Source organism: Dryobates pubescens, chromosome 2, assembly GCF_014839835.1.
Source record: "Dryobates pubescens isolate bDryPub1 chromosome 2, bDryPub1.pri, whole genome shotgun sequence".
Taxonomy (NCBI): Eukaryota; Metazoa; Chordata; class Aves; order Piciformes; family Picidae; genus Dryobates; species Dryobates pubescens.
This window is the reverse complement of record NC_071613.1, coordinates 16,446,525-16,590,703: the sequence shown is the minus strand read 5'-3', so window position 1 is coordinate 16,590,703 and position 144,179 is coordinate 16,446,525. Positions and strand designations below refer to the sequence as shown.

The 144,179-nt window shown below is 43.1% G+C and overlaps 2 protein-coding genes across 4 annotated transcripts; one reads left to right on the top strand and one right to left on the bottom strand.

Moving 5' to 3' along the window:
• Positions 1 to 50,009: 50,009 nt before the first annotated feature.
• On the top strand, positions 50,010 to 65,802 carry MSH6 (mutS homolog 6). Of its 2 annotated transcripts, none has more exons than XM_054171140.1 (10): positions 50,010 to 50,331; positions 51,653 to 51,855; positions 54,373 to 54,545; positions 55,613 to 58,148; positions 59,900 to 60,165; positions 60,753 to 60,870; positions 63,197 to 63,286; positions 64,546 to 64,700; positions 64,931 to 65,130; positions 65,625 to 65,802. In XM_054171140.1, exons 1-10 carry the CDS (start codon positions 50,069 to 50,071, stop codon positions 65,707 to 65,709), a joined length of 4,089 nt encoding a protein of 1,362 aa, XP_054027115.1. In that variant the 5' UTR covers positions 50,010 to 50,068; the 3' UTR covers positions 65,710 to 65,802. The 2 variants fall into 2 exon arrangements, with proteins under 2 accessions (XP_054027115.1, XP_054027108.1); XM_054171133.1 differs by having other exon boundaries at positions 55,610 to 58,148.
• A 1,254-nt stretch (positions 65,803 to 67,056) lies between these two features.
• FBXO11 (F-box protein 11) lies at positions 67,057 to 141,928 on the bottom strand. 2 transcript variants are annotated; one of them, XM_054171121.1, is made up of 23 exons: positions 141,461 to 141,926; positions 103,292 to 103,419; positions 103,078 to 103,159; positions 97,670 to 97,814; positions 96,227 to 96,356; positions 94,407 to 94,490; positions 94,191 to 94,323; positions 88,334 to 88,440; positions 88,125 to 88,236; positions 82,839 to 82,945; positions 82,604 to 82,741; positions 74,005 to 74,222; positions 73,616 to 73,701; positions 73,431 to 73,525; positions 71,979 to 72,101; positions 71,784 to 71,869; positions 71,355 to 71,431; positions 71,092 to 71,235; positions 70,059 to 70,169; positions 68,856 to 68,963; positions 68,013 to 68,121; positions 67,514 to 67,612; positions 67,057 to 67,429 (listed from the first exon to the last, which is right to left on the bottom strand). In XM_054171121.1, the coding sequence occupies exons 1-23, from the start codon at positions 141,567 to 141,569 to the stop codon at positions 67,300 to 67,302; spliced, it is 2,661 nt and encodes an 886-aa protein (XP_054027096.1). In that variant the 5' UTR covers positions 141,570 to 141,926; the 3' UTR covers positions 67,057 to 67,299. The 2 variants fall into 2 exon arrangements, with proteins under 2 accessions (XP_054027096.1, XP_054027089.1); XM_054171114.1 differs by lacking the exons at positions 67,057 to 67,429; positions 67,514 to 67,612; positions 68,013 to 68,121; positions 68,856 to 68,963; positions 70,059 to 70,169 and having other exon boundaries at positions 70,839 to 71,235; positions 97,670 to 97,811; positions 141,461 to 141,928.
• Positions 141,929 to 144,179: the final 2,251 nt, after the last annotated feature.

Sequence of the window (144,179 nt, the reverse complement as noted above, 5' to 3'; positions counted from 1 at the left end):
TTGGAGACATCATCAGTCAGTAGAGATGGAGAAAGTTGGGAGGGCACAACCCCCTTTCAGTATGTGTATTTTACTTCCCACTCCCTGAAGAACAGATTGGAGGTGGAGGGGAAGTTTGCAAATCAGCTGGACAAGCACCAGAACATTGTTGCTCTTGGCTGCAGATTTTCTCTCTTGGTTAGTTTTGTCGCTAAAGGTTTGATACCACTAAGATGAGTGAGATTTCAAATGCTACAGGGACAAGTCCTGGAGCTCTTTTTTAGCCCTCAGGACTGCAGCAGGTTTTTCTGCATTCCTGCTACCTTCCTGCTGGGAAACATTTGTCATGTGAAGTCCCACCACCTCCAGTGTAAAGTCAAGTCCCAAACCCTTCTGGGAGTGAAGTATAACCAGCAGGCACCATACTGTTCTGCATCTTTCAAAAGCAGACAGCAGCTTCTGTGTGCCCACGGGAGGGACTGGGAACTTCTTGATCCTTGTGTGCTCGTCCTAAATACGTGTAATTGGGTGAAGTTGGGTAGATGTGGGAAGGGTTATCACCAGAAAGCTGCTGTGTGGGTGGAATAGGGAATGGACCATGAGCTGGCACTGCTGAAATGTCTCAGCTGAAGCTGCAAGCAGTGATTTGCTGTATTGCTTATCTTGATATGTTTCAAGGGAAAATAATACTCCCCAGTAAAACCACTGGAGAAGCCTTTAGAGGGACAGAGGGCAGCACCAAGGGCTTTCTCTTTCAGCTCAGGATGAACTCTGCAATGCCATGTGCTACATGCAGAACTACTGAATAAATTCTTACTGCAGAAATATGAGGCTGTTCCAGGTGACAGTAAGTGTGATTTATGATGGAAGAGGAGTGGAATGCTTTTATCTTTCACTACCAATGAGAAGCCTGAAGTATTCACTGGAATCGAGCATTTTGCTGAGAATTCTGCAGATCAGCCTTTCTCAGAAGGCTTTTAAGGGATATGTTTGTGTTTTAAAATGAATGCTATGGCAATAAAGATGCCCATGTAAGGCATTTGAATGGATTCCTTGAGAAACATTAAAACTACAACAGGAGGAAAGCTCAGAATTTATCAGAAAAGTTGGAGGACCTTGCAGCATTGACTAAAAATATTCTGCTTTCAGCCCCTGCCTTCATCTTTCCCTACCAAAACAAAACTACTCTAAGATCATAGTCTTTGATCCTGGTAGATAACCATGAAAGAAAAGGGCAAATATATGAACCGAGCAGGTATGTTGAGTCCTAGAGATGGGCTTTAGTGGTAGGTGCTTAGCAGTAGTGGTGGGATTGTGAACTATAGGCAAGGGTTAGACGTGATGGTGGTCTCAGATGTCTCTTTCAACCTCAACAGTTCTATGATTCTGTAATGGGAGACTACTGCCTGTCACATGAACATAGCTGGGATATTCCTGAATTAAGTAGTGCTGTGGCCATGTTCTGTCTGATCCAATGCAGAAGTCTTCAAAAGCACCTCCCTCTTCTCTCATGGAGCAACCTCCCAGTCTCTCCCAAAGCAGCTAAGGTAGTAACATCCATGATAGTGGTGTCATGTGGGAAACGGCAATGAATCTGCAGACCCTTTGATGGGCCAGGAAGAGACTGACCTCGAAAACATCACTGTATATCCATGAGAAAGTATTGTTGTCTATCTGTGGATGAATACATTGCCGTGCACCCTTGAGTGTCTGGAAAGGCCCTGGACTGAATGTGTAGTTTGTTTGAGGATGAGAAACTGCGAGATTGAGATAGAGAAGCCAGAGGAGAGGACACCTGGGCTAGCTCAGCAAGTAACCATAGCAATGCCATCACTAACCAGTAAGAATCTTGAGAAAAGTTTGTTAAGCAATCAGACACAGCCACACTAACATAACATACACACAAATATGTGTTGCTTGCTGGAATAAACTTGCTCTTTCTACTCTGCTTACCACAAGTGTATGTTTGTCGCTTTGTCTGTCACCCAATACAGCGACAGCGTCACGACGGTAATGCAGTATTAGTGCTCCAGTTTGACAGGGATGCTTTGCCTAACTGTTAATCAGCTAAGGATGACTGGCAAAAACTTATGACTCCAGACAGATTAATTAAGATATGGAGGAGAAATTAATGTATGATTTCTAGTCCTGGTAGAATGGTCCAGGGGCAATGCTGTTTGAGTGGAAGGTTTGTAGGTTTCAAGTTTGCTCTGGTACTTCTGTTGTTTGCCAGGAAGGTGATAAAGCAGTTTGGCCACGTGGTTAATTGTTCTGAAGCTGCAAAGGAGAGCGGCCCTGCTGCCCTGCCATTCAGCAGCTAATCACAGTCATAGAATGGTAGAGCTTACAAGGGATGTCTGAGATTGAGTCCAACTCCTCTGCCAAAGAAGGATCACCCAGAACAGGTCATGCAGGAGCACATCCAGGAGGGGTTTCCAAGTCTCTAAAGAAGGAGGCTCCACAACCTTTCTGAGCAGCCTGGTCCTGTGCTTTAGCACTCTCAGCAAAAGTGGTATGATATCTGTTGCTCTTTATTCCTTACTTTGATCAATTCAATTACTCTATCTCTTTCAAGAGAAAATAATGCATGTTATTTTTACATGCATGGGAGCATGTGGATGTAAATGTTAAGCTTGTCCTAAGATGTGAGCAGTTGATGTGCCTTGATTTAGAAGCCCTGAACAGCTATTATGGATAGTCTGGAAATAGTAGCTGCTTGTGATGTTTTAACATTCTTTCTAATCTATTGAACTGAAAGTTCTTGGACATAACTGTTGTCTAGAGAAGAAGGAAGCTCTTCAGCTTTTCACCTATGCTCTTACAGCCTTGTGGCCATAAGTTCAATCTTTTTTTAGCATCACTTTTGCTGACAGTAGACACCCAATAGAAATGTTTCTTTTCATTCTGTAATTTCTCTGCCCTTGATGATCTCTGTCTGTGGAGGAAATTGGACTTTTATTTCTGTGTTTCTGTGGGAGCTGAGGTGAAGACTAGTTTCAGCAAATCATCCTAACAGCTTATTATTTTTATTCCTCCTACATGATCTCTCTCCTTATATAACTGAATACAGGAAGTATTTCAAACCAGCGCAGTCAATGTTCCCAACAGAGCCACTTTTCTCCCTTGCCTCAATGTGACCCAGGTGGGGCTGAGCTCACCAAGGACTTCACTGGGCCTGCTACCACAAATATCAAGTGGGTGGAAAAGAGAATGGGTGGCTGGGAAGGAAAGCAAGTGGCACCAGAAGCAGAGGCATGGCAGCACCAGCCTCTCAACTAGCAACAGAGCTAGCCATGAGACCACAGGGTTAGAGCCACAATACTGTTGCAAGTAGTGAAGTACAGTGAGGCATCTAACTGTTTTTATTTTCTCTTCTCTCAAAATGTTCAAAATTGCAGCACACTGCATTAACTGCTTACATTCCTTTTTTTTTTGTTTTCAACTTTTCCAAAAGTTCTTTGCTATTGTTCCCCTGAAGCTGTAGATACTTGATGCTCATAGATACTTGATAATACAGGTATTGACCTTTGTGCCTCTGACTTGGCACTAGCATGACTTTACTACTGTGAGCTGACCTCAACAAGAGCCAGCTGCAAGTACAGCCACAAGAATAACATAATGGTGAGGAATGATGAGCTGTAAAAGAGATGAAGCTGCTCAGTGATGGTATCATCAGTCACTTCAGCTTCTTCACCTTGGCACTGGCAATGACTCCATCCAAAGCCTTCAGAGTAGTTGTAGCCTTGTAATTCGTTGGTATCTTTACTGCACGCAGGTTTTTAGATGTAAAAATGTAGACTGATCAAAATCAGTGTGTTTTGCTCTCAGCAGTATTCTCAGTTTCTAGCTGTCAGGACTATTTGTCATGCACTGGCACCGTCTACACTTGTTTTAAGCACATGAATCTCCAGTTGGTGAGGATTTTCCTCTCCATTAAACGTATGCTTCATCTCAAAGTTACTTCAATAGAATTCTCTTACCTCCACTGAATTCTCCCCTGTGCTTCTGAGAGCTCAATGCCCACATTTTGTTCCATCTATCTGGATTTAGCTTTTGCCTCAGTGTCATGCCACCAAAGGCACAACTGGAGCTCGCATCTGGTATTTGCATTCCGTAAGGACACAGACGTAGTATGTACTGAAGGGTCCATTCCAGCCAGGCATAGGTCTTAGGAATAAAGTATCCAATTTATATTTCAGGTGGAAAACTCTGTGAAGGGATCAGTTGATAAGCTGTTAATGAAATTCCAACACAGCCATCAAATAAACCTTGAGAAAGGGGTGTTTTATTTTAGGCATCAGAAATAGTGTATTGCTCAGAGGAAGACAGATTAGGTAATTTCATCAGAAAAAAACATGGCAACCTCCACTAAAGAATCACTTGCAAGAATGGAATTTTTTAACCTTCTTTTCAATTAATCATGTGAATTATGGAGAGGAAAAAATCATATTTCAGCTCCCCTTGACCTATGCTGCTTTCATGAAAGATCTTTCCCAGAATGACTAAGAAATAAGACATTTGAAAATGAAATGAGGCAGTTGATTAGAATCAGTTGATACATGGTGTGTCAGGAGTGTCCTGAAATGAAGCAATGGGATTAAGGTTGACAAGCCAACATGCTAAACATGTCTATATTGAAAAGCTATATAATTGCAAAATTGAAATCATTATGAAATCAAATATCAGGAATGAATAGAAGAGCTTGGTAAATGGTCAGCTTGAATATAGAAGGTGGTTTTCCTGTTCAAAGGCCAGGTCCTTCAGAAAAAGAGCTTTTGGTGTCTGGCTTGCCAGGCCCAAAGTAGTAGTGAATGGAGTTAAATCTGGCTGGCATCTGGTCACTAGTGGTGTTCCCCAGGGTTCAGTACTGGGGCCTGTTTTCTTTTATATCTTCATCAGTGATCTGGATGAGGGGATTGAGTGCACCCTCAGTAAGTTTGCAGATGACACCAAACTGGGTGGCTGTGTTGATCTGCTAGAGGGTAGGGAAGCTTTACAAGTTAGACTGATGGGCCAAATCTAATTGTATGAGGTTCACCATGGCTGAGTCCACCTGGGTCACAACTCCTCTATAGGAGGCTGCAGACCTGGAGATGCATGGTTGGAAAGGGATCTGGGGAGGTTAGTTGATGGTTGACTAAATGAGTCAGCAGTGCTCAGGTGGCCAAGAGAGCCAATGGCATCCTGGCTTGGATTAGGAACACTGTGGCCAGCAGGGACAGGGAGGTGATCACCCCCCTGCACTCAGCACTGGTGAGGCCACACCTTGAGAGTTGTTTAGTTCTGGTCCCCTCACTACAGGAGGGACATTGAGGTGCTGGAACATGTCCAGAGAAGGACAATGAGGCTGGTGAGAGGCCTGGAGCACATGGTCTATGAGGACTGTCTGACGGAGCTGGGGTGGTTCAGTCTGGTGAAGAGAAGGCTGAGGGGAGACCTCATTGCTTGCTACAACTACCTGAAAGGAGAGTTGGAGCAAGGAGGGGACAGCCTTTTCTACTTGGTGGCAAGAGACAGTATTAGAGGAAATGGGTGCAGGCTGTGCCAGGGGAGTCTTAAGCTGGATGTTGGGAAATATTTATTCATTGGAAGGATTATCAAACACTGGAATAGTTTGCTCAGGGAAGTGGTGGAGTTGCCATTCCTGGAAGTGTTCAAGCACTGTGTGGACCTGGTGCTTAGGGATATAGATTAGTGGTGACCTTCTGGTGCTGGATCAGAAGTTGGACTAGATTATCTTGAAGGTGTCTTCTGACCAAAGATATTTTGGGATATTCTTCCAGTGTTTAAAGCAGTTTGGGATATCAGAGGGGTTTTCAATTCCTGAGTAAAGTATTTTGAGTAACTTTATTGAAAAAATGAGCAAAGTTTCTTTTGCAATAACTTGAAAATGCTTTGAGTACCAGTACTTTTCAAGGGGAAAATTGGGTCAAAGCCTGAACTTCCTTCTGCTGCTGCCAGGAGCTGTTATTAAATGCCTTCAGTAGAGGTAACAGCCCCAGCCACTAATATTAGAGGTATTGAAGCAGTGATGGTATCTTGCAGAGAATTACTACTGTGTTAAACGTGACTGTAAATAGGTATGAGTGACACATTTCTGAGCAGTATGTTTCTTAGAATAACTGGGCCAAAGGAGAGAACCCCATTAAACACTGCCCTGGTGGAACAGTTATAACAAATCACTGATGTGCAGCTGGTATCCCAACACTGGCAGCACTGCCATGAAAAACTTGACAGCTGTGCCAAGGTGCTCTTAAATTCCCTAGTATGGTCACAGAATCCTTAAGGCTGAAAAGACTGAGACCAAGTGCAACTGTCAACCCTACTATGACCACTCAGCCATATCCTGAAGTGCCATGTCTGCAGGTTTTTTTGAACATTTCCAGGGATGATGACTCCACCACATCCCTGGGCAGCCTGTTTCAATGCCTGACCACTCTTGCAGGAAAGAAACAGTGCTGGCAGCTGCTATTTTTTTGTTTTTTCCACCTTGCCCTACCTTTCTCCAAATCTTCGGGTTGCTTTCTCAAAAACAGAGGCTCAACTGTTGCTGCCCCTGACTGAAGTCCAAATATTTCCTTCTTTCCCCAGTCTGGGAAGCAGCAGGGGATTGTCAGGTCTTTTGAGTATATGCAGAAGATGCAAGAAGGAAATGCCTCTTTGTTCTGTCTGGGAGATCAATATAATTACAACCACCAAAACAAATCCCAAACAACAAAAAACCCCAAACAAAGTCCACAAGCCTGCATGAGAATGCCCCTAGCATTTCTTCACAACCATAGGAGAAAGCTACACGGAGGATAAAAACATCTTGAAGAGCTACAGAGAAAGGAGGAGAGGAGAGCCATAGGAATGTTTTCCTCACTGTAACAAATTCCTTGGTAAAAAGAAAGTATTCATATGCAGTGGCTGATTTTTCTACCAGTGTGGGGGGATCAAAAGGACCATCTGAAATTAAATATTGACACAAATGTGCCAATGCTATGTTGGATATTGTGAGACCATTCTTCTTTGTCTCTATAGTAATGTCAGAACAGCCCCAAAGATCTATAATATGTTACTGGCCTCAGTCTTCACTGCTAAGACCAGCCCTCAGAAATCTCAGACACTGGAGGTAAGGGAGGAAAACTTTCCACTGGTCAGTGAGGATTGGGTTAGAGATTGCTTGGATAAACTGAAAGCACAAAAATCCATGGGCCCTGATGGTGTGGTTCCACAAGAGCTGAGAGAGCTGGCTGATGTTGTTGCTGTACTACTCTCCATTTGCTGAAAGATCAGGGAGGATGGGAGAGGTGTCTGAGGACTGGAAGAGGGGCAGTGCCACTCCAGTGTTCAAAAAGGGCAAGAAGGAAGGCCTATGCAACTACAGACCAGTCAGCCTCACCTCCATCCCTGGGAAGGTGATGGAGCAGCTCATTCTGGAGGCTATCTCAAACCACATAAAAGAAAAGAAGGTTACCAGAGTAGCCAGCATGGATTTACTAAGGAGAAGTCTTGCTTGACTATCTGGATAGCCACCTATGAAGGCATGAGCAAATGGTTAGGTGAAGGGAGAGCAGTGGATACTGCCTACCTTAATTTCATCAAGGTTTTTGATACTGTCTCCTGTAACATTCTCATGGGTAAACTCACAAGTGGGTTAGGTGGTTGGACTGTGAGGTTGATTGGTGACTGGATTAATGGTGTTCAGAGATTTGTGATTGGCAGTGCAGTGTCCAGTGGGAGGCCTGTGACCAGTGGTGTTCCCCAGGGATCAATACTGGATACAGTTTTGTTCAATATCTTCATCAACAACCTGGATGAGGGGACTGAGTGTACTCTCGGCAAGTTTGTTGATGTTACCAAACTGGGAGGGGTGGCTGACACCCTGTCAGGCTGTGCTGCCACCCAAAGAGATCAGTACAGGCTGGAGAGCTGGGTGAAGGAGAGCCTTAGGAAGTTCCATAAGGACAAGTATAGAGTCCTGCACCTGGGGAAGAATAACAGCAGGTACCAGTACAGATTAGTTCCTTGGTGAGTTGGTGAAGAAACCAAAAGTTGCTCTCTAGCCCTCTGACAGAAAACTGCACCCCTGTGAGCTGCTATGGGTTGATCATTAGCAAGGATATGGGCTGTCACCTGTGGCTAACACTACTGGAGGGAAAGCAATGGTTTTTGTTCTTCTAACCTCTCCTCAGAGCTGCTCCCTGCTGTGATAGTCAGGAGGTGTTCTTGAGCAGTGAGTGCTTCCTATAGAGAAGTTCATGAAGGTCCCTGGAAAGAGACCTCTCCAGGCAGGTCTTTTGCTGGCAGAATCCAGCAAAAACTAGCTCTTTCTCAAAACATACACCATACTCGTGCAACCACAGGAACTATTTACCTTCACCCTAAAACCACAAGGACAGTAGGCAACTGAGATGGGCTTGAACAGTACTTTGTTCCAATGCCTCCTACCACACTTTTCATCACTTTTACCAGAAGCATCTAGCAGGTGATGAAAGGCTGATCTAAAGAAGAAGAGACAGTAGTTTAGCTCATGGAGTGGCAGCTATCTTTGGTGGAAGATGCCCAGCTAAATGAGTCAATCTGCACTGTAGTTTATAAATATGTGGTTACTTATTTATAGCAGGTTGCCTGGTCATGATGCCTGCAGCAGCATCTCCTACTGCTTCTTGTGGGGTAGGAGATTGACTCCCATGTTGATAAACAGCAACTTGTCTGTCATTCATAATACATAACAAAACTAGTATTTCCTTGTGCTCTGGTAGCAGCTCTGCTCACAGATGAAGACATTTGGAAAAAAAAAATTCTCTTCAGCCCCAGCAGTCAGTGTCTTTTTAAATAATCTGCTCTACTTCCATTCCTTTAAATAAACTTGCATTATTCATAGATATAACACCAATCCCATGACTTAAGTGCTATCATATACTGGAATTAAATCATAATAATTCAGTTCTGAGGGCTTGTGGTTTAGCTGAGACTTGAAAGGACTTGGTAATGCTTGCCTTTGTCACCTCCCAGCAGCACCAAAATACATCTGGGCATGAAGCCACCAGAGTTAAGAAAATAGCAGCTAGCTCAGGATTTTGCTGTATAAGCTACTGTGAGTCCTTTACTAAGTTATCGACTGCAGAGTATTTTAGGTTATCATCTTTGAAATCATCAGTCATCCAGCTCTGAACACCTAAACCATTACCTGAAGGATGATTAGGTTGCACTTAATGATCTCAAAAGTCTTTTTCAACCTGGTTAATTCTGTGGTCATGGTGCTGACCACTTTATTCCTCAGGCACAGTGCATCTTCGCATAGGAGCCTGCAGTGACAGGACAAGGGGCAATGGTCTGAAAGCAGAGCAGCGCAGATTTAGACTGGGCAATACGAAGGAGCTCTTTACGATGAGGGTGATGAGACATTGGAATAAGTGGCCCAGAGAAGCTGTGGACATCTTGTCCATGGAAATGTTTAAGAGCAGGCTGAATAAGGCTTTGACCAACCTGGTCTAGTGGCAAGGTTGATATTAGATGGTGTTTGTGGTGCTTTCCAATTCAAGCTGTTCTATGATTCCGTGATTGCTCTTCAGCCAGTTACAAACACCACTGGTACAAAATCAAGCGTTGCTTTGGAGATTCTTTGTTTTTTTTTTTTTTTTCTTCTAATAAAACATATATCACAGCAAAAAATATATCTATGTAGCATATGGCCAGTGAAAACATGGTCTGTGCCTTTTGAAGGAAGGAAGTATGCACAAGTGCTGGTACAGCAAGGGAAAGGTTCAGGTATGGGTTGTTATTATCTGTGCTATGAAAAACCCAAACCAGAATGGGTGACACCCAAACTGTTCATATCTGTCCTTGATTTAATCCTCAGGATTTCTCTGGTGTGTAGAAGTAGGAAAGTGCATCACTCTGATCCTTTGCTTGTTGTGAATTAGATATGCACTACTTAGTACATACCTGATTCATTAGATATGCTGATTCACCTTGGATTTATTTTTGCTTACCCAATTTATGGATGCTGTGGACACTCAGCATCCAGAGAAATGAGACCCAGACTAAGCAAGCTGGTACTTCAGACTCCCAAGTTAATTGGAGTGCCACATAAAACAAGCAGAAGTCAATTTTTCCACACCAATCATAGCTTAAGGTGCCTGGGAAAGAAATAAGAACCATTATTTTCTTCTCTTTACAGACCTGCCTAATGATGATTTTGCTACAGCTGTCACTGTTTTATGGAACACTGAACATTCTGAAGTACTTTCACAGCTAGAGTCAGCATACTTCTGTTATATTACTGCAATTAGAATATAGTATGTTATATTTTTACAGTATTTCAATGTAAAGAAGTATTTTGGGGTGGTTTTTTTGTGGTTGGGGTTTTTTTAGGGGGTGTGTGTTTTGTTGTTTGGTTGGTTTTGGGGTTGTGGGGGTTTGTTTTGTTTGTTGGGTTGGGGTTTTTGTGTGGTCTCATTTTATTTTCTGAATTCTTGATTTCTTTCTATGGAGAAGTGCCTCAGCAGTATTTTATTTCCCAGCTCTTTAAGGATGTTTCTCCCAGAGCTGAGCTGCACTTCTCCTGCATTAAAAATAACAAATGGAAAGGAAAGAGCTGCAGCTTTCATTAACTGGCATTAACATTAACTGTCAAAGCAGGAGGTATCTGACATTTCCCTTCAGAAAGGGAGAGCTACCATGGTTATGTAGACATAACAAGTGAGATACGAATGGGAATCACAACTTTTAATTGCTCTGCCTTGTAAACCAGACTTTCAGTGCTCAGCCTATGTCACAGTTGCAATACTTTCCTGTGGGTATGGCATACTACAAGTTTTGGTTGACAGCTGGCTGAACATGAGCCAGTGTGTGCCCAGGTGGCCAAGAAGGCATACAGTCTCTGGGCTTGTAGCAGAAATACTGTAGACAGAAGGACTAGCGGGAGTGATTTCCACCCCCCCCTGTATTTGTCCCTTGTGAGGCTGCATCTTGAATACTGGCTTCAGTTTGGGGTCTCTCGCTATAGGAAGAGGAGAACTCATTGTTCTCTACAACAACCTGAAAAGAGGTTGTAGTGAGATGGGGGTTGGTCTCTCCTCTTTCTATCACCTGATCCTAGGGAGAAAATGGTCTGAAATTGTGCCATGGGAAGTTCAGATTGGATGCAAGAAAGAAATTTCTTTACTGGAAGAGTGGTCAGGCACTGGAACAGGCTGCCCAGGGAGGTGGTGAAGTCACCATCCCTGGAGGTGTTAAGAAACCTGTGGTGATGACTCTTTGGAACATGGTTTAATGGCCATGGTGGTGTTAGGCTGAAGGTTGAACTCAGTGATCTTAGTGGTATTTTCCAAATGAAATAATTTTATGACTCTGTAAAAAGGACACTGGAGTGCATCTAAAGAAGGTTAAAGGGGCCTGGAGAACTGGTCTTATGAGGAGTGGCTGAGGGAACTAGGGTGGTTTAGCCTGGAGAGGAGGAAGCTGAGGGGAGACCCCTCCACTCTTCAACTCCTTCAAAGGAGATTGGAGTCAGGTGGGAACTGGTCTGGTCTTCTAAGTGACAAGCAATAGAACAAGAGGAAATGGCTTTAAGTTGCACCAGGGGAGGTTTGGATTGGATATTAAGAAAAATGTACTTGCTGGAAGGATTGTAAAGCACTGGGACAGGCTGCCCAGCAGGTGGTTGAGTTGCCATTTCTGGAGTTGTTTAAAAACAGACCTAAAGATGCTTAGTGCCATAGGTTAGTGGTGGACTTGGGTGTGCTGGCTTATCAGTTTAACTTTCCAACCTGGACAGTTCTGTGATTTTGTGAAGAACAAGGAGAAAATGAAAAGTTTGCTTGAAAAGGAACTTGTGTGTTTTACTATCTTAGCTTTGGAGACAATGCTTTCACATTACCTCTTAATTACATAACATTTGGGCATGTGATAATTGTAATTACCCTTTGTTAGCTAATATTTCTCATAACCAACTAACATTAATATTCCACTGCCTTCTTCTTACCATCCCACTTTGTTTTAAAGAGGAAACATTTCATATGGTGAGGGATTAAAATACTTCTGAGTGTGAAGATCCTTAACAATTTGGTTGCATGGCATGAAGTGGAAAAGCACAACGTTTCCCTTAGAGTGATTTATTTCACGGGGTGGGTTGGGGGGGGGAAGAAATGGTGACTTGTTTGAAACCAAAGCATTTGGGACAAGCACATTTATTGCAGTCAGAGCTTTATGTGGCGTGTGAAAACATTTTTTCCTTGGGTTCCCCAAATCCCCTGCTGCTACTGGGAAAGGTTTGCAGTCACCCTGGTTTCCTGCAAAGCCTCTGCCTGCCTTTGAATAATTTGGTTATTGAAAGCAGTCCAGTTTGCTTAGAAATTGTGCAGAGCAGGCTAATTTTAGCTTGTATTTTACCATTGCAATAAATATGGATCTTCATGCCATCTGAGGTGCTTTTAAAATTATTCCTGCTGCTCTTGCCATTAGAAGTAATGCATTAGGCTGAACTAGACCTGCAGAAGTGAGATAACAATCAGTGTACAATATCTCTGTTAGCTGGGGACATTATTCTTTGCCCATGTCAGCATTAACAGAATGGCTTGCTTGGAGCAAGCAGGTCAGGGAGCTGATGATGAGAATCTGTGGCTATGCCTAGCCTCAGAATTCAGTTTCCCTTTCAAATCTCTACTTTGGCTTCCTGTACCAATGTCTCCCTCCTGCTTTCCTTGGTGGTTTCTTCTGTTATCACAAAGGAAACCTGGAAGAGGATTTTTCAGGCTGAAAAGTTGAAGACAACTAACTCAAGCTAAAACTTTCCCATCTTGCTGTTGTTTGAGAGGTGGATACAACTTGTTTCACACAGCTCAATAACTCCTGAGAATCTTAATTAGAATGTTTGGGGAATTAGGAGGCTTTTATTTGTGCTGTGACAGGTGGTCACTGCACAGAAATGTGAGAAGAAGGCATCCAAAAGTAGTTACTGGTTGCTAACAAACTGGCAAAAGGTTTCAAGTGAAGCAGGAGAATGTGATGGAAGAGGACAGAAGCCAAGCAAGGATTCTCTGCCAGTGGGAGAGCCAGGAGAGCAACCAACCTGTTCCTGGAGTTAGTGGAGCCATATTTCAGTGATGTTGTTTTTCTTCCTTTCCCATCCTACTCACAGTCGCTATTTACTGTGACTGTGCTATAAATAATGCTGGGGAGTGAAAGCTGCTTTCACTCCAAGGTACATAGCCAGCAAAGCTCATCAAATTCAGATGCATTTTTGAGCTTGCAGCAACATGGGCAGAGTTATAAATATATTGACCTTGCTTCTGGTTTCACTGGAAATGGATGGATAACACCTTATGGTCAATATTCTAGCACTAAGCTCACTGTCCTGCTCTTCAGTGGGCACTGTTTGCTTCTTGTTGAATAGATGAAGCCTGGGCTTTTCTAGAAGGGGAAAATGTCCCTACCTGTAAACCTGAGGGAAGCTGTGAAAACACAGAGCACAACTTCAATCCTCTGACATATCTCCATCTCAAAACGTCGTCTTTAAACCCCAGAGAACGCTAATCATGGAATGTGCACCGCATCAGTGTTAGGCTTTCTCTGGGTTCTGCAGCTCTCTGAGGCTTGTACTGGCAGAGAGGGTTCAAATTAGGGGCAGTTGCCTTCAGAGCTGACCTTCCTGAAGTTCAAAAAATCACAGAATCAGAATGGTGGGGGTTGGAAGAGACCTCCGAAAATCATTGAGTTCAGCCCCCCTGCCAAAGAAGGATCACCTCAGGCAGGCCACATAGGAATGCATCCAGGAAGATTTTGGAAGTCTCCAGAGAGAGAGATTTCACAACCTTTCTGGGCATACTGGTCCAGCATCCTCATAGGAAAGGATTTTTTTTCTCATGTGGTGGAACTTCCTGTGTTCCAGTTTGTGTCTGTTGCCCCTTGTCCTATCACTGGGCACTGCTGAAATGAAACTGGCCCCTTCTTGACAGTTACACTTCAGATACTATAAACATTGATCAGATCCCTTCTTAGCCTTCTCTTCTCCAGGCTTGTGTCTAGCTTCTCATCCACCAGTACACCAAGCCCTTTTTGGCAGGGCTGCTTTCAATCCTGTTATCTCCCATCCCATGTTGATACCAGATGTTGAGCTAAACCAGGTGCAGGACATTGCACTTGGCCTTGGTGAACCTCATGAGGTTCACAAAGGCCCAATTCTCCAGCTTGTCCAGGTCCCTCTGGATGGCATCCCACTCATTTGGCATCATCTGCAAACTTGCCAAGGATGCACTTGATCCCATTATGAAGATATCTGAACAGCACTGGACCTGGTCTGGAGCCCTGAGGGACACCACTTGTCACCATTCTCCATCTGGACATTGAGCTGTCTGGATACAACCATCCAGCCAGTTCCTTGTCTACCAAGTAGTTTGCCCCTTGAGTCCATATGTCTCCAGTTTAGAGAGAAGGATCTTATTGGGGGGGGGGGGGGGGGGGGGAACTGTCAAAGTCCTCACAGAAGTCCAGCTTGATGGCTTGCATTGGCTTTCCCTTGTGCACTGATGCACTCACTCCATTCTAGAAGACCACTAGTTTGGTCAAGCAGGACTTGCCCTTTGTAAAGCCACACTGGCTGTCTCAAATCTGTTTTGCTCTGCAGGAGCTACAGAATTAGGAAGAGTCTTGCAGTCACCTGCTGACCTAAATCTTTCTTTTTCCACGGGGCTGGTTATTCCTTGAAGTTAGTTTCAGGGGAACTCGGGTCATGCACACAAGTACATAAAAAATTCAGCAGCTCTCTGTTCTGTACATGCATGACTTGCTTGGAATAGGGAAACTGCTGGTGTCAGTTTGAGCCAGTGTCTGCTGACAGCCCTGAGCAGCATTCAGCAGAAGGTTACTAAAACCAGGGTTGAATAACCCTCACTTTAATCCTGTGCTTTAGTAATGTTTAATTTTCAGTATGTGTCCCTTAATAAGGTGTTGCTAATAAAGCCTACTCTGAGCACCTAATTTCACAAGTTAGTGGAGAATATTGGGAGAGGGAATAGTTCTGATGCTGCAGCATGCCTGCAGTCCTCACTGAACATCCAGCCCCCCAGATGCACTGGTGGCCAGACTGGTGTTTAAGGCTGTATCAGAGAGAACTTTACCTGTGACATGCCATGGGTGCTCAGAGCAGTGAGATGGACAGGTGGCCCGTGATGTCAGATTCTCTCCTCGGACCATTTGCCAAGGCTTTCTAGACATCCAACAGAACCATGCTTGCCCCATCTCCTAATTTTTGATAGGGATGGGTATTGATGACCCAGTGGGAAGGACATGAAAGACGTTATTGTAGGGCATTGGGAACAACCAGAAGCAGCAGAGGCTTCCAGCGATGCGGAGAGGAAGGAAAATATACCACCAACACATGAACAGAAAAGTGCCTGTGCTGGAAGTAATGGCACAGGAGAGAGAAGGGAGCATGGTCAAGCAGCAAGAAGCAGAAAGTGATGCTCCTGTATGATTTGTTCTGATTTCTTCTGTTCTTTTTACTCTTTAGCTGCTTGCCTGCTGCTTCCTGCAGAGGGGAACAGAATGTGCGTGGCGAAAGGAGGAAAACATCTCCTTCAGGAGTAAGTAAATTCAAAGGGAGCTCTTTCCTTTGCATTGCTAATCATGGGTGGTGTATACAGCTCTTGAATATACAATCCATTTTAATGAACCTGTGGAGTACATGCAGTTGCTGTTTTTAATGTGGTCAGATTTCTCAGAGCATCTCTAATTTATTCAGCCCATTTCCCACAATAGTTCTAAAGTTACTTCTTAAATAGCCCCTTCAGAAGTTCTTTTCCCTTTCTTACCAGCTCTTAGATAGGTGGCTCTAATTATTATGAATTTGCCAAGAAGTTGCTGGAGGACTGTCACAAAAAAAACTCTTCAGTTACTGCAAGTATTCTCTGCTAGTTATGTGTATTAGTTAACCAGTCACAGCCTGAATTGTTGTTGCCTGAGCATACATTAACTTTCTCACTCCTCCTGGTAGGAAGTTCCGACTGTGTATCTCAAACAACCCAAAAAGGTTTGTGTTTTCTGAAGAAATGTGACTTACATTACAGTAATTCTTCTGGAGAATAGTTTAGTCCATTGATGTCATTTCATTAAGTTTGAAGATGAATGAAAAGTGTGTGGAGAGCAGGAAATGTGCAGAAGTGCTGGGAACAATCAATGGAGTCACAGGGAGTGGGCATGAAGGGGCTAAAGGAGGGACTCAACAGCCAGCCCTCTGCACAAGCTCTTCATCTGGTCCTTGTGCACTGAGCACAGCAAGAGTTTTACACTGACAGACCTCTTCATACACCACAGCTGAAAATGTCTCATAACTGTAGCCCAAATTACAGATTAACTGAGGCAGCACCCCCCAAAGTGATGCTTTAAATTGTCAGTATTTTATTTAGGGCACTTAGGACCTGAAACAGAAGTAATTTTACCTACACAGTGTCCACTTCCAACCCCCCTGCCATGAATGGGGACTCATAAAGCCATTCAAATCATAGAGCTGCTGGCAAACAAAAGGCAAGTGCAGATTACAGCTCCTTGAATGTATTTTTAAGGGATTAAACCTCCCCATTGAGATCAAGCACCATAAACTGGCATTGGAACTGTTCCTTTCACCATGCACCTGGCCAGACAGTACATGATAGTCCCAACATCAGCATCCCACTTTCCCTCTCTGCTCTCCCAGCATCGTGTGTGAAGTGTGAAGGCTTAGTGCTGCAACAGTTAAAGGGCAGTAGTAACTTTTCAACCTTTCTAGGAGCAGAGCTCCTTAGGGAGCTTGTTCCTTCAAGGTGCTGTTTGTAGTCACTAAACCATCAGGTAACAAAAGCATGTAAAACTAAGTGAATTCAGGGGGAAATCAGCAACAGGAGCAGTTTGTTAGGGAACTACTGTAGACATTGAGTTCAAAAGAACTAAATCATTCCAAAGAATCATCATGTGCAGGACTTTCCCCAGTGTCTGAGCAGGGGGGATGAGCAAATGTCCTGAAAGTCTGAATAAAGCCTGGATTTTTTCATGGATGCAAGAGGTGAGGGTTTTTAAATTCACAGTAGCTGTCACAGTCAGGCAAGTGACCACAAGCTTTCTGTTGGCAATGACTTTTGGCACTTGTATTGCACTGTTTAACAATCTTTCCTCTTGGCTAGATAAAGAACTGGAGTACAAACCTTTGGGGGATCTTGCTACCAAACAAAACATTGACCCTGACTTCAATGTTTGGATCAAACAGAAGAAAAGACATCTGTGTAGGATTTGAGTCCATAGCCAACCCCTTGCACTCTGATGTTTCACAGTATCCAGTGGCCCTCAGTTCATAGAATCACAGATGGCTTTGTGCTGGAAGGGACCTTTAAAGGTCATCTAGTCCAAACCCCCTGTAGTGAGCAGAGATCTCTTCAACCACATCACATTGCTAAAGTTACACTTACAAGTGTGTCCAGATGGGCACACAGCCTCATTCCCCCCATTCTGTGTCCAAGATGAATGTGCATGCTCAGCACAGTAGTGTGTGAGTAACTCTCTAGAGGAGGGGGGGCGGGAACCCTCAAACCTGTCCCATTCTCATTCCACTGTGGACCACAGGTTTACACAGTCTTGCAAGCACTGCTCCCTGGAGAACACAAACTGCTGCACAGAGGACTTTACCTCTGTAAATGTATCTTGCCATGGAGAACCGTGGGGAAAAACCCTTATGTTTGTGACCTGCAGCATAGCTTTGAATTTAAAATAACTGACTTTCATTTTGCCAAAGAAAAGGCAGAGCAGTAGAAAATTCAAACTGTATTTACTCTTGACCAAGTCAGGCAAACCCTGATATGCTATGTTGCTGGGAAGTAAAACCTTTAAACTCCATTTGGTTCTAAGATACCAGAACAAATTAGATTTTATGATTGGAAAGAGAGCCATGATAAGTGGCTTGTGATGAAACTAGCAGACCTCTAACCTGTTAAAATGTGTGTGAAAAATGGGGTTATTTGGCCTGGATTTAATGAGAAAATAGAAATACCATAAGGAACTGTAGCAGAAGTACAGGGGATGGATGATATTGTAGTAGTCTAAGCACAGGCAGGTCTGTGGTGTGACAGATTTTATTGAAGGCTTCCCCTTCGCCCCTGCAGCATCAGCTTCTCCCTTTTATTTTATTTCCTTTTCTGCAAACAAGGAGGGAAGGAGGTTAACCCCCAGGGTGGTAAACTCAGATGAGCAGACACAAGCACATCATCCCTCTGGTTGGAACAGGCCTTTCAGGTAATGCTTGGACTTCACGATCTAACTACACTACTACACCACATTCTTGAGCCATCAAGATGGCTTCTAAACACACCCAGGGATGGTGATTGAACTGCTTCCCTGGGCAGCCTTTTCCAGTCTGTGAGAACCTTTTCAGTAGAGATGTTTTTCCTAATGTCCAACCTAAACCTCCCCAGATGCAACTTGATACCATTTCCTCTTGTCCTATCATTTGTGACTTGTGAGAAGAGGCCCACACCCAGCTCTCCCCAGCCTGCTTTCAGGTTAGGTTAGCTCTGCATTCCTGCCCAGATCTAACTGCTGCAGTGTTTCTGTTCCTTGGGAGTGGCTGGACACTCAAGCCCTGATGGCACCAAGATCATCGGGAACCTGGGACTTTGTGGGAGGAAGAACACGAGTGGGGAAAGAGGAGCATATAGCAAAACAATCTCCACTGCATTCAACAACATGAATACTGTACTGGAAGACTGAGTTTCATTACCCATTATCCCACCCAGCACTGTGCCCAGCAAGTGCAGCTGGAACCTGTGCATCTGATGAATGAGCGGACAAACAGCACCAGAAGGGAGCAGCTGCAGCTTTAAATCACTGCCACATCAACAGCAGCTCCAGCCCCTATCATGCCATCTGGGGAGGGAGGAAAAGGTACATGTTCACTGTCTGACACCTCAGTACAGTGTTGCTGTATGACTTGCAGAATGCTGTGTTCTCTTCTCACGTGTCTTGAAGGAGACAGACAAAACAGGTGACTAACAGCTTCTGATTTATTGCAATTTAAATCTGCTCTCCTTCCAACACAATAAAATTACAGGTTTGGGTGTCAGTTGGGAAAATGCTATTGCATGACTAATTAAACTATTTGACTGTTTGGAGAGATGAACAAAATGTGCACACAACTCAGGAAAGGAAAATCTCCCTCCAGCTAGCCGGGGTATGGATGTACCAAGTCACCAAGCGTTGGGGACTGTGAGCTTCCTTAGGCTCTATTCTCAAGAGGAGGAGTTCTGAGCTGCAGAGTTCTGTGGAGCAAGAGTGAGTGAGCCCCTCTCCATAGCAGAACTCCATTTATACTGCTGTTGGTTTGGCTGTTGTCAATGGCTCAGTTGGTGGAGGGCAGGTTCCTCCAAGAAAACAGAAGAGCAGTAGACCAAGGGGCACTGGAGACAAAAAGCTGATAAAGATCAGTTCCTTGCAAGCCTCACCTTGAGGTCCTGAGCTTGGGTGGGGAGGGGAGCTATAACTGCCACATGTCATGACCTTGAGCTTGTAAGAGGTGACTGCTTAGCATCCTACTGAGCAAGGGGTGAAGGAACATGTCCTCTCCCAGGTGTACTGAGGGTCCATCAGGATGTGGCCATGGAGGTCTCCCCTCCTGCTCCCTGCTCCAGGCAGAGCTGCCCACTGGATTAGGGCAGGTTGCTCATCACTATCAGCTGCATTTTGAAAACTGTTAGGAAAGAGATCCTGAGCATCCAGCACTGCATCTCTTTATGAAGGGCTTTCTTCTTCCCAGTAGGGAGCATCCTTATTGCCTTGTGTATTTCCATTGTGCACCTCCAAGGAGTCTTTGTTTCTCTTCTCTACATTTACTTGGCACTAGGATGTGACACACAACAATTAATCTGTCAGTACAAAAGCTGGTATTTACTCTTTGGAATGTGGTTCTTTAATGATTCTGGGGCACTGGTGATAAATAGGCTGAAGAGCACCCTCAGCCCAAATCTCACTGATACTGACTCATCCTGTGGGGAAAAAAGGAAATAAAAAAAATATCAAAAGAACCTGCTCAACTTTGCAAGAGCCTTCCTTTGTTGGGAGGAGGAAGCTGAAGCTCTGGATATGACTCATATAAAGGTAGTAAAGGGATGAGCAGGGAGCTAAGGAGACCACAGGAGGGGATAGTGCCTTCACTACCCTGGCATTGTCCCACAGCATTCAAGCAGAGCAAGGCTGCTTCCCCCCACCCCCCAACACTCCATCCCTGCAGGGTGACCTACAGTCACATCTGGGGAGTCATCCACAGCAGAAGCAGCCTGGGACCTGTGAACCAGTGCTGTGCCCAAGCAAGCTCCATCAGCTTCTGTTCCTTTCTGTGAGGAACCCAAATTGCTGGCTTTACCCACCCAAAAGATGCATTTTTGGGTCAGAGTGACTGATGATCTCTCCGTTCATCGATGCTACTTGTTGTACAAGTGCAGGTTTGATTGCTATCAATATGGGTGATCCTGCTCTGGCAGGGCTGTGGACTAGATGATCTTGTGAGGTCCCTTCCAGCCCCTACCATTCTGTGACATGCAAGAATAAACTGCTGTGCACAATTTTTTAAAGTCCTTTTCTCCAGTCTCCCTTGGGCTGGGAAATAAAAGTGCAGTGTAGCAGTTCATTTCCATTAGTCCTGCCACCCTTCCTCATTTTTTATGATGCCCTCCAGTGATTTTTTTCACAGACAAATCTCCTTGTGTAGGCATTGTTCTGGTAATAGGTACAACTATCCCACGTTTGCTGAGGGAGCAAATACTCAGGGATCTGAAAAGTCCTCACTATCAGTGCAGGCTGAGGGACAGAGTGATAGTGTTGTGTAGGGCACTTGTGGTCTCAGCTTACAGCAGGATCAAGACTTAATTTTGCTACATTACAACGCAGGGAAAATGCCATCCCCATGCTGAGTAAGAGCTGTAATTTATATTGATTTTTCACAGAATCACAGAGTGTTAGGGGCTGGAAGGGGCCTCAAAAGCTCATCCAGTCCAACCCCCCTGCCAGAGCAGCATCACCTAGAGCAGATCACACAGGAACACATCAGGCAGGTTTTGAATATCTCCAGAGAGAGAGACACTCAACTAATTCCCCTGGGCAGCCTGCTCCAGGGTTCTGTCACCCTCACAGGGAAAAAGTGTTTCCTCATGTTCACATTATGTGCTGAGCAGCACTAAATGGAATTGCCACTAAATTCCCAGTTGTCGTAAAAAGCATCTAGTTGAGACTTTCTTGGGTGTGTTTTGGTGGGGGGTTTTGTTGGAGTTTTTTTTTGTTTGTTTTGGTTTGGTTTTTTTGCAAGTGTGACTAAAGCAGTGACATTTTTGAGTACATGGGCAGTGCAAGTGGACTGGTAGAGCAGCCAAGATGCAAACCAGTTAGCCAAGAACATGGGTGAAGCAGGTCCAGGGAGGTTCTCCTCCCTCTCTGCTCTCCCCTATTGAGGCTTTATCCAGAGTATTGTGTCCAGTCTGAGCTTCCCAGGAGAGTCTGGGGAGGGCTAGAGAGAGTCCAAGGGAGGGCTATGAGGATGCTGAAGGGACTGGAACATCTGTCTGATGAGGAAAGGCTGAGAGACCTGGGGCTGTTTAGCCTGCAGAAGACTGAGAGGGGATCTGATCAGTGCTTACAAAAATCTGAAGGGTGGGTACTCTTTCCTGTGAGGGTGGTAGAGCTGGACTGGACTGCCCAGAGAGATCTGGCATCTCCTTCCCTAGAGACTTTCAGAACCTGCCTGGGTGTGTTCTGTGTGGCCTGCCCTAGGTGATTCTGCTTTGGCAGTGGGGTTAGACTTGATGATCTCTAGAGGTCCCTTTCAACCCCTATTGTTCTGTGATTCTGTGTGCATTTTTAGTTGGCTCTTCAGTTTCTGACACTCCTAATCTTGCCTTTACACTTCCCTTTGTGAGGCAGTGCTGTGCAGCAGAGCTTGAAGGGCTGCTGCGCACAGCATCGTGGAAACGCTGGAGCACCATCAGGCTCTTAACCTCACAGAATCACAGAATGGTTTGGGTTGGAAGAGACCTTAAAGACCATCCAGTTCCAACCCCCTGCAGAGAAACCTCCTACCAGACCAGGTTGCTCAAAGCCCCATCCAAACTGGCTTTGAACACATCCAGGATTGGAGCCTCCACAACTTCTCTGGGAAACCTGTTCCAGTGCCTTACTATTCTCACAGTGAGGAATTTGTTCCTAATGTTTAATCCAAATGGAGATTTGTCCTGTTTGAAGCCATTGCCCCTTGTCCTGTCACTCCATTCCTTTGTAAAAAGCCCCCTTCCAGCTCTTCTGTAGACCTCAACAAATACTGGAAGGCTGCTCTAAGGTATTCCCAGAGCCTTCTGTTCCCCAGGCTGAACAAACCCAATTTTCTCAGCCTTTTCTCATAGGATAGATGTTTTGTTCCCTTAATCATCTTTGTAGCCCTAAGCTGGACTCCCTCCAGTAGTTCCAGGAGAGCTCAGAACAGGACTCAGTACTCCAGATGAGTACCATCATCTCTTTAGGATGCAGTATAGTCTAAAAGAAGAAAGAATACAGCCCAGCTTCTCATATTGAGTGGAAATTAGGGCCTTGTTTTCAACATTAGTGTCTCTCAGCAGTACATCTACCAGTTTACTAGGGTGTTTCAAGCCCTCCATCATTCTCTCAGCTGCTGCTATAATTTTCTTCTGTAATTCACTTGTCTGCAGTCACCACCTGTTCAGGTTTTGATGTGGCATCACTGTGGCAACCTGTATGAAACACCAAGGGTCCATTTGAACGGTGAATTTAAAAACTAATGATGCCTCTTGAGACACAGGAATGTCATGCTACATTAATATTTATCTTTCCTACCCCTTATTATGTTGGAAAAAAGATTTTATCACCAAGCAATTGCCTGCCATATGGGAAAAATGCTGTGCAGTGTTGAAGCTTATATGCAAAATCCATGTTTCTTAATAGAAAGCTTCTGTGTTCCACTTGGAATTTTATTGAAATAAGGCATGCTGAGAAAAACTAAAGCCTGCTTGTGCATGAGAGTAGGTAACAGAATGACATGGTTGTAGGAAACAGAAGCTAACCCTCTGAAAACTTTACAGCATGTTACAGCCAAGCAAGTCTCTGGATGTGGATAGATTGAGAGAGTTGGGGCTGTTCAGTCTGGAGGAGGCTCCAAGGAGACTTTGTTGTGGCTTTCCAATATCTGAAGGGGGCCTACAGGAAAGCTGCTGAGGGACTTTTTAAGGTGTTAGGGAGTGATAGGACTGGGGGGATGGAGCAAAACTAGAAGTGGGGAGATTCAGATTGGATGTTAGGAAAAAGTTCTTCCCCATGTGGGTGGTGAGAGACTGGCACAGGTTGCCCAGGGAGGTGGTGGAAGCCTCATCCCTGGAGGTTTTAAGGCCAGGCTGGATGTGGCTGTGAGCAACCTGCTGTAGTGTGAGGTGTCCCTGCCCACGGCAGGGAGGTTGGAACTGGATGATCTTTGAGGTCCCTTCCAACCCTGACAATTCTATGATTCTATCTGGCCCTACAGTCTTCTAGGTCCAGCTCTCCTGTTTCCTCTACCTTGTGATCTGAAGAAAGGTGCCTTTTAAATGTTGTCTGTCATAAGTATTTGCATTTTAAGGCCTTGGGGGTTAGGAAGCATCATTCAGCCTGCATGATCGCAAAGCAGCAGCAAAGAAACAGCTAAGGCTGCATCATAAAATTGTACTTCTGATGAGTTAGGATTGGGAGTTCTAGCATTTATCTCCTAAGATCCAGAAGAAAGTGAAGAAAAGTCTTTTAGAAACATATGCCCATATCACAATAATGGCAGTAATTCCAGGAGGGAGGCTTCTTTTTCTCTTTTGTGAAAGCACTTCACGTCATAAAAGAGAACACATTCAGTCACCAAGCATTCTGGTGGGTATATATAAACTAGCATACCTTGATTTAGATCTTTATTCTGTGGGCTATAATTTGGCAAATAGGTGCATGGGGTTACTGCAAGGGATCTCAAACTGCAGTAGTGCATATCCCATGTGCAGGTTGTACCTCCTTCCTGGGGAGCCACCATTTGTTCCCAGCACTGAAACTCTGAGGAGCAGAAGTTCCCCATGACCTCACTGTAAGGTAGGTAATGAGGATGGTGCAGTGTGTGGGATCTGCCTTGCTCTGTAGGAATTTGTACTTTAACATCAATTATTTCATGGTTAGTTACAAGCTGTAAATATGCCACTAATGGGAAATAGTAATTCTAGAACCATTTGGGGGCAAACATTTGAATAATTAACAAAAGTAGAAGACAGACTGGAGGAGATTCATAGATTCACAGAATATCAGTTTTGAAGGGATCTCAAGGGTCATCTAAGTCCAACCTGTCAGGGTAAGAATAGAGTTGAAATGAGATGGCCCAGCACCCTGTCAAGCTGGGCCTTGAAAGTGTCTGATGTAGGGGAATCCACCACCTCCCTTGGGAGCTTATTCCAATGTCTAAAGGTTCAAATGGTGAAAAAAAATGTTCTGGTATCCAGTCTGAATCTCCCCAGTAGCAAATGCCCATGACCCCTTGTCTTTACCATGGGACTCTTTGTAAACAGGAAGTCTCCCTCCTCATGATAGCTGCTCTCCCTCCTTATGATAGCTGCCCTTTTTATGTACTTGTGCATGGTTATGAGGTCTCCCGTAAGCTTTCTTTTCTTGAGGCTGTGAGATGGACACAGTCACAAGCACAAAGGGAAAAGTGCTTACAAATACAGTTCATTCCCCTGCCTTACTGGATGCAACTCTCTCTGAAGCTTGACCAAAGAAGGGTTATAGGTTATGAATGATGTGGATTGACTTATGATGGATTTACAGCTTATCTTTACTAAGAGTATTTTCACATACCTGTGCAATATACCTTCACTTTTTTTCCCCCTCCCATTTTTCAATGGTTTCTAAATCTCTTACATTCAGAAATCCTCCTACATCTGAAATTCTCCTCTGTGGTTTGTTCTTCACAGGATGCCATTTTCATAGTGCAGTTTGTGAAATACAAACTGATCAGCAAAGCAGTAAAGCAATTTTTTTTCTCTGCAAACATTTGCTGTTGGAAATTAAACAAAACTCCTTTGGGTTCCATTGTGCTGGGAGGCTTCATATCCTGTCACACTTTTCCTTATATTTACAAAATAATTACTTGTCTTTGCAGTCATTCTTACATCAGAACATTCCTGCTTGCAATTAATTCTTTGAAACCTCTCTCTGTGATGCTTCTTGCTCCTGTGTCTGATGATGATCCAATTTTTGAGCTCCACTGAGACTTCAAGTAATTGATGCTCATATAATCATAGAATGGTCTGGGTTGGAAGGGACCTCCAAAGGTCATCCCCTCTGCAGTCAGCAGGGACATCCTCAGCTAGATCAGGTTGCTCAGAGCCCTGTTGAGCCTCACCTTGAATATCTCCAGGGATGGGGCCTCAACTACCTCCCTGAGCAACCTGTTCCAGACTTCCTCCACACTTATGGTGCAGAACTTGTTCCTAACATCCAATCTAAATCCGCTCTTCTCTAGATTGAAGCCATTGTCCCTTATCCTGTCACTGCAAGCCTTTGCAAACAGTCTCTCTCCATCCTTCTTGTAGGTCCCCTTCAGATACTGGAAGGCTGCTATTAGGTCTCCCCAGAGCCTTCTCTTCTCCAGGCTGAACAGCCCCATCTTCCTCAGCCTGTCTTCACAGCAGAAGTGCTCTAACCCCCTGATGATTTTTGTGGCCCTCCTCTGGACCTGCTCCATCAGGTCCATGGCCTTGCTTTATTGAGGGTTCCAGACCTGGATGCAGTACTCCAGGTGAGGTCTCACCAGAGCAAAGTGGCAGAACCACCTCTCTGGATCTGCTGGCCACACATCTGCAGAGAGGTGAGTCTTCTATTTCAATGAGAAGGTTCTTTCATTTTTATGAGGTAATTTACTTGCTCCTCCTAAGCATTTGTTCCAGTTGGTATCTCTTGTTCTCTGATTATATATATATATATAGATGAGTATATATATAAACCAAAACATATTATAAATATATGTATCTACAGGCATATAGCTATATCTCTTAATTAAAGACTGTTAATTAAAGACTGCAATACAGGATGACCTTCACAACAAGCTGTTTGATAACTGAGATACATTCCATTAGACTGAAATTAATCCAGCCTGAGGAAAAAGCTACACACTTCACTTTGGGTAGTGTTATTTTGGCAGCTCCTTTGCAAGATCACTTTGTTGTCCTCGCCAGTGCTGGCCTCAAAGGGACAGAAGGAAAGGATACACCAATAAGGGAAGAAAACAAAAGCCCTTTGGTTGAACTGTAAAGACATCTAGTGCTGGGGTGAAGTAAATAAGTCTTGCCTCAACTGAAGCCTAGACTTGCTGTGCAAATGATCATTTCCCACCTTTCTGAATTTATTTCCAGTTTTAGCCCACTGAGCTAGATTTTCCCACTGCCTTTTCTTATGTGGCACACTTAAACACTGTTGTTCAAACTCAGGAGCATCCTGCTTTGCCCTTACTCCTAGAATTGTATGAGATGCAAAGCTACTCACCCAAACTGTTCTTTTAAACATACTTTATACCAGTGGGTAACTGCACTCAAGAACATATGCCAGCATGTGCCACGGTAGTAATCAAACCCATGAAGCACAGCAGTGCAGAGGACTCATTTCTACATCTGCAGCATGGTGTTAGGAACATGGGAATGGAGTTGCAGGAGGCCAGAAGTATAATTCAGACTAGTTGCTGGTCCTTGCAGCTGATGGAGAAATTTCCCTCTGATGCAGACTGTAAAGGGGAGCAATGCAGACTCACTGTGGGTGAGTACAAAATGAACTGGAGGAGATCCTTGCAAAGCAAAAGCATCTGGAGAATAGTGCTGGAGTAATTTGCAGTATACCTCTGCCCAAATATTCCACTCTGTGCTGTGCTCTGTCACTGCAGCAGTGAGTTCATGGTCCTTCTGTGCATGGGCTAGTATTGGCTATGGAGAATGAGGAAGTCTGGTTTTTCAGGGCAGCGTGCACCTGCAGCCGGCTTTGATCTTAGCAGAATAAAACAGCTTAGGGAGATTTTTCCTAACGTTCCTGATTGCTGGACACCGGAGTTGACCTAGTGGGTGCCACTGGATAGGTTTACTACAACTTGAAGATAACTTTCTGGAACATTTAAATATGGAAAGTCTGAGCCTGAGACAGCTTCATGGCGGGGATGGCTATATTTAATCCTAAAGCCTCAGGAAAATGTCAAAGATTGCATTGCAGGAGGAAATCCTGGGTTTCTCTGAGAACTGTATGTGGCCAGAGCAGACACCTTGGTTGTCTTCTGAAACACCAGATGCTGTGGAAAATGCCATTTTGGAAGGTAGAATTTGCAGACTGCCAATACAACATTTATACAGATCCATAAGGCTGTGGAATGGATCATTACGGGCAGAGAAAAATCTATAACCCCCTTCTCGGCTTAATATAGTAGGGAAAGAAATATTTCCAAAGTTTCACCAGAGGAACAGATTGGAGATCATGACAAAGAATGAGCATGTAGTGGAATTTATAGCTTGCCTGAATTAGACTTCTCATGCTTGCTCTGCAGTTAAAAACTGGATATAGTAGGCTTAGGTTGGCTTCGTCAGCTAATGAAGAGCTGATAGCAGGGTAGTGGCTGTTCATTTAGCCTGGCTGTGTTCTGCTCTCTGCAGCTGTTTCCTGATCTCGTTGTTGTGTTTAAAGAACACACATTTGGTGCTCCATGCTTCTGGAGGTGGCATCTCTTCACACTTCCTGCAAAGACTTGCACTAGACTTTAAAGAGTAGTAGAAACAAAAGCCCATAATATAAACAATCACAGTCCTTCAGGGAGAGTGATCCTGTTTCAAGGCAGAGTCTTGAAGTTCAGCCTGACAAAAAAGGGATCATGGGGAGTTCTGCTGCAGCTCAAAAAGAGAAATGGGTAGATTCAGACTGGATGTTAGGAAGAAATACTTCCCCATGAGGGTGGTGAGACACTGGAACAGGTTGCCCAGGGAGGTGGTAGAAGCCCAGGCTGAATGTGGCTGTGAGCAACCTGATCTAGTGTGAGGTGTCTCTGGGAACTACTGGAGAGATTCCAAGGAAGGGCTACAAGGATGATTAAGGGAATGGAACAGCTGTCTGATGAGGAAAGACTGAGGCATGTGGGGCTGTTTAGCCTGGAGAAGAGAAGGCTGAGAAGGGATCTGCTCAGTGTTTATGATACCTGAAATGTAGCAGTCAAAAAAGAAGGAGCCAGTCTCATTTCAGTGGTGCCCAGTGACAGGACAAGGGGCAACAGACACAAACTGGAACACAGGAAGTTCTACCTCAACATCAGCAAAAACTTCTTCTTGTAAGGGTGGCAGAGCACTGGAGCAGGCTGCCCAGAGTGGAGTCTCCTTCTCTGGGGACTTTCAAAAGCTATCTGGATGCCATCCTATGCATCCCAATATAGGCAAACCTGCTTTGGCAGGGGATTTGGACTCGATCTGCAGAGGTCCCTTGCAAAACCTACCATTCTGGGAGATGCTGCCTTGTAGAGCAGGTGGCTGCATCAGAGCTGCTTTAACTAGAGGGCCATGGCAGCCTTGTGGTTAATATAACCTGAAAGTCTCTGAGAACTGTTGAAGGACACTTTGGTTTCTAGAGAATCTTGTGCCACATGCTGCTAGAAGCTGAAGGGCTCTAGGTACCTGAAACAGCCTGAACACTACTGAAGGCTGCAGCTGCACATCTACACTGAGATGCAGTTAATACTCAGGATCAAATGTGACAAGGAGACAGAGGAACACATCAGTGTGTGGGCAGCAGCAGTGGACACCAGGGAGGCACTGAGTGAAGCAAATGGCCACCTAGCTGTAGGGAACCTCCTCCCTACTTTACACACACACACACAGAGAAAAAAAAATGGGGGGGGGGAGAAAAAAATACAGGAAACAGCAAAATCTAAACTGGAAAGATCTGTGAAGCACATATGGCATGGCAGAAATATAATATACAACAGGAGAGCAGTGCAATGGAAGCAAGTAGAGTATGGAAGCAGATGGGGACAGGAGTGTTTACAGAAAGCATGGAGGGGTATGTGACTAGGGTACGTGGCAGCAGCTTTTCCCATCTCAGAAGCTACAGGGCTGGCCTGATGGAAAGCAGCTCCATAGAGAAGGACCATGGAGCCCTGGTGGACAAGGAGTTATCCACGTGACAGAAATGTGGTCTTGTAGCCAAGTGGGCCAGTGGTATCCTGGGGTGCATTAAGAAGGGTGTGGCCAGCAGGTTAAGGGAGGTTGTCCTGCCCCTCTGCCCTAGTGAGGCCTCATTTGGAGTATTGTGTCCAGTTCTGGGCTCCCCAGTTCAAGAACAGCAGGGAGCTACTGGAGAGAGTCCAGTCCACCCTTCGGCCACGAGGATGATGATGCTAACAGTAGAAGAAAAAACAAAACAAAACAATGTTGACTTTGCAATAAAGGAATAAAGGCAATTCAAGAATCATGAGTTGAAATTATTCCAGCTCATGAGACTAGCAAAGCTGTAATACAGTTGCAGTAGTCCTGTGGATAGGATGTCAGCTAAGTGTCACCATGCTCAGCTGACAGTCAGTATATGTCATGTTTTGGCATTGTTTAGTGTTCTTATTTGCTTGCATGTCTCAAACAGGGAACTGTTGGTTTGTTGTAATCAAAATGTATGACTAATGATGTGTTCTGCCTTGCCTCTAAAAGGTGGCAGTATCCCTGCTAACGCAGAAGCTACTTTTTCCCTTCAGGCTTCCAAGGAGCAATGGCTTCTGATCTCTGCCAGCAAAAGCAGAGCTGGCTCAGCTAGACAAATACAAAGGTTGGACCAACAAAGGTTGGACCAGGTGATCTTTGGGGTTCCTTCCAGGCTGGCATTATGTGATCTGTGAAAAAGAGCTCTGAATGGAGTGAGTGCAGCAGCTCTAACCTGAGTACAGCTCAACACCTGACAAGAAGTGTTGAAAGGAAAAATTGCAGGGCAAGGTTTCATTTCTAGAGTTGAGAGAGACAAGAACTCCTAAGGTAGGATTAGATTGCTTCCACTTAAGGCTAACTTTCAGGTCCCCAGTCTTAAATCAGTATTAACTGCATAGGCATCCCTTTCCTTCCTGAAGGCAGTTGTGGAAGTGGTGCTTTTAAGCTTTCCAAGTGTAAAAAGAGTTTTCTCTTGTATCAGTGCAGGGGGAGGACATGTGTAAAGAAGCTAAAGAGCAAGGTTCCTTAAGATGAGATGTTTTAATTAAGAATTTTACCTTTCAAAGAGCCTTTTTCAAAACTCTGTTACTATCAGATTGCTCAACTGGTTTATTGTTGACCAAGCACACCAAAAGCACACCAAAAGGAGACAGCTACTTTTCTTGTTTGGGTGTATGCTGCACATGGGTTTTTTCTGCACTGTTAAATCCACAGTCTTCAGGTTCTCTAGGAAACGTTAGAATTTCCCTCAAGGGGGAGTTTCATGCAGGCCATCCAGATTGCTTCATCTGGAGAAAGGGAGGTTTATAGGAGACCTTCTTAAGTGCCTGAAGAGGGGTTGTAGCAAGACTGGGGTTGGTCTCTCATCCCAAGTAACAGTGATGTGAAGATGATGGGAAATGCCCTCAGTTGTGCCAGGGGTGGTGTTAGATTGGAGATTAGCAAAAATGCCTTTGTGGAAAGGGTTATCAAGCTGCCCAGGGAAGTGTTTGAATCATCATCCCTGGAGGTATTGAAAAGATATGTGCCATCATTTGGGGCTGGATTAGAGGACCTACAGAGGACCCTTCCAACCCAAATCATTCTATAATTCTATAGCTTAATGGTAGGTTTCTCAGTGCTAGATTAATGGTGTATAGAATCATAGAATGCCTTGGAAGGGACTCTTGATGGTCATCTTGTCCAAGCCTCCAGCAGTAAGCAGGGACAACTTTAACTAGATCAGGTTGCCCAAGGCCCCATCAAGTTCAGCCTTGAATATCTCCAGGAATGGGGCCTCTACTATCTCTGGGCAACTTCTTCCAGTATTTCACTACCCTCATTATGCAGAGCTTCCTCCTAATGTCCATCCTAAATCAACCCTGCTGTAATTTAATGGCTGTACTCAATAACCTTAAAGGTCTTTTTCAACCTAAATGATTCCATCATTCTAGCACTTATTTTATAATGTATAAAAGTCATACCAGTTCTCACCCTGCTCAAACCCTCTTTGAATTACCTTTTCCTTAGAATTGCATCCAGATGTACAGCTGTATACAGAGATATGGCTCTTCATGAAGTCTCAAAGCAGTTTCTTCCCTACATGTTGGTGGGATAGGAGAGTCTCTGTGACTTGTCTGTCTTTAGCTACTCAAAGTGCCCTAATGGCTTACAGCTGCAAGGCAACACAGAAACTCTTCCTGGCTGTATAGTTTCATGTGATCTTACTGTACAAAGATAAATTGCTTTGCTCCCATCTTAAATTGCCTGTTCCATGGCACCTTGCCTGTAAATTAATAACAAATGGATGAGAATCAGTAGAATTATATTTCTGCAAGAGAAATTGATCTGCTAACATTTAAATTCTCTGCCACAGGCTTTAGCAAATCTTTTAGTTGAAGGTAGGATTAACTTCTTCCCTACGGTTCCAACATCTTGGCTTGTACTGTTGTCAAAGATGCTTGAAGGATAGATATCCTTGTCTTTCAGCTTTTTGATCAGATCACTTTCATTTAGCCAGATGCTATCACAGCCTCAAATTTCAAAGCCAAAAACAGACAACTTCCCCCTGCCCCCCCACTTCATCCCTTAGTTCTCTCAAATAGGTAACAATTCAGTGCTGCCTCATGACCTTTCAAGTCTGGCTCACTGTATGTTAAGTGAACATAGTGATTTGGAGAGCAGAAGCCTTATACTTTAAGAATTTGTTAAAAGGCACTAGAATCTCCTGTCTTTTATTTAAAGCAGTAGGTAATAGCAAGGTGACTTTATTCCTTTACTTCAGGATAGAGATGTGCCAGCTCTGGAGCCTAAATGCCTGATTCCTGCTTTCCACTTCAAATAAGTCTGTCACAAAATCGTTACTTTTTACAAGATTGCATCATAATATGTAAATCCATTACACTAGCAGATCCTGCTTTCACTTGTACTACCATAAATCTTGAATAATTGACTAAGGAAAACTGACACCAGATTTTGTGCCATCACAGCAAGGCGCAAAGAGTGGTGGTCAGCTCTTCACAGAACAGTGGGGGCTGGAAGGGACCTCTGTAGCTTCTGGTAAGCATCGATCAGACTCCCCTCTCAGCCTTCTCATCTCCAGGCTAAACAGCCCCAGGTCTCTCAGTCTTTCCTCAGAGGAGAGATGTTCTATTCTCTTAGTCACCCTCATAGGGCTGCATTGGACCCTGTCCTTCTTGAAATGGAGAGCCCAGACCTGGTCACAATACTCCAGATGTGGAGTTTTAGATCTACTTCTAAAACAGAAGGCAAGAGCCAGGACAGAATGTCTCCCAGTCAGCCTTCAGACTGGAGGTCCTGCACTGGAGGTCAGAGAGCTACAAGACAAAACGGTGCTCCATGCTGTGTATGCAAAATCACCTGCAATCAAAGCCATCACTCATGATGCACCCTGCTTCTAGGCTACCACTTCTGATCTCCAAATTGTTACACTTCCATCAGAGTAGGAGGTTTGCAGGATTAACCTTACTGTAACAGATCTTCTAAGCTGACATATTTAGTTTGGAGAGGAGGAGACTGAGGGGTGACCTCATCCATGTTTATAAATATGTAAAGGGTGAGTGGTAAATTAAGAGTGTCTGGAAGACAGACTTTTAATAAGTGATCTCACCTTTGTGTTAGATTTCTGCATTCTGGATGCTTCCATGAGGACACAGCTCCTGTACAAGTTTGGGGAGGGTGAGTGACTCCATCCCAGTGGTAATAATGCATGGGGATGAACTTCTTTTCACAAGGGGCCTCAAAGATCATTCAGTTCCAACCCCCCTGCCATGGGCAGGGACACCTCACACTACAGCAGGTTGCTCACAGCCACATCCAGCCTGGCCTTAAAACCTCCAGGGATGAGGCTTCTACCAGCTCTCTGGGCAACCTGTGCCAGTGTCTCACCACCCTCACAGTGAACAACAACTTCCTATCATCCAATCTGAATCTACCCATTTCTAGTTTTGTTCCATTCCCCCCAGTCCTATCACTCCCTGATACCCTAAAAAAATCCCTTCCCAGCTTTCTTGTAGCCCCCTTCAGATACTGGAAGGCCACAAGAAGGTCTCCTCAGAGACTTCTCTTCTCCAAACTGATTAATGTTGATTAATGAACATACATTAGGTCAAGAGGGGGTAAGAATTTGCATGGACAAGAAACACAGCAGCTTAAATATCATATTCATACAGCTGAAAGTCAGGTGTCTGTGAGCCACTAGCTCTTGTAAAGGTTGAGAAACTGCTGATTCTTGGCATGGGCCAAGAGGTAGTCACCCCTAGGTACCTTGGGAAAATTCAAAGCTGTCATGTGGCCTATTAGATTTCAACTGTAATGCAAGGGCTGAGGTACAATGGGTACAAGAGTGCATGAGACATTTAAATTGGTGTTGTATCTCTTCTGTAGACAAAAGCCTTCAGTTTCCAGTGATATTTCTCTTGCTGACAGCCATTCTATCTCTCTGAGAGGTCATGATTTTAAAAGTGAAGGTTTGAAGCTGCTGAAATGCAGTGGTGCATTATGGATAGGCAGAGAGACAAAGCTGTTCTAAGAAAACCCACTGATCTCAGAGGTAAGGGGAGAATAAAGGCAAGAGCCATAAAGCAGCAAAATGGGCACATCTATAAACATCATTTGAAAAAATGTGGAGCTAAGAGAGTGCTTTGAAAAAGAATTTTTATTGCACACATTAAACATGCTTTTATTAGACTACCTGAAAGAAACAGGGGCAAGCCACATATAAGCACTCTGCTTATTTTTAGTCTGTAGAAGGAAGAAAATTGGGTAAAGAGGGTAGAATCATGGGGAAAGGGTGCCAGGTAATGAGTGAGGGAACACTGAGGAGTTAAAAAGGATAATAATCATCTAGTAGTGGAAATGAACAATTGCAGTGACAGAGGCTAATGTGTTAGGATTGCTCAAAGCCTCTTTATGCTGTTTAAATTCATGAGTGGCCAGTCACACCTGGTTTCAAGCCATGCCAGGTACTCAAGGGAGACCTAAAGTATTATTTCATTAAAACACTTAGCCAGGTTTTAACTGCCTGAAAAATTATTTGGTTTTCCATGTCTATCTGATTGAAAGAGGTTTTTTTCTCCTTATGAACCCTTGGTGCTTCTCTTAGGTCAATAGTACTACTACTGGTGTTCTAAAATACTTTATGGTGAAAAAACTCCAGAAATAAGCAGATGCACACTCTGAGACGGTGACATCCCAGAGAACTGCAGAGTTCTTGGGTCCACCCATACCCCAACTCTATGCTAGGACATGAAATGAGTAGCCACCATCCTCCTGAGAGCAGAAAGCTGGGTGAATGTGCAGGACTGGCAGATCCAAGTAGTTTTGCTGTCACCTGAAAGAATGACATCCTTTTATTTTATGTGCTGTGCCCAAAAGACTTTGCACCATCTCATGATGCTTTCCCCTGCTTTATAAGCACAAGTTCCAGCTCTATCACTGGAAATGTTATAAACCAAGACTGAGGGAGGGGAGTCATGGTTATAGCTCCCTGCTCAGTTTATCATAACTCAGATCTTGATACTTGAGAAAACAGAGGCTTTTCCCCCAGTGCTTCTGGAAATACTTTTGCCCCTGACTCTGTGTCTATTTGCAGGCTGGAAGAAAGTCCCAACTGGACAAGACAAGCAAATGTAGCACTGAGAGTCACAAAATCACATTTGTTCATGACTGTGGCACAGGTTTCAGACAGTGAAGAACTTTCCACTGCTGAAAATGATCTGTCAGAGTGTATCTCTAAGTTTTGAAGCTTTTGTCACGAGCAAGAATAATCCTAATAAGTTACTTGTGAATTCAGAGTTCTTAGAACTCAGCTCTCTGAGAAGATATAGGGAGCTCCTAAACAACTGATTTAATTATATGCAATTAAGAGCTAAAAGGTATCAGAAGCATGCAATCATATTCCCTTGCTCTAGCAATTCATATTAATGAATCTCAGAGAGCATTTTCAACTTTATTATTTGCTGGTGCTCACTCCTTTTTTAATTTATTTATTCCCATTGTACATCTCATTGTATCCAACCAGCAGATTCTGCTCTATTATGATGCTGTTCAAATTCTGTTTGGGGAATATGAGCCAGGCCTAGCAAATCCAGACAGTGAGGGATTCTCTCTGTCCAGTGGAAGCTGCCTGAAAACTAAAATGCTATCTCCAGAAAATTCCCTGTCAGTATAAAATGCAATCTTTAAATAACATAGAATCATTCTAGTTGGCAAAGGCCTTTAAGAACATCAAGTCTAAACATTATCTAACTCTTCCAAAGCTGGTGCTAAACCAGTCACTCAGCACCACATCTCTGCATCTTTTAAACACCTCCAGAGCTGGGGATTCAAGCACCTCTCTGGGCAGCCTGTTCCAGTGTTTGAGAACCCTTGAAGTGAAGAATTATTTTCCACTGTCCAACCTAGAGCTCCCCAGTGCAGCTTGAGGCCATTTCCTTTCATCCTATCACTTGTTACTAGGGAGAAGAGACAGATCCCCACCTTGCTCCAGCCTCTTTTCAGGGAGCTGTAGAGAGCATTGAGGTGTCCCCTCAGCCTCCTTTTCTCCATACTAACCTATCCCAGCTCCCTCAGCCTCTCCTCATAAGTTTTGAACTGTTGGGTGAATAATTTCTGTGTTGACTACATTTCTTTGCTTTTTCTGGCACTCAGATTGGCTACCAACTCTGTCTCTACATTATTTTGCAGAAGTAGCACAACACCCTTTCAAAAAGCATAGCTTGAAATACATTATCAGTGAAATTATTAAAAGATCTAGCTAGGAAATCCTTCTGAGCAGATAACAAACTAGACATAGGTATCAGAGATTTACTATAGAGGGAAATGATTATTTCAAGGCAGTCTCTATAAAGTGTTAAGAGAATTAGACCAAATATTGAACCAAATCACTGTTCCCACCCATACAATTTCTACTTTCTCCCATTGACCTTCTTGACCACAAGGGCACATTGCTGTCCCATGGATAACTTGTTATCCACCAGGACTCCAGGTCCTTCTCCAGTGAGATCCCCCTTCAGTCTGCTCTTTTCCAGGCTAAACAGACTCTTGAACTGAAATGCTTCAGAGGCACCTGAGCTGGCAGCACAACACACATGGGAGACTTTATCTGCTTTTGCAATCCTTGTAGTGTGTAAATGACTTACAGCAATGTTAGCTCTAGCTCTGGTAGTGCTGTTGCTCTGCAGGAACCTTCAGGGAACACTGTAAACCCTTCAGTAATTTTTATGGCCAAGGCAGTATAATGCAGTTATTTTGGGGCTTCAGTTAGCTCTCAGTGCCATACAATTACAGGAGAATTTGCATCTCTGTGAAAAAGAAATGGCAAGTTTCTCACCCTTCCAGAAAGCTTTAAAGGAAGAAGAATGCCTTAAAATATGAAACCAAAGCAATGTCATCAGCCTGAGGGACTGAAACAAGAGCTGTAATGAGACTGATGCAATGTGATATGCTTGAGAGCCTGAAATGTGCTCTAAAGAGTGTGAACTCCATTGTGCACCTTCGTTTTGTCTTTATCCCTGAAAGCACAGTTCCGGTGAAGCTAGGGACAGCCATCCTTACAAACAGCAGTGAAAGGGCAGGAACAGATAATTGTGGTGAGCCCTGCCTCCTCACCAAGTCACTGTGCCCTGCAAATTAATGTTAGATATTACAGGTTCTCCTGCTGCTCTTGCTTACAAAAAGAAAAGGTTCCTGTTTTCCACTCCTGCTTTCACTGGTTAAGTAGGACTATAGCAGAAGGTGACTGAGTACAGAGGCATGAAAGGCTTGTTGGCATTTGTCTTAGTTTTGAGTGAGACAGATGCTCTCTTACCTCTTCTAAAAGGGGTAAAAGAGAAACCCTCCACAGTGTATTAGATAGAATTGGAAAGTTTAGATGGAAGTGTTATTCATAACTGCATGCAACAGTACAAAGCATATAAAATACACAAAAATCCATAGTCCACCCTGGCCATGGTTCTCCAAGAAGCTCCTTAGGCCAAAGCTTCATACAAACATCCCTCCGAAATCAGGCCAGTAAACCCAGGCCTCAAATGCACCACCTCCCACCCCCACATGCCTCTCTACCTGCACACCAAACCCACAATGATGCAGCTAAAATTCAGCTTGGCAGCTCCAGGCCCCAGCGGGCAGCGTTGCCAAGGCTGAACCAGGCCTCACTCCCCTGCCACAACTAACAGCCTGTGCATCCTTCCAGGAGCAGAGAGGGAGGAAAAAAGGGCAGAGGCACCTTGTGCTGTCCCCTTATAAAGGCTCCCCAGAAGGGTTGTGGAGTCTTCTTCTCTGGAGACTTTGTTCCTATGTGCCCTGTGCTAGATTCTGTGGTCCTGCTCTGGCAGGGGGTTTGGGCTCGATGATCTTTGGAGGTCCCTTCCAACCCCACCAATTCTATGATTCTATGCAGGCATTCTGGGCATGAAATATCATAATTTCCTGTGTCCATCCCCTGGGCTTTATGGTTTTTAAAGACACCCAGGCTCAAACCATAACAGCAGTAAGTATGGGCTCTGAATTTCCTTATTCCAGCCACCACGTATTGGGCATGTCATTTACCTTGTAGATGTAATGCTGAAAGTTCATGAATGCTGCATAGCTTAGTAAACTATTACTCTTCTGTATAAAGAGCCCTGGAAGTACACATGGGGATATGGGAAGGCTGGATCTGTCAGGAAACTGTGTTGAACAATTACACAGTTACAGCTAGAAGCAGGGAAAAAAAGCTCTGCAGAAAACTAGAATTAATGAAGCCCATTCTTCTAATTGAGCCTCAGTGTTGTGGCTTTACTTTTGCTTTAGAAAACTGGCTCATCTCCATTTTTGAAACTCACTTGTGTGGTATAAGAGGAGGCATCATCTGGCCTTTTGATATTTGCTGCTATTTTCAGCTGTGAAATCATTTAAGTGTTTTTGTAATTAATAAAAGCTTTTAAGTTGTTGTTTGGTTGGTTTTTAGGTGTGGGGTTTTTTCCCCTCTGTTTGGGCAAAGCTGTTTTAATTGCTCAAGTGCTAATGAGATAACAGGAGTTGGTTTATATTAGAAATGCTGTGGCCAGCAGGAGCAGAGAGGTGATCATCTCCCCGTACTCAGCACTGGTGAGGCTCGAGTGCTGTGCTCAGTTCTGGGTCCCTCACCACAGGAAGGACATTGAGATGGCATGCTCAGAGAAGGGCAACAAAGCTTGTGAAGGGCCTGGAGCAAAAGGCCTACAAGGAGCATCTGAGGGAGGTGGGATTGTTCAGTCTGGAGAAGAGGAGGCTGAGGGGAGACCTCATTGCTCTCTACAACTACCTGAAGGGAGGTTGGAGTGAGGAGGGGGCAGCCTCTTCTCCTTGGTGCAAGTGACAGGACTAGAGAAAATGGTTTCAAGCTGCAGCAAGGGAGGTTCAGGCTGGATGCTAGCTAATACTTCAAACATTGGAATGGTCTGCCCAGGGCAGTAGTGGAGTCACCATTCCTGGAGGTGTTTACACAGCATGTGGACCTGGTACTTAGGGCCCTGGTTTAGTGTTGGCCCTTCAGTGCTGGGTCGAGTGTTGGACTGGATGATCTTTGAGGTCTCTTTCAACTGGATGTTTTCTGTGATTCTGTGAATGTTTGTGATCTGATAGTGTATTCTCACAGGTCTAAAGGAATGTACACTTCTGATTTACTAGAAATAACCATGACATTTAGCTGACTGAGGTCTCTATCCCATGGTGAGCTTAACATAATCTTTGGTGTACAGATGGCTTGCAGAATAAAGAAAACCTTACCAGGGAGTTAAAAGAAAACAGAACTGAGGAAGGAAGTCATGGTAGAGTAACTGGAATACAAATAGGAACAGAAAAATATCTGTATGTGTATGCATTTCTGCTTAGGTTTACTTCTCTCTCGTTAGCCCCTTCTCTGTGACTGCATTTCTGAAGAAAAGAAGCTGAAAGAAAGAGAAATGTTCAGAACTTTGTTGTTTGTGGTGGGGGTTTTTATGTAATGAGGGAAATACACTGACAAACAATAAAAGCATAAAGAAGGGAAATAGCAGCAGCATTTTGGAGGAATGGGAAATGAAAAAGAAACAGCTAAGAGGAAAAAAGAAAAACACAAACACCCAAAACACCACAAAATGATGCAGGATCTGGCTCAGTTGTATAAACCCTCTGTACTGTGTATCAGTGGGGCAACAAAGATCTACAGCAATACAAGCTTCAAGGCCATGTGGAAGAGGAAGATTGTGAAATGTTGTGGTTTGCTTATACCCCAGGACCTGTTTTAGAGGAGTCTTTGATGGTGATCTGTGCTGCATAGGCTGCTAGCAAGTCTTCAGAAGCAACTCAGCTGTAGGTTTCTTGGTCTGCTTGGTTTTGTTTTGTTTTTAACTTTTAAAGCTATGAGAAACCTTATTCCTTTTGCCAGATCAATACTTCTACCGTAAGATGTAGCACAATCCTGGCTTTCAGACATGGTGCTGAAGGACATGGTTTAGCATCAGACATGACAGAGTTAGATAATAGTTGGACTTGATCTTAAAGGTCTTTTCCAAGCAATGAAAATCTCTGATTCAGTGATTTTGTCTGCCTGAGTGTCAATAAACCATGAAATCCCTCATTTCACTAAGTGAAGAAGAGGGTGAATGGAGGTGCTTCCCAGAAAGCGTAATTGGCCAGTGGAATGTGCTGCCCAGGGAGGTGGTGGAGTCACCGTCCCTGGAGGTGTTCAAAAAAGGCTTGGATGTGGCACTTGGAGCCATGGTTTAGTTGTCAGGAGGTGTTAGGTGTTAGGTAATAGGTTGGGCTTGATGATCTCTGAGGTCTTTTCCAATCTGGTTGATTCTGTGATTCTGTGCTGGGGTAAGGCATTAAGAGATCACTTGGGTAGAAAGTCTTAGAGTTGTGATGGTCTTGAAGGTATCTGTTTTGATGGGAAAAACAACCAGTGAGTGTTCTCTCAACAGCCAGCTGGCCTGTGGCAGGGTGCTTAGAAGCGAGGCAGTCCTCAGGACAGTAATCCTATAAATCCAGAGAAGTTAGCGGAGTAAAGAATGTCCTTTTTATTGTGACTTGGGAGCCCCCTGTGGCTGCAGATTTGCCAGCAGTGTCTGCCTTCATGTTCCAGAAGTCTTACAAAAAGTTTTCTGTTGGGAACGTGAGGCATATTAGATCTTTAAGCCCTTTACATGTATTTCTCATCATATACCCTAGTACCTTTTGTCCTTTCCTACAGGCTTGTGGATTAGTTTTGGATGGCTTACTCACATACAGCCTCCTAAAGGCTATATTAGCACTCCATAGGCAGTCAAAGCATCTGACACTAATTGGGACAGTTTTTGGGAGGTGTCTTGTGCCAGCCTGATCCTTTTCTACTGGAGTTACTCATCGTTATTTATTAAGGAATCAGTACTTCTCAAATTGGCTTCCACAGCTCTGAGCCTTTCCAGCACAATACAGCTTTGAGCTGTCACTTGGACAGGGCTGGTGACTCAGACAGGAGCATGTCTTTCCTAATCCTCAGTTTATTCTGTATTTTAAAAAGCAGCACAGAGGGGACTGCCACCATCTCCAGGAAGAGACTGCTGAGAAGTGACAGAAGGGTTCACCATGTAGAGTGAAAATGAACATGACCAAAGTGCTCACCATCATTCCATGACTTTCACACAGCACCTCACTAAAAAACCCTGGCTCTCACCCCTGTGAAATAAAAGCAACAGGAGAAAACTTGAGACTATACCCAGCTCCCACGTGGGAAGCCTGTGAAGGGAAACAGTTACCAACTCTGTTCTCCCCCCATACCTGCTGGCTCCGGCTGCGCAGATCATCCAGACCAAATACTTTGTCTCCCATATTAGCAATCGGAGAGGACATGTAGGGAGAGCACCTGAGCCTGGCCACTTTCTGCAGCACATCCCCACAGTACACAGAACTGCTGGACTGGGAATGTTAGAGGGTACATCCATTAAACATCTGCTGATGGAGCTGCAGACAGTTTTGCATGTGCCTTTTTTGAGCTTGCTGAGAGCATTAGAACCACAATGTCCTTGGGCAGCAAGATCCAGAATTTCAGCCCTGCAGAGCAGCACACTTTTCATCTCTTTTAAATCCACCTCCTACTAGTTTCATTGAGTGACCCTCAGGTCTCACATTGCAAGCCTTGGTGAACAACTGTTCCCCATTAAGTTTTGACTTTGCAGACCTCAGTTATATTCCACTCAGCCCTCTCCTCTCCATACTTTTCTTAGTCTTTTTGGTCTTTCCATGAAAGGCAGTGGTTCCATCCTTTGAGCATGCCATTTCCAAGCCTAGCACTTCTACACCTATGCAGAAGTGCATAGGCCCAGATCTGCCTGCATGCAGGGAGCAAACCATGGGTTTATCATAGAATCATAGAATGGCTTGAGTTGGAAGGAACCTTGAAGATCACCTAGTTCCAGTGCCCTGCAATGGGAAGGGACACCTCCCACTAGACCAGGTTGCTCAAAGCCTCATCCCGCCTGGTCTTCAGGACTTACAGGGATAAGGTGTCCACAACTTCTCTGGACAACCCTTTCCAAAGTTTCACCACCCTTACAGAAAAGAATTTCTTCCTAATGCCCAATCTAGGTCTACCTTGCTCCCCTTTGACACAGTCCCCCACAACATCCTATCTGCTAGGTTGGAGAGAAATGGATTTGCTCAGTGGACTGTTCAGTGGACAAGGAATTGGCTGGATGGTCACATCCAAAGGGTCAGTGGCTTGAAGTCCAGATGCAGAGCAGTGACAGGTGATGTCCCTCAGGGGTCTGCTATGAGGACAGCCTGAGGGAGCTGGGGTTGTTCAGCCTGGAGAGGAGAAGGCTCCAGGGAGACCTAATGTCAGCATTCCAGTACTTGAAGAGGGCCTACCAGAAGGCTGCGGTGATAGGATGAGGGGCAATGGTTTTAAAGTAGAGAAGAATAGACTTAGGCTGGGTGTTAGGAACAAGTTCTTTACCATGACTGCAGTGGCACACTGGAACAGATTGCCCAGGGAGGTGGTTGAGGCCCCATCCTTGGAGATATTCAAGTTCAGGCTCAGTGGGGCTCTGGGCAACCTGATCTAGTTTTTACTTATAACCTCTTAGGTGTGCAAATCACACAAGGTTATTGTCAGCATGAAGACCAAAAAGTCAGCCAGGGTGCAAAATCTGGTATGAAGTCATGATCAGCTCTGTATGAATCATACTTTCAAAAGACAAAGGCAGGTACTTAGTGATCTAACCACACATGCCTCAGGGAAATTTACATGCCAGTGCTGTACTCCTTAGGATTTAATAATGCATACACATCCTTAACATGCTACTTAGCAAATGTGGGGAATATCATTTGTCAGTCTGGCAGAATTTCCCCTAGCTTCATTTTTTTTCCCTATTACCTTGCCCTGCAATTCAAAATGAATAATCATCTCAATACTACTTAATAAAAATACACTTAGAAGGAAAAGAAATTAACTTTTAGTGGATTTAGGGGAACTCATGTGTATCACAGCACTCGAGAGAGCTGTCGAATCACCAAGAGCAATAGGGAAAAGCAGGGACAACAAGTTAAGGGTGTTGAAATGTGTAAGGAGGGAAAAAAGACAATTTCAGCATGGCAAAATGAAAAGCATTTCAAAGAACCTGCCAATGTCTCTGCTTACTGGCAGGATTTGAAAATGCTAGCAACTACTACAGCCATGTTCAGCCTGCATGTTTCTTTATTATGTACACTTGGAATCCTCCTAAAAAGTGGCCTTGTTCAATGGTACACATGACTCCAAACAATTACGTTTCTTACTGGGACTGCTCTGATTTTGTCTAGAACTACCTGAAGGGCAGCCTCTTCTCCTTGATGTGAAGCCACAGGCCTAGAGGAAATGGTTTCAAGCTGAAACCATTCTTCACAGGGAGGGTTCTCAAACATTGGAATGGTCTGCCCAGGGAAGTGGTGGAGTCACCATCCCTGGATGTGTTTAAGCAGCCTGTGGACCTGGTGCTAAGGGACATAGTTTAGTGTTGGTCAAAGGTTGGACTGGAAGAACTTTGAGGCCTTTTTTAACTGTATGTTTTCTGTGATTCTGTGAAATAAATTGGGTCCTTTGTAGTGATGAAGGAGGCCTGAAAGTTTAGTATGTGTGCTTCTTTCTAAAGATCATCTTCTACCTAAATGAGAGCTCACTCAGCTGTCAGATGTTCACAGAGGAGCAAGATAAGTGCACTGTACTTACATTATGGATTATGGATGGTGGTGATGTGGCTCCCTCTACTGCAGTATCCTAGATGGTGGTGTTGGTCCCTGTCGAGATTCTCTGGCTTGGCTGTGAGAGAAATCCCCTCTCAGTCTTCTCATCTCCAGAGTAAACAGACCCAGGTCCCTCAGCCTTTCCTCATAAGGCAGTGCTCCAGTCCCTCAATCATCCTTGTAGCCCACTGTTGCACTCTCTCAAGTAGATCCCTGTCCCTTTTGAACTGGGGAGCCCAAAACTGGACACAATATTCCAGGTGTGGCCTCACCAGGGCTGAGTAGAGGGGGAGGATAACCTCCCTCAATCTGCTGGACACACTCCTCTTAATGCATGCCTGAGGACTGCATTTAGAACTGACTTGGAAAAGGATTGAATGGCAATTTGCACTTACTCCAAGCATGCTTACTTGAAATTGAGATATGAATTTACATCTACTTTCCAGACACTTGGAATGATTGTGGCACTTGTGCAGGAGGCCACTACCTGGTCTTTCAGCAGAGGAGTAATGCTGTGTGTTTTTCCTTTGTGTATTTGCAGTGGCTGTGAGCATCTGTGATTTGAGCTCATCTCTGACTTTGCAGTGGGATCAAGTGGCACTGAAGTTTTCACAGTCACCTCCATCTGAAGCAGAAGCCAAAGGTAACAAATTAGATAATGAGTAGTAAGGATTTTGAGTTAGATACCGATTGGTCTTGATGATCTTGAAGGCCTTTTCCATGTTGATTCTGTAATGATCAGCACCTAGCTCCTCTGCCATTTGCAACCACTCCAGCTAGGTCCATTAAAATACATGCCTGCCTGCTACCAGATACTTTCTTACTCTGAATGGACACTTCATGAAAGTGGGCCACCCTTCATACACTGCTGGGAAGATCATAGAAGCATGGAATCATAGAATGGTAGGGGCTGGAGGGTGCACCTGGAGATCACTAGGTCCAACCCCCCTCTCAAAGCAGGATCTCCTAGGGAGGGTCACACAGGAACATGTCCAGGTAGGTTTTGAAAATCTCCAGAGAAAGAGACTCCACAATCTTATCTGGGCAGCCTGCTCCAGTGCTCCAGCACCCTCACCAGAAAGAAGTTTTTTCTCACATTGAACTGGACCCTCCTGTGTTCCAGTTTGTGTCCATTGTCCCTCATCCTGAATCACAGAATCATAGAGTCATAGAATGCGCTGGGTTGGAAGGCCTCAGCTAGAAGTCATCTAGACCAACTGCCCTGCAGTAAGCTGGGACATCCCCAACTAGAACAGTTCAGGAAAGACAACCTTCTGAATTCAACACCATGTGTCTGTGTGCATACCCAAACCCATGGGCACATGCACTGGATGCACTCTTAAGAGGATGCAGAACTTCCCAGTTGTGTCCCATCAGCTGCACACTGGTGAGTCCCAGGGTTTATTCTTTGACATTCTTAACACATGATGGCTTTTGTGAAGCCCCAGATTCCAAATCCCCAGGATGGCATGAGAATTTTTTATTTGAAAGGAAGTCAGAATCTCAGCTTTCACCATTCCAGAGAATTGTTTGAAAATTAGACCACTTGCAGCTTGAAAAATCACCAGCAAATTTAAAAGTTCATTATGTTTTAAGGACTGGGGGGGGTTTAATGCCTGAAGCTGGCAATACAGCATAAGTCCTATCCTGCTGTCAGCTCACAGATTTTACTTAAATTAGATACCAAAGGAGTTCAGCAGCCCTCATCAAAAAAAAAAAAAAAAAAAAAGGCTGGGGCCATCTGTTTCCAAGAGTTTCTTCTAAAATTATGAATCCCTGTTCCAAGTGCTGCCCAGCTGTAGTTAGCTGAGAGGTAAGCAAGCCACTGCCTGAGGGAAGAGAAGGCAGTGAACAGAAAGCTTACCTAGAAAATGAACAAACTAGACCAGGGATCTAGGAATTATTTTTTTCTAATTGGGAAGTGTTTCAAGGAGATTAGCTGCATTTTGTATCCACAGAGAAATAAAGCACAAAATCACAGAACATTAGGGGTTGGGAGGGACCTTGAAAGATCACTTAGACCAACCCCTCTGCCAGGGCAGGGTCTCCTAGAGTAGGTCACACAGGAACACATCCAGGCAGGTTTTGAATGCCTCCAGAGAAGGAGACTCCACAACCTCTCTGGACAGCCTGCCCCAGTGTTTTGTCACCCTCAGAGTAACAAAAGTGTTTTAAAAGTGCAGCAATTGGGTGAGGTAGTTTAATTATGAAGCAGGGTTTTCTTTAAGAGATCGATCCTGTGTTAAGAATTATGGAAGAATGTGGGAGGAGAGAGCGGATGCTCCGAGACAAGTGAAAAACATTTAGCTGCACTTCTGCTAGTACAAAAACTGTGCTGTATTATTACTATGAGCACAGGGTATTCAGGATGCACAGTAACAGACAAGCCAAGCAACAATGTGGGAGTCTTCCTGATGAAACTACCTTCCTGAAACTATGAAGAAAAGAGAATATGTCAAACAGAAAAGCATGAAATGTGAAAGAAGAAAACAGCGACAGAAAGGTAGGGTGTAAAACGAGACACCATCTCCTGGTAACCCTGTGGAAAAGTCTTAATTCAGTGATAGAGACTATGCCTTAAATTGTGCCTCATTGAACAGCACAGCTGGAGGCTTTGACATGTGGAGTTCAGGCAGCACTGAGGGCAGGCTTGCTGTGCAACTAGTCTAACCTCTCAACTGCTGGGTATCAAATCTGTGAAAATGGCAGTGCCTAGAGAATGAGCAACAGAGAGGTTTTCTGTCTGGCACAGGCACAACAACTCACATTTCTGATGAAAATTGTGATCCACAAAGTGATAGAGTCACGTAAGCAAGATGCTTCCAATCCATGGCTACAACAGTTCTGTTCAGAGATGGATAATAGTATCATAGAGTTGTCAGGGTTGGAAGAGACCTCAAAGATCATCTAGTTCCAACCCCCTGCCATGGGCAGGGACACCTCACACTCGATCAGGTTGCTCACAGCCACATCCAGCCTGGCCTTAAAAACTTCCAGGGACAAGGCTCCTATCACCTCCCTGGGCAACCTGTTCCACTGTCTCACCACAAAACCATTCTGTGGTTCTAGGATTCTGCAGTTCAGATGCTGTGGGTCTGCTGTGGCCCCTATTACAAGAAAGATCTGGATGTGCTGGAAAGTGTCCAAAGAGAGGCCATGAGGATGATCAGAGGGCTGGAGCTGAGAGAGTTGGAGCTATTCAGTCTGGAGGAGCCTCCAAGGAGACCTTGGAGACAATTGTGGCCTTCCAGTATCTGAAGGGGGCTACAAGAAAGCTGGGAAGGGACTTTTTAGGGTGTCAGGTAGTGATAGGACTAGGGGGAATGGGGCAAAACTTAAAGTGGGTAGATTCAGATTGGATGTTAGGAAATAGTTCTTCCCCGGGAGGGTGGTGAGAGACTGGCACAGGTTGCCCAGGGAAGTGGTGGAAGCCTCATGCCTGGAGGTATTTAAGGCCAGTCTGGATGTGGCTGTGAGCAACCTGCTCTGGTGTGAGGTGTCCCTGCCCATGGCAGGGGGGTTGGAACTGGATGATCCTTGAGGTCCCTTCCAACCCTGACAATTCTATGATTCTATGCTGTAAGGCACAGTATAGTTGAAGTTGTTTCAGTTTCAAAACCTTTGAGCTATCATCTTGAAAAAAGCCAAATTCTTGCCATTTCCAATGTTCCTAGAATGGAAATTGTCCAGAATCACTTAGGGAGCTAAAAAGCACAGTTGAAGGCTGTGTGGGAGTATTTGCATGTGCATTGGCAGGGACAGAGGGAGGAAAAGAATTAAGATAAATACAGCACTTTTCAGTGTTCAGCTGAGGTTGGTGTAAAGTCTGCACTAAGAGCACCCTAACAGTTCCCTGAGGTTTTCTCTTCAAAAGAAAATACATTTTTTAAGAGGGTGAAGAACAGAGTTGTTTATAATGTTTTCAGTGATGTCACCTTTTTTGGCCTTCTATGAAACAACTTCACAGGATTGCTTTACTTGGTAGAGAAACAAGTAGAGTTCTATTCTCTCCAGCTCCTTAATGTCTGCCTTATGCTGTGGCGCCCAAAACTGAACCCAGTACTCCATACATGGCCTCACCAGTGCCAGGCATGGGGGAACAATCACCTCTCTAGTCCTAGCTGGCCATACTATTCCTGATGCAGGCCAGGATGCTGGTGGCCTTGGCCACTTGGGCAGACAAGTGGGTCATGTTAAGCCAGCTGTTCAGTTAACAGCCTGTCCTAGTTTAGAGCAGGACAGATTGCCCTATTGCTCCATGAGGGGCAAAAGAATAATGCTCCCACAAATGGATTGGATAGTCATGGAAAGTTTAAATGGAAAAGTAATTCATATACTACAAAGCATAGTGGTGAGCATAGCAAAGCATATAAAGTTCAAAGAAATCCCCAGTCTAATCTTAACATATAAGTTCCTTTACTCCAGACAAAAATCCCAACACTCCCCTTCTCCCCACCTGGGGTTCACCAGAACCCCCAGGGCTCGCTCTTCCCCTCCAGCTGCTAGGCAGGTTTCAGGCTGGCCAGGCCTGAACTGCCCCCACTATTTATCCTGGCATTAGGCCTAAACAGGCCAAGATTGTGCAGCAAAAAGTTATTCATGCCAAAGAGGCCTCTAATACTTCCCCATCATTACCAGATCAGAGAGCATCTCTCCCAAGGGAGCAGAGAGGGAAGAAAGAGAAAGACAATAACTTTGCAGCCAGGTTTATAAGGGTGCAGGATTTATGGGAAGAAATACACTCTTTCTGGGGTACTGGAGGTCTCAGCTCTGTGGCTTCTTTTTATGGAGGCACCCAGCCTAAACTGCCACTCCCCCCAGGTCCTTTTCTGCTGAGCAGCTAGCTCTCCAGCCATCCAGCCCCAAGCCTGTAGCACTGCACAGATTTCATGCTGTCCAAGCGCAGGACTCAGCACTTGGCCGTGTTGAAGCCCATATGGTGGGCCTCAGCCCATCTATTCAGCCTGTCCAGGGCCCTCTGAATTGCTTATTTCCTGCAACCAGCTGACAAAAATGTGCTACCCAAGCACCTGTGCAGCTACCAGTGCTGGCAAGTGGTTTTGATAGGAACAGCAATACCCGCCAAGGGAGTTGTCCTGCAGTGTGTTCCACTTCCAAGCACTTCTCAGTCCTTGTGCTTTGGAATCTTCTGGACTACTGTCAGGAAACAAAATGCCGTTGCTTTTCTAACTCAGTTTCAGGTGTGTGTAGCTGGGCATTGCTTATGAAAGCAATAGATGATGAGTTAAATGGGAAAAAGCACCCTTTGAAATTAAATGTAAGTAATTCTTTTGGAAAGAACAGGCTTTTAAAGTCCTGCAGTATCGTTTGGCTTGGCGGGACCTCTTGTGGGCAAATCCCTGCCTTGCAGTTTCCACTTTTTCACTCGCAGTAGGAGCAAGCCTGGGACGTTTTTGGCCCCAGCTGTACTGAACGGTAGGAGAGGTTTTAGCTTGCATTATTAAAGGGTAATTGTAGTGAAAGAAAAAGCTGCACCAGCAGATGTATAGTGACAGTGTAGAATTCTTCTCCAAATGTATGCTAATAAAAATGAGTGAGCTGGACTGCATTGTAAGTCATCAAAAAATTGCTTGTAAGGACACAGCTTCACCTATGAATATGAGAACCCCCTGTAAGCAGAGCAGAGGAAGAGATTGCATTATTTTTACTGCCCTTTCTTAGCTCTAACGTGCATCTGCCCAGTGACAAAGCAGAATGAGAAGCACCACCTTGCAGCCTGATAGCAGAGCCAGCAGCTGTCCAAACTTCTCCTCTGGTCAGGTACCATCTTCTCCCCTTCTCACCACACCACTTCTCTCTCGCCCTTTGGGAAAGAAGGTCTCCAGTGTGGATGCCTCTCCTTCCCTGAGGATGTTTTTGTGGTTATACCCCAGCTCATCTCATCTCATCTCACCATTAATCTTAACTGCTGTGGCCTCACTGCAGACAAAGCAGCAGGGTTGGAAGGGCTGTAGTTAATCAAGACAGACCTTGCTGGGGGCTGCTGAACTTGGGGAATGCCTGCCTGGGAGACTTCACCTGCCAGGACAATACCAGCTGGTGGGGTGCCCAGAGGTGTCCCAGGCCCTCTGCCAGCAACAGGGAGCGGGGAAGCAGGGCAAACATGGAGCTGCAAGCCCTCTGATGTTAGGACAGGATGGGAGAGTTGGGTTTGTTCAGCATGGAGACGACTCTGGGGAGACCTTTCAGCACTTAAGCCTATGAGAAAGCTGGGGACAGAATTTTTAGTAGGAGGACAAGGAGTGATGGTTTCAAACTAAAAGCGGGAGATTCAGACCAGAGAGAAGGAAGAAATGTTTGACACTGAGGGTGGGGAGAGCATGGCCCAGGTTGCCCAGAGGGATGGGAGATGCCCCGTTCCCGGTCAAGTTGTGTGGGGCTGTGAGTAAGCTGCTGCAGTTGCAGACGGCCCTGCTGGCTGCAGGGGTTTGGCCGAGGTGTCCCGTTATGGTCCCTTCCCACGCAAACCAGGGCGGGATCCGTGGGATTCCATCCCGACAGCGCTTCCCGCCAGCGGCGGCTGATGGCGCGTGCCGCGGGGGGCGGAGCCGGCCCGGAGCCCGTCCCCCCGTGGCGCGCGCTAAGCGCGGGCTCAGCGCGAGCTCAGCGCGCGCGATCGGGCAGCGCGGGCCGCGCTTCCCGCCGCGGCGATGTCTCGTCAGAGCACTCTGCTCCGCTTCTTCCCCAAGGCCTCCCCGGCAACGCCTCGGGCGGCTGCATCCGCACCGACTTCGCCGCGGGCCGGTGCGGTGACCCGCGGCCGCGCTTCGGCGGAGCAGAATGGCAGCGGTGCCGTCACGAGCTCCGCCGACACGGCGAGCAACGGCACAGAGCCACGGGGCAAAGCTGCCGCCCAGCGTGAGGAGACGAGCGAGAAGGGCGGAGGGGGTGGCGCGGTCGCTAAGGCCCTCAGGTAAATGGGTGGGAAGGGGAGCAGGAGGGGAGGCCTCGGGAGTGCGGCCTGGTTCCGAGGCGCGCGGCGGGGCAGGTGCGGCCGCCCCGTGCAGTCCAAACCCCTCAGCAGGCACTGCACGCAGCGCCTGGGCCCGCCCAGGCCTTGCTGCCGCCCGGGCGGGTTTGCAGCCAGCCCCGCGCTCTCAGGCCCTCGGGCTGGCGGGAGCCGTGCCCTGGGGGGCGGTGCGTGGGTGTGTGTAACCCCGAGCTGAGGACAGGAGGGAGGGAGGCGCTGCCAAAGGCAGCGTGAGGCGATGCAGGCCGGCGGCCTGCCCCCCGGGCCGGGCTTGGGTGGAAGGCGGGAGAGGGGTGGAGGCGGAACAGCGCTGGCGGCAACAGTATATTTTCTTCATTCCTGCCTGAATTTGGTTTTTTGTTCTGTATCGTGATGGTAAGTGTCTCAAGTGCTGGCAGACTGACTCAACTCTGCCCTGGAGTGTTGTGTCCAGTGCTGAGCTCCCCAGTTCAGGAGAGACTGGAAACTATTGGACAGAGTCCTACAGAGGACCACAGAGGTGATGAGGGTAGTGGAGCATCCCTTACGAGGAGAGGCTGAGAGACCTGTGGCTTTTCAGCCTGGAGAAGACTGAGGGGAGTATTTATCAATACAGATAAATATCTAGAGGATGGAGGTCATGAGGATTGGGCTGGACTCTTTTCAGTGGTATCCAGTGATAAGGGGCAGTGGGCACAAACTAGGGCACAGGAGGTTCCACCTAAACAAAAGGAAAAATTTTGTTCCTGTGAGGGTGCCAGAGGCCTGGAGTGGGTTGCCACAGAGGTTGTGGCATCTCAGTTCTGAATTAATTTCCCTTGGGTGACCCGTTGAGAAATAGACCCTACAGGAAAAATTATCCTAGTCATGTAGGTTCACAATATGTAGTCAACAGTCTTTTCCATTTAGTTAATGTCTAATTGGACCAAATCATTCTTTTCTTCTCTCTTAAGAAATCCACTAAGAGTCTGTCTACTCATGGCTCTAGATGACTGTGCTTGAGTAGCGGGGTTGGACAAGATGGCTTCCAGAGAGGGCCTTTCTGACCTCAGCCAGTCTTCCGTGAATGCGAAGCTTTGTATGTGTGGATCCACTAGAACTTGGAGGAGTGACTAAGAGAAGCATTGGTGGTGGTATAGGACTGTATAATCAAGATTGCACTGCCTCAGAGCCTTTTAAGACCTTCAGAGGGCAAGCTGCTCAGAAACAATGTGCAGTGATGTTTATGAAGAGACCGCTTTTAAAGGTTTCTGGTCTTTAAATGACACATCTGTTGCCTTTGCAGTGTGTCCTGTGAATATTCCCCTGGTGACTTGGTCTGGGCCAAGATGGAAGGTTATCCTTGGTGGCCATGTCTCATTTACAACCATCCAACTGAAAGAACAATAATGAGAGGAAAAGGGAAATCCACTCGTGTCCATGTACAGTTTTTTGATGACAGCCCTACAAGAGGCTGGGTCAGCATCAGATACCTGAGACCATATAAAGGTAAGAGATGTAAATAAAACTTTTTGAAAGGGAAATACGCCACTTGATTTGGAAAAAATAGCATAGAATGTAAAGTGTGGTATTGTTCATAAAGAAAGAGTAGGAAAACCAAGGTTAGTGTTGAGTGAGAAAGCATGTTTTGGACTAATGTAAATGACTAAGCTCTTTAGTTTATTAGAACACAAACTTAAAGCTTGCTCATGTTTTAAAGTGTTTTCTCCTTTATTTCTCCCATCAGTATGAAACAGATCTTTAAGATCTGCTCTTCCAATTTGTAGCCTTGAAATCCTTAAAATACCAGTAGTGCCCAACCCAGCTTTTTAGCAGCTCTTTGGGAACTGCTGTCTTTCCAGAATCAAAAGGTGAGGCACAGGATGTTAGGAATTAAAATGAATTCTCCTGTGGTATTACTTCTTTGAAGCACCACAGGACACTTTTGCTAATAAAACAGATAACTTGAGAACTCTAGAGTGTGTGTGAAGGTAATGCTTGGGGTTAACAGAGCAGCATTGGTGTTTGTCTTCTTGAAGAAACTGCTTGGCTAACTAATGAAAATCAAATGCAGTCTTACCTTGTTGATAATCATCTTGCTTTGTAATTTTCCTGTGGCTGTTAGGTGCAAATTATGTTGCTGTAAACTCAGTTGGACAAGTGCTTTGGATTTACTACAGTCTTCTGGATTTGCTGCAGGATGTATTTATTTCAGGGAAACAGCTGAATTTTGCACACTTTCTTGCTTTGTACACGTCAGAGTTCCATTTCAGAGAGTCATGTAGTCATCCCTTCTTGGCTTGTTCATGCTTTAATGTGCTACACTTAAGCCATAGTTAGCTTAAAATTAAAATGGCAATGCGAGTGTTAGCAGAATTAGTGCAGGTGAATTGGTCTGTGGTTTATATGTATCCTTCTTGAAGGTATTTTGAAAGACTCAAGTATATGTAAACAGCTTGCATTTGCACTCGGAAGCAAATACAGGTCAGGAGACCTGAGCTGTTTACCAAGGGAAAATTGCAGAAGAATACAAAATGTTCAGAATGTTTAAGCATGGGAGCACTGGTCTGTCTACCAGATACGTGGCTAATGCAGAACAGAATAAAAGTATCTAAATGCTTTTAAATTCAGACAAAAAGCATCATCATATACAAAGTAAGAGTCTTGGAGCCTCTGGGTAAGAAAATGAAGTTTCTTACATTGTGTTACTGTCTAACTGTGTAAGTACAGCGCAGGGCTGGACTTGTAACAGTTGGGCATGCAAGAGGTGGCGTTACATGCAAGTTGGTTAAATGAATGTGCAAATGTTGCATAATTGAATATGCAGCTAAGTCAGATGATGAGATTGTTTTTCTTTTGCCATTTTTAAGCTGTCAGTCCTGCAGGGAAAATATTTTTAGATTTCTCAGTGCACTTGCAAAACTGAAGTGGAGATCTGGTTTGTTAATGTGTTGCATTTGAGCTGTAGAAGCAGCTACATGCAACTCCATCCTTTGCTGCTGTGTAAGCTCAAAGGAATGAATGGGAAAAAGAATGGTTTGACATATTTCTGAGAAAGCTGGCCTCCTACAAGTCACCTGCCTTTGCCTACTGGGGAGCTGAAGCTTCAGTTAGTAGCAGTGTCTGAAGGGACTCATAAGAGCAGATGTAAGGACCTCTTCAAGCAGCTCCTACTGTCACGTGCAGTCAGCTAAACTTGTAAAAGCAAGAAAAGGACTCAGCCTTCCCTATCTATAACCTATTCTTCTATTATGCTTCTCACTTCCCTCAAGTTGAATATATAATATCTTTATATATGCCATGAAGATGAATCTCAGTGTCTGTAGGGACCCTTTCTATAGAAATCAGTCTGTAGATTAGTTGGCTTTGTTTCTGTGTTTTGTACAGGAGGTTGAAGGAGGAATTGTGGTGCTGAAGGGATATGAAAGGGTGAGGGATAGTGCAGCTATTAATAGTAGGTTTTGCTGGATGCTCTGCAGTCTCAGGGTGAACAGATGATTCAGCTAATCTGGCTAATAGTAGGCCAGTGTTGGATCTGGAATTCGTACAGGAGCAGTTTGAACAGCCAGCAGAGCTTTAGCTAAGAACAGCTCCGCCCTGCGCGGCCCGACGGGGACTGATGCCCATAACTTGAAGATAACTTTATGGTTGAACTTGCCATCGTTGTTAAAATAGCCATGTGGTCTTAGGTCTGCTGTACTGCTAAGAGTTACTATTGACAGCAACAATAGTTAGTGTCTGGTGGTTAGAGCTTAACGTGGAAGTATCCATATCTGAACAAGTTGCAGAAGCAATTCTTAAGTGTCCATGTACTAGGCTGGCATTTCATTTGTGAGTGTTTGGGGTTTCTCCAGGGGTACTTTATCAGGCTGAGTGATGTCTAAGACCTGATGGGGATGACTGGTAACAACACAGAATGTTAGAAAATTGTACTGTCTGTCTCCAGTGAAGTATGAGCACTAACTAAAGGACTGGTGAAATGCTAGACTAACCTCAGGTTCTAACCAAATACTTGTGGTTTTACAGGTTCATCAGATGTGGAGGCACTGAGGGGAGGTATGTTTCATAGTACAAAGCCTGAAATTAAAAGAGCAATGGTGCTAGCAGATGATGCAGTGAGCAAAGATAAAACTAAGCGACTTGAACTGGCAGTATGCAATGAACCTTCAGACACAGAGGAGGAAGAGGAGGAAACAGAGGTAAATATTTTCTTGCATGCTGTAGAAATAGCGCTAGAACTTAGAAGCTCTCTTTTGGAACTAAACATGAAATAGCTTCAATTCTCTGCAGTTATCACATCTTAACTGCTTCGTAGAAGTGTCTAGCTTTTGGAGTACTCATCTTCAGGCATTGAATTGGATTTTTGGAGTCTGTTTTCATCTTGTACAGTAGCACTAAAACATAAGTTCTTGTACTGCTAACTCAAATCTGTTGGTGGGTTAACTGAAAAGAGATCTTTTGTTCTGTTGTATTCACATTCTGTTGTGAATGATTCCATCATTATTTCAGTGTGTGCATCAGAATAGAATTCAGAAAGGAATGGCATGAGAAAAGTGCCAGTGGGATAGTGGGTTTCCTTACCTTCTCTGTCAGTGCAATCCATCTACTCTTTTTTCAATGTAACATTGCTGCAAGGGATGGGTGTCACTCTAAGTATTATGTTGTTTGGTCCCTCCACTGCTGTTTTTCACCAGCACTGGCCCTGAAGTTCTATTGTGGTTTCAGGCTGAGAAAACAAATAACGGAGCTTCTTTTCTTTCTCCTAGATGTGCATGATCTTACTATAGAGTAGTATGTTTGTAGGTGTAAGTGGGCAGTTAAACCTCGCCCCAAACCACGGACAGAACTCGTTTATGCTGGTACAGAAAGGCCGCAAAGCCCAATAACGTTTCTGACATCACTAGGATAAAATTGCAGCACAGACTTAGCATTATGGAGGTGTTTCTCCTTCGTGCTGAATTTCATCTACCCTATGCCTTTTGTCCAGTTTAAATGTTTTATTCATTGGCAGCAGTTATGCAAAGTAATGAATGAGGCTGTAAAAAACACAGAGAGGTGTAATTATGCTAATATTGGCCAGTAGCCCATTTGTTATCCAAAAAAAATAGTAAATTCTGTGAAGATAAATGGAGTTGGCTGCAGCTCTGTTGTCTCTTGCTTGAGCTCCTGCATTATTGCACATTTTTGCACTTTTTTTTTCCCCAGCAGTGATATTTACTTTGTAGCCAGAATATTCTCTAGGTAAAATTACTTCTTTTTCCAGCAGATGAGTGAAAGTGCATCAGCCAACAGTGATGACTGCAGTAGTGAGGAGGATGTTAAGAGTAACAAGCGAGTGAGGAACAGGGAAAATGCCATAAAAACCAAAAGAAGAAGAGTGGTGGATTCTGAGAGTGATCATGATGGCTCTGATGCAGAGTTCAAGCCTGATGTGAAGGAAGCAGCAAGCAGCGAGGAAGCTAGTAGTGGGGCGGATGAAAATGAATCTTCTGACGCGGAGACAGATGCAGAGAGTGTAGCAGAAAGTCCTGTAAAGGTTCCTTCTAAACGAAAGAGGAAAGAGATAAAGAAGCCTGCTAAAAGGAGTAGCTCAGAAAATGAGCAGTCTGAACCCCCCAAAAGAGTGGCAGCAGTTTCTGTAGAAGCTAAGTCCAAGCTGACATCCTTTGCAGCACCTGAAAGTTTTGAATCCCAAGCGAACGCTTGCAGCGGAGGCAGCAGTGGCTTTGGAGTGTGGGAACATGAAAAGCTCGACTGGCTGCAGGAGGGAAAGAAGAAAGATGCGCGAAGGAGACGGCAGAGTGACCCTGATTATGACCCCCATACCCTGTACGTACCTGAGGACTACCTCAACAGGTGCACACCAGGAATGAGGAGGTGGTGGCAGCTGAAGAGCCAAAACTTCGATGCGGTGATTTTCTACAAGGTCGGGAAATTCTACGAGTTGTACCACATGGATGCGGTCACCGGCGTCAGCGAGTTGGGGCTGATCTTTATGAAAGGAACTTGGGCCCATTCAGGTTTTCCAGAGACTGCATTTGGCAGGTTCTCCGATGTCTTGGTGCAGAAGGGCTACAAGGTCGCTCGTGTTGAGCAGACAGAAACTCCGGAAATGATGGAAGCGCGCTGCAAGGCAACGGCCCACCCGACCAGATTTGACAAGGTTGTGCGCCGAGAAATATGCAGGATCATCACCAAAGGAACTCAGACTTACAGCATTATGGACTGTGATCCCTCTGAGAACCATCATAAATACCTTCTGTGTGTTAAGGAAAAGGAAGACTCCTCTGGACAACGTGTCTACGGGGTCTGCTTTGTCGACACATCAGTAGGGAAGTTTCACGTGGGCCAGTTCTCAGACGACCGGCACTGTTCAAGGTTTAGGACTTTAGTAGCACATTACACTCCTGTGCAGGTGCTGTATGAGAAGGGGAACCTGTCTGTGGACACACAGAAGATACTAAAGGGCTCACTTGTTTCATGCATTCAGGAAGGTCTGATCTCTGGTTCCCAGTTCTGGAATGCGTCTAAAACACTAAAAGTCCTTCTTGAAGAAGGATATTTCAAGGAGAAAGAGACCTCTGAAAATGGATGTTCTCTGCCCTCTGTAATCAAATCTCTGACTTCAGAGAGTGACTCACTGGGATTAACTCCTGGTGAAAACAGCGAGTTAGCTTTGTCAGCACTTGGAGCCTGTGTTTTCTATCTCCAAAAATGCCTGATTGACCAGGAGCTGTTGTCACTGGCGAACTTTGAGGAGTACGTCCCTGTGGATGTTAATGCTGCAAAAGCTACGAGCAGCTGCTTTGCCAAAACCGACCAGCGGATGGTGCTGGATGGAGTCACCCTGATGAACTTGGAGGTTCTGCAGAACGGAACCAATGGAACCACAGAAGGTACTTTGCTGGAAAGGATTGATTCTTGTTGCACGCCGTTTGGGAAGCGACTCCTGAAGCAGTGGCTGTGTGCTCCGCTGTGTAATCCAAAATCCATCAACGATCGTTTAGATGCTGTCGAGGACCTTCTGTCAGTGCCAGATAAAATGTCTGAAGTTGGTGAACACCTGAAGAAGCTTCCTGACCTTGAAAGGCTGCTCAACAAAATCCACAGCATTGGGTCACCGCTGAAAAGCCAGAACCATCCTGACAGCAGGGCCATCTTCTACGAAGAGATCAAATACAGCAAAAAAAAAATTGCTGACTTTTTGTCTGCGCTGGAGGGCTTTAAAGTAATGCAGGAAATTGTTGATGCCATGGAAGAAGTTGCCAGTGACTTCAAATCTAAAGTCCTGAAGCAGCTGGTCACCCGCGAAGGCCAAAACCCAGATGGCCGCTTCCCAGAGTTGAGCGCAGAGCTCAAGAGGTGGGACACTGCCTTTGACCACAACCAGGCTCGGAAGACCGGAGTGATCACTCCAAAGGCAGGGTTTGACCCCGATTATGATAAAGCACTACAGGACATTGATGCTGTTGAGGAAGATCTCAAGAGGTACCTGGAGAAGCAACGCAAACTGCTGGGGTACAAATCCGTGATGTACTGGGGGGCGGGGAAAAACCGGTACCAGATGGAGATACCAGAAAGCGTCGTCTCGCGTCATTTGCCGGAGGAGTACGAGCTGAAGTCCTCCAGGAAGGGATACAAACGTTACTGGACCAAGGAGATCGAGAAGATGCTGGCTGCAATGGTCAATGCTGAGGAGCGCAGAGATGCGGCTCTGAAGGACTGCATGAGGAGGTTGTTCTACAACTTCGATCAAAACAGCAAAGCCTGGCAGACAGCTGTGGAGTGCATTGCTGTGCTAGGTGAGAGCCTTTCTTTGCTTTCACATGCAGTAAAAGTAACTACTTACAGAGTCAACCATAACGTGGCTGGAGTTGCAGGGGACCTTAAAGGTCATCTACTTCCAACCCCTCTGCCATGGGCAGGGACACTTCCCACTAGAGCAGGTTGCTCAAAGTCTCATCTGGCCTGCTCTTAAACACTTCCAGGCATAAAGAGTCCATAACTTCCCTGGGCAACCTGTTCCAGTCTCTCACCACCTTCACTGTAAAGAACTTCTTCCTAATGTCCAATCTAAATTTGACCTTGCTCTAGTTTAAAACCATTGCCCCTTGTCCTGTCACCACATGTTCTTCTAAAAAGTCCCTCCTTGGCTTTCTTGTAGACCCCCTTCCAATACTGAAAGGCCTCTAAAAGGTCTCTCCAGAGCCTTCTCTTCTCCAGGCTGAACACAGAATAAAATAGAATCAGAGAATGGTTTAGGTTGGAAGGGACCTCACAAGATCATTTAGTCCAACCCCTGTGCAGTGAGCAGGGACATCCTCCATTAGATCAGGTAGCCCAGAGCCCTGTCGAGCCTGACCTTGAATAGCTCCAGGGATGTGACTGCTTCCCAGTTGGTAGTTGAGAAGATGCTGGCTGCAATGGTCAATGCTGAGGAGCCTCAACTACCTCCCTGGGCAACCTGCTCTAGTGTTGCCGTACCCTCATGGTAAAGAACCTGCTCCAGGGAAATACAGAAGTGCTCTCTTCACTTTGAGGGTCATGGAGCACTGGAACAGGCTTTCCAGGGGGGTTATGGAGTCTCCTTCTCTGGAGACATTCCAGACCCATCTGGATGTGTTCCTGTGCAACCTGTCCTAGATTCTATGGTCCTGTTCTGGCAGGGGGGTTGGACTTGATGATCTCTGGAGGTCCCTTCCAACCCCTGACATCCTGTGATCCTGTGAATGCCCCTGGGGTAGAAAAGGAAGGACAGACAGGCAGCCTAGGAAGGGATTCTCCAAGTGTGCTGGGAGAACTGGGAAGCAGTCGCATTAGTTGCTCCACACTGTCAGGGCAAGTACCAAACTGATTTTTGGTAGGGAAGGAGACAGCTTTCAGGCTCGGCTTTATGTGCATATAAAGCCTCTGAAATGACCTAATGTCTCACTTTGCAGCTAATCAACTTTTAGTATCTTAGAGCTAGGCTCACTGAGAAAGGGGTTTGGCTGCTGCTTTCTGCTAGGCCCAACAGAAAGTTTTAATGTTTTTATAAATTCAATTCTGGCAACTTTTGGTGGTATTCTTAACAAAGGAATCCATCATCACAGGAACTGATTTCCTCTTCAGCTGTCTTGTTCCAAATTAAAAACCAATGCAAGAAAATAGTGTTTCATACAAGTACATAGTAAAAGCCTTTGAAGTGGAATTATCACAGACTCATAGAGTTGGAAGGAACCTTTGAAGGTCATCATGTCCAGCCCCTCCTGCAGTGAGCAGGGACATCTTTCAACTAGAACATGTGGATTTGAAAAGCTTCTGGAGGGCAGGATTTGTAGTGTGGCATCCTTAGAGATGTGGAAGGAAGGGGGGAAGATGTCAGTGACCCTTCACTTTTTTTTTATTTCTGGAGCACTTCCTGGGTGCTTTCATTAGCAGGAAAAAAAAATGAAGGGAAAAGGATAAATGTGGTTACAGAAATGCTGTTCAGTGAGTAAATTTCATTCCAGTGGATGAATAAAAGGAAGCTGAAAGAAAGTGTCACTTACTGGAGTTTCTCTTAATCTTACAGATGTCTTGATGTCTCTGGCTAACTACAGCCAGGACGGCGACGGACCCTTGTGTCGTCCTGTGATCGTGCTGCCTGGGGATAGTGCTCCTCCCTTCCTGGAACTGAAAAATTCACGTCACCCATGCATCACAAAAACCTTCTTTGGGGATGATTTCATTCCTAATGACATTGTGATAGGCAGCACAGATGAAGATGGCAGTAGTGAAGCTTCCTGCGTGTTAGTGACTGGCCCAAACATGGGTGGCAAGTCTACACTCATGAGACAGGTGAGTGACTGTCTGCGAGGGTTGCAGAGGACCTCTGCCTTATGTGTAAGGGAATGACATGACTTGACTGTCATCAAATGTCAGAGGAGGTCCCAGCAGCGGTCCTCAGGGTGTGCAGCACACTACAGCAATTGCACTGTAATGCCAAAACATAATCTGGTGGAAAATGTCCATGTTTAGACAGTAGATTTTTCTATTTTCACTTCAGAGAAATAAAACTTATTCTTCACTAAGGAGAGGTGGTTGGGACAATTCAGTAGTCTCTTTCAAGTGGCCTTACCCAGGCCTTTGCATCATCTTGCAAGAGATGCTTCTGCTGCAGCAGCAAGTGGGAAAGCAGCAGGGAGTTTGCTTGATAAGCACAGCATGCTGTGCTAACTTGCTGTGTTCTGAAGGCTTTTGGAGCAGTTCAGCCCTACTTGGGATTACGATGCTGCAGCCTGGAGTTGTTAAAAACAGTGGGAAGCTTTGTGTTCTATTATAGTCTTTTTTGTTTTAGGGGAAATGCAGTTTCAGTCCCTTGCTCTCTGTGTGGAACTGAAGCTGCAAGCATATAGTAAAGATTTCGGTGTTGTAATGTTCTGCAGGCTGGCCTCCTGGTTATAATGGCTCAGCTGGGATGCTACGTGCCTGCTGAAGCCTGCAGGCTTACGCCCATTGACAGAGTGTTCACCAGGCTGGGGGCCTCAGACAGGATCATGTCAGGTGAGTTTCTGACATCCACCTTCCCAAAGTTCTTTGCCACCCGGTGAGTTTTCTTGCTCCAAGGGGCAAGTCAGAGAGAGTCTTAATATTGCAGGCAGAGGTGGGCAACTCACTTTTTTCTCATGTTCAGAGTTCAACAGGAGAGTAGTTATGCCTAATGTGTTGGACGTGTTTGTCTTCCACTATTTCTGACAGACACATAGGATCCCTTTTAAATTAATTTTACTACTAAAACCCTGCTTTCCAGCTGGCTGCAAGGCTGAGGAATGTCTGTGTGGATGTGCTGCAGTTGATTGTGTGTTACCTACACAGGTATCTTTTTTTTTTCCTAAGGGTTCTGGAATAGGACAGTAATGTTGCAGCTGTTGTAGAGGAGCTGGGTTTGTACTTCCTCTCAGGGATTAGAGGTCCCTTGTTTCAGTTAGGATGCTCACCTTGTGTCTGAAACCCAGTTCCTTCAGAAGAAGTTTTGGAAGCAGTACTTGAAAATTCATGGGGTATTTTGTTTCTTCCACTTCCTTTTTGGAAGCAGCAGGTGAAAATTTGTGGAGTATTTTGTTTGTTTGGTGGAGTGGAAGGCAGAAGTGGAGGATGACAGAGCAACTGGAATGGGAAGGTGTACCTGTAGGCAAATGGGCATGGGGCAAGGAAAACAAAGTATTTTTTGTGCTAAGAGGAGGAGTATGACAACTCATTTAAGGAGGGCAGAGATCTTCTGTGATCTTTCAGCTGAGGAATGTGGGTCAGTGCATATGAAAGGAGTTAAGCCTCCTGAACTTTTGTTGCACATAAGGAATTCCAACATTAATCATTCTAAGCTTTTAATTTAAAGAGACTATCTGTATTTACACTTCTCCAAACCAAGGCTTTGCTTTGCAGCTGGAGAAGTTTATTAAGGCTTTTTGGAGACTTTTGTTAAGGCTCTTTTACATTTTGTTTCATTGAAGAACAAAAGGAAATCTTAAGAACAGCGTAAAGAGCTCATGGTAGGAACAAAAACCTGCCCTTCCTGAGAGGGAGAGATGGTCTGGAACAATGCAGCATTCGCAGCCTTTTCCTTCCCCTGTCAATTGAGAGCTCTTCTCTTCCAAGTCTGTGCACAAATGTTTTAAGGTTTCACATTGTGGGGCTGAGCACTGCAGAGCAGAACTAGGTTCCACATCTCCTCTTGATGCATTGGCATTGGTTTCTACACTGCAGAAAAGAAAGCACAGCCAAATGTGTTCCAAGGCAGCCCTTTCACAGTGGATGTCCACAGGACTTCTACAAAGAGTAAATCTGAAATAATCTAAAAATCTCTCCCCTTTTAGAGGTTTTTATTTTCTGAAGTGAATGAATAGTTATCCATAAACATTGTTAATAACACATTCAGTCCTGGAGAGTGCTTTCAGTAAACGCAGGAAATCAGGATTGCTGGACAAGGCTTAATAATTCTCTTTGAAAAACACCTTGGAGCACAGCAGCGCTTATGCAGCATGAGTACAGAAAGGTCAGGTGAGGGGATTCTGCCCCTCTGCTCTGCTGAGACCCCACCTGAGGTACTGCACCTACCTCTGGAGCCCCTAACACAAGAAGGACATGGATCTGTTAGAGAGGGCCCAGAGGAGGGCCACAAAGATTTGGATCAGGGGACTGCAGCACCTCTGCCAACAAGGACAGCCTGAGGAGGTTGCGTCTCAGTGATGGCTGCTGCATGTGATCATTTGAAGTGAACCCTAAAAAGAGCTTTTAAATCTCCTTCCTCATGGATTTATTGTGTGCAAGTTGTGTACTTTGCTTGTAAGAGGTTGTGGTATCTCATTCTCTGGAGACATTCAAAACGCACGTGGATGTGTTCCTGTGTGACCTGCCCTAGGTGATGCTGCTCTGGCAGGGGGGTTGGACTGGATGATTTTTTAAGGTCCCTTCCAATCCCTAACACTCTGGGATTCTGTGTAGTATTTGGGTTGCTGGAACTCCTGTTAGGACACGCAGTGTATTTCTTTGGTCCTAGTTCACTGCAGAGTACACAAGAGAACAGCCTTAATGAGTTATTCAGAGTTTTAGGATGTCAGCAACCAAATCAGGAAATCTGGTCTCTTAGTCTTAATTAAGATTCTCTGTTTAATTGTGTTTGTGCCCATACCTCTATCAAAATCTCCTTTTTCTGGCAAATGGAGACACACCACTTCCATGCTGGGGGAACAAAGAGCTTTGTATTTTAGTTCATCTTCATGGTTCATTTTATCTTGACCAAGGCTGTAGTGCAGATGAAGAACCTGGGGATTTAGCTGTGGTTTTCCAGGTTTTGGACTGCTTCTCATGGTGTGTTTAATTTCTTTCCCAGGTGAAAGTACCTTCTTCGTTGAATTGAGTGAGACTTCCTGCATCCTCCAGCATGCAACGAAGCACTCCCTGGTTCTTATGGATGAACTGGGTAATTTGTAGTACATGGAAATTAGAGCAAAGCAGCTGAGACTCACATTTTACATGCACTCATATGGAAAAGATGGGAGGTAATGGGTACAGGTTACTCCTGGGGTGATTCCAGTCAGACACAAGAGGAAAACTCTTCATGGTAAGAATTAGCCACTGGAATGATCTCCCAGGGCAGTGGAGGAGTCCCCCACACCCTCACTGGACACTTTCAAGATTCAGCTGCACAGGGTGCTTGGACAACTTGTCTAGATTGTGTGAGAGGGTGGACCTCATGGTCCTCAAGGTGCCTTCAACCTGGTACTGTGTGAATCCAAGGCTGAAGACTAGCTGTAAGGTTGCTGGGGTGTCTATAAGGCCACCAAGTGCCCAGGGGCAGGTTTATAGTAATGTTCCCAGTGTTTAACTGGTATCTATGTACCTCTCTCTAAACTACCTCCTTCTTGGGTGCCCTGGTAAGTAATAGAACACCTCCCACCCCCCAGTGGGGATCAGCCTATTTCTAGGTGAGTTTTCCTGTGCTCTTTTAAGGCCCAAGTACTTGCAGCAAACTTTGAGCCATCTAGCAGCAATTCTCAAGAGAGCAGACCTGTCTTTTTCTGCAGTGCTGAGGAGTTTGTGGCTGTTAGGGGGCAAAGAGTAGGGTGAGAGAGTACTGGAGAAAAGCCTGACAGGAGATCTGGTCCATGTGTGCAAATATTTGAAGGGTGGGTGTCCAGAAGGGGCCAGACTCTTTTCAGTGATGTCTTGTGATAGGACAAGGGGCAATGGACACAAACTGGAACACAGGAAGTTCCACCTCAATATGAGGAAAAACTTCCGGTGAGGGTGCTGGAGCACTGGAGCAGGCTCCCCACAGGGGTTGTGGAGTCTCCTCTGGAGACTTTCAAAACCCACCCAGGTGTGTTTCTGTGTGGCCTGCCCTAGGTGATCCTGTTTTGGCAGGGGAGTTGGACCAGATCTCCAGAGGTCCCTTCCAACCCCTACCATTCTGTGATTCTATAGTGCTGGTGGCTTTCACTCTTCACAGCTGTGAGCCAGTCTTCCACACAGGGATGAGAAAGGCACACTACCAAACTGATACACAGCCAACATGGCATTGCCTTTGTCTTGGGAAACAAACTAACAGGAGCAAAGGTGCCTGGCTTAACAATTAAGAGGAGGGTGAAGCTCCTTTCAGTAGTAAGTAAAACATGAACTATATTTACTTTGCTACTTTTGTCTTGGGTATGCCAAAGCTTTTCCATTTTTCTCTTCCAGGCAGAGGCACAGCCACTTTTGATGGAACAGCTATAGCCAGTGCAGTGCTGAAAGAACTGGCAGAGCGGATCAAGTGTCGGACTCTGTTCTCCACACACTACCACTCACTGGTGGAGGACTGCTCACACACTGGGGCTGTGCGGCTTGGGCACATGGTGGGTGTGGCTGAGCCACCTGGTGGGTCTGAGCCTGGCACAGGGTGGGGGTGGGTGCTGCAGGTGAGCAGGAGCTGAGAGCACTTAACAGAGAGGATCTTCCCCTTCTGGTTGTGCATGCAGTCTTCCCCCCAGAGTCACAGAGGGATCCTGAGAGAAGGTGATGTCTCATGCATTTATTAGGCTGTAGGTAAATGTTTACACTGACTTTTGTAACTTACTCTTTCTAGGCATGTATGGTTGAAAATGAGAGTGAAGATCCAAGCCAGGAAACAATTACATTCCTGTACAAGTTCATTGAAGGAGCGTGTCCGAAGAGCTATGGCTTCAATGCAGCAAGACTTGCTAATATTCCAGAGGAAGTCATTCAGAAGGGGCACAGAAAAGCAAGAGAGTTTGAAAAAATGACAATTTCACTGAGAGTATTCAGGTAAGGCCTTGGGTTTCCATTTCTGAGTTGCACAGTGCTTAGCAGGCATCCATCTTAGAATGTGGGCAGCCACCAGAGGGAGGCCATTAAAACTCTGTTTGTGGCTATCACATGTACTTCAGGAGCAGCGAGGGAGGGCACTGCCGAAGCCCGACTCCAGGAGGGCAGATGCCATGAGTAATGCAGTATTTTCAGCTCTGGGTGTCTGTGCCAGTCTCTAAGGCCGAGAGCTGAATTTGCACAGAGGTGCTGGGCTGGCTGTGAGCCCAGCCAAAGGGGAGGAATGCCTGAGCAAACCCTGTGCTGAGGGCGGGCACAGGGAGGGGGACGCCACACGTACAGTAGTCCTGGAGCCCCCCACGGTGGCCGCCTCTGCTGCTGGCAGCCCCTTACAGCAGAGACAAAAGGGCATCTGTTATCTTCTGAAGCTGTGTCAGTGCCAGGCTCCGGCCCACGGTGTCCGTGCCGAGTGAAGCTGACTTCATTTCCCTTAGGTCTCTGTGCCTGCTGGTGGATGGTGCAACAACCCCGGCTGCAGATGCTGTCCAGAAACTCACCGCGCTGATGGAGCAGCTTTAGGGACACCACAAGTGAGTTTTGCAAGCGGCCGGCTCTCAAGAAGGTGGTAGCAGACAACTTTAGGATCTAATAAACTTTATTTTTTAAAAATGACCATTTTTTTTTTCCATTGTCTTTCCTAGGAAATTAAACCCTTTTAATTCTTAACCTACCCTCTACATAATGGTTATTGAGTACTCCACAATATATTAAGTCTAGATGTTATGGTACATGCATACACTTTCAGGCTGTTGATTACCCACTGTCACCAATACACATAAATGGAAAAAAGCTATGAAACTGTATAGGGCTGTAGATATACTTGTCTCAGCTTCATTAGAGCAGGAAAGTTGCTGTCATTTCCAGCAGGTTACCTTAAGTAATGTCCAGACTGTTCAAAAAAAACTATGAACAGAGTAAAAGTTTACAAGACTGTTTTGAGGAGACTTTCTACTGAGTACTTGAAAACATAGTAAAGTTTCTTTGTCACAAAACTCTTAGTTACGGGGGGGGGAGGAAATCTTTGTTTTATAGTGCATTGTAGGCTAGGAAGTCTCATTAAAACACTTTTGTTTTGTTGGGGGGTGGGCTGCTGCTGCTTCTTGTTTGTTAGGGTGGTTTGAGTACAAGACTATTGCTGGGGGGGAGGGAGGAGGGCCAGGGAAAAGGAGATTATTCTAACTTCAGAGGACACCAGAAAAATTGCTGGATATAATTTAAGATTAGTGTTTTTCTCTTTCATAGAAAGAACGTAGATACTGGGACATGAGTACAGTTACAGCAAGGTCTAGGTGTGCTAACAAAACAGGACACATTCAAGTACAGTAAGAGTAAATTTTTTTTTGTTGGGTTTTTTGTTTTGTTTTTTTTTTTGCTTGAAATTAGAAACAAACTACATGAGATTAAAGCATTAAAATCATTTCTCAATCTGAATAAATGTTAAAAAAAATAAATCAAAAAGAAATGCAGAAGTGCTAGCTCACATTTTTGTTTTTTTTTTTTTTCTTTCTTTGTTTTTAATCTTTTTTTATCCTTTTTTTTTTCTTTTTTTTTTTTCTCTCCTTTTTATCCTTTTTATGTTTTGTTTTTTTTTCTTCTCCCCACGTTACAAAAGCGATTGGTACCCATGTCCATACAGGCAGCAACAAAAGAATGCTGCTTGTCTACAGAATAAGGACTACTGCAACTTGGACTGCGCTTCAATGCTACTTGTAAAAACACCAGCTTGCAGAAGTTGGTATCTGTACAAAATTGCAGCTTGTTTTTAGTTTATTTCATTTGTTTTGATTTTATTCTTTTTTGTTTGTTTGTTTTTTTCTTCTGTCCCTTCCCAAGTCTCTTTTTTTTTTTTTTTTTTATTTACTCTTTTTCTTTTGTTTTGTTTGTTTGTTGTTTACACAGTAATGCTCAAAACGCCCAGTTCTGATATCCTGAGTCAACATATTGCCACTTTCTTTTTTGGTAGGTTGAGCTCCATAGTGTCAACACCTCACACATCCGCTTTTAACACAGTCTCTCTCTGCAGAAATGGGCAAGTATAACTTCCTCCAAAAAAAAAATGGTTGAACAGTTATGGTATTAGAATGGCAGGACTTGCTTTCTGAAAGGAATTCAGTTGTGCTGCAATGTATTAGATTCTATAGGTGGAGCAGAGTCATATAGTGTATCTGTATCGTGTGTAGGCTCTCCAGCAAGTGTACACGGATTAGACAGTGTTCCAGCACCACAGTCACAGAAAAACCTACAAAGAAAGAGAGCTCTTTTAAGTTTCTGCTTTTACTCCTCCTGCCAAAACAGCTCCACCGCACACGCTTGGGGAACGTACCTATCATGTCTAATGAACTCTACGTCGTGTCCTTGATGGCACTTCTTGATGCAGTTCACACAGATGGCGTTGCGGTCGGTGGTGTTGCAGGTGTGACACCTGAAGGAAAAGGCATCAACGTCAGGTACGAATCAAGAGCTAGGTGCTAGAGGGGGCTGCAGGGGGAGAACAGCACTCAAGGGGTGTGCAGGGGCTGCAGCATGGGCCATGGATTTGATGGCCTGCCTGGGGTGGTTTGTCTGGGAAAAGCAGTCTGCTGTGTAACTCCCCCAGGCTTAGGCTCGCAGTGACTATGCATTGTCCTCTAGCCCACAGTAAATTCCAGACAATGGGAACTGGTTTAAGCCTCTCCTGGTTGCAGCCAAGGAAGAGCATGCACTTGTCTATATATAGACACCTGGCAACTGCTTTAGGGATCTTGCTGGAAAAGAAATAGGACTGATGTGAAAACCTTACTGTAGGTGACAGCAAAAAAACCACCTGCCCAATCCCCAGTTACCTGTAGAAATCATGCATTGGGTAGCTGGTGTAACTTGATATCTTGTATAAACACTGGCCTCTGCTGACAGCCTTTTCTATGGCATCTTGATTGTTCATTATTTTGTTGTCTGTTGGGGGAGAAAAAACAAAACAGCCAAGATATAATCACGCCTGGATCGAGAACTTGTTTTACTTGAGTGTTAGAACCCCAACTCCCTCCCCTTTTTGGTTTTTAAGATCTTAAACACATTAGGAACGGTTTTAGCTCTGTGCCTGCATTTGAGTTGTGGTACTGAAGCATAGGGAATCCTCAATGCCACTGTCAAAGACACTGCAGGCTACTCCTTGGACCAGGAAAATTATTCCTCTTTGCACATGGTGTGTATAATACCTGAGAAGCCTTCACTGAAACATCTGTCAATAAAAGGCTACAGCATCAAACCTTCCTCCCAGCCTTAAGTTCCCTGTCGAGAAGCCTACAACCAAAATGCCTGAATGCCTTTGCCCTACCACAAGGACTTTTGCACATCCCTTAGGAAGCACAGGAGCATGGCTTTTCCCCAGAGGACTTTAGGAAGAAGGTATTCTTCCAACACAGCAGAAAGGAGAATTAGATCTGACCACCTCCACCATTCAGCTGTCAGAACAGCAAATCTGATAACCCTCTCTGTTAATTCAGCCACACGATCTTCTGTCCATCCCCAGAGTGCAACTCAAACCAGTTTAGTGGTGAACTTGGCAGGTTTAGGTTTATCTTTGGACTTGATGACCTTAAACGTCTCTTCCAATTCTAATGATGCTGTGATAAACCCAAACCCCAGCAGCAAACAAAAAGCACCGCAAGGGAGGGCTCCAGGCTCACCTTTCATCGTGACGTTGACACCGGACGCTAGGAACAAGCCCCCGAAGCGGTTGTTGAAAATCTGATTGCCTTCTAATGTCGCAGTTGCGTGATTTGTTATTTCAATACCTTTATGGGGCCAGGGGGAAGAGAGGAGGGAAAGCAAAGGGGCAAGAAGTTAAAAAGCCTTAGGGGTTGTGCACTGGTACCTCGCTCACGATCTCAAGCTTGTTGGTTTTGGTTTATTTGGGTTTTTTTAACCCAGGGGAAAAAGGAAAAGGACACAGCTAGAAATTTGCTATCGGGCTCAGGTTCACATTTTCCTGTTGAATCCTGCTGAAGGGCTATGGCTGGCACATGTGGGTTCTGACAGTAACCATACACTACTCAGTGAGCTGGTAATACAATGGCATTTTCAGGGGGGCCTATGATTTTGGGCTGCTTAAAGCTGGGTTCATCACTGACATTTCAAAGTTGTTGAGCCAACTTCCTTACCCCTTTATAAAATAGCTTATTAAAATAAGTTCTCAAGCTGGGCACCTAAAGCTAATGGCTTTAAACCCTAGCTTTGAACCCAAGTAATTTGTCAATGACTCCCCTTGACAGCAACCTATCCTTCACTCAACCCACACCCTTAGAGGCTCTTCCTCACAAAACTGCTGCAAGCTGGGAGAAAAACTCCAGAATGCAATTTTAGTTGAGCTGGAATGGAATGCAAAGGATGTGTGGAGCTGTGAGCACTGAACAGTAAATTGCACAAAAGTCACTATTAAGCATTCCTAATCTCCTTTGGAGGGAAAAAGGCTTGTTTGAGTCATTTGTCAAGTTTGTGGAGTGAAAAGTTGAACTGGAGATGCAATTCAAATGTCTTTAAAATGCCCATTTGCTGGTTCCCAGGTTTTCAAGCAGAGATAAAACATTTGAAGCAGCATCCAGCAGATCAACTCTAAGTATATCCTAGATGAATTTAGCCATTGCTTATAAAATAGTGTAAAAGTTATTTCACAGCAGAATGCGAAGGCAGCTTCGCTGCTGCTGTTTCTCAACATGGTGGTGATGCCACTGAGAGAGAGAGGATGCCTACACTTCTGAATCCCCAGGTGATTGCTAGAAGGATAACCCAGTTCAAATGCCTATGGACTGTGGGGTAAAGAAACTCAAAAGTTAGCTTGTGAGTTTACTCAAAGCCCTTACACCTCAGGATGGGATTTAGGCAACACAAACCTGCAGCGAATCCATCGAATATCCGGTTTTTCCTTAGCACGGGGTGGCTGTTGGTGCTGATCAGGACACCAGCTTGAGCGTTCCTGAAGATATCGTTCTCTTCCAGAAGACCTAAGACAGACCAACAAGCACCACACTCTCAGAGCTCCTTAGAGCCATTTCCTTCCTTGCAACTGTCCTGTGACGTACTTCCCAAAGGCCTCCTGTATCATGGGCCTGCCAATCCCCTTCACTTGGGGAATACCCACCCAGAGCACTGAAGCCAGGGTTCCAATTCTAAGTACTTCTCTGTGCATCACCACAAGAAAGACTTTTTTTCACTGCACACAACAGTTAGGGATTGTTTGCACCATTACAGAAAACTCCCATGGAATGGATTTTTTTAGTTGGAACACTAAAGGCTTTTTCACTTTCCAAACGTTGCATCCTTTTCTAACACCTTTCTGTCCTTGCCTGCCAAAGCAAAGCTTAGCTCATTTTTGTGGTTGCAGGGCCAGGGTGATTTTGAAGTGCTTACACAAAATTAAAGCTCATTTACAGCAAGTGATTATCTACAAAGCATCAGGAGCTGGTTTCAGGCCACACAAAGGTCAGGGGCACTTCAGAAGACAACCACTTTGCAATTTACAAGTATGCAAGAGAATTCCTTAAAGATCTTTCATTTTTGCCACTGCATCTTTGACACTGGCAGAACCTGAACTGTTCAGATACAGGATTTTGGCTACATGACTCAAATTCAAAGCTCTCTGCCAGTCAAAAGGCAGAGCTTACAAAAGCAGATGGGATGAAAGGACTGTCCTGAGCAGCAGTCTAACAGTCATCTAGGGAGGAGATTAAAAACCTCCCTGCCTCCCACAGATTTCAGTATTGCTGATGTAATTAAGGCTAAAAAGCATCAGTGTATGTTTGTTGTAACGACTTCATTACTTCAGAAGACAGGAGCTAGGTTCCTAAAAGAGCACTTTAAAGAGGACACTACTTAATCTGAAATCAAACTCTTAGCCAGAATACTCAGTAAGGGAAAAAACCCTACCTCTCCCCCCATTAAATATACAGATGCCTCCATCTCTTCCATCGTGGATTTTATTTCTTCTTAGTGTAGGATTACTGTCTGTTTTAATCCATACACCAGCCATTGCATTATCAAAAATTTCATTGTCTTCTATAAATCCAAGCCCTAGAATTGAAGAAAGGGGGGAGGGGGCAGAAATAAAAATCAAAAAGGATAATAAATGGGAAGAGAGACTGTTGCAGAACATGACACAATTCTGGATCAAGATGAGGAAAGACACCTACCAGAATTATAGACAAGAATTCCACCGTTCTGGCCACCCCAGATCTTGTTGCGTCTAATTTTGGGGTTGCTTCCAGTTCTGGAGGGAAATGTGAGCAGAGAAGTCAGTTTTAAATGGCCAAACATTTCAACAGCCTTACAGAAATGCCTCACAGATCTTGCTGCTGCAGAAGTGTGCTAAAACATGGTTATGGCCAAACACACAGACACATTTTAAGCTTTCCACACTTCAAGGGCCAGACATTCTGAGTCAATACCCAGGCTGTGGCTGGGTTGAAGCAGAAGATCATTCGCACAGACTGGATTTCAGAAAGGTCTATTTTTAGAGACAAAAGGGCAAGAAGAATCAAAAAAATAATACAAAAAGGCCAAAAAAAGAGAACAGCAAACAAGCTCCATCTGTTGTGACATAGGATCAGAAGGCCATTTACCTTATCTGAACCCCTGAGTACATGTGATTATAGATGTCATTGTCTTCTAACACGCCATGGCCATTGTCATAAAAATAAACTCCAACCTAACACATGGAGAATGAAAAGGATCAGTTCCAACATATCAAAGCAGAAACCCACACAAGAACTTTCTTTTCTGTGTCCCCCCGCTTGTAACCACAGAACAAAACTCACTTGTTTCCCACTGTGTATTCTGTTTCTCCTCAGGACTGGAGTGCTCCCTGTTGTCACCCAGACTCCAGCCAAAGTATTGCTGTAAACTTCGTTCTCCTCGATCACTCCTTGTCCTTTTTCATGCTAAAGAAAGGCAAGACAATGAAGAGCTGAGAAAACCTGCACACATCAAATACTGCCTTTTTTGGCTCTACCCCATCCATCCCCAAAGACTGCTGCTTTTGTGTGGAAAGTGTGGCAGGTTTAGGCTGATGCCTAGGAAAAATTTCCATAGATTGAGTTTAAAGTGGTAGAATGTAAATAAATTACCATTGGATGTAAAAGGAATTCTCTTTGAGGACCTATTTGCATGTGATTTGGAGTGGTTACCATGAAACTAAGCACGTTCTATGTGCCATCTAGTCCCAACCCCACTGCCATGGGCAGGGCTAGGCCAGGTTACTTAAAGCTTCATCCAGCCTGCTCTTAAAACACTTTCAGGGATGAGGTGTCCACAACTTCTCTGGGCAGCCCCTTCCTGTGTCTCACCACCCTCATAGTAAAGAACTTCTTCCTATTGTCCAACTTAAATCTACCCTGCTCTACTTTAAAATCATTCCCCCTTGTCCTACCACCACAGGCTCTTAAATGAAAGTCCCTCTCCCCTTTCCAATGCTCTGCAATGTTACTTGCAAACCTCTGCTGGCTGTGGTAGAAGAGATACCTCCACAGTGCCATGCACTCAGATGAATGTTGTGGCTCTGGCACTACATGCAGCCCTGTTCCCCAGACTGACCAAAAAAAAGGCACCTCTCTTAAGATCCCTTTACTACCTCTGTTTGTGTGTAGAAGTAAAGCAATAGTATTCTTGGTCAGGGCAAGCTGCTCTGGTTAGCGTCACAGAATGAACAGATGAAGCTGCACACTTGTAGCATTAGGGGATCAGAGAGTGGTGGGAGTTGGAAGGGACTGCTAGAGATCATCTAGTCCAACCGCCCTGCTGAAGCAGGGTCACAACCCCCCCTGCACCAGCATAGGGGTGGTGCTGACCTGCTGGAAAGCAGCTCCATGGAGAAGGACCTGGGAGCACTGGTAGACACCCAGTTCACCCCAGCCAGCAATGTGTCCTTGTGGCCAAGGCGGCCAACAGTCTTCTGAGGTGCATGAAGAAGAGTGTACCCAAAGCTCAACAGATGTTCTCCTGCCCCTCTACTCTGCCCTGGTGAGATGACACCTGGAGTGCTCTGTTCAGTTCTGGACTTCCCAGTTCAAGAGGGATAGGAGAGACTCCAACAGAATTTCACAAACAATAATATAACAGCACCAGCTTTGGTCTGTTACAAGCCACTTAATTCATAACCCAAGATATTCCTTCATGGAAGTACAATCCAACATTTTACATAGAGGACCCTTTTCCAACACTTGTAAGAAGAGAAAGCAGTAATGCAAGACCTGTGTGTAGGCAATACTTACAACATAAATGCCACCGTGTTGACCGTCATGGATCTTGTTGTGTCGAACTATGGGACAGCTGTTTGTCCGAATCTGTATTCCTGCTAACGCGTTACCTGTGCACCAAAAAGTGTCAGTTAATCCAACTTAAATACTCCTTTCCCCTCCCCCCAAGAATTCAAGGTGCAAGAAGCAAATCAGCTTACCATAAATGTCATTTCCTTCAATAAGGCCTCTTCCATCACCAAAGATATAAACACCACCTTGATTCCCATTAAAAATTGCATTGCCCCTAAGAAATTGAGGTAGCCACGTTACGAGGTTATGAGGTAACACACTGCACAGCTCTAGACATGTCTGTGTCTACAATGCTCAGATTCTCAACAGAGAATGTAGGTTCTGTCACTTTGAGCAATACACACATCCAAGTACATGTGCAAATTCAAAGAGCAGTTCAACCAAACACAGACAGCAACTTCCTTTTTCTACATGCAGGACTACTTAACAGTTTCTTATATACAAACAAACCCAAATTGCCCTTTTCCCATCCCCATCACACCTCCTAAGGAATAAAATGAAGGAGGAAAACTCTTACCTTATTGTTGGGTCACTGTTTGAGGTAATCCAAACACCTGCAAAATTGTTTGCATAGATTTTGTTCTCTATGAATTGTCCTCTTCCTTTTTCATGCACGTAGATTCCTCCGGTCTGGCCGTGATGGATTTCACACCGAACCACCGTGGGATTGGCATAAGCTTTCACTTCAAAACCTGCTATCCTGTTTCTGTGTATGTTGCAGCTTTCAAAATAACCCTTAAGACACAAGACATGCAGTTTCCTGTAAGAGTCCTTTGTAAAATAAAGCCTATGTGTCGTCCCCCCCCCATCCCCTCCAAAACACATTCCTCACTTAAAAGGAAACTACCCAGAATGGCAAGATGTAAGTACTTACAGGGCTAATTAAAACTGCTACTGACACTAATTCCCCCCCAATAAAGCACTGTTTCAAAGATACTCTGTGTTTGCATTGCTATTTATTACCGCCCATGGAATACCAAGAAAAAAAAAAATCCAGTTCTGGATATAGCACCTCACACTGGATGAAATATCAGCTTTATAAAAAGGACAGTGTTATGGAGAAGACTGCCTATTTATTTTGAGACTCAGAACCATTAACATATCTGGCAAGACCAGGATTTATTTAGGAGGAAATGCCTTTGAAATAACAGGTCAGAATAAATACGTGTGGGCATGGGACAGGAGTCGTTTTTCCAAAGCTGGACTGATCTAGCAGGCCTACTGGAGTACTGTGCACAGGTCTGGAGCCCTCAATATAGCAAGGACATGGGCCTGATGGAGCAGGTCCAGAGGAGGGCCATGAAAATGGTCAGGGGCTTGGAGCACCTCTGCTACAAAGAAAGGCTGAGGGAGCTGGGGGCGTGCAGCCTGAAGAGGAGGAGGCTCTGGGGACACCTAATAACAAACAGCCTTCCTATACCTGAAAGGGGCTACAGGAAGGATGGAGAGAGACTGTTTACAAAGGCCTGCAGTGATAGGACAAAGGACAATGGCTTCAAACTAGAGAAGAGCAGATTTAGATTGGATGTTAGGAACAGGTTCCTGTGAGGGTGGTGGAACACTGGAACAGGCTGCCCAGGGAGGTGGCTGAGGCCCGACCCCTGGAGTTATTCAAGGTGAGGCTCAACAGGGCTCTGGGCAACCTGATCTAGTTGAGGATGTCCCTGCTGAGTGCAGAGGGGATTGGACTGGATGACCTTTGGAGGCCCCTTCCAACCCAGACCATTCTAGGATTCTACTGGTAAACACTTCTTCCCCGCTCTTCCTTTTCCTTCTTTTTTTTCAGTCTTGTCTTTTACAAATGGTGGACACTGCCATTTAGACACAATAAAAGCAGCAGCAGGAATAAACAAAACTGGATTTCCACAAATGCTCTCAAAACAGCATAGATAAGGAGCAAAAAACCAACCCCAACCCCCCCAAAAAAACAGGCATTCTATAAAGCCATCCCAGGCATGCTCCTTTTGCTATGCCAACAAGCATTCATCTAGCAGCAGGATGAATGTCCTAGTTTTGAGCCAGGAGCTGCCCAGGGCAAAAGGACAGAAAAGATCTTTTACCCCTTCCCAATGAGCAAAACAGCAATTTTCCACACTGGACTGGAAGTTTAAATGGAAATGCTATATACAAAAGGCATTCAGGTAAAAGGAATACACCTGGGCCTACCAGGCCAAAACCTTCCAGAGCTTTCCAGAAACCTCCTCCCCTGTGGGTGACAGACAAAAAGCCTATTTTCTGTAAATACTTAGATGGAGGTTTCCAAAGATTTAGGATTGGATTTCTTCATAGTGACTCAAGACATTCCAGGAAAGCTGCAGACTAACAGACAGGGGAATCTGAAGGAGATCTCAGAGACACACATTCAATAAGCAATCTTTGGGACTTCCTATCCCAAAAGGAAGAGTTCCCCCCTGCGTCTTCACTTAAAATGAAACTCTCAGAGAAAGCCAAGTAAGACAATTTGCTGTAAAGCCAAGCTTAATCCTCTTAATACAATACTTAATTTCAATTAAAATATCACTATACATGGCCCGGTATCTTTTAATTACCTTCTCTTTGAGGGCCATGTAGGAGTTGCAAGCCAGCAGAGCCTTTACCATGCAGTCAGCAATACCTCTGCAATCTTTAGCAAGTGCTGTTATTTATTGGGAAGGAAAGTTTGGTACAAAGACTTCTAATTTTTGAACGCCGTGCCCTGTACTGTGTAACTTTTACACTTGCTTGGAAGCAAAATGGAAGAGAAGGCTCCGGCCCCTTCACTTCTGCTGGTGTCCCACCCACTGTATCGACATGCAGCTTCAGAGAGGAAGAGAAAAGGTACCTGGCACATTAATTGTACTTTGCCCACTATGTCCTGAAACACCTGAACCTCATTTGACAGCAGAGTACAAGTGATACTTCCTCAAAAAGCAGAGAATGGAGTTCTCAAAACGACTGTTGTTCTACCTTCCCAGAGAAAGCAGGGCCACTGATTCAAAAGAAAGCTAAGAACCTGCTGTAAGCCTCTGTGAAGGAAGCACTCCTCAAAAGGACCCTTTATATGAGTGACTGCTGGATCAGAATGTCAAGGCTTTCTGCTGGTAAGATCTTGCAACACTCAATATTCATAAAGAGAAGCTGCATTTAAAATTCCAGTTCACCTCAAGCAGAGGCAGCTTAAGCTCATCTTAGCCTGACTTGGAGCTGATGCAATTACACTCAGTTTATTTCTGCACTTAAGACCATGCCTGAACCCCACCTACATGTATAATTCAGTCAAACCAAGAAAACTGCTGTTTTCCACATCCCTGAGCAACCAGCTCCTTCCCAGACTGCTGTCCCCTGTTGAAACCAACACTTTCTTTGGCCCAAATTCACGCCCTAGGGAGAAGAGCTACATTTATCTCAGTCTTCAAGATGCCCCCAAGCAACCCCTGGTACTTATCCAGTTATCACAGCCATTCCCCTTTCAAAAAGGTTTTTTTTGAAGTGATGAACTCCTAGATCATCACTTATGGGTTCACACAACATCATCTTCTTGGACAGTTAACAAGTATTTTCTTAACAAGGAAATTGCACTTCTAAGTACGGAGTTAAACGATTTATTATCCAAATGGCCTACTAATGCTGTTTGCAAATCCAAAGCTTACTGCCAGCTCCAGGTATAACTACTAAGGCCATTAGCAACTCCTTTCTCATCACCTCACACAAGGGCTGCCCAGCCCACCGCTCTTATGCTCTGTGTGCAGATGTCAGGCAGCTATTAAGGTCAACATGGCTCTACAAAGAGGGCCTGCAAGTGTTATTTTGTTTGCACCACCTTCTAGGAATGATTTTCAAGTGTGCTGAGCGTTTTACTTGTGGATTCTGTGATTTCTGGTTATAATTCACCAACTAGCAGGAGAAGAACCTGAAAGATGCAGCACCTGACAGTGCCAGGACTGATGAGTGAAAAAGAGAGGCCACTGTGATTAGTAAGAAAAAAGGAGTAAGGGATGCACATGGAAAAAAGTATTAGCAATCCAGGATTGCTAATACATCAAGTGTAAAGGGACCCAGAAAACCTTAGCAGCAGCTTTCTGCTTGAAGAATCCTAACTATTTAAAAGTAAGAATCCTAACTATTAAAAAGTAAGAATCCTAACTATTAAAAAGTAAGAATCCTAACTATTAAAAAGTAAGAATCCTAACTATTAAAAAGTAGCTCTGTACACCAAATTTATTTAAAATAGCAGAGAAAGCATTAGCTCTGGGCACAAGATGACAGCTACAGTGACCAAGCGTGGGCAAGCACACACTGCCACAGCCTGTTAAGAGATGAGCAGAGAAAGGAATCACAAACGCACACCACAGGAAGAGCAATGCTGATGTTTCCACACAAGACTTAGTGTACAAGAAAAACTGATACTGTGACCAAGAGGTCCCTGCACAGCTGGACAAGGTCAGAAGACTTTTTACACTAAGACTAACTCAGTAATTGAACCTGGACTTTCAATTTATTTTTGTTTGTTTTCTGCCTTTCATCTGACCTAATAAATACTGCTTTGAAATGTGTGAAGGTTAAAAATTAGAGCTGATGGGATTTTGTTCACTGCTTTTCTTCTCAAGGAATTTCCCCCCATTCATTTCTAAAAAGGCTGTTGCTCTTTCTCTGTCTGAAGGATCACAAAGTTACATGAACGCAGAAGGGAAGGGGAAAAGAGCGGGAAGGGGCAAAGAGCGGGAAGGGGAAAAGAGCGGGAAGGGGCAAAGAGCGGGAAGGGGCAAAGAGCGGGAAGGGGAAAAGAGCGGGAAGGAGGCAGGGGGGGAAAGAGCGGGAAGGAGGCAGGGGGGAAAAGAGCGGGAAGGAGGCAGGGGGGAAAAGAGCGGGAAGGAGAAAAGAGCGGGAAGGGGAAAAGAGCGGGAAGGGGAAAAGAGCGGGAAGGGGAAAAGAGCGGGAAGGGGAAAAGAGCGGGAAGGGGAAAAGAGCGGGAAGGGGAAAAGAGCGGGAAGGAGGCAGGGGGGAAAAGAGCGGGAAGGAGAAAAGAGCGGGAAGGGGCAAAGAGCGGGAAGGAGGCAGGGGGGGAAAGAGCGGGAAGGAGGCAGGGGGGAAAAGAGCGGGAAGGAGATAACTGTGAAACCTTTACACTTCCCAAATATTTATTGACACTTGTGCTCCCAACAGGGCAAGAAAAAACCCAGGCAGGAGACCAAGACAGAAAGAAATGCACTGCTGAAGTGTATCTGACTCTGTATCAACTTAATTAATGAGCCACAAAATCGTGACTGATACCACAAGAATAAAAAGGAAGGTTTATAAAACTGCCTCCCAGCTTCATTTGAAAGCTGGTGGGGTTTACAAAAATCCAAATGCAGCATAAAGAAAACCACATTCAGGACACAAAAGGAGCCCTTTCTTTTTAGTGCACTGGGAACATTTGCTATTGCAGCACAAGGCCAGCTAAGTTCTTATGTAGTCTTTATAGAAAGTGGCAGAAGATGCATTTATGTTATTTGGACTTTCTACCCACTTCTTTAAAACGGTTTGATCTGTAGGATTTAAAAGACTGAGCTGTGAACTAGTCACAATCATTTCGCTTAGGTACATGCTACTACACTTTCCTTTCATCAAAAAGGGGGGAAAAACAAACAAACGATCCTGCTACATTTCCCCTTTGGGAGCAGCAAAACTGAAGACTGTTATGCCTAGATTCCAGCTTTAAACTACAAAATCATGCTTATTCTTACAGTAAATCAGCACTGCTCTGCTGCTTGCATACAACTACTAAATAAAATTTACAAGAAAGGTCTAGGAACTCATCTCAGGCAACTGACAAGAGGTCAGAGTAAAGCACTGAGCAGCACCACGCTGCATTTTTAAGGCCTGCTTGTTAAACATTTGGCACAAGCACTGAGGCAAATGTCAGAATATTGCCAGCTCAAAAAGAAGAGGTTAAGTTTCTACAAGTATCAAAACACAAAGAACAGCCTGAGAGCATGAAACTGGGAGAAAAAAAAATGAAACCTAACCAAAGCACTCTTGAACCTTACAGAGCCAGCACTCTGGCACAGAAGCCCACGGCAAAAGAATGTGCAGGGCAGGAATTCAGCACTGGAATGTACTTAACCCACTTCAATCAGAAGCAGTAAAAAACAAACAATCCAACAAAATCAACCCCAAACCAACCAAACAATTGAGGAGAAAAAACAAAAACCACAACAAAACAACCCCAAAACCCCCAAATATCAAAACCAACCAACCAAACATATCAGAGAAAAAAAAGGGCAGGGAGGGGGAAGACAAAAACCCCCCTCAAAACAAAACCAACCAACACCACCACCAAAAACCCCAACCACAAACAAACAAAAATATACAGAAGGGAATGAAGAGAAGTGAACACAGAAAGCCCTTTAATTAGTTCAGGGGTGTAAAATCTGTATCTGAAAGATACCACACCACTTAAAGGCTGTGTAAATGCTGCCCATGAGGCCATTTTATCAACTCTGTCACTAGCATGACCCAGAACAGAGGGTGCTGTCCAAAGTAGACTGTGATGGAAGTGGAGGGGAAGCAAAATCTTTCCAAGGAGTTTATGACTTAACTAACTGCAAGTATTATTAAAACATTTCTTATTATTTAGATGTTCCCTTTAACGTGCCAGTGTTTCTTTTAAACAGAAACTGATTTCTGTTCTGTTTTGCTAGCAATACATCCATGATCACAACACTGGAACAGGCATTCCCCATGGGCAAGAAAATAGATCAAATACACTTTTATTTAAAAATCAATCAGAGCCACAAAGATGATGAAGGGAGTGGAACATCTTCCTTCTGAGGAAAGGCTGAGGGAGCCGAGTCTCTCTAGCTTGGAGGAGACTGAGGGGGTAACCTCATTCATGTTCCTAAAGATGTGCAGGGTGAGTGTCAGGAGGGCAGAGCCAGGCTCTGCTCATTAATATCCAAGAATAGGACAAGGTGCAGTGGGTGCAAGCTGGATCAGAGGAGGTTCCATGTGAACATAAGGAGCAACTTTTCCAGTGTGAGGCTGACAAAATACTGGACTGGGCTGCCCAGAGAAGTTGTGGAGTCCCTTCTCTGGAGGCATTCCAAACCAACCTGAATGTCTTCCTGTGTGACCTCCTGTAGATGATCCTGCTCTGGCAGGGGGGTTGGACTCAATCTTTTGAGGTCCTTTCAACCCCTAACATCCTGTGATTCTGTGTGAATTCAGTCTGGCTTTTTAATTTTTTAGAAAAAGTACTTCGATACTTGTATTTAATATTTAAACTACAGGCAGCTCCTAGCCAGACCTTCCAATTAACCCTCAAGTCTACACACTAAAGAGGGGGTAAGGGTGGTGGAGACAGCAAGATTAAATACATGAAGAATATGGAAGGACTAGTGGACCCACAGGTTAGAAGATTAAGTGAGAAAACTGGAAGAAAACAGAGGTCCAGCCTACACCTAAGTTATGCCTTGCAAAAGTGCCCTGGGTCTCATTCATCTCAGCTAGTCATAGATATTAGTGTCTAAAGCAATTTTACAAGCATTTTATTATACCCACCACTGAAGACTGATGCAAAAAAGCCAAGTACCTCAGCCCTCAGCCTTGACAGTTTGTCAGTATTGCTAATCAAGAGTGGGGGTTTGCTTCCTTTGACCTTTTTCTGGTTGACATACCTGTACAAGTCCTTACTTTTTGCATCCCTACCTGAGCTCAGCTCCATCTAGGCCTTCCTGACCCAGTTCCAACACAACCAGGCAGTGTCCCTATAGTCCTCCCAGGATAGCTGTCCCTGCTTCCACTGGCTGTGAACTTCCTAAAGATCTGTCATTTTAAGAGTGACCAGAAGAAAACTACTCATTTTGCCAGCTGGGTGGGAGGAACTGGGACTTGGGTCACTTAAGTAGGAAAAACAATGACTTGGCACTGTTTTGGAAGCTAGGCAGAACATTTTGCTAAAACAAATCAGAAGACAATAATATTTTATTTCAGTGACCAAAAAAACCCCATTCAGCTTATTTGAAGAGCTATGGAAATTTGTTACTATTTTCCATGTACATGGAAATGATCACCTTGATCCCACAAGCATTTTTATGAAAGAAGGCCTGAATTTCGAAGCTCAGTTCTCTGCTAAAATTCCACAACTAAGTCCATGCTAGCAAAGTCCTCTTCACATTAAAATAAGACTGATCCAGTCTCCACAAGGACTTGACATTTCTAAGTCTTCCAACTGATCTTTATACTATTTCAGAAGAAAAAAGACTGAAGCAATAGTGTAAATGTAAACCTACCATTTACACCCCATTTCAGGAACTATTTTGTCACTGCAGTGTAATTCAATGCAACAGGTTGCCAATCAACTGCAAAAAGCTTGCTTAAACCTCTTTCAGCTGAAATGGTCTTTGAAATGGAGATGCCCACTGATGGGCAGGGGAAGAACAGTAAGCATATACTGAACTGTCTGTTCACACATTGTTACAGTTTAGAGCTAGTGCCTAGCTTAAGGTCTTAATTGTAAACAAGGATAAGAATTTTACAGAGACTTGGAGTCTAAAGAATAAACAAGTTTAGGGATTGGACACAGAATAATGCAAGGTAAGTTTGTATCATCCCATTGATTTGTTGAAAATCGTATATTCTGTACCACAGTTCTTTCTCTTTTCTGCCTGTGGCTTCTTGCTTGCTTGCTGCTTGTCTCTCTCTGTGACCTTGCTCCTGCCAGAATAATCTCTTGTTTTGGCTGTGTGTGAGGTACTGGGGGGTAGGCAAGCTACCTGCATGCAGCCACCTTTGGGGCCTTTGTGTCCAGAGAAGGGGTGGAGGGGAAATGAGCTGAGTTACTGAATAAGGGGTGGTGATGTTGAACTGTGAATATATGTAAATACACCCTTCATATGCTTGTTGTATTTTGTCATTTTGTATTTAGTCCATTTTTGGAAATAAAACTTCCTTTTGCTTCTGAGATTCCGAGTTGGTGTGGCAAACTTATCCTGGGGTAAATCTCCAATTTGGGGGGGTGGGGGGGAGGAAGGGAGGGGAGACAAACCCAACCCGCAACACACACAAAAGCATTTCTTCCATGACAGGCAAAATCTGAAGATCTTAGCTAGGCAACATTATTTTTTCCTTTCTTTAAAAGGGAACAAGTATCTTACCATGCCATGGTCGAAGGTGAAAACGCCAACATCACGTCCATGATGAATGTGATTCCGTCTGATGATGGGATTGCCGTGGTTTTTCACCCAAATCCCTGCTAATGCATTATTGGAGATCTCATTGTCCTCATATATTCCCTGGGAAATAAAAATGAAAATTCAGATGGAAACCAAGAACAGTCAAAAAATTTTATCAAAGATTAAAAAAACCAAAACAAAAAGCCTTGAGACATACCTGTGCGTGGTCTGTAATGTAAAGTCCAACATTTTCACAGTCACTGATGTTACAGTGTTTGATGGTAGGACAAGCTCCCTGGCCACTAACACATACTGCAGAGCCAACTGGAAGAAAACAGTATCACAGTATCACAGTACAGTTCAGTACAGTTACCATAGCTTCAAAGCAGAGTGTACTTATAAATAGTCAGGAAGTGCTTTTGCGAGAGAAGTTGGTTGGGAACTGGTATTTTAAAACGATTTGGCAGGCACAGTGCCAAAGCACTGCAAGCCATGGGCAGAAAAACATTAATGTCACCCTTTTGCAGACACAAGAAGTTGCTTTTTAATCACTCTGACAAGGTTAGGTAGCTGCATACAATTGCCAGAATAGACAATGGCTTACATAATAATTCACGCTTATGAAAGTTTTCACTCATTTGTTTCCCTCTTTGAGGCCCACCGTACACTTACTATTCACAACAGTCAAAGGACAACAGAAACAGGATAAAAATCTATGCTGATTGCTGCCTTATTTTACTTCCCTTTGAACTTCATAACCTGGTACTCCAAAGAGCCCCAAAAAAATCATTTTGCAGCATACAAAGCCCCTCTGTCTAACGGGAGACAAACAGCATAGAGTACAGAGCTACAATGTACAGAGTTACACGTCAGAATTCAACAGGTCTCGTCCCAGCTGAAATACAGGGCTCCTTGCTGCAGCTCCTTGCATGCCTTCAGCCCCCACACCATTATCCAGAAACCAACATCTTTTCAGGCAACTAGGACTCAAAACAGCTCAGGATCTCATCAGATCAGCTCAATTCCCTGAACTCCAGGAAGTATGAGAACATCAAATTCTGCAGCCTCTAAAAATAAATGGCAGCTTCACAGTGATTTCAGAAAGGTAAAGACCTCATCTCTGCGTAGCTGGCCTTCCCTGCAATTAGAGATCACTGAATAAGCAAGGCAGTAATGCTCTATTCCTAAGTTGTCACATTACCTTCCAGCATTGTACCACAAAGATGATACTTTAATAATTCACAGACTCATTCAAAGAGCTTTTTTTTTTTTTAATCCCAAAAGAAATTATTTTGATTGTCTAGTATGACCTTATGAATAATACAGGCTATAATAATTCCCTGAATTAATTCCTGCTTCAATTCTAGTAGCAGGAACTTCAGCCACATATCATTTAGTAACACATTTCATTTTGGTTTGAATACACATTTAATTTTGATTTGAACATTTCCAACAACTGAGAAACCACTATAAAGCTTGCTAGCTGGTTACAGTTGTTACTCCTGTTAATTTAGACTTTTAATTGCTTCCTTGAAATCCTCCAGCTTTAGCACCTAGTTACTGGTTTGCTCTACACCATACTCACTGCTGGCACCCATTTAGTGCAAGCAATTTAATCCTTCAGCTGTCTCTTTGATAAAGTAACCAATCACAGTCAGTATGTTTTTCATTACAACTACATTTTTTCTTTTGCTTTATCTTTTAGGATGTTTTCACTGAACTGTTTCTAAATTTTCCACCTGTTGCTATGGACACCCAGGAAAGAGCACTTCACGCTGAAGCAGGACTAAGCAGATGCGTAATATGGTCTCTTCTGCTCAACATTCCCCCAGGTCTAACTAAGGATCACATCAGCTCTTTTGTCCACTCGACTACACGAAGCTGGTATTTAGCTTTTTAACCCACACTGGCTCTTTAAGCTTTTCTGAGGAATCCAGCTTCCCAGGAGGAAAGTTTATCACTTAAAACAAGGAATGCGTGCAAGCTGTGCGTGCAACTTCACATTTGCCCACGTTAACGTGAACATTGAGAGCCCACCTTCCAAGAAGGGCGTAGCCACCCCTCCTCCTGGTTATTTATCACAGCCTGAATCTTCATTATCTGCATGTCTCATCAAAATGCATTTTCTCCCTTCTCTGCAAGTCACTGATAAAGTGGCTTAACGTCAAGAAGTCATCTTTGAAAGAGCCACAAAAAAGCCATTTCTAACTGCTCTTAAAGTTATTTTTTGTCTACTTAAGGTGTGCTCTGGTTAATACTGGAAAATTCTAAGGCACTTGTACATTAAAGTCAAATATTTTTCAAGGGTTTATTTAATTATGCTGGGACTGCTAGCTTCTTTTAGTCAAAGAAAGTAATTTTGGAAGTGTGATGCAACCATTGCAACTTTATGTAAATACACCTTAATTTGCTTCAATCGTCCCTTTTACATTCCTGAGCGACCAAACTGCATTCACTCTCTCCTGACTCTACCCAGCATCAATAGACAGTACCTCCTTGACATACTTATCCTGTTTAGTCTCATCACTGCCACCCCTGCCCAGGGACACAAAGCATCTCACCCAGGAGGGTGACAAAACTCTGGTGCAGACTGTCCAGAGAGGCTGTGGAATTTCCTTCTCTGGAGACATTCAAAATCTGCCCATGCTTGTTCCTGGGTGACCTACTCTAAGTGATCCTGCTCCGGCAGGGGGGTTGGACTGTATGATCTTCCCAGGTCCCTTCCAGCCCCTAATGTTCTGTGATACATCACAGAAGCCAAGATGATTTCTTGGCCAGTTCTTTTGAAAGTCCTGCATGGTTTTAGAATGTCTATTTTTACAGCTGTTTAACCTCATCCACGGTTACTGTCAAGAGTGGAACGTATTTCATTATCCCTCTAGGGGATGAGCACATTTATCATTCCTGCCTATTCTCATTAAATATGGAACAAAAATTACACAACACTTTGCCATTTAAATTCTCCTATTCTGTGATGGATCAGCATCAGTGCTAAAACTCCCTTTGTTCCCCAAGTTAAGACCTGACTGCTGTCTCTTCTAGACAGATGGTTTTATCTTGTTTATCAAATTCTTTTTTGGGTGGTGCAGGGGCAGTTTTTGGAGTGTTTGTATTTTGGAGGGGAGGCTCCAGTTTCCTGCAATTCCTAGTTTCCTATTTATGTTAACTGTTAATGAATTCTAAATTTCTTGTATTCAGTAAGAGCTTTCACCCCCTTTTCCTCTCTCTCTTTTGACAACACTGAGGGACTAGAGATTTTTTAGGAACCCAGTGTGATGTTCTAGAAGTATACCTCTGTTGCATTTTGCTTATTTAAAGGAAAGCAAATCTCTCTTCAGACTCACTTCACTGGACATCATTATTGATTGTGTGAAATGGGTCCTTTTACAATACCAAGCACATTACTGGTTTAGGCTTTATTTACTCAGATTATAATGACTGCAAACACTTAAGCAGCACTTTAAAAAGGCAGGCTGCCATCCACTACTTCTTGCATGTCTCAAGGTGAGGATTAATACTGATTTTTTCTATGATGGCTGCAACAGAACCTCTAGACTCAGGATCAGAACACTTAAAGTTTGTTTTTAAAGATTTCAAAGAAGCTTTGGATGGGCAGCAAGGGACCTCCAGCTTAAATCACTCGCCCTTGCATAGCTTCCATCTTTACACAACATACATTACGAATTTTATATGCATCAGAACATGGAAGTATGCTTTAAAGCAATTAGATCTACACAAAAGGTATCAAAGCTGGTGCTAGGAAAGAGAAATGCCTTTTCTGAGAGACTGCCATTCTTCCTCCCTTTTGACACATACTCAGTACTTTGCAAGTAGGTGATAGCCATACCTGGTAGGATTAAAAAGGTAAATAAAAATTAATCATCGATAAGTGATGTCAGTACAGCCTACACACAACCTCCAAAAGTGACCAGAAATTGCAGTTTTGGAGAAGAGAAGCAGCAATTGCAGCAAATATTCAGAAATCTAGAGTACTGAAGAGGGCAAAGGTCCAACATTCTGAAGGAGTAGTCTTCCACAATGAAATGTGGACATGAAAAAATAGTATCAAAACTTAATTTTGAGAAACAATTTTCACAAAAATATCAGGACCTACCAGCTTATTTATAAGCATGTTTCAACATGAAGCTGTGCAGCTCTTCAAACTACTTTTTAAACCAAGCTGAATGTGGTCCAAGAAACAAATAAAATTCCTCTCATGTGTGATCAGGCTCACCTATATTCTGAACGTTCCCATAGGCCAGTCTTTTCTTCATAGAGCATAATTTCCTGGTATTTAGCATTAAACATGGAAATCAAGATACTGAGAGCAGCTAACTGTCCTTTTTTCTCTTTTTTAAAACTTTAAATGCTCCCATATACTTGCTGATGTCTCCATTAAAACATGGTGAGGTGAAGCATAAAGCTGCTTTGACCAAAAGTGAAGTAGTGTTTTATAGCCTGAAACCTCCACGAATGACCACATCTTCCTCTACAAGGCACAGACAAGGAATCCTTCCACCATTCTTAGAATCAGAGATATAAAATACAAAATACCCAGAACTGTAGTGCATACCAAGTTATTACAGTTCCCTGCAGATTTCCCTCCTCCATAGTTCATACCAGAGAAACATAGGGTTTATATCTAGTTGAAGGTCTCCTTGTTTCCTTGCCTTGCAAAGCAGCCTCTACACAGCCTGCTGCATGGCTCTATTCCATTTCACTGGCTAAACTTAAGCAAAGTTCACATTGCCATTTCCACACTGACTCCAAACCTTAATCCTCTTGCACCTCACGTCAACTCCATTTCATCTGGTTGTGTTTAAATTATGTCAAACTGGCCATTGTCTTCTGTCTAGTGAATGCAAACTACCGTGCCTTCCTGACAAGGACTGCAAGCTGCCATCCAGCCTCTCAATGACACTGCCTCTGACCTTTCCTTTCCTGATCACAGACTACCAATGTTTCCCAAATCAGGCAGCATAAATTCCTCAGCATCTCATGGTGAAGTGAGTCTAACTTTCCACATAATGTATTTCTTCCACCCTGCATAGCTAGGAATTCATACTTTGAGTAGGTCAAACCACTCTCAACACTAAGTGAACTCAGCTTAGCAGTTACAGCTCACAACTATTTTAATGCCATCAATTTTGCATATTGCAATGAACCTGAAAGTCCCACATGTGCTCCCTTCAAATGCTCTGTCCTGCCAACTCCAACCAAAACCAAAACATACCAAAACCAGGTTATATAAACTGCCACTTTTGAGCTTTTAAACTAACGACCCAGAAAGTCCAAACTGATTCAAAGAGAAGACCAAACACCTATTACCACGAAGGTCTTGAGACACAAAGAACTAGCTGTAATAATGCCATTTCAATGCAAATAAGGCTGCATCAAAGAATGGAATACACCATAATCAATTTATGAGCTGCTCCCACGTGCCCTGGTTAGCTGAGTAACTTGAAACACAGAGTTGATTTCAAACAATAAAAAGTCCACTAACCCGTACAAGTACTTCGAATAATACAGTGATCGATAATGGGACTGCAGTTCACCGTAATCTCTAAGCAGTGGTGTGCATTGTGGTGCTGAGCAGATTTGTCATCAGGGTTGAACTGCAAAGGGAAGACAACACAGAAATGTAGCATTTACACAATGCTCAGGCATGAAAATTAAACTGTTAGAAGCTTAGCTGAAGTTTGAGGTCCTTACCCTGATTGTCATATATCCAACATAGGCATCTTCAGAACCCTCCATAAAAACAAAGGTGGAGTCTCTAGTGTTTTCTATTATAACTTTATCTGCTACTTTTCCAGGCGCTGTAAAGGAAACATTACTTCTTAGTTCATGCTACTGGAACAAAAAAACCCCACACAAATTAAATCCTCAGCACCTGTAACATTACATTTAAAGCACAAAGGAAAATGAATGCTGTTCCTGGCACACCAATAGTCTTCATGTCAGAGGAGTCTTAGAATAGGAAGTTTCAAAGACACTGAAGAAACTAACACTAAGAAATTTTGCATCACTAACATGTAGCACCATGAGGAGTTTTTTGACTACTCCTTATTATGATCTGAATGAACAGTTTAAACATGGATAGCAATCTTGAGGTACTGTACTTCTGTCATCAAGTGCCATTTATTTTGGTCTTCCAAAGCCTTTTATTAAAGCTAAACACATACATTCCGTCACTAATTTGAACCAATTTAAACAACTACTTTGTAATCTGCTCATGACCTACAAGTGACCTCCCCAGAGCTCTCAAATGTAAAATTCAGGAGCTTTGAACTGACATCCTAACTATTCCTTAGAAGAAAATCGTGTGCAATTAGATTGAACCAGACTTAAGTATCTACAGAAGCTTTCGAAATAGTTCATTTGCAAGTTGCCTTCATCTGCAACTGCAGATTTCCTGTGTCAACTGCAGGGCTCTGCTCTAGTCCTTACCCTTAATAATCCAGAGGCAAGGAATGTTCACGTTGGGGTGGCAACAGCCGGCAGAGGGAGCACGAGTTAACAACGGCCTGACGTTGGCACAAATTCAATGATGCTCATTCACAAGCAAAGAGCCTCTGCCAGATTCGAAACTGCACATTAAACATGCCAGCCAGAAGCCTTCTTCCACACACGACATGTAAATATGGACATTTCAGTATTACTGCAGATGAATTCTCTGATAGCAATTTCAAAGCCCAAAGCAACTTCCCAACTAGAGGCACGCAAATGTGACCGAGAGTACCTGCCCTAAATTCTGTATTTCGTTGAAGAGGCTACAGGCAGCATTTCTGACGAGCAGATCCTTTGCTGTTGTCTGTTGACACTAGTACAGCAAAGTGGAATGTCCTGTTCTTTATCACTTGGGCAGAAAGGTGCCAGTCAGAATGAAGCAACATTTACATCTTTATGCAGCTTGCTCTCACTATCTGAAAGCCAGATCTCTGCTTCCATTACTGCAGAGCTGCAAATATTTTAATGTAGTCTAGCTCTTCTTCATACCACTATTCACTTTGAACTAGATAGCAACTAAAAGAGGCTTTGATAAGGACTTCTGCCATCATACAAAGTATTTCTCTGTGGCCTGGTTGCATTTCTGTACATTCACCATGGTGCAAATGGCAGTGGCATTCACACATCAGCTGTCCTGGTTTGAGCTGAAACTGAACTAACTCTTCAGTGATTTTACTTTTCAGCTCAGTCTCTTCTCAGTGACTTCACTTTCTGAAGTCAATGGCTTATTTTTGCCGTGTCTGCTTCTAGTAGTAATAGTACTGATGATTCTAGCTAGCACCAAAGGATCAGTATGCAGACCAAGGTCACTGCTAAATCTTATCTAGGATATTGGGCTGCACCTGCAAGCAGAAGAGAGAGCCCAGGTGACCCTAAGCTGGCCCACAAGAGATTCCATCCTTCATTATAAAGCTGAGGGATCACCACGGTCAAGCCTCTTTTTCAATGGCCAGAATCTGAGGAGGGCTCTGTTTGTCCTGCCTTCAATCCCAATCCATGAATTAATGAATCCAGTCACAGAAACCAGCTCCTGAATTCAGTTCCCATTTGCTGCTGGGTCCAGGCTTCCCCAGTACCTTGTCCACAGCATCGGTAATGGCAGTGATAGTAATTTCCATCAGGGGTTGGGTCTGGTATTGATTTGTATCTGTTTCACTTTATTGCTATTATTTCCATTGAAGCAGGTTTAGTTTTCTTTCCCAACCTATCAGCATCTCTCCCCTATCCCCCTTCTCTTCCCTTTGGGAAGGGAGTGAGCTTCACAGAGAGTGTCTGTCAGTTGTTCAGTGACTGGCCCAGCCCTAACCTTTGACTATCCATCAGTATACTTCAAGCATCTGAGAAAGAATGGCACCACAGTAACCAGAAAAAAACGAAGCCTTCAACAGGAAACAGTAAGAGGGACATACATTAGTGTCAGAACTGTGTTCACTCTTAGGGAAGGCAAGGAAAAATTGCACTTCACATTAGATGCTCTGAAACTCTATCAAACAAAGCAAAGAGATTTGTGAAACTGTGCTTGGAGGTGTTTATTGTGTGATTGGACAGTGTTCTCTACAGAAATCATCTTCCTCTCAGCACTTGAGTTACTCTACACATCTCTTGTGAGTTTTGGAGGTCCCAGAATGCCCATTATGGAATATGCCAGTTAGCAAGATCCTCCATTTAGATCCTCCCCAGGAAAAGGCTGAAGGGGGAAGGGGACTTATTCAAGGAACAGTTTCATTCTAAATGCATCAAAGACATTCTCTTCAACCTTTTATTGAAACGTTGCAAAAGAATTACTCAGAATTTCAGCTTTTGGCTTAAGATCACTTAAGAAGAGAGAATAAAGTATAAGAAAGGAAAGAGGAAAAAAAATAAAGGGCAACTAATTTCATAATTTAGCAAAACATAGCTTGCAAGAACTCTTATTTGCTGGAATCTAAGAGAGCCATGTTCCACTGGATCAGGATTCACACTCAGATTAATGGCTGAGATCACACAGACATAATTCAACAGAAAGTCTCCAATAAGGGACTGCCTGCAGAATTACAAATTACCTGGATGTTGCCACAGGATTCTTTTCTTCCTCCAAAGGAATAAAAACAATTTCACTTTTCAGTGCATTAATAGAAAAATACCTAGACTCTGAAGGAAATAATTGCAGCCCTGTTCTATTGGATCAGGCAAAAAGATCCAGAGGCCTTTTTAGATCTTGTATAATCTACAGCAAAGAACACAGTTCTAAACTAGTCTAAAATACCATTTTCAATTCAAAGATGCAGAATGGGTATTTAAAGAAGTGCTCAGGCACATGAAAGTTCTCTTGCTCTCAAAAATGAGAATCAGAAGTTGTAACAGCCTTTACCATTTCAGATTTTTCTACCTTCAAAATGACAATAATGCTTCTTAGTCTTTTTAGTAATTCTTTTTCTTGATTTGAAAATCCTTTGATTATACCCTTTTTACTTCCTAGCATATTATTTGAGTTAAATGGAAAATAAAGGGGAGGGAAAAGAAAGCTGCTATCTCCTAAAATACAGAACAAACACTTACTCAGTGGCGATACTCCCATCAGGACACATGCCGGCACAGTGCTGAAACTCAGCCTTTAAGATGAAAGCCTAAGTGTCTTGAGCATGGTGACCACTCCACAGCAGGCTTGTATTCCTGCAGTAATCTGACAACCCCTTCCCAGCCTTGCAGAACAGAATTCTTTTAAGAAATTGATTTCTGCCCACTGAAGCAGACCTTTCCTTACACAGTCTCTGTATTTGCTTTTTCTTTGACAGTTCAGATAAGCTGCAGTGATACTATTACCTCTAAAGGCTTCCATCCAAAGCTGACTCCTTTTTTTACATTTAAGGAAAGAAAAGAAGTAACTCCAAAATTAAACAGACTAACAAACCTAGACTACCAAGCATGATTCTGGAAGAACATTTTGCTAATAGGAGAAAGCAGAAGCTTCTTGAAAGCTCAAGGTATGTAAAGCTGCCTTTCCAATAATAATGTGCTTCTGAAGAAGTCAGCAGAAGAAACTATTAAAGACATTTGAGTAGAAGTAGGGAGACATTTGGTGCTGCCTTAATCCTACCATTCTGGATAGCATGCCAGACTGCATTGAGAAGAGGTAGTTCTCCAAGGCTTAGTGGTTTGCTTCACTTTGTTTTCTTTTCCAGACAAATGAAAATTGACTCCCTCCACAATGTCACTGACCATTCAGTGGAGAAAGTCTGAGGAAGTGAAGAGTCAGCAGTGCCAGAAACTGACATAGAAATACATCTAGCATTTCTGGATTCCTCTTGGAGGTTTTGTTCTCCAAGACAGCTATGGGTACAGACCTTTTGCTTTTGAAGAACTGTAGTTAACTGTTTTTCTGGGTAACTTAGGTTAATTCCAGTGGAAGGGAAAGCAGAAGGCCTTTCAAAAGTTAAAAGGAGCCAGAGAACATACCGTATTTTAACCAGATAGTGAAGATGTCATTTCAAGTTTCATTATGTAATTGAAAAATTTGTACCTTAGGACAGTCATGATCCAGTTTTGTATGGATTTTAAACCCTTCATGAATGAGAGTTGCCCTGTTTGTACTGCTATCTATTACTGTCATTTCCTATCTGAAAAAGGAGCTGAGGGTATTTTGCTGCTTGGCTAAGGGCATGTCTGCATTAAGCAAGCACTGCAGCACACCAGAGAGGCGATACAGAGTGAAACAGCACTGAGGATCCACATCACAAGCACTGCAGGACAGGGAGGGTAGAAGAGTCTGTGACTAGTTTCAAGCTGTTCCCTATGACTGAATGCACAGCAACAACTATTATAATGCAGTAAGAGTATTCCAGGAACATGCCTCTCAGATTACTCTCTTCCAAAACAATCCAGTTTGTGCTTCAAAACCTATCCACAGAACAAGCCAAAGCACTGTAAGTGGGGATGTTCAGGATATTAGCTCAAGATACGCAGGCACAAACTGACAAACCACCATACTAATGCACCTGCATCTTGCAGGTCTGCAGGGACGAGTTTAAAGGCTAACGCTGGAACAATCTGACTGCATTGCTCAAAACCATTCTCTCTGCCAAGGCTGAAAAACCCATGAAAGAAGTGCCAGAATAGGCTCACTCAAGAACAAAACAGTTGGTATGCAGAACAGATCACTACCTGAAAAGAGGGACATTTATAAGAAGCAGCCAACCAACCAGCAAAAACATAAAACCCCAGTAATACTACTAAAAAATCCAACCAAAACAACCAACAAAACAACCAACCAAGAACCACCCAGAAAATCCCAACCAAGCATACAAAAAAATCCCCTCTGACAGATAGTAGCTCAGAAAAAGCAGGCAGCTGGCAATTCACTTCTGGGTCACCACAGGAGCAAGAGGTCATAAACCTCTTAATCAAGCTATCTACCACACATTAAGACAGTCTAAATTCTTACCACCCTGTCATGCTACTGGGGATTAGCATGCTTACACACAGTAGGGACAAGGAAAGCAAAGAGCTCCACAAGCACCACAGTTTGTACCCAGGTGTGTTATCTTACATTAGATCTTTGTAAACCTATTCTATTCTGAAAGCCTTATTTCCTGATTCCCCTTTAGAAGAAGAGTTGAGAGATGAACAGGGAAAGAACTTCCAGTTTCAGAATGTTTCTGCTGGATGCTCTCATTTCCTTCAAGATGGAATCATGATGCTGAAGAAAATGGGGCAGATACTAATTTGGGCTTGCTCCCACTGCTGGATTCTACTCTGGAGATAGGTTATATATAAACAAACTTCATAAGAACCACCTGAAAGATTCAACTGAAATCATGTAACCAAGTGTATTCTCTGACAAATTCAATTGGTTTTCCTCCTAACGAAATAAAGAGATAAAGAAGTTATTCCAAGCACTAAGAAGCAGACAATGGTACTTCAGTCTGAATTATCAGCTGCTCTTTACTTAGTGCCACTGTACAGAAACATCTTCATCAGTCTAGTAAGATGGGCATTTATCAAACCACAATTTCTTTGTAATTAAGGTGGTTAATTAACACAAGTCATAACTCTGAGACAGAGATGCTCTCAGTTTCCATACCTGCACCGATCATGGTGATTGGAGATTCTATATATATCCATTCATCTGTATATATACCAGAGTGAACAAAGATAAGTCCATCAAAATGAGCTTCCTGAACTCCACCAAGAGCGTCCTCAATGGTGTCATAATACTAAAAAGAAAAGGGACAGGTTTTGAGAGAAATTTCCATGTAAAGGCACATAAATATTCCTGAGAGCTGCTTGAGAAACATACCAACATATTTTCTCTTCCTTTGTATCTTGCAGGATTACTGTAGAAGTGTTCAGCAAAACCTGGCTTTACATGTGCTCCTTTGTACTGAAACAAGAAAAAGTTTATGGTAAGAATCACAGAATCAGCCAGGTTGGAAGACACCTCCAAGATTATCAAGTCCAACCAATCACCCAACCCTATCTAATCAACTAGGCCATGGTACTGAGTGCCTCATCCAGGCTCTTCTTAAACACCTCCAGGGACATTGACCCCACCACCTCCCTGGGCAGCACATTCCAATGGCCAATCTCTCTTTCTGTGAAGCACTTCTTTCTAAGATCAAGCCTAAACCTCCCCTGGCACAGCTTGAGACTGTGTCCTCTTGTTCTGGTGCTGGTTGCCTGGGAGAAAAGACCAACCCCCACCTGGCTAAACCACCCTTCAGAGGTAGTCATAGAGAGCAATAAGGTCTCCCCTGAGCCTCCTCTTCTCCAGACTAAGCAACCCCAGCTCCCTCAGCCTCTCCTCACAGGGCTGTGCTCCAGACCCCTCCCCGGCTTTGTTGCCCTTCTCTGGACACCTTCCAGCAACTCAATATCCTTCCTAAACTGAGGGGCCCAGAACTGGACACAGTACTCAAGGTATGGCCTATCCAGTGCTGAGTACAGGGGCAGAATGACTTCACTACCCCTTCTGGCCTCACTATTCCTGATACAGGCCAGGATGTCATTGGCTTTCTTGTCCATCTGGGCATACTGTTGGCTCATGTTCAGCCTACTGTCAAACAGTACCCCCCCAGGTCCCTTTCTGCCTGGCCACTCTCCAGCTTGCAGATAGGTGGGTTTGAATGCACAGACAAGAAATCTATTAATCCCCTAATTAACAAGCCATCTGCTGATATTAGTTTGTTCCAGAAACTATTCTGACCTCCCATATTAGGCATGCAAGTTGAAATGGCTATAGGAAGAGCATGAACAACTAAACCAAGAAGCTAACCTACTTATGCAGCCAGAAGCCTGTAAAGCGACTGTAAAGCTTCATATACCTCATCCATGCCTCAACAGATGTTCTTATTTCCATCTTTTTATTTTCTAGCAGCTTGACACAAACCAAACTGCATTTATGTGGTGAAGAATAAGGAATCTTGTGTCTTCACTTTTGATTGAGTACTGAACAAAGAAGCCAAGTCAAGTATTTGCCCTTCACAAGCTTCAGAATTTCATTAGCCAGTTGTCTAATGTAGGATATTGTATAATATACTCATCTTGATATTTATTTCCCTTATGCTATTGAAACATCACTCCCAGCCTTCTTACAATACCTTTGATTCTTTGGATTAGAGGTTGAATCGTGTGCCTTATAGGTAGCTTGTTTAGCTCCGGTCATGGCAGCTGTAAATCGCTATTTAAGCCCAAGTGATAGCAATATACTGTTTGGTTGGCTAGAGGATGATGCATACAAATCTGATAACCAGCATGCACACAGGTTTAAAGTATGTAAGACAACAACAGTATATTTGAAGTTCATCTGAAAGTCACAGACGATGACAACCGCTTCCACAGAACTTCAGAGATGCAAAATGACAAGGAAAACCCAAGAGGGAAGAGGTGGATGTTCAAGCACTCCACTTTACCTTGATGCCTCCCTAAAGTGTACCTCAAAATAAGAAATAACCTTAGATTTCCTTCTACTACATAGCACAACAAAAGGACCACTCCCCATCTCAGCCCCATCATCTTTTGAAGTACAAAACCAAAATAATTAGTTGCCAGCCACATTTCAGAAGTTGGTGTTTTTACTGTTATAAGCCATCTTTAAGTATCAATGAATACTATTGTTACCAGTTGCTGAAAGCTTTCTTTCCAGGGATTTGGATGTTCATATTCTTCTGGATTGATCTGGTAAAATTTACCAGGTTCAGGATGCATCATTGGACGAGTGTACTCAAATACTTCCATATACAATCTTTTCCTAAGCAGAAGAGAAAATGCATGTATTTCTGGTTACTCTTCCATTTTATTGCAACACACCAAATGTTAAAAACTGGGATTTTTCTTTCACAACAGCATGTGCCAGTCTGTGACAGTGACTGTGACCAAGATCAGTACCAACCACTTCAAAACACTTTCAAAACCATTTTTCTGTTGGACTGACTTATGTGTTTTTCTCAGAAAAAAATGTTGACAGGTGTTTCATGAGCCAAGAAAAAAAGACTTCTCAACATCCTGCTCCCATGAAGAAATTTATTTGGTTAGTTCACCCTTAAGACTCTGATTCCATAAACTGTGTACTACCTACAGCACTGCTTTAACACTCACAAAAGCTAGTAGCATAATAACAAAGCTGAAGACAAAGTATGCCACCACCTCTTTCTCGCCTTGGCAAAAAAAAGAAGGGCTAAAAAACAAAATAAAAGGCATTAGCACAGAACAAATGCTGCAGTGTGTTTCAGAGAGTTCATCAGTGGGCAGAGCAGAGTGGCTTAAAAAAGAAGAAAACAGCAGACAACTGGATTATTTTGATTAGTGCCAGAATACAAATACCTGCAGTGCCTGAGCCCGCTGATAAGAAGCACAGGCTTACAAGATGCCACTGAACCTCAGAAGTTGTCATTCACCTGACAAGACTCTCCCTAAAACTGTCTTCAGGACAGGAAAACCTCATTTTTAAAGTCCAAAAAAGCTTTTGTGATATTGTACTCAAATGCTGTAGTTTGTTGTGGTTTTATTTTCCCAGTCTTAATCTTTGTTTTTAAAACACAGCCTAAGAAATGGATGCTATTTTTTGATCCCATTTATGCAAGCTTTCAACAACCCTGGGGAAAGGTGGATTCACATGGGAGAAAACAGCCTGAGCATACAACTATTAAACAGAACTAAGACTCAAATCAACTCAAATAAACAAAATCTGAGTAGTATGAGAGAAAGTCTGCATCTAAATGTGTCATTTGTTTTGCATCGAGTAACACAATCCCCACAGAAGGGTGAAAAAGGTTAAAGGAGGGAAGAAAGAAAGGAGTGGCTACTGAAGGGGTAACTTACTGATGTTTTAAACCAGCCATTATATAACTACTATCTACACTAGTAGAGGATCAAAAGTTTTACTGTGCAACACATAATCAGATACTCCCATGTAGCAGAAAATGCTTAAGTAAACCAGACCAAGTGAAATGCAATTGGTTTTAATTCAACTGATTGTAACTAACATTTCCATTTGTCTACTGCACCAGCACCCTGTGGAGCACACCTAGTTCTCAAGATAATGCAAAATAGCTTTTCACTTACCACAAAATTGGATCATTAGCCAGCTCACTGAAGCGTTTACACACACAAGCTGCTCTACAGAGATCCTGCTCCAGCAGGTAGGAGAAGATCTTTAGAACCACTTCATCTGGCAACTTCTCCTGAAGGTATTGTTCTGCAGGTGCTGCTATTAAACAGTAATCTAGATAAGATTATCATCATATTTAACCAACCCAAATTCTGATAACCAAATTGCCATTTGAAAGATTCCCATTTAACATGCCAATGATTTCAAAGAAGCATTGTGGGTTTATGTTTCTTTTTCTTTTGGTTGGTTTGGGGTTTTTTTGGTGGGGCTTTGTTTGTTTGTGTGAGTTTTTTGGGTGTTTTAATTGTTTTGGGGTTTTTTTTTTGGTAAAGTACATTTCATCTAAATCTAAATAAAACAAACAACAACAACAAAACAAACCACACACACACACAAAAGCCAAACAAAACACCACAAACAAAGCCCAAGAGGTAAATGTTGACTCTGGAGTCAGGTTGAAGTTCTAGACCTCAAGTCCTCCTTCCAAACTTTTTAGTTCACCTTTTCCATTGAAGGAATCAAATCTGCATACACCTGCAGATGCTAAGGAGGCTACTGTGGCATGTTCCGGATCTACTGGCTTCTCACTGCTATTAACTTCATTAACCCACATTAACCACAAGACAAAATAAACAAACAGACAAACCATCACGATCATCATCCAGTACCAAAGTCAAAATATCTGCAAATGTTTTCCAACACAAAAAAAATTTACTCAGAAATAGCTGCTGTGTGGAGAAACTAGTAAAACTTCAGTGTTCTCCCACAATAAACACATGAGGAAAAAGCATGTCTGGGATGCGTGGAATCAGTAGCCAGCAATAATTCCAAAGTCTTCTCCTTCCATTTATGCTCCTTCTTTTAAAATGAAAATTCTGAGTCAGAAGGAAAGTTAGCCTTCCCAGGTGTTGCATTTCTTGAGAAAAGTCTGACAAAGAGACATTGCCAGATGACTGTGTGGAGGTGTGAATGCACTTTGTTGAGGTCCTGCTTGTGAGCACATTCACACACTCCTGTGTGACAGTTCATACAGGAAACCTCCACTTGCAGGATACCTCCTGTGGCAGGTATCTTACTCTGTTTGCATAGGTCACTTGTTTGGTTATTGTCTTTAGGATCTTTTCTGAGGCAGAAGCATACAGAAAAGGCTTCAAAGCTTAGAGGATTTGTATGCAAGGCATTAAAAGCCCCTACTACATTCATAATGTCCCTTGCATGACTCCACATTTCCTAGAACATTTGAACCTGCAGAGCAATAGGATTGTGATTTTTGGCTACTACAGGATGACTACTAAAGTGCCCTTCAGCAAGATGACCTACTAAATTTGAGGGAATAATATTCTGAAAAATAATTTCCATCTGAGATCACACACACACACTAGGGTAGCCCAACAGTTCATGCTCCCATTTTCCTCCCTAGGCTCTATCTCAAAATCAAACCTGAAATCCAGATGTGCTACCTCTCTGCAAAGGGCAGGCACCAACTTTGAAAGTGTTAAAAAAGCCTCTTGCAATAAAATTTTTAAAACAAGAAAGCAAGCCCCAGCCACTCCCAGCACCCCCCTGCTATTTTTCAAGCTGTATTAACTTTGCCCCTTAGGCACTGCTTGCAAAATGAAGATGATGTTTTTAGAAGTGTTTGCTATCCTCACCCACCTTTTTTTTTATTTTTAATTCAAAATCCTGCAGAAGTGAGAGATCAAATTGCCCTTTCGCTCAACTAAAAAGCACTTGATTTAGGATTTCTCCACTCAGCTCACTGGCATAGTGATTATTAGGTGGAATTCTCCAATAGAATTTGAAAAAGCTAATTTGCTTCTTAATGTGAAGACTCGAAACATCCCCTGGATACATGAGGGAACTCCGTGCTTTTTTGTTTTACAAATGCACATTTCAGGTTTTGAGGATCTTTTAGTAACTTGTCACAACAAGGAAGCATTCAATATGTTCTTCCTCCTAGTTTACAAAAATAAGCTGAGACAGTTTTAAAGGTTTGTCTGGCCACCAAATTAGAAACATGTGTGCTGCTATTCATGACAGTTCTACGCTTCTTGACAAAGTGAAGCTTCAGTACAAAACACGCAATTAAAAAACAAATAAATTCAACAATTGAGCAGTTTTGCAAATAAGTGTTAAAAATGGGGAAAAAATCAAAATGAAGTGCAAGAGGTCATCATCAATCTTAGTCTTTGCCCTAATATAACGTGACAAATTAGCTGTTTCTAAGTAACTAAAGTGCCAAGACACTAGACAATCCAAGAGTCAGGAACACAGCTGGTTATTCTGTTCTGTTTCCACAGGACAGGGTGAAGCTAATTCAGTTTCAATTTTGATCATTTAGCAGATAGAAACTAGTACAGTCTAATAGCATGGCAAAAGGCAGGCAAAGATGCCTGAAAGTGAATCACCCTCTTCATAAAAAGCCCAAGAATGCCATCCCAAATTGTGTATTGTGTCCTGAATGGGTACTTTTTGCCCATTATAAGGGAGAAGATGGAGACAAACTGCTTTTGGTCCATAAAGAGGCATTCAGCAAAAATATTTTCTTGTTAAGAAACAGCAGTATCTTAGAAAAAAAAAAAGCATGCAGTGTTCTTGGAAAAATACCTTGTGATTCAATAGAAAAAGCCAAAAATAGATTTCAAAAGGCACTAAGTTCTAGGAATTATCAGCTGTGCATGTACCTAATGTACAGAACTATCAATGAGTGAGCCGGTAGCCTAGACTCTCAACCCCTACTGCAGCTCCGCAGCCCAGCGAAATTCCTTGTCTCTGAACTGAAGTATTCCAAAAGTGGTTAAAAAAACAAATCAGCAAGAACTGCCCTATATAAAATGGATAGGCAAGTGGAGTGAATTAAAAGCAAGAGAGGGGAAAAAACCTACACAGGAAGAAACAAAGAGTATGCCAAATGATTAAAACCCTGGATTAAAATGACTCCTATACTGAGATTACAGCTCTCTGTAAATCAAGAAACATGATATTAGCTTAAGATACAAATATTTGGATCAGTAAGATCTAAAAGATCAGTAAGATCCACAGATGTCAAATGCTGAATTTGTAGGTTCACCAGTCACTTGTGACATAAGAAGCACAGATCCAACATAACCATTTTCTTACCTACATTTTTGGGTTCTTTGTCTTTTGTATTCTACCTAAAAGAGCTTAAGTGGAAAATTATGTCAAGATTGATTGTTTTTAAATTACAATTTGAAATAGCAGTTCTCTCTCCACAGCATGGATTATGAAATCCATAGTAAAACAAGGAACAGTCTTCTGTTTTATCAACTACTGGCTCCACTCCAGTTGGAAACTGGCATTGCTTCTTTCATCTCCACCAACCTTCCCTCAGCTCAGAGTCCATACAAGGACTGCACTCCATCAAGACATTTTCCTCTGTTTCTAGTCCCATAGCTTCATTTCATCTACAGCTGTGTGATTGTATATGACAGTATACAATCTCTACTAATGACAATCTAGAAAGTCTCATGTTTACAACTCGGCCACATCATCTATCATTATCCAACCAAAAACATTAAAAGGAACCCCAACATCGATATTTGTACAAATTTAGAGGAATATCTCAGAAACCCAGTGGAGAAAACAGAAAATAACCATCAGCCCTAGTGGGAAAGATTAATAGAAAGATGGGTTGAGAAGCACAATACAATCTTAAGAGGACAATTTTAAAATCATTGTTTACAATTCCATGATGGAGAAGCAGCACTCCACAATCACAGTGGTTTCCTCATAGGAGCTCAAAAATATAACAAAAGGAATGGATGGAGAATTCCTCTGGAAATTAAGTGTTATTCATGATGTCATTGGTACCACAGGACAGGATGAAAAGTTACTACCTTCACTAGAGGAAGGAGGAAAGCAAAAGCATAATGAAGAACACATCAAAAGTGAGCAACCCTGAGGAAAAATTAAGAACTGATCATGAGAAACTGAGTCAATGACAAGATAACTTTGCATAAGGCTTCCAATATCAAATCAGGAAATGGAACTGGAAGTAGAATGACACAGGTTAAACTTCCATTGGTTCTGGCTATTTCAAGGCTATCAATCTGAGGTTAAATGATTCTTAAGAGTTAATCAAAGGGGAGGGTGAGAATAAAACAGAGGGGGAAAAGAAAGAGAGGCTTGAAAGAGAGTATCTAAGAGTATGGAGATGGTGAGAAGACAGAACAGACTTTGACAGAAGAAAGGAAAATGGACCAAAGCCTTGTGCCAGCTGCTCAGTTTCAATTCACAATACTAAGGGAGGCACAGACTTAGAAAAAAAAAATGGCAACAGAAACCATATTAATGGGAGTTGGCAAGCATCAGTGTTGATCTCCCAAAGAAAACTGACAGCAGAGCTCCTGGAACTAAAGAGCATTTCAGGAGATGAAAAGAAACAGCAGAAGGACTGAACAGTGAAGGAGAAGAACAAAACAAGTAGGATGTGTGCCTATATATGTATGAATAAAAAATGTGTGTGCGCACAAATAAAAAATGCACATATATACACACACTGTAGAAACATTGCATGTTGGGCCACTGAGAAAGGCGGTGAGCGACTTCGTAGGACGTTGGCTAGTGATAGGACTAGGGGGAAGGGAGCAAAACTAGAAGTGGGGAGATTCAGATTGGATGTATGGAAGAAGTTCTTCACCATAAGGGTGGTGAGACACTGGAACAGGTTGCCCAGGGAGGTGGTAGAAACCCCATTCCTGGAGGTTTCTAAGGCCAGGCTGGATGGGGCTCTGAGCAACCTGATCTAGAGTGTAAGGTGTCCCTGGCCATGGCAGGGGGGTAGGAACTAGATGATCCTTGAAGTTCCTTTCAACCCTGACAATTCTATGATTCAGTGTGTTTATTATACACTGTAAACACACTGTGTATATAGGTGTATGTGTATTGTTTATTCACAAACACAGACAAACTCTCCCCTCTCTCCACAATGAACTGATATGATGACATACCAAAACTACCTCTAAACACCATATTGGAACAACACATCAATATGAGAAATATTAAAGAAGCCTAGTCAGAGTGCAGCACCATTGCAGCATTACTGCTTCTACCAGTAGCTTGGGTACAACTACACAGTTCTTTGAGGAGAATAAAAACAAACAAAAATCCAGAAAAGACCCAAACCAACATGATTAAAGGACCATCTTCTAAAGATAAAAAATCAGATTAAAATTGTGCTTTCAAATTTGATGTTCAGAACAAGTTTGTAATTGTTTTTTCACTGCTGTCTCTCAGTTGGAGATCACACAGGAAAAAATAAGTTTAGGGGTCTGTGTGTTAGTTAAATGTTTCCACATCTTCTCCCACATCCCCTTATTTGTTTTGTACAAAGAGTTATTACCTGATAAATCTTGGGATTTTCCAGATACTCTAGCACGTTTAGCTCGGTGACCAAAGTTTTCAGTAGCTGAAGTGGAGGCACCCTTTGAAATCAATGAGAACTCGTTCAGTCATGAAGTCACTTATGAGAAGTACTAATTATCCTCCTGAAGATAATCTTGAATCAGGAGAATTTACTTTGCAATTGAAAAACAAACAAACAAACCAAAACTTACCTCCATGCTGCTCTTTGTAGGGCAAGCTGTTCTTTTAGGTAGAAGAGTTTTTCTGCGAAGTTGGTATGGACTGTTTTGTGCACCAGGACCTGATTCTTCTGCAACCATATCTGCAGGTACATCATCATCTGTCAATGAAAAAGGGAAATTTGCCAATTACTATTGCAGTTTTGGTTTGTACCAGAAAAATGCTACAGAAACTTGCAGATAAAAAGATAATCAGGAAGGTGGGGAGAAAGTAGTAGAGCACAGAGAACTTTTAAGTGGAAAAAAATCAGGAATATCCACAGCACAGGTAAGATTACAAGAGAAAGTACACATGGATTAATTCATGTTCTCCATAGGTACACAGCAGCTATACCAAATGCTGCTTAAACCTTCCCTCCCCCCCCCCAGAAAAAAACCCTCCCCAAAACCTAGGCTCTCCGTTTCTCTGCAGGCATAGAACTCACTGTGCTAATTCCATCATATTTTTCACCTATCAGCATAATGAGGAACACTGGAGTTTCATTTATTAACCAGGTGTTATCAAGAAGTTCTTTAGTAAGCATAGCATCTAGTACAAAACTCAAGGCAGAATTTTCCCCAGGTATTTCAGGAATAGCCCAGGCCACCATAGAAATCCTTCTGTAAAACAGAGGTAACTTTAAACAAATGCATTCTGTATGCTTAAATTATATTCAGAACATTAAGATTATATTCTCTCTCTGCCATTAAAAAAAAACCCAAAGTGCAGAAAGTGTAAGGAGTATAATGTTAAACATTTTTTTATTCATTGGTTTCAATTTCCCATGTTTGTATATTTAAGGAACACAACCAGAACATGCAAGGAATAATTATATCACTGCATGCCCTACAACTAGCATCACATAATGAAGTTCTAAGCATTGTTAAAAGGCTAGAATAAAAGCTGTCTAGAAATGAAATTAAAGTAAAAGGTATACTTTTTGAAGATGCTTAACTGTGAGAAAATAATTTCAGGCTTCCTTTTCATTTTAACTGCTTTTTCGTTCTTAAATTGGGTAAAATATGATGTAGAAGGTGCTGCAGGGTAAGAGCTTTTCCTGAGCGAAGAGGGACTGCAGTCAAAATCACAACAAATACAAAAGCAGCCCCACCATAAAACTGCCCTACTCTTCAAATATTAAACCAGTCCTTTTTAAAACACAGAGAAAAGCAATTTTCAAAGTTCCAGCAATTCCCTTACCTTGTAAAACCTTAATCTCACAATTTTCCAAAGGGGTTTGCATTTGTTCTGGTGATTTATTTTTTCACATAAATGGCAAAACATTGCATTTGTACAGGATTATGTATGCCATCACAGCCCAAGTTGTTGTATCAGTGACACCTAACCAACACAATTCCTCCTTTGAACTTTTACTGGTTCAAATTTGTCCTCTACCTTAGCAGGCATTTATGAACTGCAAACCCTACCATATACCATCAACAGATTTCACCACTGCCAGGACATCTAAATAGAGAGCAGAAGTTGATAAAAAGAGGAAGTTCGCTTGTGGTATGTGTGCAACTTCACACAGTCAGTTCAGGGAAAGTGTCACCAGCTCATTAATCCACCTGAAAACTAACCATGATTAGCCTTCAGCCAGTCCAGCAGCTGGCCCAGCCCAGCACAGCCGCAAGGAGGGGACAAGATCACACTCACTGGGAAAAGCCACCACCCTTTTGCAAGCACAGCACAGGTTTCTAAGGACAGAACTGAACTGTAAAACATCTACTAAAACAACAGAGAAACCTCCCTAACTTCAGGTGCAAGCCAGATTACTCTCCCTCTCCCCACTGCCGCTTGCACAACACACCTCACCAGCACTCGAGCACTTCTCGATCTTTGACACCAAGTATTAAATCATTATGAAAAACTCCTGAAGGACATTGATAGATGAACTGTTGCAGAGCATTTTCTTGTGAAGGAATGTCTGGCACTGTAGTCTTAGCATCACATGCTTGCAGAAGGTTACTAACCTCACAGCAGACCCTTTGCATACTTGTGATTCAGTTGCCCAATTTTACCTGCTTGCTTTCATCTTTGATGGAAAATACTCCACCAATTCAACAAGATATCAGCAAGTAGAAACTACTACTGAAGAGTTCCCAGCCTTCCCTCACAGGTCAGAGGAGAAAAGGAGTTGGAAGTCTGAAGTGGGTCCTGCCAGGAAGAATTTGGGCAGCCACCAGAGCAGCAAGGCTCTCTTACAGCAAAACACCCAAATGTACTCAAACACCACTGCATGTATCTTCTTTGCAGCATTTATGTCTATTTAAGATCTGACAGTAATTGTGATTTCAGCTGCTAATATCCCCCAGAGGAATGCTACTCGGGGATTTTGAGCATCTTGTCTTAAGCCTGTTCCCCTCTATTGCACCAAAGACAAAATGAGTGTCTCAATGGCTGTATTTCCCACCCTGTTCTAGATGGTCAGTACAATAGTTCAAATCTGCTATGTGAAACACAGCACAAGTGTAAGCAGTGAAGAAAATAGAAGGTGATTATTATAAGAAAACAAAAGCAGAAAAATTGGCTTCCTTGGTAGGTGATGAAAAGGGCAGAGACAAACCTCAAACATATCATTAAAAGTAAACCCACGGAGACCACTAAGGAAAGAGAACTGAGAACCCTTGCAGGGAAAATGGAAGTAAAGGTCAATTTGGCTGAAACACTGAAAATCTGGCTAAGCAGAAAGGAGATGTATTCATTTTCTTGCAGTAGATTAGGAGGAAGGCAGAAGCCTTGCTCAAAGATTACTTTTCTAGCACAGATGACATGAAGGGATATGCACACACTCACTCAAGATTCTCAGCAGGGATCAGAAGAATTAAAGTCTTCCTTTTTCCATCCCAGTGGCAAAGCAAGAATCCACACAGCACATGGGAAGTAGAAGGATGCCCAGAGTACATGTGTGGCAAGGTGCTCATCACTGCTGGGCAATGCCAGGCTGGAGGCACCAGCCTGCGTGACAGCACACCCGGAACCTATCCTGACAGCAGCTCATGAAGAAGAGGAATTCAGGAACCAAGAGCTTCTGGCCTGGCCCTGCCTCAAACCTGCTAATCACGTGCAGGCCATCTGCTGACTGTAGAAGGAAAACCAGAGTCAGGTCAGTCAGATGATGACTTCTCACCTGCAGGGTTTGATCCACTGCTTCTGCAGAGATTTCTGACATTTCACAATCATGACTGATACTATTTTTTTCTAACATGGCCTGTGCAGTTACCATCAAGTGAAACTATCAGAAACTTGAAAGTCTTAAGTGATCTGTTAGAGAACTAGCCTCAGTTTTTAGCCTTCCAAATGCTCCATTGTACATTCTGAACTGACTAAAGCATCTACAGTACCAGCTTTCAGGTAAACGCTTCTCAGAAAGTGCTATTTCCCAAAGACTGCAGATTTACCCTTCCCTCATCAAACAACATGACAAAATACGTAACACAGACCGAAAACTTCCAAGAGCTGGATTTTTACATTTTTCCCCTAAAATCCTACTCACATAACTGATACATACCTTTAAAGAAGAAAGATCAATTTTAAAACAAAGAACCCCAGTGTCTCCAAAATACTAGGTGGCACTTGGAGGTTCCTTCCAACCCAGACCATTCTAGGATTCTAGTTGGAAAAACTCTATTTTAAAGCCTAACAGTATAAGCTACTGCATCTAATAACATAATTAAAAGACAGTATAAATCACATTTGTTGATGGTGGAAGTATAAAAGTCAATAAACAAATTTGGAGGAGTGTGTGTAATATTAACATCCTTGTACAAACACCTGCTGAAATGACTGCCAGATGCTGTCACTGTTTTAAGCAAGTCAGTGTATTTGCAGTTTTTAATTTTTAAGATATTAAATTAAGCCACCTGTTCTCAAACAAACATTTACCTGACTATTTTACATCAATGATACTCTAAGATAAAATAATTTCAAACAAATAAAGTTTATTAAAAATTAAAAACTCGGCGACACTGACTGCCCCAAACCTGTATTTAAATTAAGCAGCAGCTTATCTGGTAGTTCAAAATGAACTCAGGAAACTGAACCATAATACATGCTTTAACACCCACACAGGACCAGCACAAAATACTTCCTGGAGGGGAAAAAAAAAAACCAACCCAAATTCATCTGACACTCTGTCAACTGCTCTATCAATCAAGACTCTCCTTCATTTCCACACACGCTATGGAATTGTGTACCTTTAAGTACATATGGTAGAGTACACAATTAACTCTTTTTCTTTGTTTCATGATGACACTGTAAGTTACAGAGAAGTGACAAAGGACTGTCAAAATGGTTTATTAACAAAAATTAATTAAAAAAAAAAATTCACTTCCATAGAAAGTTTCTTGTCTACACCTTCTTCTTTAAAAAAATAGGCAACAGTCACTTCTGCTTTACTTCGCTTTCCAAGAGTCATCTTAAATATTAATGACTTGTGAAGACAGTAAGGTTCATAAAAGCTTTTGAAAAGGAATATCTAGAACTCCAAAAATTCCTTCTTTTCCTTTTTTTCTGATAAGAGTGTGAGTGTTTCAAGGGAAGAAGGTCATACAGGGTATACAGGATAGACAGAGTTTACTGACTTGATCCGAACACTGAAATTTCACTTTTTCTGTGAAACCAAACACACTTGTAGTTAAGAGAAGCAAGATGCTGGAGAACTGGGGTGGGGCAGGTATTCCCAAGCATGGAAATTGTTCCTGCAGACTAGGGGAACAAAATGGTGAGACTCTCCCAACTAGTTTTAAAACAGAAAAATCTGTATCAATTGAGAGTAGGTACTGAAAGAACACTCTGAGAGATAATATTGAACCTATTTGAATAATGATTTGCCTTGCCTATCAAACAAACTTCACCAGTAAAGCATTTGACATTGAGGTTCTAAAGTGGTGGGATTTCAGAAATAAACTATTAAGACAACAAACCCCAACAGTGTCCATAGCTTCATCATTAGAAGAAAATCTGAGAACTGCAATGAAAATGTGAACTGATCCATCTCAGTTGCTTCGCATACAACAAACCTTGCTATTTTTCTTGGCAAAAGCTTTAAACTCATCCACTGTTAACATAAAAGAAATGCCAGTATATTATAAGGAAAGAAACTCTGCAGTATTGTCCAAGCAATATCCAAAGCAGGTTGACTAACAAAGACAAAATCCAAAAAGGTGGGGTTTTTGGGAAGTTCTGATGACACAGGCCAGCAAGAGTTGCTTGGGACCCCATCCTTGAAGATATTCAAAACAAGGCTCGACAGGGCACTGGGCAGCCTGATCTAGATGAGGATGTCCCTGCTTACTGCAGAGGTGGTTGGACTAGATGACCTTTAGAGGTCCCCTCCAACCCAAACCATTCTGTGATTCTATAAGGATTATTTTGACAGAAGTCAAGAGTGTTTGGAACGAGAAAAGACCCAGCAAGAAAAAGCTTGAGAGACAGATCTCCGGGGTACGTAGCAGCCTTTTAGCTTGGAAAGGGGACAGACATAATGTTAAAAATGTTTGCTTTCTTAAAGACTGCAGAAAGATCAGACTCACTGAACACCATATGGAATAGAAAGATTCTGCCTTCTGGGAAGTAACAACTAGGCACAATAACCATTACTGACTCCCAGAGTATTTTTTAAATACACATACAATTTCTTACTGATAACAAACCAAAGATCTATTACAGAACAACATCCAAGCTTCTTGAAATTTGTATATATTTGATAAACAAAAAACCATATGCAGAATACCTAGAATTTTTTCCTGTAGAGAAATTCCTTAAATTGAGAGAGCATCTTTTTGCAATTTACACTTTAACTTTTAAACACTGATACACAGAGACAGATTGCTGCTCTCTGGAAATAGGTCGTGCAGTCATGATGGCCTAAAAAAAGAGTAAGAATAGATCAGACACTGAACTCTACCTGTATTTGCTCAAAAGCTCATGTTAGTTTGACAACACATTTAAATTTTCTACAGGGAGAAAAGTAACACATTTATCTACATGGAGAGTTTTTTAAGGCTCAGATATTTATTGTTTTGGTGTTAATATTGGTTGGCCTCTGGAGTCACAGACTGTGAAGGGCCTTGCTTAAACTGAGACTACAGGACTAGGGCAGCAATCATCCCCCTATACTGGGCACTACACTGGGGTCAATTTTAGGCCAGTCACTCCAAGAAGGACATTGAAGTGCTGGAGCATGTCCAGAGAAAGGGAACAAAGCTAGTGGAGGGTTGGAAGAACTGGTCTGGTGAGGAGCAGCTGAGGGAACTGGGGTTGTTCAGCCTGGAGTGAAGAGGCTAAGGGGACACCTTCTGTCTCTCTACAACTCCCTGAAAGGAGGCCGTGTGAGGTGAGGGTTGGTCTCTTCTCCCAGGAACAAGTGATAGGATGAGAGGAATGGCCTCAAGTTGCACCAGGGGAGTTTTAGGTTGGATGCGAGGAACAATTTCTTCCCCAAAAGGGTTGTCAAGGCCTAGCACAGGCTGCCTAGGGCAGTGGTGGAATCCCCAGCTCTGGAGGAGTTTCAAAGCCATGGAGATGTGCTGCTGAGGACCATGGTTTGGTGGTGCCCTGACAGTGCTGGGCTAAGGGTTGGACTCGATTTTAAAGGAGCTTCCCAACCAAAACAATGTTGTGTTTCCGTGACAACTTCATCTAAGACCAAGCCACCCAAACACATGACTCAGGTATCACTGAAGAGTCCCAATCAGGAAGCATTTCACCAATTCTTCTTAAGATCTAATGGAAATCAACATCTACCTAACAATTTGATCTTTTTTTCTTCTCAGCACACTGAGAAGCCCACTACAGCAATCCTTGCACAGGCCACTCAAATCAGAAGGGGGAAAAACACTCACTTCAAAGGTCTGTTAGGTCAGCAAGCACCCTCAAAATGCTGCATGCTAAAATACAGCTCACATACACGAGGCAAAAATTTAAGTTCTTTGAGCTGGCACAAAGCAGGCAGAACGTGAAAGGAGACAACTGGGAAAGATAAACTGGCTGCAAGCCCAAAACTTGTCCCCAGCTATATTTCTTTTAAAATTACCAACCATCACAAACAGTTACTTACATCTCTGAACCTTGTTCACTAGAGAGTTCAGAGTGTTAAAACCATCTAGCACAAAACCCACGTGTGAACATGAGTTAAAAACCCCTCCAGGTCCTCTGAATTCATTTTCCTTTTCAGAAGCCAGAAACTGATAACCAGGATTTGATGAAAAATTCCAGTCTCTTTCCACAAGCATCCCCCAGAAGAGGTATTTAACACCAGGTTAAAGACATTAAGATGCACATTTTTATTAGACATACAGAATAATTGTGCAGGTAGCTGCATACTTGAGCTATTTGTTAGCTAACTCATTTTAGAGGGAATGAAAAAATAAATCTTTTTCTTATACCAAGCACCTCCAATAATCAGCATTAGCACCTTTCAACAATAGTACTGACAAACTAGAATAAGGAGATAGAAAAATAAAAACAAAGGAAGAAAATCTCTTTGCTTGGTGGGGTTTTTTTTCCCCTTTGGTATTTGTTTTGGAACTGGAAGGGTTTGGTTTGGGATTTTTGTTATTTATTTTCCTTTTTTTCCTTTTTAATGATACTGTTTTCCCAAACTGATGATAAGCGTACTACACCATCATCTATAACACAGAGCAAACTAATAAACGAATCTCCAGGTGGCTGCTTTGCAAGTATTTTATCAAGAGAACTTGCCTTCCTGCTTAATAGGCAGCTTGACTCCTGCTCTGACAAGCCCTCATTGAGAAGGGACAAGGATCCCTTTTAGGGTGCATTCCTCATTAATAAAGCAATACTTTCAATGCAGTGCCCTTGCTGCATGATTCCTTGATGCCACGGTGAAAGAGCTGACCAAGCAGATTTTAAAGGTTCAGGAATACACAGTGTTTAAGGGCCCTTCCTCATTATATTTCTGATACTGAAGAAAATAGATTTTATTACTACAGGATTTCCCCCCCTCCTCCCCCCCCAACTACTGACTCAAGCTTCCAACTAGTACCAATTTAATTAAAATTTCTACCTGGTCATATCACTTCATTTGTCTGAGCAGTCAAATTACCAGACTCAAAGGTCATCCCCCTCTCTGGATACAATACACCAACTTCCATCTCATCAGAAAAGCAGAACCAGTGACAAGAGCAAAACCACACTGGAAGATGTTCAACTATTACCATTTTATTCTGAATCACAATTGGCCATAAAGATGTTTCTCATCAACCACCATATTTTCAGATCAGGCCTTCAAAGTGCAAGAGGCAAGAATGCAACCTTACAACCACACCCTTGGAGCTATTGTGATGGAAAAATAATACACACATTAAAGAACAAACAAACTCTAACTGCACAACCTTCCTCCTCCTCCCTACAAAAATCCCCCTTTACCAGGAGATGGCATCTCAGAGAGAAAGAAATGATAGATTCTCCAATAGGTGAACCTGCTCTGGCAGGGGGAGTTGGACTATCCCCAGAGGTCCCTTCCAACCCCCGTCAGTCTGATTTTCTGTGCTGCATGGGAAGCTAAGAGAAACCTTGCTCAGAGAAACACAGCTCCCCTTGAAAGGGGAGGCACGTTTATATGCAACAAAATAATCTACACAGCTGTATGTCTCATTATGACTAAACACTATTGCAACTATTCAAGCTTAACTCCCTTAAGACAATCTCAGGGCACAATCATTTCACCAAATTTTAGGAACCAAAGCCTCCCACAGATTCCTCTGCCATAAGCCACTTCTGCCTGTAACACAGGCAGAAAACATTAAAAAGTATCTCCTGCTATTAAGAGCAGCAGCTGATTAGAACATACTTGCCGTGCAAAACCATCTGCCTTAAAGGGACTCTCCCTCAGACGTGACTGACATCTGTCAATACACTGGGCCCAGCTGGAACCCAGCTCTGTCAAGGAGCAGTTTTGATATAATAAACTAGGAATTTCCCAAGGTTCTTCAGAATTAAGAGTTTCTGAAATGCCTATCATGAAGTGGAAAGGCAGTCACAGATCTGTCTTGCAGTGACAAAATAACCAAGGAAAATGCAACCAAGACAAAAGGGCAGACAGTTCTTTCTCTGTGCTGGGGGATGAGGGAGATTGTGTTTAGGAAGAGACTGGATGGGGTGCTTGGTGCCATGGTTTAGTTGATTAGATAGTGTTGGATGATAGGTTGGACTCGATGGTCTTTTCCAACCTGGTTAATTCTATTCTATTGAGTAGATATTCCCTTCTCCAAGAAAGAGGCAAGGGGAGGAAAAAGTACATTAACAGTACTTTAAAGCTTACTATATTTGGCTGTCATTCTTCCCTTTCTGTATCCTACCACTAAGTTATGTCAGAGGAAGGAAAAAATAACAATAAAGAACCCCAAGCCATCACCTTAAGCACTTTCTGTGATTTAATGTAACTAGGAAAACAGAGTGTCATCAAGAAAATCTTATGTTGGATTCTTGACTTCTGTAGAACCCAGATAACACTGACAGCTTTCAGAAACAATATAAGCCAACATACTGCAAAGGGTAGTTTTCTGAAGAAATCCCATAATGGTGTAGATATGTACTGCAGCAAGCAAAGTTTCCAAGTCATGTTCAGCTGCAGTGTCAATTTACACCAGCCATTAGAGCAGGAAGATGCAGAAGAACACCACACAGGCCAGAGGCAAAAAGGGGGACCTTGTAACTTGGATAGGTATCTGGGATGAAAAAGAATACCCTAATACTACTTATAATTTTGGATATCCAGAAGCACACACCACTAGAAAAAGGTAACTCTGAACTGTAAAAGGTGGAACATGACTTCTGCTACCTCTTTTGGCTATTTTCTCTAACTTACTACCACTATGACATTAAATATACATGTTACTTTCTTAGAATCACAGAATGATCTGGCTTAGAAGGGACCTCCAAAGGTGATACGGTCCAAGCCCCCCTGCAGTCAGCAAGGACATCCTCAACTAGATCAGGTTGCCCAGAGCCCTGTCAAGCCTCACTGAATGTATCTCCAGGGATGAGGCCTCAACCACCTGCCCAGTCAACCTGTTCCAGTGTTTCACTACTCTCATGGTAAAGAATTTGTTCCTAATATCTGATCTAAATCTGCTCTTCTCTGGTTTGAAGCCATTGCCTCCTGTCCTATCACTGCAGGCCTTTATAAACAGTCTCTCCCCATCCTTCCTGTAGGTGCCCTTCAAGTACTGGAAGGTGGCAAATAGGTCTCTCTGGAGCTTTCTCTTCTCCAGGCTAAACAATCCCAGCTCCCTCAGCCTGTCTTCATAGCAGAGCTGTTCCAACCCCCTGATCATTTCCATGGTCCTCCTCCGGACCCGCACTCCGTTAGCTCCTGGTCCTTCCCATATTGAATGCTCCAGATCCGAATGCAGTACTCCAGGTAAGGTCTCACCAGAGCAAAGTGGCAGAATCACCTCTCTGGATCTGCTGGCGACACTTCTTATGACACAGCCCAGAATGCCATTGGCCTTCTGGGCTGCAAGCTCACGCTGTCTGCTCATGTCCAGCTTCTCATCCATCAGCACCTCCAAGTCCTCTTCCACAGGGCTGCTTTCTATCACCTCATCCCCCAGTCTGTACTGACAGTGAGGAATGTTCCAGCCCAGTACTACAATCAACACTTCTACAAGGATTTCAAATGTTGCAGCTGAAATGAAAAAAGGCAAACAAAAAAAATCAAACTTAAACCACCACAAACCAAAAGCCCCACGAAACGCTACCAGATGAACATCACTAGGGACAGTACAACAGTACACCAAAAACTGAGATACACGACAGAATGGAGATGAAGACTTAAATAACTAAAATGGATGGATGCCCTCAAATTATTCTCTTTTATTTACCAAAAAGTCAGAGCCCTATTCTAGTATACAGCTATTTCCAACCTTTCAGCAGGGTTATTCAACCCTAATTATGCCAGCAACATGAATACACAGAAAGATAAAGCAAGAATTTCTTATCCTTAGATCAGTCTACAGTTATGTTGTATTTAATATACATTGTAATAAGGCTGAATTTTACATGATGAACTGTGGCAGGTTTTCATGCACCAAGTCAGACTTATCTGATCATTACTTACTCTGAAAACTTTTCTAAATGACTGTTCCTATTATTTCATTACTTGAATTACAAACTCCATAGTGCCTGACAATCAGGAAAGCATGGCTTTGTTTAGCTTCTGGGAAATGGCTGAGAAAACAGCATGTGGAACTTGTAAAATCAAGTATCGTCAGGGTGCAGGAAGAAACTGCTTTATTACTCATTACTTATTTACCAGCATATATGTTATTAAGATGGGTCAAGAAAGCTGTCATCAAAACATGAGACACTAGTGTAGTAGGCAACTACTGATTCAAATCCAAATTTGTTAAGAACTACAGTAAAAGTCAAAAAGGCTATCACCACCAAACACCATAGCACTAAAGGCCAACAAGCCTACCTAAACCCAAGCTGCTTTAAGAAAGAAAGGTAAGCAAACCATCTTTGCAGAGATTCAAAACCCACCTGGACATAATCCTGTGCAATCTGCTCTAGGTGAACCTGCTTCAGCATTTCCAGAATCTGTGTTAGACCTCCCAAGGTCCCTTCCAACCCCTACTACTCTGTGATTCTATACAGAGAACAACTAAAGGGCAAGTGTCAGGAGGATGGAGCCAGACTCTTCTCAGTGGTGTCCAGTAACAGGACAAGGGGCAATGGACACAAACTTAAATACAGGAAGCTCCCCATAAACATAAGTAAAAAATTCTTCACTCTGAGGTTAGTGGAGCACTGGACCAGGTTGTGGTCTTCATCTCTGGAAACATTCAAAACCCACCAGAGTGTGTTCCTGTGTGAACTGCTCTAGGTGATCCTGCTTGGCAGGGTGGCTGGACTAAGTACCTTCAGAGAGGTCTCTTCCAACCCTTACCATTCTGTGAAATCTACTGGGGAAGATAAGACTAAACACGTTTCCTAGCAAGTTTTACAGTATATTAATATATGATATAAATACAAATTGGAAGAACACAGCTGTCTGATTTCCACTGGCAACATACGCTGCCAACATTTGTATTATATGCTCAAAGAAACTGCAGCACAGGGAGGACACTCTGTTCTTTGCCCCGTAGAAAAAGGCTCTCCTAAAGCACCCCAATCCAGCAGTTACAGCTCTTGGACATCTGGAGGGAAGGGAAAAAAAACAAAACAAAACATCCTGGGGTTTTATTAGAAAACCAAATGGCACTGTTTTGATGCATCCAACCTAGCTGCTACCTTTGTTGTCTGTTTTCTAAACAAAACTTCTTTTAAACCATGTTTATTTTTAACGACACATACTTTATTCAAACCTAAACACCCTGTGTAAACTCTATGCACATTAGTTACCCAGCACATTCCACACCACTTCATAACCACTCCACAATGCTTCCCTACTTTCAACTTTCCCCTGTTTTCAATTGCAATGAAAACATGCCATCATGGGCAGACTAATTATGTCTTTTTTTTTTTTTACCATTAACAGCAGCATCATGCATGAAATGCTGGATCAATGAACTTCTAAAAGCTTTTTTTAAGTAGCTATTAAATTTCCATTAGCATTTTCTAGCAGCACTGGCATCTCCCTCACATTGTGAATAGCTCTTACACGTGGGTTCACCAATACATGCTTAACTGTACTAGAACTTCTGAAGAAATCCAGATTTTTAATACATAATGCAACTGATTTTGATCAAGGAACTTAGTTTTCAGTAGAACTTCAGAAACTAACACACAAGCAGATGCAACTGCTAAGGTGTGCGTGGGGGTGGAGTGCAAAAACTCAGTCTATTTGGCTGTTAATTATGTCTTTTGGCAACTAATTACACTAATTGCAGATTCTTCAGCATTTCTCAGGGAAAAAAAATGTAAGGGCAGCTTAATTTAAGAGTTCCCAAATTGATGTGTTTGCAGTGAATGTTCTCAAGTCTCAAACCCTGCAGATGATACACCCTGCATCTTGAGGAACTATTTTCTGATACTGACAATTTCATTATAAAGAAAAAAAAAAAAAAAATCACCAAACCACTATCCTAGCTTCTTTTCCCAGCATTTTTTAACTGTTTTTCACATGGTCCCAATTTGGCTAAAGCTCTGTTACAGTAAACAATATGAAAACACAGGCTAAAAAACCAAACCAAAACAGAACAAAAAAAACACCCAAAACTTTTAGGTTATTTTTATTCCTAAATAAAAGAACTGCTGGCCACCTGCCTTTCAAGTTTACTCTTAACAACACTGAGACACAAAAAAAACTTCAAGCAGGCACTGTAAGCTTGACTCCCCAACATCAAGCAGTGATCACAAAACAGAGAAGAACTTCCCATTTTTCACATTGTCCACAATATGCAAAAGTGAAGTTCTGAAAGTTTTCAACAGGGTTTTTTGTTGTCCCTCCACTGCCTTTTATGTCCAGACTTTCTGTATGCCTACAGCAGAATCTTAACCATTTTTGTTTGCTTAAACAGGTCCTCCTACTCATGCACCCAAATTCCATTTTTGTTTTGTTTCCATAGTTCTGGATATTCACCTATTTTAAGACCAGATAAAAGAGCTCTTTGTCATTTATTCCATGTACATTTTGAAGTCCTGACACACCATGCTTCCTACAAACCCTCTGTAATTTGTCATGCCTCAGTACAGTAAATTTTCATTTTAAACTCTTTTAAAATAACATGCATTAACTATAAAAGCTGTTTGAATGTCTGCAACAAAAAGCAACAGGGAAATGCCAGGGTTGGAGACAAGAGTGCGACACAGCCCCTTCCAAACCTCAAGCCCTTCACTATCACAGAAATCCTGTGCTATGAGCTATCATTTTGGATGGCTGTTTCCAATAGCCTTATGCTAGAAGGCCACAGGGATCTAAAGAAACTTTCAGAGAAACAAGTGCACAACATTTAAAGATCATCTAGAAAGCTGACCAGCTTAATATGCAGTTTTCCCTTCCCTGTCTGAACAATTCCATCACTATCCCCCTGCTTTACATATTTTCCCTGGGGCATATACACCAAGCAGGGTGCTTAGAGACCAAGACAATCTGAGGACCAGTGGACATAACCAAATTATTAAACTCCTCTTCTGTTTTACCTACATTTCTCTTTCTTTGGGGAAAAAAAAAAGAAAGAGTAGAAAAATATGGATAAAGACTGAGTAGATAACATTAAAAGTTGCCAGTATTTCCCATGGGGAGGTTCCCCATCATCCCATGGCTAGTGCTGGTTCCCTCTCTAACCCCTTGCTCCCTAGAAGCCTAAGCAGTTTGAGCTTGTCCTTTTCAGTACTTCCCAATGCTGATGAAAAATTAAACAAATATACACAGGACAGAAGTGCAGCTGTTTGTATATGCAGAGCTTTCAAGCCATACTTCTCTAGACACTTTTGATATATATACAAAAATACATCATAAAGAGTCACAGGTATACAGCCCTGGAACACATTCAAACATGCTGATCCAGCAGTAAAGATAAACATCTCTCATCTAGCCAAACTAATTTGACTTAGTACGTCAACAGCCTAGGTCAGTCGCAACACCTCAGTTAAGGGAGGGCTGCCACCTCGTAGTATTAATTTATTGTGGCTTCTAGGTCATCTGACAATACCCTTAAAAGGCTGCAGGAATAAAGAGTATTAAGAAGGACCATCGTATTACAAACAAGACAGATGGCTAACAAACCTCCAGGTAAATGCTGTATGACAAATAATCTTATAGGATTATTCTCTCTTTTGGAAGACAAACTGCTCAAATAGAATTTAAAATAAAAACAAAATACTTCTTTGGCCCCAGGCACTATAAAAGTTCATTTAGCTCACAGTTCTACACAAGTAAGCTGAGGAAGCATTTATGCACTGTAAAGACAAAGAAAAAAAATACTAAAATTCCATCAGAGCATTTACTGTGGGGGTGACTGAGCACGGGCACAGGTTGCCTGGAGAGTCTGTGGAGTCTCCAAACACAGCAAGCCCTTTCCAAGGCAGCCAAGGCTGCTAATACAGCTTCTGTGACCTACAAAGAGGTAGTGAGCAGACGACCAGCTCGAATGGGCTGTTCCATGCATCTTTGAAGGATAACCTAAGTTAGGAGCCCAGACTTCCCACAGAGCCAGCAAAAGGAGAAGTTGTCATTGGAGAACAATTCATTAATTGTTTGACTATAGCATTCTCATCAGGCAGGTAACATCTCTCTCAGTCCTGCTGAACATACCAAGACTTTAAGTAGTTACCCGCTAGATCTCCTACTACATGGCCTCACTAGTACATTGTATCTCCAATCCAACTGCTTTTACCCAAGGAATGCTTTGTTATAAACCACAAATTTGAAGCACATTAGCATCTCAAAAACCTCAGCCCATTTTCGCTCAGCTGAGTACTCCTCACATCCAGAAATCCCTCAATCCCAAACATCCTGACATTAGGATAGGAAGAGAGACCATAGTATTTTCAACTACATACATGTAGAAATATACTGTTACATAAACACGGGTATTTTCTATGCTGGCAAGTGTGCCTATCAAAGAATCTGTATCAAAATTAATTTTGTCAGCAAGAAACATATTAGAAAGGACTAAGAATATTCCAGGGTAAAACAGAACACACTCAGCACAGCAATTTCAAGATTTAATTAAAAGTACTAAAACTATAACTTGTTAAAAGTGTCACACACTTACAGAAACTTCCTTCTTCTCTTAGACTTCCATAACAGATGCATTATCTCATTCCTTCCCGACTGGTAGACTCAGTTTCATGTTATTATCTTTTTTCCCTTCAAATTTCTGGACCAGGAGCAACATTACAAAGCATTTGGACCAGGAATTAGGTTGTAAAACCTCCTAAGGTACTTCTACAAACCTGACCAGGCAAGTGAAACATCACCAAGACTTTACAAACACCTTATATGTTTATTGAATAACAAACAACTAAAGGGCTAGCAACCAATGAGGTAACAAAAAGTTTAGAGTAGTAGCAACCTTTTTACAAAATTAGATGTTGATGAAGCTTCACTTTCAATTTCTGTAATTATATCTACAGGAAAAAAAATATACAGACATCAATGTCTGCAGAAGCTTTAAACAGGAAGACTCAATCTGATTCCCACTCTAAATACCCTTCCAAAAGGTAAAGAGTATGTGTTTAGCATGAAAAGCACACACAAAGACAACCAAGCAGAAGTCATGAAACTGCTGCCTGACCATGTAGTCTCATTTACACTGCTCAAACTTGGTTACAACAAAAAACTAAAAGCTTTGATTACAGAGGCCTAGGAAAAGATTTATCCCTTACCACTAGAGTTGAGAACAAGAGTGAGACAAAGTCCAAGACATCCAACAAATCTTCCTCAAGAGATGAAGATTTCAAAACGAAGTGCTAGGATAAAAGCAACCCTAACTTCTAATCTCCATTCAGAAGTAAAGCCCTCTTAGGGGCACAGCAACCTGAGCAGAGGTTCCCAGTCCTACCAGGCACATAACCCAGGGCTATATATGCTGAGCTCTCCATGGTTCAAGAAGGATAAGCATTCAGCAGAGGTAACTGCAAGCAAGCTACACCCCCTTCACTCTCTTCCCATCCCCATATTGTGCTCTTCCAGTCATTACTGTTTGTGCCAGGATGGATGACATACTTGACTTACAAGTAGCACCTACATAAGGATGATCTTCAAAATAGTATCTCCCCCCTGTATCTTTCATCTGGAATTAAATACTTAGACTACTATTGTACATCAGCTTTGTACAAATCTCCAAATATCCTCCTGGTACAGAAAGAGATCATTCATTATTCTTCCATATTCTCCTCTTTGGTTCTCAGTGTTTAATAAATAAATACTACATGAATCAAGATGTGCTACTGTGCCAAACCATCGTTACAAGGATATCTCTGCAACTGTAAACTGAAGTCTGCTAGAACACATGCTGGCTGAACACACAGAAAAACTCACCTGCTAGACAAGTTCACACCAGTTAGAAAACCAGAGTAATGACATATTCAACCTCCTACACCTTCACTCTAAATTACAGTCAATTTGCTAAAAGTGAAGCCACACGCAATCACTCTCCTTTACAAAGTATACTCTCAAACTAATGAATCTACAGGCTGCACTAAGATGGTTATATAACTCCAGCAAATTGAATTTATTTTCCTGGCCCTGCTTTCTGCCAGTCTTTATAATCATCGTCTCAGTTTCAGTTTCCTTCTTCAAGTCATCCTGTGTCACAGCTTCACGTGTTCTGAACTTACCAATCTGACACACCTCTCCACTACTCAATTGTTCCACTCTTATTCATTTGCAGTAGCATCTGAGATACAGCCAAGTTAGTCACTTCAAACACTTGAAGCAGTGGAGGGGGGAAACCCCAAGCTTGCCCTGAAGAGCTCATGGACAGGCAAGCAAGACTAGAATAGGACACAAGAAGTAATCATGTTGATTTTTTATCCACACAGGCTTATACTTGCATATTGACTGCAGCATTTTGGGATTATGTGAACACCCCCATCTCTCTGTCCCTGCTGGCTTGTTTAGCCATTTATTCTCCTAGGTGATCATCTTGGGAAGACAGCCACAACTGATGGAGTGAATTCATACCTAGCTGCTGCCACCTCTAGATACTCTACCCAATTCACAAGCACATAAATCATTAATGTCTTCCAAAAGTAGGTGGAGAGGCTTTAGAAGACACTGCTGCTCATATTCTTTCAACTGCTGCTTCTTTCAGCCATCACTGCTATACAGCTGGGGTAGAGTGAGCATTTTCTACAAACTCCTTTGAATTTCAACACCAGCAAAAACTACTGGTGACAGTAAAGGAGTTTCGCAGGGAACTACAGTTTCCAATGTTTCATCTGAATTACCTTTTCATGTGCTAATCCAGTATCAAAAGTCCTTAATTTCATTAGCCACATTTACCCCACTTTTTTCTTTAGTGAACTTGTGAACTGTAGTCATGCTCATAACTGTGCAGCTGAAATTCTCCCTCCACCCCAAAGATAACAAAAGCATCTTGATGCTATGTGAGCATGCACGTGTTTCAGAGACATACCACCCCAAAGGTCTTTGGGTACTAGTTAAACTTGTGAAGAAACACACAGCCCATGCCTTCTCTATGCTCTCAAGTAAGAGCTGGACAAGTGGGCCTCATTTAAACTCTGTGAAACCTAACGCTTCCAGCCAGCAAGGCTAGAAGGCAGGCTACTTTGAAATACAGATTACACCTTAAAGAACCCTGTCATTGTACAGCAGCTAGCTGACAATATTTCTTTTCCCTAGATATCACAGCATATGCCACCAATGATGACTAACAAGTAAGGAGCATGAATAAATTTTGGTGCATCAGTCAAACCGTGATTGAAAAACTATGAAGCCTGACATCAAATCAGGCTGCTATCTTTGAAGTGCAATACTTAAGTCAGTGAAATATTTCATGTCAGTGCTGTGTGAATTTCTGATACTGGCACAAGATGAGAAACAGGCCACAGACTGAACCATGAGGGAATGAATCTTTCTAGTTGATAGGCAGAATGGACAGCAATAGCAGAAAGATGGACTGCACTACCTACAGTGACATTCTGGGAAAATGCTATGGTAGTTGGAAATGTCCAGTTATAACCAGCAACTAACATGTAAAGTAACTGGGACACCATAGAGATTTCTTTCCATTAACAGACATTTCAGATATGATTTCAAAGTATAAAATAGCAATTACAGAAACATTTCCAGGAAAAAAGAAAATCCACTTTATAACTCAGACTCTCAAAGGACTCACAGGAGGTTCCATCTTTGCTAGAAGAAAGTTCAAGACCTCTGTCACAAAGCAAGAGCTATGCATGGGTGCATAAAGATACTAGATAACAAAAAAGAATCTTAAATACTGAGAACAGTCTGAACCTGCTTCATTCTGCTCCTGAACTGCAATGCTTCAGGGATAGTCAACACCAACAATTCATATCCAACCCACCACTAACCATCACTTTAAAGAGTCAAGAGGTTTTTATTGACCATGAAGCATCTCTAACTCCAACAAAGCCTCTCTAAGAGGAAAACCCCGCACACAAAGCATTTACAAACTGACGATACCATCTCTTACACAGCTGCTCCTCATGGCACATCCACTTTCTCAGCAGACTGATGCCCATCATGAGATAGAGTACAGAGAACCATCTCAGTACAATGGACCACAGCAAGTTCCAAATCCTATGCATACAGAACATACAGGACACTGCCCACTTGGAAGCATAAACTACATCACACCGTTCCATCCAGCCAGTCTGTTGCAGTCAAATTGCAAGCACAGCCACAAGCAGACTGAAAATCACTAAACACACAAAAGAACCCTTCAAGATTTGTTCTTAAATCATCAGCATTCAAAACGTTTTTAGCAAGTAAAAATCATTTTGTGTACTCAACTTGAAGAATGCCACATGGGTCACGAACACAGTTAAATCCTGCCTACTAAATCACTGTATGTTTTCCTCTGCTAAAATAAAATGTACAATGCTTGTCAGCTATTAATTATACCCCATCCAGAAGGGCATCCTTAGATCTCTGATCATTGTTTATTTTTCCAACAGCAAAACTGAAATATTTTAAGCGTTCTAATATGTATCCAGAGTATTTTATAAGTGCATTGAGCTTTGCCATGTTTCTTCTTGTTCTTTGGCTAAGCACATGAAATACAAGCCATCTTTGTTACATTCATGCTCCACATAACCACAAAAACTGTCTTTAAGGTGTATTCTAAACAACTCTCAGATGGAATTCTTGAAATGTTTATTCTTGAACTTTCACTAATTTTAATTCCATAGATTACACAACAGCATGAAGCAAAGGATGTGAAACAGGAGGGGTACTATGCAAGCAACCCAACACAGTCAAGGGATTTGATCATCCATATCAATGCTGTGACATTTCCTCTCTTACTGAGGATCAAGTAAGGCCTAAATTCTTGCATAAGACTAGTAATAAGTTGGTGGAAAAGAGTATTAAAAACAAACAAATGAAGAAACCACCCACCACCACACAGTAGCCAGAGTTTAGGTTATAATAATCTATTTTTTAAAATAAATAGTATATTGGACCATTACTCTTATTGTAATGAAGAACAAAAGTTCTGTAAGAAAGGAAAAAGTATAATAAAACAAAACCCAAAAAATCACTTTTCTTTGTTCAGAACATCCTCCAATTCTTCTGAATGGGTAATGGAAGGAGAGGAATTACTCAATACAAACTCCAACATTCCCATTTTTGAGTAAGGTCTCCTAGTTTCAGCTGGAGAAACTGCTGTTCATATGTTCTCCCCAACTCCAAGCAAAGAGTGATCTGCCATGCTAATACCTTGATTGAGTACAATATAGGAGTCCCCCATACTTCAACACAACCTCACCACGTATGAGAAACAGGCCTTGCATACAGGCAAGAGGCTGTCAGCTTCTTTAAGCAATCCACCTATTTCTTTTAATTAAACATATAAAGAAGCAATTCACACATATCAGGGTTCCCATCCGGTACTAAGTAAAGCATACAGCAATTATGTACTACATACTTTCTGGATCAAGCACACTATTCACATGCAGTTACCAGAATGAGAAAAATTAAACATTAAACATTTATAACAACCGAGACTGAGAGAGTAAAAGTCATGTTTAGAGCTCAGACTAGATTTACTGCCAGGCAGTAAACTGCTGAATACATGTAATTAAGCATACACAAAACTGTATTATGCTAACAAGACTTTAAGAGCAGCAGTTACGTAAAAGAGTAAAACCATCTTTCATTGCAGCTAACTCTTCTCTATTCCAAAGGTGAGAACTGTTGGAGCTATACATGGTGCCACCTATTAGAAAATGTCAGCATTGCCTGGAAGTCAAGAGACAAAGTAACAGGTTCAGAAAAAATTGCTAATTGTGTTTCACACTTGAGAGCTAGCACCCTCGAAAAGTAAAAGAAGTCAGGTGCAGTTTGGCTACCTCAGCTTAGATTTTTTTTTTTAGGCAAAAGAGAAAAAAACCTTTTTTCAGTATCTTTTGATATTTTAAAATGGGAAGGAGAGAAGCTTGTAACGAAGGACATAATCCTTAATGGATTGTGGCTGAAGATTTGCAAACCTTAAGCTAAGACAGCATTGGGAACGGAGGAAAATCGCACAAAGAGGAAACTTCCAGATACAATGCAGCGACAAAATGGCCAAGGACACAAGTGCCAGACAAGATCTGGTTTGGTGCCCTTGGTGGACAAACCCAGAGCTGCAGACATCTTGAGGAAAGAGCAGCTCAACGTTAATTTTCATCTGCTATAAAGCCAAACCTTGCTGTGAACTGGTTGCTTACTGTAAATACAGAAGACTTCTGGATTCCCAACAACGAGGGGATGAGATAAAAAGAAGGGAAGGAAAAAGTCATACCATCACCCCATTCTCCCCACTCATCACCTCAAATGACATTGGAGACAGGAGACCTATGTGTATTAAAACACAGCTAAGAACCATTTTGAAGAACTAGTAATTTCACGACTCCACAGCCTCTCTCTCCCTTCCACAATGGGACAGCCCCAGACATTAGGGCATGGTTGCCAAGATAAAGCTGTCTCTTATGAATCTATTAGGAAACATGGTACCAGAGTAAAGATCAAAATCAAGGCAAGTAATAGACTTCAACATCTCAAAACAGAGACAATATAAACCAAATCCTTTATCAGAAATAATTAAACTGGAAGTAATTTTGAAAGTGCCCCTGAGCTTCGTTTTGCCACCATAAAGGAGTACAGTAGTTTGTCAGTGACCTTTTTGGGTATTTAAAGCTCTCCCTTTTTTCTTTTTCTCTCTCTCTCTCTCTTTTTTTTTTTTTTTTTTTTTTTTTGTTCCAAGTCATTATAATTTTTTTTCCCTATCAACTTCAGTTTTCAGATTGAAAAGTACAGAGAATTAAATGTAACCTCCTGGACATTTAAAGACATTATTAAAGACAAGTTCTTCCACTAAATCTGAATGCAAATAAAACAAAACCAAACCCAACTTCCCATCAAAGATTTGCTTTCACCGAGCAAATGACACAATTTAACAGGACAACTCTATAGAAAATTTTAATTCCAGACTGTTCTCTGAGCTGCAGATAGTAAGGTGGAGATGCTTCAGACATGTTCTACTGCACGCTCATAAGACTCCAAGCTTAACAGCCTGGGGGGCCTTATGAATTATTTCTAAACACTGGAAAGGCACAATCAGCAGTGAGAGAGATTCTGAGACCAAACCAAGTGTCTCTTACCAGCACAAAGTCAATAAATGCAAGTTGCACACACTCCCTTTAACGGTCTCTGGTCTACTGGATGTGCTAGAAAACTGGGGAGAAGTGGACACAGCACACAAATGCCAGCTATCATCTTCATAAAGGTCCTTTTAGAGCAGCCAGCAGCTGGTTTAAGTCAGAGCAGAGTTATCATCGTGCCAATGCAGATCATGAAGACAAAGAATCATATTAATTAAAGCTAAACCATTTCCTACCCTCAACTCTTAGTGAACCAGCTGGTTGTATGGGATGAACAAGGAATAGAAGTTAAACTTATGTAAAAGGCTATCCTGGGCTCTCTGAGGCTTCCTGAAATCAGTAAACTATGAACTCATACCCGGTCATCAAAGAAGCCAACCAACCAAACAAGAGAAGGAACTGATAAAACTATTCAAAGCATTTCAAATAAAAAACAACATACTGTTTGACTGCCAGCTCCAGTGTTTTCTTCAACTACTTATCTTCCCAACAATTACCTTTCATAAGCCCACGTAGTCTTCCTCAGACCAAATTCTGTTGTTTGCGGGTTTTTTTCCCCCCTCTCTCTTTGCTCACAGCAATGTATCCATATGATCAATAACCATTAAGAGTTCCAATGTCTTTACTCAGGAGCCTGTTTCTAAAGAACTAGCAGAAAATCTAAACATTTTAATCTTCCACATGATCCTTTCTGTGGGTTGCTTCTCAACATACAAACTTTATTTAGCATTTATGCTTTCACAATATAACACTGCATTTTCGTATGGACGTAGAACTTTCTTGTGCCATACATATGGTTCAGTGTACCCCCAGGCAGCCTTATGCCTTCACAATTGTCACATCACTGGTTTATCCCAAAACCACAAGAAAGACTCTGTAAGACACAGAATGCAAGTTATAGAAATGTGATTTACTCTCACCAAAATACCCACTGCTCCTCTTGGGATTTTTAAAGTTAATTGCACAAACAATCAAAGCAATTCCTACTCTTTTCCTTACCCACAAATAAGGGCTCTGACTGACACACAGTGGCAAACTGAAGAAAAGTCTGCCAGATGAAGCAAGGCTCAACCCTGCCAGCTGCCCCTCAGAACACAAGTTGTTGCCCCAATGACAGATGGCCATACAGCTCACGTGGCAACTCATGACTGGCTCCAGTTTCCAGCCTTGCATAATTACTTTAATATGCTAGCCTGAAAGATTAAAGCACCACCATAACCATATTTTGAGCTATTTTGCCTTCAAGGGGGATCAGCTGGTAGCACAGGACAAATATCAACTGGGAGCAACAACTCCCAGTTTAACCATCCAGTTTTTACCCTGATACAAGCAGAGCGTCAAATTAAGTCCAGGAAGAAGATCAGTATTGTACCAAGAGAGACCATGCAGTCCAAAACTAGACTACTAACGAAAGGAGCACAAGAGCATCACATTCAGTTCTGTGCTTTGTCACAGATGTGGTTCCATGATAAAGTTAAACCAATTCAAGGGCATAACACTGCAAGAAAGGAAAGTACAGACCTTTTTCTACTGGCTCACTCACACAAGGGCCAGTGATTGTACAGGTGCACCGTCACTGAAACCAACAAAGGAAGAAAGCAGCAGAGCATCACTGAGAAAACCCCTTCTGGTGGCCATCTCCAACCACACTGCTTCACCCAAGAGTGAAGCTGTGCCCAGACTTCCCTGGTGACTTTGGGCAAGTTTTGCAATGTCTTTTGTTTCCCACTGCTGAAGTTAGAACAATAGTACTTCACTACATCTCAGGTGTGCAATGAGGACAGCTACAGACAACCAAAAGCCTACAAGAGTACTGCAAGGCAAATATCCAAATTAGTAAAATAAATTAGATTCTTTACGAGTACCTGAAATTACTCTGGGCTTAGAAGCACTGCAAGAAATGGTGGTTATTTCTTCCCATATACCACAAGTCCAATGCAAGACCTTCAGGCAGAAGGCATGGAATAAAGCTGAGCGCATTGATTAGTATCTTTTTACACCACTGAACGCCTGAACAGTCCTTTCCCAAGCACACTCTTAACATATATGAAAATAAGCATTTCTGTGAAGATAGCAGATTCTGGACTAGAAACTGCTCTTTAATACCAGTAATGCAGTGGGTGGAGTGAGGCTGGAGATACTGAAAAGAGGAAACAAAGAATGACTCTGGCTTGAAAGAAAATAAAGTTAAATATGCATACTTACATATAAGCCTATTCTTGAAAGAAGAAAAAAAAGTCCTTAAAAGAGCAATGTCTTATTTAATTTAAGCCCTTAAGATCATTAAGTCTTTAACAAAGACTAACAAAAACTCCATCTAGGTGGGAGGACTTTGCCAGCTAGGTTTGAAAATACTGTCTCCACATACATGAAAAACATCTGATGGGAGGGGGAGGAAGAGGCATGCCTTGGGAGGAAATGTATAATTTATCTGTATTCATAAAAAACAAGCAGGTTGATCTTTCTCTTTTTTTTTTAACTGACCTCCCAAACTAGCACAAGCAGGATTTGTGGAGATCAACTTTTCAAATCTTGCTGCTCCAATCTATCCTTCTTTGTCCCTTTCTCCAAATATTTTTTGACTTCACAGGCTAAAGGAATTAAAATGCATTTTCTGTCGTATGTTTGGATACTTCTGCAGTACTAAAGAAGGGGGAAAGACCATATATATCAGAAATCTTTCAAAAGAAAACTTAACCAGGCTCAAGAATTTCCCCCAGCTACCATAATGCACATGTAGAATATTTGTTACTGAAAAATATAATCTGACAACAGGATCCTACACACAAATATGAAGAAAAACCAATCCTGAATGTTTAACACACAGTATAGACAAATCATTTCAGTGACTACATCTGCATCTACACCACTTCTTCAGTTTTTCTTACTATTTAAAGCCTGCTCATTATGAAAGTGGCAATTATTTCCACTCCTCAAATGACAGAAACAGCTGAAAATTTCTGCCTTCCCCAGCCATTACAGTACTACTTCAACAGACTCTATCTGTTTGTTAATAGTGGTAGTAGAGAGGAATGCCGGAGGTCAACCTTGTTGCTAAGGAAGAAACACTGGGGTGGCACCCAAAGTATATTTAGTCTAAAAAAAAAAAAATCACTGTTCCCAGCTCACTGGGATTTCAGCATGCTCAGTCTTTCAGCTACTGTTCTTGATTTCACATGATTGTATAACATTTCTAAATCTTACCCAAAAAAAAACCCCAAACAAATACCGACAGTTCACAGCACTCTCTGTGATCTTGGTCATTAAGATAACTGAAATAAATGAAACAAACTGTGCGGTCTGTCTGTTGCGATTTATCCAAGAACATGCTACTGAATCCACTCTTAGGATATCAGTGGATGGCAGGTATTGCTTGGTAGGCCTTTCAACTGAAGAAGTTAAATCCCATGATTTTTCCATACACTATTTTTAACTTCTACTGTATTAATCAGCTTAAGAGCAAACCACAGCACAGTGTATTCTCAAATCTTCAGTTTCTTGAAAGGCTATCCCCAAAAAAACCCCACACCACCAAAAAACACAGAGACTGAAAAAATCATAACATGAATCAGAGAATCACAGAGTTGTCAGGGCTAGAAGGGACCTCAAGGATCATCTAGTTCCAATCCCCCTGTCATGGGCAGGGACCACTCACACTAGATCAGGTTGCCCAGAGCTCTATCCAGCTTAGCCTCAAAAACTTGCAGGTATGGGGCTTCCACCACCTCCTTGGGCAACCCATTCCAATGTGGCAACTGATCTTAAATTGGACTACCACATAACAGCAATATTCAAAATGTCATTAATTTTCTTTTTCCCCCCCACTTTTTTTTTCCAAAATAAGTTAACATTTGCTTTATACTCACTTCTTATTTTCAGCCCATTCATGGGAATCATAGCTAGCAGCTATAATAAAATAAGAAGCCCATAAAAGATACAGTGCTTATTTCAACAATGGCATGGCCAATATATTTTCCTTTAAAATTACATATTACAGTTATTTTGTCTATAACTGAAAATCAGAATGGTTTCACCACATATTTTTCTACAGCATTCAAAAAAAAGATTTAGATGAGACAGAGCTGTCACAAGACCTCATTTCTCATTAATGCTCTGAACATTAAACAAGCTGAGATGCTCAAATGTTACTTTGACAAAATGGGAAATCCAGCATCACATCAATATGCACTATGACAACCTCATCTCCAAAAAAGACCTCCACTAAGACACCCAAGGTATGTCTTTTTCAGTTACTTAAACCCTTCAAATTAACATAAAATGTGATGATGTCAAGCATCCATACTGATACTGTCAAGTGTATCAGCAGATTATTACCACAAGCTGCTGATCAATGAGCAGCTACTGCTAAGAAACTTGGCAAGACATGAAAGCATCTAAACTCATTATCAAAAGCCACCTGAAGTCATGCAGGTATTACCCTGTAACACAATCACACCCATTCTTTTTCTAATCATCCAGACAGCAACAGTAGCCCAAAGCATTTCTCTCCTGCCATGCCATTGATGCTTAGCTAGCTAAATGACTGCACAACTTGTGTTGAAGAAGGTTCTCGCAACAACAACCTAAAGCATATGCCTTAGAGGCTCAATTACCATGTAGCTTTGCAGAGAGTTAAAAATGGAGCCAGAGTGGAAACTCCAAATGGATATGGATGAAAAGGCTCTTCTGTGACAGAAACCCTGCTAGTACTCATTTTCACATATTCCAACCACCACAGACTTTCAGTCTTGCAACTTCCAAAGTCATAAATATGGAGCTCAGCTACCTCCTATCTCTATCCATGACCTTGACTTGGACAGCTGCAGCCAGTACCAGTCAAAATGCAGCAAGCAAAATTCCAAAGTTCTGGTTTCCTTTGAATAACTGATCTTCAAAGACTGTTGAAGAAGGCAAAGAGGCAGAACCTTTGTGCCAAAAAAGACAGCCACGGATTTCACCATCTTCAGACAAAGGTGAAGTGTGTCACATCTTGCCAAAGATTAATAGAACAACCATCTAAACAAAGATGCTGTCCTTCCACCCTCAGGGCAGCAACAACCTAAGGAAATAGCAAACACTACTTGAGACAGCTACTGCACACAATTTAAACTGATGACACAACAACTTTTAAGGTCTTATCTCTCCGTTTGGTCTCTTGCTTTCCCAACAGTCAGAAAAAAATTTAGCTAAAAAATAATCTATTTTGTCCTTAGCTCTTAGAAAAAAATATTAAAATCAGAAGTTTCCCTTTGTTTCTGCAGCATAAAGTTTTCTCTAAAGGTGTATTGGCAAACTTGATGACAACACTTCAGTTGTATCTATCTGGTTGGTCTCTTGCTTTCCCAATAGTCAGAAAATGTTTATTTAGCTAAAAGTCATCTGGTTTGTCCTCAGCTCTTAGGAAAATTACTAAAATCAGAAGGTTTCCTATGCTTCTGTAGCATACAGTTCTTTCTTTTCACAGCTATTTATTTCTAGAAGGACTACAGCAAGTCTGCACCAAGGCCTATGTCTTATGAAGGCTGAATTCCCAGTAAACAAAATGTCTCACTTTTCCACTCACTTTCCCAAGCCCAAGAAGCTTGGGAACTGTCAGCTTTACCCAATACCTCCTAAAAAAAGCCCACTGGCCAAATAGGAATCAAAAATGGAAAGCAAGCTTCATTTATTTGTCATACACACATAGGATCAGTCATGCAGTATCTGACCAACCAACTTCACCTGTGCAAGGGGAAATGAGGTAGATTCATGAGGCAGATCTCAGTTTCTCTTTGGGAGCCTGAGAAATTCAGTAAGCCAGAAAGATGGGGTGGCAACATCTGACTAGTGAAAAGTATTTTTCATATGCATTCAAGTAGAATTTTAGATTTTTAACAACTGTTGATGAACCAGACTGGATAGCTATGTATTTACTGTCACAAAAATCAAATTTCAAGTAAGAACTAAGCAACTGAAACACAATCAATTGTTTTACCTTTCACATCATCTCAGATCACGTTCAAGCGCCATTTGTGGTCAGTGGGAATCATGCAGTGAGCTTCGAAGCAGAACATCCAAAAGCATTAGTAGAATATTAAGAATTATTTCAATCACCATGCATCTTCTGAAAGAACTCAAACATACTTCTTCAAAATGATAGCAAGATACGGTGAAATAAAGAACTTTTCTGTGGTGTTTTGAAGATGCACTGAAAGCTTTCATAACTAAAGAAAAACACATCTGGTGATTACAACACCTGACTGATTTTCTGCATCTTCATAGAATCCACTCCTTCAGTAAGGTATGGTCTCAAAACCAGTCAACAACACAGGAAACAGTGACACAAGCCCTCATCTCACTGTTGTATAGATACACCCAAACTAGCTTGGGGACAGAAACTGCATTATTGTTTTAGCCAAGGCACTCCAGCAGGTTTAACAATCCATGTGGAGAAGGGAGTGCCTTCAAAGGGTGTAATGAAAGAGGGTCAAGCTAACTCAAATTACCTTCCATTTGCCACAGGCTAAGAGCATACACATGAACAATTACTGTGAATCAGATACCACAGATCAGCTGACATATGGTAACCTGTCATCCTGCAATAACCTGTCCAAATACAAAGATAGCTTGAAATTTAGACTGGCTGTAGAGCTACAACTCACCTCTACTCAGAAAGACAGGCCAAACCTTCAAACCTTTGCTTCTAGATGTACAAACTGAAAATACACAACAGAAAGCAAACAGGCTGTTTCCAAACACTACAAACTGGGATTAACAAAAGGAAATAGTTATTGTAACATGACCTATTCATGCTAACTAGTCTTTTGGTATAAAATCACACCCACAGCATGATAACCCTGAGACTGCACATCCAGCGCTTGTGCTGCTCTGGACAAACATTATTTAAAACAAACATAATAATTCCAAGTATGGTTGTTATTTTTGCCTTCTAATGGCAATTCACAGTAGAACAAAACCCAAGTTTTTCCTTCTGAACCCCCTTCCTAGGAGTGCCTGTTTCCTTCTGCTGGCTAGGATCTAGAGAGTTCTCTAGATCTAGGATCTAGAGAATTCTCTAGTATATAAGGAGGACTATTCTTCCAGTGCCCTACAGCAACCCACATGTACTCTTCCTATTCACCCCCAGCATTTTCCCAGACCATGAGCAATGTCTGCTTGGTTCAGTTTTAAAACCAGCTTTCACTAATAATTGGAAAAAAAAAATAAAAATCATCAACCAACCAGCCCTAATCCAAGCTCAATGAAGTCAAGCAGGACAACAAAGAAAGAATCAAAAAAGAAAACATTTATATACTCATCAACACTAGAATCGGTGGGTTTGGAACACACAAGATAAATACCACTATTTCAATACTGGAACGCCAGTAATGTTCAGTGGGTATTGGGATGGTATTTCTATATAGTTTTGTTGAATAAACTAAGCAGAATCAAGAAAATATAGCAAATTATGAGAAGAAAACCTGGAAGCCTCACCAACATGATTTTTCAAGGCAGAAAACAGCTATGCAGTAGTTTGAGCTCCTAGAACAAAGCAGTGCCTGAACTCATATTGAAGATATCAGGAGGGACCTGACAAACCTGGCAATGGAGTGGAAACTGCAGGTTTCTGTTACAACGAACAGAAGGTTTCATTGTATGTATCATAGCACGTATCCTAGAATAGCCACGGCAGCATTTCGACAGCTCCTCTCAAATGGACAGGACCATTGCCAGTCACTCTGCAAGGCTCCAGTCTCACAGGACAGTTGAACTGATCTGTTAGCTGCAAGAAGAGGGGCAGCTCCACATCTTTTCTCCCACTCCCAACTGTGTACCTGGTGACTAATCTTACACACTCATCAAACTCTGCAGTTAGCTAGTTCAAAGAGCTAAACCAGCACAACATCCTAGGTTAGGGTGTTTTGGAGGCTTAGCTTCCATGGTGATCTGGTTCAGGGAACTACAAATACTGACACAAGACAGGGGTTACGAACATGGGGCTAGAAGGAGGAACAATGGGATGACCCCCATTAGAGCAATCAGGCTGAAAGTTTAGTTATCTAGCCAAAATGCAACTAAAGGAAGTATCTCAGAGGAGAGCATACAAAATAGTCCCTAAAAGCCTACTGAAAGCACTGTATATTACTAGTATTCATTTGTTGCTTGTATCTGAACTCCCAGCTATGTATGAACATTTCAAGAACAAGAAGCAACATAAGCAGCAAAACCCAATAACCACTCTTCAAGTTACCTTTTAAGAAAGGAGTTCAGGTTCAGAGATTTTAATCCCCTCAAAAAAAGCTCATAGAACTTTCCAATAGGAAGTACAATCTAAATGATAGATTTCCCTAGAGTCTTTACTTCAGAATCTACATCTAGATCTTGCTCTCCTCCTTCACAAGAATTTAGAAGTCTTTTAAAAATTACACCAATATATTGTAAAAGCAGATTTCTTTTATAGATGTTCAGTAATTTTACTGTATGTTTTAGTCTGCTTTCTTTCCCTCACCCATTTCATCAAGCTCTGAGGGACACAGACTAAAATCCTAGGCTATATTCAGATTCTAGTTTACTGCCACAAACAATAACAAAAATCACCAAGTTTGCTTCTCCTCCTATTCAAGTTCTGAACAGAGAAACATCACAAACAAGAAACAAACAGAAGCACTTAACAACCAGAAAACATGAGAGGATTAGGTAACAACAAAGTCAACTTAACAAACCTTTCATTTTCTCAATTCCTATTAGTTCAGTCACACGTTGCACAGCTCTGTTTTATTGTTCCCACATCACATTAAAATATAAGGATAAATATATTTTATCAGTACAGTTCAAAAAAAAATCTTAGAACACACTACCTTCTCTTCCTACCTAACCAAACAGCTCACAGCCACAAGCTGTAAGAGGAAGTTTAAGCAGTGCCACAGACGACCCACATTGAAACACACCTGGTGCTCACTTAACTCCCTTCACAGGGACCAGCTCTGCAGAAAAGGACTTGGGGTACTGGTGAACAAGAAGCTGGACATGAGCCAACAATGGGCACTTGCAGCCCAGAAGACATACTGCATCCTGGCTGCATCAAAAGAAGCATGGCCAGCAGGTCAAGAGAGGCGATTCTGCTCCTCTGCTCTGGTGAGACCTCTGCTCCTGGTGAGACCTGGAGTACTGTGTCCAGCTGCAGGGCCCCCAATACCGGGTCCAGAGGAGAGCCACCAAGATGATCAGAGGACTGGAGCACTTCTCCTATGAAGACAGGCTGAAAGAACTGGGGCTGTACAGAAGACGAGTCTCCAGGGAGATCTTATAGCTACATTTCAATACCTGAAATGGGCCTACAGGAAGGCTGGGGAAGGACTACTTAAAAGGCCTTGCAGCAATAAGATGAGGGGCAACTGTTTGAAACTGGAGCAGGGGAGATTTAGGTTAGATGTAAGGAGGAAGTTCTTTACAATGAGAGTGGTAAAACACAGGAATGGGCCACACAGAGACGTGGTTGAGGCCCCAACCCTGGAGACACTCAAGATCAGACTGACCTAGTTAGAGGTATCCCTGATCACTGCAAGGGGGTTGGACAAGATGGCTTTTGAGGGTCCCTTCCAACCCCATGCAATGTGTGAAGCTGAGAGTTGTCCTCGCTGCCCTTGCTGACCCCTCTGCCTGCCACCTAGCCTCCCTGATGATACCACCCTGCAGAGAGGAAGTGCTGAATTATTTAATATGACGAACAAACACGCTCACCCAGCAGCCATTCTGCATGGGCACTGCAGATTCAGTGCTTGCTGGGCACACCAGATTTACCATGCTGGCAAGGAGATTGCCCATGTAAAGCAAGCTGCAAGCCTGACGTTCCCAGGCAGCTGCTGGCCTGACAAAGCATTCACAGTGCTCCAGTTCTATGCATGCACATTCAATGCTCCATATCCAGTGCACAGCGTGTTCATAAACCTTGATGCCCTGTACACCTACAGTAAAAGCCTGACACATGTTGGACAGCTTTGGTCTACTCCAAAACCATGATTCTCCCAGTCAGCACCAGAGCAGAAGTAGGGGAGAGAGCTTATCTTTCCCCCAAAGCAGAAAGATACCAAATATATCACCACCAATAAATAAATAAATAAATACAGAGGCCCTGGAGTGGGTTGAGAAAAGGGCAACATAGCTGGTGAAAGGTCTGGAGAACAAGTCTGATGAGGAGCAGCTGAGGGAACTGGCGCTGGAGAAAAGGAGGCTGAGGGGAGACCTCCTGGCTCTCTACAACTCTTAAAAGGAGATTGGAGTGAGGTTGGTATTGGTCTCTTCTCCCTAGTAACAAGAAATAGGAAAAGAGGAAATGGTCTCTAGTTGCATCCGGGGAGCTTTAGGGATACTGAAAGAAGCTTCTTCCCTGAATGGGTTCTCAAACTCTGGAACAGGCTGCCCAGGGAGGTGTTTGAATCCCCATCCCTGGAGATGATTCAAGACACAGAGATATGGTGCTGAGAGACATGGTTTAGCAGCAGACTTGAAGGAGTTAAATAATGGTTGGACTCAATGATCTTAAAGGTCTTTTCCAACTGAAAGGATTCTATGGGGACTTTCATTACTTCTTAAACCATTAGGTTCCAAGTTTTTGTAAGAGAGAAACTGAATAAAAAGATTTGGTATACTTCTAGCAAAGAATAACAGATGTTAATAGTCTTATGAATGGCCAAAATACAACAAAACTATGGACAGTAAACATTACTGTGTATACCAAGAACAAATACACTTGATTTTGATCTCCCCAAATCAAATAAAGCTTTAGTATAAATGTAGGCACTTGTCCTACATGAAGGACAACAGTTACCCAGACACTCCTTTGTACTGGTGATCCAGAATCAGACTTTGGGAAACAGAAGTTGTACTTGAATTACCAAGTTTTTGGATTCTAAAATGTATCTGGAAGGTAGACTTTGAAAACTTTTCATTGCAAAGAAAATGATTACAGATCTGAATGTGTATTTTTGATATATATAAACACACACATACCTTATGACATACTGTATGTCTGTATAATGTTACATATATACCTATGTGTGTAAATATCTTTTTTCCAAGCCTAGAACCCTCTCTTAAGGAATATGGAAAGGCCTGAATGAGATGCCTTTCTACCCGCAGCAACTGATGCTTGACTTCTCGCTCTACAAAACCTGAAACAGTTCATTTTGATGCAAGTCTAGTCACTTGCTTCCATGAAGAGTTACTTAATTGTTACAGCCCAGCACACATCAATATAATCCCTTTGGTGTATATATTGTTAAAAGAAAATGGTTACATACATGCGCTTGAAATAGAGCCAAATAAAGACTGCCTAACTTTCCTGAGATATTTATCTCAACGTTACAAAATTCAAGCTTTGTGAGCAAGAAGTCTACTGGAGCTTAGTTTCTACATGTTCATGTCTTACACAGCCTAACCTACTCTTCCTCACAGTGCTTTTAAGCCCTCCTGTCCCCTATACAGAAAAATGACTAATTCAATTATGCTGGGTGCTGACAGGCCAGCTGGTTTCTGCTTCTTGGCATGGGTAGAAAGGGTAAGTTTTAAGTATCTTTCCCTCATTGTCTGCCTCCTTTGCCCAGCCAATAATTTCCACAAAACTTAAGAACTTCACACTTGTTTGTCAAATCTGGTTGAAACAAGCTAACAAGTTCAGAAGTTGCAGAGTGACAGGCAAGCAGACTGTATGGGTGTCTAAGTCTTGTACTCTTTGGAAAAATAGATTGTGGGGAGGCGGGGAAAGCAAACTTGCAAGGTAGGTCTCCGACTGTATGTATTAAACCGCATGTATTAAGTATTAACCCAATTTAGCCAAATCTAAATGGGAGCTGCCACAGTCCAACCACACCCACAGGCAGTCAGTATTATCCCTCCCCTTGTACCAAGCACCTGTGCCAAAAATCAACCTGTGGGAAAAAAAATTAAAATAAATAAAGCAGTTAGCATTTGGCGTAGGCAGCTGAGGAGCCAGCTCACTGCCTTGTCACATGGACACCACTACCACGTAAAAGGAACACACAGGATTGGGGCAGACCCAGCTGCCAAGGTGCTACACACTTGGGACTTAACAGTATACAGGATCCAATCCTAAAAGCACTTAATACTGGACATGAAGATCAGAACCTCACAGGACTGTATCCACTAATGTGCTGATGGTACAAAGAAGTGCAGGGGCACTTGGGTAATTATTTGGAGAAGAACAGAAACAAGACAAAATAATAATCACAGGTGATAGCTCTGAGATTGACAGTTTTAGCTGCATTCTGGACAAGATGGATTTATTTTTTTTAAATCATAATAAAAATCAGTGTCTAACCTTGTTGTCTTCTCAAAACTGTAGCCAAACCCATACCCTCAAGAGAAACAAAAAATAGCACTATAAGCAAACACAGGCACATTTAAACACAGACATCTACCCTTTGGGTAGACCATTGTCCTAAAGAAAATGAAAGGACACATCTATTCTGCATCCTTCATGCAGAATTCCAAAACCACAGAAAAACACCACTGGCAACCCCACTGGAGACTTGGGGAGACATGAGGAGGGCGAAGGTAAAACAGAATTTGTGTAGTTTAGCCAGAGTGGCTAATTTAGACGGAGGAAAGTGCGAACAGCAGAACATAAGGCAAAACATCTTGGGAAGTATATCCTGATGATAACTTGGTTTGTACAACACAGTGAGTTTGGGGGAGAAGATTTTATCTGAAATAATTTCTGATGTCCCCTCTCCACCAATACAGGTACAGCATCATTGTTTATCACTGTATCATACAGATGGCACAATTATGCATCCATTAGACATCTTCATAGTGCATATATAAAATGCATTAAAAAAAAGAGTCACTTTGCAGTATAAAATACAGCTTTGTATTATTTTCAAACACTTAAAAGGAATCCTTAATGAAGCATTTTTATAAAATCTATTTATTAACAGATTTCTTTTATTTTCATCCCTATTTATTAATTACAGAAGTCATAACTTCTTTTTTCACCCAGTGGTAAAAATTTAACAGCTGCTACACAGTTGCAAAATGCTGTCTACTTATACAGCATTAAATAATAAATAAAGCTCAAGATGAAGTACACATTTTACTAAGCAATCTACTTTAATGGTGGGAAATAAGAAGTTCCAAAGATTAACTATGTGCCACATTATCAACCCTGCTCCATGGTATTTGTTCTTATAAGTACTGTGCTGCAATATGAAGAAGGAAATAAATTAATAATAACAAAGAATAATTTTCATTTAATCACAGCTGCACTCACATTATCTAGTAACATTTTTAAAACAAATTTAAGTCTGAGTTGGACAGAAATCCTTTCCAAATAACTTGCACAGCTTCTTTTGCACAGCCTTTTTTTAAGATGACCTATATTGCTTAGGAATAAAGGTGGAAAAAAGTCACTACTGGCTTGTGTGGTACTAGTCTAACCCCAGTATATTGTCTCATAATTTAGGAGCACTATTCATTCTTCACAGTAACAGCCCTGCACAAAGTCATCAAAGTCATAGGTAACAACTCACATTAGCTTCCTGAGATAGTGGATCTGACCTTTCAAGTTTTGAAATAACAATAGGAACTGCACTGGAGATACCCTAAAAATGTGCATATTTAACTAATAACAAAAGATCTTAATGCTGTCAGTACATTTTTGGGCAAGTCAGACCTGGAGCAGCTGACCTTCAAAAATGCAAGGGACAAGCTAGATGTGATCCATACGGAACAGTAATTTCAGCTAACTGTGGAACATGATTTTTGTTACAATTTTATCACCACAATGAACAATAAGCAACAATGAACACTATACATGGGGGGGGGGAGGGGGAAAGGTGAACATGGAGTTCCACAAAAAGTCAGAGTAATACAAATAAATCACAGCATCGTATTTCAGATAAAAAAGTTTCTGCCTCTATCTTTAAAAAAAAAAATAAATATTAGTAACACATGCCCAGTTTGAGACAGACAGCCCAATGTAAAACTGAGTAAGCACAGCAATTCATCTGTAAGCACACCCTTCCAGATGCATTTCAGGAGTTGTATTTTCTCCTGCTTAAAAAGAAAAAAATAGTGTGGTTGGAAAAAAAAAAAAATAACCCCCCCCCAATATTCTGCATACAGAAGATCAGTGATGAAATTCCTCAGTGCACGTCAGGGAGGAAGTTCTTGTCGGTGCTTTTTGGGTTTTTTTAATTTCCTTTTTTAAATGTCAGTATCCCAGAAAAGACATTTTAATTACATAATTACTAAAAATTTTGGAAGGTTTACACAAGCCCCATAATTGGGCATAAGACATCACATCCTCTGGTTATATACACAGCAATCTGGTCTGGGTAACATTCTTTGCTCTGACCAATGTGTGCGAGGAGGGGCGGGGGAAGGAAGAAGAGGGAGGAGAGGTGGGGGGGTGTAAAGGAGAATTAAAAATACTTCCTCAAATTAAATTTTCTTCCCTTCATTTGCTTAAAATGTTGTGATTGCATAGAACGCACCGAAATATTTATCACAGCGTAGCTCGCAGTTAAAATACCTTGCTCTCGATGTGATATCCCAGAGACTCAAACAAAAGACATTCAGATGACAATGAAGGCGCTTTTTCCTTTTTTTTTTTTATTTTAAAAAGACATTTTTACATCTAAAACTGCACCACGGATCTGTCTTCTTTATCATGCCCGAGTTGTGACAGCCAATGCATAAAAAATTAAAACCCAATCCAGCAGATAAGACATGCAAAATGTCTCCTCCAATCCCACCCCCATCTCGCCTTTAAAAAAAAAAAAAAAAAAAAAAGGAAAGAAAAAAACCCACACCAGCCCTGCACATACGGAGCACACGCACACTCGCACCCCCAGGAGCCATCATTTGGGGCGACAATGCCAGGGCTGAGGAACTGCCACCCCCTCGCCCCCACCCCAACCCCGTACCCCAGCACTAGCGAACACGCTCCGGGTTCCATTAGGGGAGCAATCCCACCTCGCCGCTTCCTCATCCCCTCAAACAATGGTGCTTTCCCCCATTAGCTCCAAATTGTCAACATTTTTACGCTAGGCCCCGGCCCCACCGGCGCGGGCGGACCCGTCGGGCAGGGTTGGAAGCGCTGGGGGGGCCGAAGCCCCCGTTCCGTTCTGGACGGCTCGGGGTTGCCGGGTGCCGCGGCGAGGGCGGGCGGGGGGGCGGTGTGGCTGAGGTAAATAAATGGCCGATGGGCCGCGGCCCGCGCCCCCCCGCCGGGCGCTGTAACCGAAGCCAGGGCGCTGAACTGCGCAGCAAACATTGCGCGGCGCGGAGGGCCGTGGAGGTTCGGCGAGCCGCGGGCCGCCGCCCCCGGACACCATTTCGCGAGCGGCGGCGGGGAAGGTGTCGCCGCAAGTTGCCCAGCACCGGCGCCCCCTCTCACCCCCCCCAAGTCCCCCAGGCACCGCTCCCCCCGCTCCTCTCCGCGTCACCTCTCCCCTCCGTGGGCCCGGGGACCCAGCCCGCCGCACCCCTCGGGGAGGCACCGGCTCCCCTGGGCGAAGGTGACTTGTCTTCCCGCAGCCCCCAGGGACGGGGCGAGGGGCGAGGGGCTCGGAGCGGGGGAGGGCGTTCGACGCGTTCTGTCCCGAAGGGCCGGCGGCAATCGGCTTCCCCCCCCTCCTCTCCCCTCCCCAGCGGGCGTGGGAGCGCGGCTGGGGAAGGGGCCGAGCCCCCGCCTCCCTCCCGCTCGGCGGCAGGGCCCAGCGGCCCCGAGTCGGGGCAGAGCCCAAGCCAAACAAAGCGCGGCCTGAGCTGGAGCCAAGGGTGAAGCAGCCTGGGCTTTTCCTGCCGGTGCCCGGCCGGGCGCGGCGAGGCCCAGCGCCGACGCCGAACCCCACGCAGGCCCCAGCTCGGCGCCACAGTGCCTGACTTACCCCGATCCCCGGCGGCGGCGGCGGCGTTGTTCCTCTCCTGCTGCTGCTGCACCGGGCGCGGCCTGGACACTCGCCTGGGTCTCCTGTTTGCGGCTCGGACCGAGTTCATTTGCCGACTCGTGTGGGTGGCGGGAGGGGAGGGGGGGAATCCTCCGGCAACCGGTGCCTCGTCAGGGAGGGGAGGGAAAGGAGGGAGCCCCGGGGCGGCCGCCTCGCAGCAGCGGGCAGCAGGGAAGGAGGGGGGGCTTTCCAGGCGGGGGTCCCGCCGCTGCTGCTGCTGCTGCCGTCTCCTCGCCGGTTCGCTCGAGAGGCAGAGGAGCCACCGGCCGCTGGCTCTCCCGAGCGCTGGCTATGGGGGACGTTCGCTCCGCGGCCCCCCTCCCCAGCCCCCCCCGAAAATCCCTCTCTTAAAGGAGCCCCGCGGTCCTGCCCGTCTCAAGCCCGTCGCTGCTCCGTGGCAGGAGGAGCCATTGACACTGCTAGAGACACACACTCACAAGGAGGCAGCCCGCTGGCGGCCGCGTTCCGCCAATCACCGCCTCCCACACAGCCGACCGGTGGCTGCGCGACCAATCCCCGCGCCCGTTCTATGGGCGGGAGGGGCGGGAGAGAGGCGCGGGGTGGGGTGGGGTGGCGGAGCGGAGTATAAGGATCGGGGCGGCAGGCGGAGAAGGGAGGATGGTGGGTTTGTGGGGCCGGCTCGTGCCGGGTGGTGCGAACGGCAGTGGCGGGCGCTACCGAGGCCGTGGGGAGAGGGTACGGGAGCCGGACATAGGCCTGGTAGGGCCGCGCTGCGCCTCGCTCGTGCCGCCGAACCCTCCTGAAGCCGGTGGGCCAGGAAAGCAGCGGACTGGCCGGCGGTGGGAGCGGGCTCTTGTGAGGGCAGCCCAGGTGCCTGTCACCGGCTGGCCCAAGCTAGGGGGAGAGGGGAAGGGTGTGGGGCGGGCGCGAGCGCCGCAGCTCACCGCTGAGGCCGCGCGTGACACGGAAGGGCGGGAGGGACGCCTTGTGTGTACCGTGTGCCTTGGTAACCCCGCTTTGGGGGTGGGCTTAGGCGCCTGGGCCGGGGCTGCCGACTGCATTTCGGTTTCCCTGTATCGGCTGCTTATAAGTTGGCTCCTTGTTAACTACTTTTGTGACACAGGAAAATGCGGCTGGCTTTCAGCGTGCGCGCTTGCGTTTGCCTTGCTTTTGCTAATGCAGCGTTATTTATCGTGGGGTGGTATTTTATACAGTGTATGAGGCGTCTCCGGCAGTTTGATATTTGTTTTGTTCCTTTGTTGTATTTGTCAGCCGGTGGTCTAAAGGCAGGAAAAAAGGTTGAAATTAGTTGTGCCCTCTTTTTTTTTTTTTTGTCTTTTCAGAAAACAGTTAAAATGGATGGCAAAATCCAGGCTCTAAGGAAGATCCCTTCCCTTGGCAGGGTTGCTCAGGAGTCTGCTTCTAATGCTGCAAAGGTGGGGGTTTGTGTAGTTTTGCTTAAACTATGCACCTGGGAGTCAGCAGAACCATGGTTCTGAAAGGCAAAAAAGTGTGTTATCTGGTGTAAAATGTAATTAAATGCTTGCAGTTAAAAGCATAATAGGCAGGAGTTCAAAGCTGACAAAAGAAGGTACAATGTAATTTTTTTTTTTTCTTTTTAAAAGGCAGCTTTAAAATCGTTTATACTTCAGTTAATGTCAGTGAAATTGTACCTTTAGTATCAGATCAGAAAAAAAATGTATGGGAAATCTTAAAGCAGCTGCTCTAAGAAATGTTTCTTAGACTTTGCATTCTGTTGCCTTGAGAAATGTCTGGAGAAACCTAAGGATTGTTTTCTCTGCATGAGAAAAGTAATTCTTGCCACCTTCCTTAATAGCAAGGGAAGAAATAGTTTAAGGTTATAGGAAAAGAAAATAAATGTTGCTCTGGGGCCAGTTTCTGTCATAACAGCTACCTGGCTAATGTACTAAACATTTAGGAAAGCTACTCAATTACATGTACATACCATAAAAAAACACTTTTCTTTTCATAGCAGCATTGTCAAACTGCTTTAACTTTTGAATGGGAAGAATAACCACACCAAACAACTGTGCTGACCTTACAGTGACATGGTTGAGGATTTTTCATATAATTTAAAAACCCTATGAACTTTAAAGTACAAGATTGTAATACTTTAATTGCATTTCTCTTTAACTGTTCAGGTTGTGCTTGCTTCACCAAGATGTAGCAAATTAATTCTTACTGACACAGGGTTACCTGAAATAGCCAATATTGGTGTACTCCAAACTTGTAGTACGTTGTTTTCATCTTTGAAAACCTGTGCAAGATGGATGACAAATGAGACTTCACCTAATGCATGTAAAAAAAATCAGAAGGTTCTGATATTAGCACACAAACTTGAACCAGAGCAGGTTTTAGACTTTCTTAAACAGTCTTGAGCTAAGTTGAAACCAAGTGATCTCTTGGCCTAAAAAACCCCCACTTTTTATAATTGACTTTTTAAGGTGGCAATTTGTGTTAGGGACATGATGGTGGGAGTCTGGAAAAATTTACTGTAAGTAGGAAAAATGTGAGTCTCTGTAAGCAGTGGTAGTCTCACCAACTTAGCCAAAATGTGTTGAGGGCAATCTGTAGGTTATGTGGAAGTATTTGTGCAATGCTCTGAGCTGATGCTATGAGAACCTTACATGCTGAGTAGGAAAAACTTGATGAAGTTTTTAAACTGCTGATTCAAAAA

Bases quoted from the DNA above. Each gene is read 5' to 3' on its own strand.
- MSH6 (XM_054171133.1), top strand. From the start codon at position 50,069: ATGTCTCGTCAGAGCACTCTGCTCCGCTTCTTCCCCAAGGCCTCCCCG. The intron at 50,332-51,652 runs GTAAATGGGTGG...TTGCCTTTGCAG, and splicing joins GCGGTCGCTAAGGCCCTCAG to TGTGTCCTGTGAATATTCCC. The intron at 51,856-54,372 runs GTAAGAGATGTA...GTGGTTTTACAG, and splicing joins ATACCTGAGACCATATAAAG to GTTCATCAGATGTGGAGGCA.
- FBXO11 (XM_054171121.1), bottom strand. From the start codon at position 141,569: ATGAACTCGGTCCGAGCCGCAAACAGGAGACCCAGGCGAGTGTCCAGG. The intron at 96,357-97,669 runs GTAAGTGAAAAG...TCTTCTGCTTAG, and splicing joins GCTAATGATCCAATTTTGTG to GAAAAGATTGTATATGGAAG. The intron at 82,946-88,124 runs GTTAGTGGACTT...GTTTTCTTCCAG, and splicing joins TATTCGAAGTACTTGTACGG to TTGGCTCTGCAGTATGTGTT.